This window comes from Myodes glareolus, chromosome 4 (genome assembly GCF_982192425.1).
Source record: "Myodes glareolus chromosome 4, mMyoGla1.1, whole genome shotgun sequence".
NCBI lineage: Eukaryota > Metazoa > Chordata > Mammalia > Rodentia > Cricetidae > Myodes > Myodes glareolus.
Genome location: NC_142029.1, coordinates 80,690,592 through 80,834,770, shown reverse-complemented (window position 1 = coordinate 80,834,770; position 144,179 = coordinate 80,690,592). Strand labels below are relative to the sequence as shown.

The 144,179-nt window shown below is 41.6% G+C and overlaps 1 protein-coding gene and 1 long non-coding RNA gene across 2 annotated transcripts; both read right to left on the bottom strand.

Moving 5' to 3' along the window:
* Positions 1-35,288: 35,288 nt before the first annotated feature.
* On the bottom strand, positions 35,289-118,635 carry Arhgap20 (Rho GTPase activating protein 20). The gene is made up of 15 exons (XM_087905658.1): positions 118,420-118,635; positions 101,090-101,172; positions 67,973-68,137; positions 65,752-65,901; positions 63,975-64,016; positions 63,005-63,089; positions 60,555-60,632; positions 57,793-57,859; positions 54,951-55,139; positions 50,900-51,078; positions 49,731-49,892; positions 45,800-45,909; positions 43,391-43,580; positions 42,223-42,337; positions 35,289-41,050 (listed from the first exon to the last, which is right to left on the bottom strand). The coding sequence occupies exons 1-15, from the start codon at positions 118,522-118,524 to the stop codon at positions 39,183-39,185; spliced, it is 3,588 nt and encodes a 1,195-aa protein (XP_087761784.1). The 5' UTR covers positions 118,525-118,635; the 3' UTR covers positions 35,289-39,182.
* A 17,378-nt stretch (positions 118,636-136,013) lies between these two features.
* Positions 136,014-143,091, bottom strand: LOC146894489 (uncharacterized). Its single transcript, XR_015001509.2, has 2 exons — positions 142,895-143,091; positions 136,014-136,270 (listed from the first exon to the last, which is right to left on the bottom strand). It is a non-coding gene; the product is annotated as an uncharacterized LOC146894489 (long non-coding RNA).
* Between the last annotated feature and the right edge of the window lie 1,088 nt (positions 143,092-144,179).

Here is a 144,179-nt window from a genome sequence, read left to right as displayed (position 1 = left end):
GGGGGAGAAAGGTCAGGGACTCTGCTCAGAAGATGGAAGGGAGTGTCACCCCATTTAAAAACCCTTCACCAGCATATTTGATATGAGGGCTTTCATGTCCTTGTCCTTTCAAATTCAGAATCCTACTTCCAGATTGCCTTGGAAAAGCAAGGGAGAATATGTGAGCTACCCTGCCCTTCTAACCTTCCGTCACTTGCCTAAGACACTGTCCACAGAAAATTCTCTCTATTAAGGGTAACCCCATCTTGACTGCAAATGGGAGAAAATGAAGCATTAAAGCACGAACTCCTCGTGTGGCATGTGAGCCTATTGCTGTCTGGGAGGGAATCCAGGGAGACCATAGTTTGGGGTTCAAGCTCACTTTGTCCTCGGACATGCTCGGCAGGTCAAAGCAGCTTTTTCAAATGCCACATTTTGATTTAACCCCTTCAAAAAGGAGTTACCTTCTACTGAAGAGGTTCACGTAATTGGAAACAGGCATTCTGGCAAAGACAGATGGAGAAATTCTTGGTGCAATGCCAGCCTAAAAGCCAATCTATCAAGCACAGTGGGACCCACAGAGGCTGGCTCATTAGAGCCTGTGGATTTACACAGGAATCGAATCATGGTGGACAATTGGGTAGTTTCTTGAGCATTGTGCAACTATGAATACAATTTTAAATGTAAAAAAAAATAAAGGAAAAGAGGAAATTGCTTCTCCTGGATCCATAGTTGCCATTTTTCTCCAATGAGGAATGCAGGTCAGGCATGCCAACACCACCCAACAGCTTAGTGTCGAGTATCCTCAGCTCTAGAGGTGATACAAGCTCTATGATAGTACATGGTGCAGAGGACACAGGCGGCATCATTGCCATTTGTTAACCTCTTTCTTAGCTTCTGGAAGCCTGTTCCTTATAGAGCTATCACACTCTTTCAAATGCGCATATTATGTTTAAGCCAGTTTCTGGTATTTCATGTTGAGGATAGCTTTGGGAGACGTCTTGGTGATGACTTACTATGCTTAGTCATGAGATCAGAGTGACCAGCTAATCAAAAGAGAGGGAGAGCCACAAGATGAGGCATTCAAAGTCTCTGGGTCATTTTGTTCAGTAGCCTTTGTGATCTTTGGCTAGTTGTATGCTTCTGGTGGGCCTCTGGGCATAATTTGAAGGAGGACGGGATTCACTTGATGCTCTGCTTGACTGTGCCTCTTAGAGCTCCTAAATTTTCCCTCGGAGCTCCAGCTGGGTTTTTCCTGGGTCCCTGTCTCAGCTCTTTGACTAATGAGCAAAAAGTAGCAAGTATAAAAACATGGATTGTGAGGTCACTGGTACAGGCTTGTAATTCTGGCTATGTGGGGTGCTGCAGGGAGGATGATGGCAAGTTCTAGGCCTATGAGCAAGTTCAAGGCTAGCCTGGGCATGCTAGTGAGACCTCATTTCAAAATACAGTTTTAAAAAAGGAGTTGAGAAGATTAGAAAAGACACATATTTTGTATTTTCTCTCATACGTGAAATCTAGATTTAAGTATTTGTGATAAATACCTTTATATATATATACCCAGGACTATGGTAGAAAGTGGACTATGGGCAGATGAGGGAGAACAAGAAAGGGTGATGGGAGGGAAAATGAAGGACAAATATAACATATTGTCTCATATGTAGACTACGGATTTAAACATGTACCATATGACCAACAAATACCACTGTTGGGGAAATATCCAGAGGAAAGAAAATCAGCATGATATGTCAAAGAGGCATGTGAACGCCCATATTTATATATAGAATCAACCTAGTTATTCATAGGTACATGAATGGAGAAAATGTGGTATATATACATATATAACAAAACACTCTCCAGCCATGAAAAAGAATGGCATCTTGTCACATGAAGCAATGTGGGTGAATATGAAAGTCTTTCTGTTAGGTAAAGTGTCAGACTAAAAGGGCAAATATGACATGTTCTCAGTTGTGTGTGGAAGCTAAATAAGTTGGTCTTACAGAGTGGAATAGTGTTCACTAGAGGTTAGGGGGCAGGGGAACAGAGAGAGGATTGTTAATGGGTTCAGGGGTTCAGTAGGATGGGATGAATAGCTTTAATGTTCTACTGTACAATAGGATATCCATATCATATTTCCATAGGACTATCAAAGAGTCCTAGATGCTCTCAAAGAAATACAAGTGTTTGAAGTGATTAATCTGTCACTGCCCTGAGCTTATATACTGCATATATGTATCAAAATATTACACTGTACTCCCCCGAAATATGCATTACTATTTTTATGTCTGTTAGAAGTAGAAAGATGTTTACTAGATTGAGTCATGAAAAGTAGAGAGGGCTGCAGCTCTCTCCCTAACTCTCTTGGTTCAGCTCCTTTGGTTATAGCAGTCAGTGGTCTAGGGTAGAGGGGTCTATGTAGTCACCTTTTTCCTCTGAGAACCTGAGCCTGTTGGAAACTGAGGCTGGGCTATTTTCCTTTTTCAGAGTCCCGGGCACCTGAACCTATGATAGTGATTTACCAAATCGAACAGGACACCACTACCGTATAGTGTAGAGCAATGAATGAACTCTTAACACTTGGACCAGGTGCCTGGGCTATAATGATCCTTCTTAAAAATCCAGGCCCTGGAAAAACAGGAATGAAATACAGTCAAGGAGCAGAGACAGCAAAATTCAGGACATGATGAACCAAGAGAAAGGAAATAAATGTATATGGATGTGTTTGTACACATACATATATAAACATACACATATATGCACATGTATCTATGAAGACCTACTTATATGACTGGCATTACTCCTATAATTTTACGTATATTCTTACCTCAATAATGTTCTCTGACAATCCTATGATGTGAACAGTATTATCAGTCCTGTTTTAGACATGAACTTAAGACGGAGGATTTAATTAACTTTCTCAAGGTCTGTGTCGAGATTTGAATGGAGGTCTTTCTGACTTCATAGTTTAAGTACTTGAGACCATTTGGGCCATCCAAGAGAGATTCCATTCTCTCAATAGGTTGGTGAACTGTAGGTTTTGCAGGACTAAGGCTTAGACTTCCCATGGTTTCCCAGCAGAAACTTGAACTGAAGTTCTCACAAAGCCTCATCCTTTCCATCTGGTGCAGAGATGGCTGACTGCCACCTGGTGCGGAGATAGCTGACCATGCTTCCTCAGGACAGGAAATGCACAGATAGAATGTTGCAATCCTGGCATATCTTTTAATCATTTTTAATAACACTGTCTATTTTTGTTCATTTGGCAGAAGAAATTGAACCTGAACCAGAAGAGTATAATTTTCAAGGAATCTCTTTAATTTGGGTCTTGTACAAAGAGCCATTCCAACTCACTAAAAGTATGGAAGGCATTTTGCATTTAAGGAAATAAGTTTTATGAGTCTGAGGATAATAATACAACCCAAAATGTATAGTTCTTAGGTCCCATTGGATGAAAGATGAAGTAGAACAACAAACTGGTTAGTTATGACTCATTAAAAGAAGACTGCATCAATAAATAAAAGATTTATTGCATTAATATATAATGAAGAAATAGACAGCTTCAGTCAGGATGCTTGGGGAAAAGACTGAACCATTTGATCCTGAATTTCTGTTCTTTTGTGACATTAATACCTATCATAAGTAAAGAGACACAGAAAATTATCTCAAAATCATCATCATCACCACCATCATCACCATCAGCATCATCACATCACCATCAGCATCATCATCACTGTCATCATCACCATCATCATCATGTGCAAGTGATCAAGGGTACCAAGCCAGCATGGGAGTGGTGCACATTTCTTTCTAATGTCAGAAGTTCCTTTTCAGTATGTCTGAGGAAGCTGTTTAGAGTTAGTTGGGAGTCTAGAAAAGATGATCACGTATTATATACATCCTGTAAATATGCATAATTATGATGTATGAATTAAAAATAAAAACAAAAACTCAAAAAGAAACAGCAATACCACATTATGATCCAAAATGTGCAAGCTGAATGTAATGACTAAGTTTGTTTCACTGAACATACGTCTGAGAGTTCATCTTAGAGGCATTATACGTGCATGGTAGGCGGTTGATTACAAATGAGCCCAAAGGGAACCATTAGGGAGGGCAGAGTTTCTTCGCAGAGAAGTGGTTCCAAAGTGTGAGTGAGATAGTTGGAATTATAGCAGGCTGTCAAAACATGAACTAGATGAAGAAAGGATCGCAATGAAAGTCTGAGACGGTCTACTTTTCTAGAATATGTTGATTTTTACAACCCATCTACTTAAGTCTTTAGCCACCAATAGTTACTTTAAAAATATTGACTTATTTATTTTTATTTTATGTGTGAGAGTTGTGCCTGCATGTCCATCTGTGCACCACATGTGTGCCTGCATGTCCATCTGTGCACCACATGTGTGCCTGCATGTCCATCTGTGCACCACATGTGTGCCTGCATGTCCATCTGTGCACCACATGTGTGCCTGCATGTCCATCTGTGCACCACATGTGTGCCTGCATGTGTATCTGTGCACCACATGTGTGCCTGCATGTACATCCGTGCACCACATGTGTGCCTGGCGCCGCAAAGGCCAGAAAGGGTCCACGATCCTCTAGAACTGGAATTACAGATGGTTGTGAATGTCCACATGGGTACTGGGAACCCACCTGAAGTCCTCTATAAGAGCAGCAACTGCTTTTAACCAGAGACATCTCTTTAGCCCTGATTGCTACTTTAATCCACACACAACAAATATTTTCTCCTTGCAGCAAACTTCAATATGGAACTTCTCGTTTGCTTTGCTTTCGCTTGGAACCAGTTGTGCCCTGGGTTTTCCTGGGTCGAGTTAAGACAGCATAATCAAGGAGGGAGCAGAAGCAGGAGCTATAGTGAGAATGGATTGCAGTAGATAGAGTCTCTGTGAGTACACTGGGTGCACCTTGAAGGATGTCTACAAACTCCCACATAGGCAAGTTCTGCTCACAGTATGGGTACCGTTTCTAGTTATCGCTAGGATAGTGAAATCCCCATGGAGGAGTTTTTCCTCAGCTGTAGTCAGCAAAGAACACAAAGTACTTAAAAGCACATCAAATATCAGAGCAGGAAAAGATCTTGTCGTTGAGTCTTCTTATTTAAAGACTGGGAAGGTAAAGGTTTACTGAAGACTGATTGGCTCACAGTGCGTGGTTGGAAGTGAACACAACTTGCCCGACTTTCACTGTGACCCAAGCCATCTTCCGAAGCTTATATCAGCTTTCTCTTTAGCTTCGTCTGTCTTCAGTGTGCACTTTATATCTTTTGTCATGGTTTCAGTACTATGTGAGGTTAGCATGATTTTCTAAAAGGCCTGAATTTTTCTTTTTAATTTTTAAATTAACAGTACGTCATTCTCTCATACAATACATTCCAACAAGTTATAAACCACACCTTTCTCTTCTTTTCTCTGCCATACATTATGGGTAGTGTTCTCATGGAAGTGTTTCTTTTTTTATTTATTATAATCCTAGCTCAAATTACCACTGAAAAAGGAAAAAGCTTTTACAGCCATAGTCTTTCCAGGAACTGGTTCCTGGGCTAGAAGTATGACTCAGTGGTAAGAGCACTTGCTTCACAAGCATGGTGACCAGAGTTTGACTCCTCAGTATCCATGTAAAAACCCAGGTGTGGTCATACACACTCCTATAAACCCAGGACTGTTGGGGGTGGAGGCTGGAGGATCTCAGGGGCTTTCTAACTGCCAGCCTAACTCTAGTTCGAGAGAGATTCTGTCTTAGGGAATAAGGAGGAGATAGAACAGAACATCTAATGTCCTTTGACCTACACATATGTTTATGATATATGTACCATGTACACATTTGTACATGTGCACACATAATACACATAATAACATAATACACCACACTCACCCACACAAAGTGCTCTCTCTCTCTCTCTCTCTCTCTCTCTCTCTCTCTGTCTCTCTCACACACACACACACACACACACACACACACACATACACACACACACCTTGTTCATATTCCACATTCAATTAGTGACTTCTCTAACAGTGACACTCTGGCGGTTGGTCCCTCAGCTAGAGAGCACCCCATGGTTCTGTTCCCAATCATAAATTAAGAGACTCAGAAACCATGAATGAGTGGCTATGAGCCCTTGAATAAAAATCTTGGTAGAGGAATAGCTATTATTATTATTTCCATCATGTGAAAACTAAAGGGTAAACAGAGAGATTATGCTTCAAGATGGAGGTGAGCCATGGCAAGATCAGAACACTGGATGAAAGTTAACAATAGACAAGCGCCATGTTACCCACCGTGGGCTGATTGCCTCCCTACTGGAGTTGATTGATATAACCAGCTGAATATAGTACCCCTCCTCTGTGTGCTTACATCTGACAGTGGGGACACAGCTGTCATAGGGACTGGGTGGTGGGTGTGCTCATTTCTTTTTGTCAATACAAATCTAGATGTGTTGGGGAAGAGGGATTCTTCACTGAGAAGATGGCCTTAAGATGGCCTGTAGGCAAGTCTGTGGGATATTATTTTAATTAATGATTGGTGCGGGAGGACGCAGCCCATTGTGGATGGTGCACCCCTTGGCAGACGATCCTGGATGATATAAGAAGGTGAACTCAGCAAGCGACGAGAAGAAAGCCAGCAGATAGTATTCCTTTGTAGTCTCGACTTCGGCTTCTGCCCCAGCTTCCCTCAGTGGTGGTCTGTACCCTGACAGTTGTAAGCCGAACTAAAAACCCTTTCCCTCCCAAGATGCCCTTGGTCATGGTGTTTATCACAACCCTAGAGACCCTAACTAAGATAGTAGGTTTCTAGAAGTCTCTTGTCACAGGTTAAGACTAGTCAATATTAAGCACATTACTCTATCTTGGAAGAAGTTCCAGAAGATTGGAAGCACACTACCATCTGTGTGTGAGCCCTGCCTGCCTTTTCACCCGCACCACTTCCTAAGCTCTTGTGCCTGGACCACTTCCTGAGCTCTTGACCCCACATATTGCTGTCAAACCTTTCCTAAATATATGGCTGAGTAGAATAGATGTCCTCAGGGGCTTCCTTGACGAGGGAGGAAGGACTCCGTCTTCTGCTGCCAGGTTCAGCTGCTCTCGTCTCAGAACTGTTTCATTTTTTCTTCTTGGCTATTGTCAGTTTTCTTCCCATTTTAACCTATTCTTTTATTCCCAACCATATAGCCATATAGCTGTCTGTCTGTCTGTCTATCTATCTATCTATCTATCTATCTATCTATCTATCTATCTATCTATCTGTCTATCATCTATCTATTTATCTGCCTAGGAAATGCAGGGAACATGATGTTGTTGAGGGGTAGTCTTCTTTGGTGAACCAATGATAACAGAGATAGGTTGGAGACTATTCTTATTCTTAAGAGCTGCTTTAAGGACACTTTGTCCTGAGGACTTCATATTAATATAACCCTAATTATCTCTGAAATTTTTTTTGTAGAGATCTAGACTCCAACTATTACACTTACTTGTATCTCTTCAGTCTCCTCGGTTCTTCTAAGATTAGTATGGGCAAGGTCATGGCTAGTTGTCTTGGAATGTCTCACGTTCTAGATGCTTCTGATTGCCTCCTCATTCTTAGATCATGGAGATATCTTCAAGTGGGGTAAGGATATAGGCGAGATATAGCCTGCTGCCTGCAAGGGAGAAGACTCACAATGTCGGCTATCCCTCTGCGGATGACATTAAGCTTGATTTTCCTGTTCTTGTTCATGTGGAGGAAGTGTCTGATGAAAGAGAATTGGAGAGAAAGCTCCAGGTGTTAGTGTCATGAATGGCATAAGGTGGCAAAAGACCTGAATTCCCGCTGAAACACAGCTGTCTCTCTCAATAACAGAAGTCTCACATTTCCTCTGCAGTCTCTTGCCTGCTAAGGGCATGAAGAGACACAGTTTCTGGGCCTAGCGGCCTAGTGTTCACATCCAGTGAAATTAGGGCAAAGTTCCTTCAGGCTTGATGTCGTTTCTCTTAAGACCGTGTTCAGCAGTAAGTGCCCGAAATGCTTAGGAAATTGTTGTGAGGAGCAGCTAAAGGCAGAATAGCGAACCACTGACATAGTTTTCTTCTTTGCTGTGGCCACTGGATGATTTAATATTTAATATGATTGTGGTCAAACCAAGTCTGAATGGAACAAGCCTGTAGCGGTTCTGGCGCCCCACCAAGTGGCCAGGAGCCCAAAGTGATATAAGGGTGGATTACTCATGAGCCTGGAGAGTAACCTTTCAGGCTGGATGGACTCAAACACCACCGAGCATTTCCTAGCAATGATCCGTAATGTCTTTTGGGAAGCCTGCTTGAATCACTCTATTAGGTCATGTTTTCTAAGGGACCTCAGTGCAGAATACTGCCAATGACTCTGGCAAAGCCCCGTTCATCTAATAAGTCATCTTCCACTCTCTCAACAACTCCGTGTAGTGCTCTAGCCGGAATGGCTTCCCCCTTGAAGATGAGGAACTGGAGGCTTGCTGAAGTGAAGCAGCGTGAACAAAGTCACAAAATCAACGAGTGCGGTCACACACCCTGGACCTTGAGTTTCTACTTAGGCGACTTTGGGAGTGGAGTAGAGGCCGACAGGTGGTTAATGGGTTGGACAAGCTTGTGTCAGCTTGTGTTTTTGTGTTGGACTCCAGCATCCCTTGACTGACCAGAGAGAGACTGTGTGGGCAAAGCGAGGCAGAAAGCATCAGCTAAACCTGTCGAAGTATTTCCCACAAAGCCAAGAGAGTCCATCCTGCTTGTCCCCATTGTGTGGAGGTTAAGACTACAGGCTTAGAAGTCAACTCAGGCTTGATCCTTGCCTCTGTCTTTCACTGATGTGTGACTTGGGGTAGGTGGTTTATGCTTGGCGTGGTCTTCATCTGTAAAATATGTCTAATAGTAAGACCTACCTCTAGGTGTTTGGGATGAGTATTGAGTTATTAAATGCAAATTATTTAAGTCAATAGGAAGCCCTCTACATGATTTACTTTGTCATGTACTAATATACTTAGTAAATGCCCAAATAACCTGCGTGAGGTATTGAGATATTTTGTGAACAGACATAGCTGTTTGTGGATGATGCCATTAGGACTTCATATGCTTTATGACAGCATCTGCAAAAGCTAGTGAAACCCCCTGATGGAGAAGCTCATGGCTTTCTTATGTGATGCCCTCTATGACACAGTACCCACTCATGTCCTCAACAGTGCCCTGAGATAAAGAGAGAGCAAAAACAGGAAAGAAACATGTGTCTTGCTCTTAGGATATGGGTAGCAGGTGGGAGAGGAGTGTGAAAATCTATTCATAAAAGACAAAAAACAGTTGCAGAAATGCCAGTGAAGTAGATAGCAGAGAGAATGGTTAGAGGGGAAGCCCAACAATGAAGAGCATCAGAGTATGGCCCGACAGAGAAGGCGAACCAACTTCTCTGCAGTTCATGGTGGATATCAAGCCGTTCTCCCTTCTCCTTGCTGACCATGTATGGAAACTGACTCCTCCAGGGATATTAGAGTCAGGCTCTATGCGTGTCAGCACAACCATGTTCATCTATTTGTCTGTAATTCTGTCTATTGGCTTACTCAGTTACCCCCTGGTTATACACTTATCAGTTCCCATATCTGTAAGCCTACCCATCCATCTATCCCTCCACATGTTCACCATGCATCTGGCCTCTGTGTGCCCACTTGTCTGTCTTCTCATGAGTCTGTTTCCTACCATTCTGCAAAAGATTGTCAGTGGGTTGCAGAAAACACACACCATAAACAGACTGTTTATACGTGCATGAGGATACATAGAAGGGGTGGGAAAGTGAGGAACTGGGAATGGCAAGAAGGAAACAAACCCACCCTGTATTGGAAGTCCATAAGCTGGTGTTGACACAGTTGTTCCACACATTGGGTTCTTTGTGTTCTTCCTACAGTTATCCTTACTTCAGTAGAGACAAGCTGCCATTTGCTCAGAGGAATAAAAGCTTCCATCCTCAGTCCCTTAAAGGCCTTTACGTCATGAGACTTCCCTGAGCTTAGTAGAGAGGCAGCAGTAGGTTACTTCATACAATGGATTTACATCAGACGGAATTAAATTTGAATCTTGTATCTTTTGCTCAGCAACTGTTTAACCTTGGACAAATCACATAATCTGGTGTTCATGTCCCTCATCTGTAAAGAAATGGGACAAGCAAAATAATTTACCTCAAAGGGCTCCCAGGAGGATCAACTGAAATTACACCCCTAGAAATTTTCAATGTGAGTCACATAATTCTGCTCCACTAAATGGCAGTACTTGTTACTATAGTGAGACAAGATCTCACTAGGTATCCCAAGTTGGCTTGGAACTTTTCATGTACGTAGCCCAGGCTGGTCTTGAACTCTTGGTCCTCCTGCCTTAGTCTCCTGAATGTTGGGACTATAGGCATGCTTGCTCCAGAACATCCAAATCTTGCTTGTTATTGATCTTAGGGAGATTTTTTTAAAGAAGGAATCTGTTGAATGTAGTTGATGATATACATTTGTCTAACTTTCATGTGAAGGAGACACACGAAGACTCCAGACCAAAGCAACAATGACGAGAACAGTGATTGCTCCTCCATGACGAGGAAGAACCCTCTTTCTCGGATCCCCAGGTCCAGTCACTGAAGAGGCCTTGGCCAGCAGCTCTGCCCTGTGACCTCAGCTGGAAAGCTAAGGCTGAGAAAGCCACCGAGCCTCACCTATCTTCTTAGCGGTTAATCATGCACACTGAAGGATGATGAATTGCATAGGAAAAAGAGTATGCATCCCTCGCCTTGGCGGAAGTCCCACAAGCCCCTTATAAAGGTCAGTCTTTCACTTTTAACCTTGTATTTGGCTTGTACCTGATTTGCACCCACAAAATCTGTGTGTCCCAAACACAGGTAGGACCATCTTTCCTTGAAGATCAAGGGTTGTAAGGCTGGGGACAAACAGAATTATGTGACTTATTGATGAATGGAGCTCTTGGCTTGGTTGTGAGTACACATATTTGTGTGCGGGTGAGAGAAGAGGATGAGAATTGAACCTTTCTCTTTTGTTTTTACATTTCTGAATCACAGCAATGGCCTCTGGAATCCCCTGGCAGCTGGCGGGCTTTGATTCAGCAAGCAATGAATTATATCCTCCAGTCGCGAGTAGAGTTACAAATATCTTCAAGATGTTCAGTGCTCTAAGAAAGGGCAGCCAATTCGTGCTGGCTCTGAGGGATGCCTCCTGTCTGCACAAGAATGCTGCACCTCTCCCTCCATAAGGGAGGGAGGAGTGGGGAGAATAAGAGAGTGGGGAACAGGCATGCTCCACAAGAGAAGAGCATGATTTAGGGACACAACGAACCAAGGCCAAGTGTGGGGTAGATATGGAGAAGGCCCAGGGAGGAAGCATGGGCCTGGGCCAAGCTTTTCAGGTGAAATCCTCTTGAATTAGGTTTGAGGAGTGGCTGTTTGATTCAGAGCACTAGGTGGACCTGCTGTTGCTTGGTGAAGGCTGGCTCATCTCGGATGCAAATATTTATCTTGTATCCCAAGCCTCGGAAGAGGCAGCCAAGAAGTTGTAGTCACTAGGACAAGGAAAAAGAACATATGCAGGGGCAATTAATTAATTCACAAGGATTTATTGAGGCATTTAAACATACGATGCTCTTGAACGACAGTTTCAGGATCTGTCATGTGAGGTTTTATCGTTGAGAAGAACGTTGACCTGGGCTTCACCACACACAGCCTTTCACCACCTAGTTCTGAAGCTCTTGCTTTGGTGGGGCTGCACAGGGCTGCTCTTCACATTAACCTGGGATCAACCGAGGGCAGAGATTGGTTTGTGTCCATCATAAGGGCACCTGTCGCTCAGCACTTTTCCTGGCTTCTTAACTAGGATCATGGAATACTTATTGGCCGGGTGTGGAAGGGGTCAAGATGAAGCAGAGATGAAACAAAGCGGTAATCCCTTGGCAGCGGTCTTTGACTTATTGTGTTCTAATGGCTCTGCTCACTCCCTGGGATTGTCTTGGCTTCTCACCCAAGTTTGAATCTTAGACTCTTAGTAAGCCCTTGAAAAAGTAGCTCTCAGCTCTTGCATTATTTACTTATTTTTTAATTAATTAATTAATTTATTTCCACCTCCTCTCCTCCTCCCATTTTCCTCCCACTCCTCCTCCTCCTCCTTCACCAGTCCTAAGCGCAGTCAGGGTTCCCTGCCCTGTGGGAAGTTCAAGGTCCTCCCCCCTCCATCCAGGTCTAGGAAAGTGAGCATCCGAACAGACTAGGCTCCCACAAAGCCAGCCCATGCAATAGAATTACTTATTTTTTATATGTTTATTTATGAGTGTACTAGAACCTGTGTGTGCGTGCGTGCGTGTGTGTGTGTGCGTGCATATGTGCCTGTGCCTGCGCCTGCCATGCCTATGTGTGGAGGTGAGCGGATAACTTGTGGGAATCAGTCTTTCCTTTTACGCCATGACTTAAGGCTTGAACTCAGGCTCAGCCTTGCCAGTAAGTGCTTTCACCTCCTGAGCCATCCTGTCAGCCCAGCTCTTGTGTTTTGAACTCTTAAGCTAGAGTTGGAATCCTTGTTAGAATCCTGGAAAACATTTGATTGGCGTTTATTTTTAAGATGTTCCTGTCTTCTTATTCCAGTTCCTCCAGTTGGGCACACAGTATAAAGGGTTAAAGCTCAATGTGCGGTTGGGAAGGCAGCCGAAGTGAGGAGGGTGCCAATGACTAGGCCATCTCTGCTTCAACATTCTCTTCTCTCTGAAGTAAGAAACCCACCTTTCCCTTATTAGCAAGACAACAGCAAAACTTGTTAGTTTATTAGTGTCAACAGGAGATCTTCCCTCTTAGGGAAGGGCATTTATGTATAGTTATACTAATTATTTTTGTACAGCCCAGTACTGAGAAGCCCTTCTCATATTATAGCAATATTCTTTTCCTTATAAAAAAATTAGGTTTTATTTTGAGACAGGTTTCATTCTGTAGCCCAGGCTGGCCTTGAATTTATGGTAATCCTTCTGCCTCAGACTCCTCTATGTTAGGATTATAGTCATAAGCCACCGTGCTTAGCATTCTTTCTCTTTGCATTTTAAAATTAATGTAATAATTGTAATATTAATGGGATGTAGCATTCAAAATAGTTTAACAACACACATACATCTAGTACATATGTATATATATATATATAAATTCATGTATGTATATACATACGCACACACATATATTCAGTGTATACACACATGCACATACAATTCATGCAGTATGGTGTGTAGGCAGAGTTTTTCTGTTCCAACTTCCTGCTCCCAAATAACAGGCAGCCTCTTCCCAATAATTAACTTGAAGACTTAATATAAATTATAAATGCTTGGCAAATAGTTCAGACTTATTACTAACTAGGTCTTACAACTTATCCGTTTCTATTAATCCATGGGTTGCCCCAAGGCTTGTGACTTTTACCTCCATTCCACTTTGTGTGTTTGACTCATTATGCATTGGCTGGCAATCCTTGACTCTGCCCTTTCTCCTCCCATCATTCTTAGTTTGGTTCTCCAAACTTTATCCTGTTCGGCTATTGGCTGATCAGTTTCTTTATTAAACCAACCACAGCAACACATCCTTACAATGTACAAAAGGATTACTCCACAGCAATGGTGGTTCTTGATTTTAAACCTAGGCTTCACACACATGCTGAGCAAGCCCTCTATCACTGAGTTCCAGTCCCAGTTCCACTCTATTTCCTGATACGATGTCTAGAGGCTGGCTTTCAAAGTGTTTTCATATTTGGTGATCAATATAAGTATTTTTCATCATTTGAAATGATCAAAGTTCAGTTTTAGATAAATGCAATAGAAAATTCAAACAGGAGCAGGGAGATGACTCGGTGAGGAAATGACAGCTGTGCACAGGGAAGACCTGAGTTCAGGTCCCCAGCACCCACATAAAAACCAGTAACAACTTCTAGCTATAATGCTTGCACAGGAGAGAGGTAGAAATTCCCTGGCACACATGTGCCTGCCAGCCTGGCCAGTAGAGGAACTCCAGGTTCGGTGAGTGACCCTGTCTCAAAATATAAGTCTCAATAGAAGCTGACTTCCACACAGGCCCACCCACAAGCATATAGGTACTCATCTGCATACATAACACACACACACACACACACACACACACACACACACACACACAGAGAGAGAGAGAGAGAGAGAGAGAGAGAGAGAGAGAGAGAGAGAGAGAGAGAACTAACATGGCAAGAGCATGACATGACCTCTCTATAGTAGAGGTCCAGAGCAGGTGGCTCAATGGTCTTCAGAAACAAACACCCAGACTAGGCCTGTCTTTTTGCTCTATTATTGTTGGTACATTTTCTTATTCAAGGTTAGCTCATGGCCAAATGCGATCCACATTATAAACAAGAAGGACAAAAGAAACCATTCAAGATGCTTTCCTAGGAGCTCCACCCAATGACTTCTGTGACCTTGTCCACATGTATGTTTAAGAATGACTGGGGAATATTAGCCTTAACTGGGGCATGTTGTTACCCTGACTATCCTTGGATTCAATTAGTGCTGAAAAAAAGGAAAACATGGATTAGAGAGGTAAATATCAAGTTTCTGCCTTAGTTTCTGCTATATAAGCTGACTTTAAAACCCAGTCTCCATGTAAGACAGATCTCTACTGTAGCTCCTAGCCCCTCTGGTCTTCCTGGGCTGTTTTGGACTTCTTGGTGCCTGGAAGGTAGATGAGTGATCCTTTTTAACTCAGGGGACTCTGCAAGGTGTGATTTCACTCTGGAATTAGGATGGAGAACATCTGGACCTGGTGATACCTGTCCTAAACATGGTCAACAACTTCTTCTTCTTCTTCTTCTTCTTCTTCTTCTTCTTCTTCTTCTTCTTCTTCTTCTTCTTCTTCTTCTTCTTCTTCTTCCTCTTCTTCCTCTTCTTCCTCTTCCTCTTCTTCCTCCTTCTTTTAATAAAAATAACAAGGTAGGTACTGAGAGCTTTGGCCAGTACCGCTCAGACAGCTTTGGACCTAATGGGAACAGTGCTTCTCCAGCCCTGGCCATGTCTTTGTTGCAGTAGACGCTCACCCTTTGCCAAACCTGTCTGTTAGCTAACTTCCCCCTGTCGCTGCTACCTGGTCCTCTAGGTGCTTGCTGTGGCCATTCTGCCTCTGCAGTCTCCTGAGAACTCTGAGCAGAGGTTTCTAACACAGTCACTTTTCTGCTTCAGTCAGTAAGTTTCTGTTGCTTGCAACCACAGGTCTTGGCTGGTTAAAGCAAAATTCTCTGTATCAAAAACAGACATGATACTTGTGCCTCATGCTTCTGTTCTGGCCGTCCCAGCCCAGCCTTACCTCATTCCACCTGGCTTCTTTCTACCAAAGCCATTCTAAATTTAGCTTATGTGTGTTGAAAATGATTTTTATTTTTAGCCCTTAATGTATCTCTAGTACATTTAATTTTGGGGGGGAGGTACATTTCTGTTGAGGTTATTTTAATCTGGACATCTTACTTTTACAGAACTTGCTCTTTTCTAAGTCTTAATTCAAGCGACTGAAGAACAGGAGGCAAAATTCAAAGCAACATTTTAATTATGAACTATTTCAAAGGTATAGAGAAGTACGGGAGAATGAATGCCACATCATACTCACATGTCACCATCCAGAGTTCATTGTTGCTGCTTCTGACATTGAGAACGAGGTTGCAGGTGACACCGCCGCTTCGAAGGATAGGGCCTATGTTTAGGGTCACTGACGTGGGTCAAATCCAGTCTCTGGGCTGTGTGCTACCACAGGTATGTGTGTAAGCTGCCTATCGGCTTTGTCATCTGTTTAACGGGAATGATAATCTCACCTGTTTTATAGATTTTCTATGTGTGGACTGAATTATGTTAGAAAAACACGTTCCGCATGCTACAAAAAAACAAAAACAAAAACCTGTCTAGTGCCTATGAGCAATCAGCTCCTGTCTTTTTTCCCCGAGCTCAGAAAGCAGAAATGGACAAGGGGAGGAACGGTGCTGGGCTGGAGAGCAAGAGGAAGCCAAGCCAGAGTTCTGTTCCCCAGCGCACCAAGCATTATGGGAAAGAGTTGTCCTGTGACTGAAAAAGTACACACCAACCACGGCGGGGAGTACAGCAGCTGACCGCATTCATGGGAAAATAAGCCAGTGCAGCAGGTGTCCCGACTCAGTGGTAGGAGCTGGGAATCGCTGCAGCTAGAGACCAAAAGGAAACAAACCCCTGCTCGTAGCCAGGCCTGCTTTGCCCACCCACCCCTCTCTAGGGCTGCTCGGCTCCTGGTCTGCCTTTCCCTGATGTCTCTTAGCCCTCCTCAGTTTGCTCAGGTTCTGAATGGTGCTCACTTCGTTTGGAACAATCTTTATCCACCCATCACGTGGTTTCAGAAGAAATGCTATGGCTTAAACGACGGCGCCTCCTCCCAAACACAGGTGCTAAAATTTAATGGTAAAACTGGAACTTTTAACAGCTGACGCCCTTCCAAGATGATTAGGTGGCTTATGAAAGGGCCAGAGGGTTTGCTGGCTTTCTCTCAACTTTGTGCCCTGTGCTGGTCCCCTGATGCCAGTGTCCCACCTGAACTTCCCAGATTCGGCAACTGTAAGTTACCATAGAGTCTTAAATACTCAGTTGTCACAGCAGACACGAGGCACACAAATTGTGGCGACCTTATCAGCTGCTGTCAGTTCACAGACACACAGCCTGTGATGGCGTGGGTGCAGGCTCTCAGAGGTCATGCTTTGCTTCGGGGAAGAACAGAGGCTGGTCCACGCACTCATCACCCTTTGCCCTGAACTCGGTGCTCATTCTGGCCTTTCCTGGTTCTCATCCCTCCCTATTCCAGCAGCTTCATTTGATGTTTCTTATAGAATTCAAAATTTTCTCCTTCCTCTGCTCAAAAACACTTAGCAGCTCCCTTCAGTCCTTGGATACAAACCTTTTAAGATTGGGGCTGCAATCTTGCCCTAGTCCAGTTTTCTAGTCTTTCTAATCTACTTTCTCTTCTGCCCAGCCCCTTTCAGCTGATTCCAGCTTTGCTGCACTCAACCCCAGAGCCATTGTTTGCCATCTTTTTTACCCCTTTCAACATGCTACCCTCTCCATTCTCCTAAGTCCCACGTGTCCAATTTCCCCCATTCCTTAGTGGTGAACCTCAAATGCCATTTACTTTCTAGAACCTTCCTGGATCTACATTCCTTTCTCCCCAAGCTGGACATGACCAATTAATTTAAGAAATGACTGAGCTTGGTAGGCACAAGGGGCTAACACTCGGTCCCTCTGCTCTGTCAGCACCTGTCTAGTCAGGAAGGCAAGACATAAACCAGACACCCTGACCATGGGGCAAGTGAGACACCAGCTATGAGAACGCTGCTGCAGGAGGCTCTCGAGAAGCCCCGGAATCTCTGGACCCTAGCTTGTTTCTGCCTAGCCATGCTCTGCACAGCGGGCACTGTTGTCACTGATGAATGTGGCTGTGCTCTCCTGCTCAAGCCCTTCCAGAGCCTGTGGCTAAATTCAAGCAGCATCCGCGCTGTCCAGATTCCCAGAGCCCTTTGCAATTATCCCCTGCCTACCTTTCTGATCCCCCCCCCACTTTTATTATCTCTTCCTCCTACTTTGCCTCACTACACTGACCTTTCCACTCCTCAACGAGGTCAGACATCTCCCTTCTTAAGCCTGCAAACCCACTTCCTCCTTTATGCCGAATGTCCTTTCTTGCCATCTAGGTTAGAGTTTAGATAACACCTGCTTGGAGGAATGCTTGCTTGGCTCACTAGCATAATCCACTCCCTGGATCGTTCTCTTAAATCTTGTCCTTTTGTGTTTTCCTAGAGGGCTATGTGGATCATCTATCTTTCCCTAATGGGAGCCTCCTGGGGCAGGGGCCTGGCTTTGTGGTTCACAGTTGCAGCCCCAGTGCAGCTGCAGCGGGCTGCAGGGAGGTGCTTGAGGAATGTTTGTTTATGATTGAATGAATTGATGGCATGGGGGAGCAGAGGATCCCAAATGCAGGAACGTGCATATTGAGCAAAGCGAGTGGGGGCTGGCCAACCTGTCAGTTACAGTTCCAAGCTGTGACAAAACTCACTTTATTGCTTCACTGACTGTTCCAAGTTTCCGAGGGCAGGCACCCTGTCTGTTTGGTCACCGCTGTGTTTATAATGCTTCAGTCAGTCGTGGGTTGTCAATAGCCATCTAGAGAGTGAATGTGAGGTCTAAGGGAGAGGAGCTGGACACAGACTGCAAAGGTACTGTGTGGCTCTTTGTGCAATCTTGAGTGTAGAGCATCTGAATTTGTCTTTCTGTCTTGTGAAAAGTGGGGAGTCAACAGAGGCTTTTCTTGGTGTGTGTTTACTTTATAAACTTATATGTATCTATTTTAGGTGTTAATTTTTATCTTGAAATACAGATTTTCTGGGAAGGAATTGCAAAGAAAGGTACAGTGACTTCCCCCAAGCCCTTTGCCCAGACTCTTCTAATGCTAGTATTTTAGATTTACAATGTTGAACACAAGATACTTATATCACCACAATCCATAGAACATATCAGATTTCACCAATGTACACGTGCCAATCTCTGTGTACATGCTGTGCAGGATAGGATGCAGCCCTATCACAAACAGATGATATATGGGTCATCAGTATCTCAAGATTTCCTCATTCTCACCAGGAGATGAAATGATAAAATTCCCAGAATATAAACTGTATTCAGATTTTGAGCAGAGGGCTCAGGACACACCTTAGGAACATCAATGCTTAGATCACTAAGATCTTGAATCCAGTGAAAGAAAGCTATTTTACTGGCAAATCGATGATTGTTGGGCTGTCTGAAGCATGGCGCATGGTAAGGAAGGTCAGGTAATAGAAGGAAAACAGTAGTATAAGCAACCAGTAGAGTATATGCTTTTAAACTGTCTGCCAACAAAGATTAAGCACGTGGGTTAGGTGGTACATGGCTGCCCAAGACTCAAAAGCCTCCACTGGTCAATTTTAGCTGTCAGTTTGATTGGATTAAGAACCACCAGTGGCATTTGTGTGGCACATCTGGGGTTGTATCTGTGAGGGTGTTTCCAGAGAGGATTGACTGGGTGGGTGGGTGGGAGAGGGGGACTTCTGGATGAGGTGGCACGCCATTGCACAGTCTGGGTTCCAGAGTTAACTGAAGATGGAAAAAGAATACAGTCCACCGAATGCTGACATTCCCCCTTCTCTGCCTTTTGGTTCACTGATACACAAGCCCCAGTCAGTTCCTGTTGGCATATCTTCTCTCCCATGGTGGGCTGCACCTTCAAATTCTGAGTCAAAATTAACCCCACCTTTCTTATGTTGCTTCTTGTAAGGTAATTGTTACAAAGAAGTAATTAACATAGTCACATGGCTCCATACATGGAAACTGCATGACTTGGGATGAGAGCAAAAGTCTGTGAACAGAACGGAAGCTACTGAATGACCAGAACAAGGTAGAGAGCAGAGGGTCTTGCCTGACCGATGGAGCAAGGTCCCAGAGGGCAAAGTGTAGGTGGAAGGTCAACTGGTTTGGGTCAGGATGCAGAGAGATGGTGGTGGTTGCTAGGTACGGAACTGGGTACTGAGGACAGTTTTCCAGGAGGTAGGAGATCATTGCTGTTGAAAGAAAAGGTTTGCTGGGTTTCAAAGATGACTAAAGAATTCAGAGTAGCTGTCTTTGTCTGCAGTACCTGTACCCATCTGACATACATATTCTCTGTGCTTTTTGTAAGTAATTTTAAAAATTAGAATGTATTGATTGTATATAATAGGTGTGGCTGGAAGCTCTGTTTTGATTAGTCTTTTCTAAAGTCTAAAGCCAACCTCTGTGTGTGGTCCTGCCAATTCTAAATTTGGAAGCCAATTTGTCATCAGTGCTGAATTCTACACTAAAAGTGTAGAATTCCTTGTCTAGCATGATGGTGGCTTAAGCAGCTAAACCACCCACCCCTTGGAGACAGATGCCTTTTGGTGGGTGACTGGCAAGTACTTCTGGCATACCCTTGTGTGTTTTCATAGATAAAAATAATACATAAGGGTTCACCACATTCTTCATAGCTTTTACTCCTTATGTCAGGTACTATTTACAGAGTTCATTCATTAGCTTAGATCTCAAGTTTCAATTAGAGGGGAAAATATCCTCCACTGAATAAGGTTATGACTTTCAATGAACTCAGCAGGGTCTATCTAAAAATTTATCGAGATTTAATTCACATATAGTAGAATACAGAGATCTTAAAGGTTAAGTTGGAAGACTTTGTTTTGCTTTGTTATGAAGGATCTTGAAGGATGCCACAAATCCAGATCCTCTTGCCCCAGGTACAGTAGGAAGCTGGCTAAGTTAGAAGCATTTTGAGACTTGAAAACACATATGTAACTACTTCCCAAGTAATTACATGGGAACATGTCCATCACCCTAGAAGTCTCTTTGTACCTTTGATATACATTAGTATTTTCTGCCCTTGAGCTTCACATACATGAAATCATGGAATATGATGGCTTGAATGAGAATGACCCCTATAGGATCATATATTTGAATGTTTGGTCCTCAGTTACTGGAACTGTTTGGGGAAAATTAGGAGGTATGTCCTTGTTGAAGGAAGTGTGTCACTGGGGGTAGGCTTTGAGGTTTCAAAAGCCCATGCCAGACTGGCTGCTTGTTCTCCCCTGCTCCTTTCTTCCCTCCTACCTTCTGTTCCCTCCCTTTCCTTCCCACCTTCCCTTACTCTTGGCCTAAGGTATCAGATATAAGCTCCAGCTACTGTTTCAGCACCATGCCTAACTGCCACAAACATGGGCTAGATAACCCTCTGAAACTTTAAGCAAATCCCCCATTAGATGCTTTCTTCTATAAGCTGCCTTGGCTATGGCATTTGATCACACAGTAGAACAGTAACTAAGACAGTACTAAGGACTGGGGTATTGTCATGACAGGCCTGATCATGCTACTTGGTGGTAGAATGTAGACTGTAGGATTAGGATTCCTAATCCTAATTTGGATTAGGAAAGTAGTTAAGTGTCGTAAGGGGGCTTGATGGGCCTTCCTAGTAGGAGCATAGAAGGCAGTAGTGCTGAGAGCAATGTGGAAGTCAGGCCAAGAGGGAAACAATAGGCCAAGAGGGGAACAATAGGTCAGGAGGGGAACAATAGGTCAAGAGGGGAACAATAGGTCAAGAGGGGAACAATAGGTCAAGAGGGGAACAATAGGCCAAGAGGGGAACAATAGGCCAAGAGGGAAACAATAGGCCAGGAGGGGAACAAGAGGTCAAGAGGGGAACAATAGGTCAAGAGGGGAATAGTACTAATATTAATGACTTGGCTGCAGACTGTTCATGTGATGTTTTGACAAAGAATGTGACTGTGCTTTGTCTTTTTCCTTAGAAATTTGCTGAGGCTAACTTGAAGAGTTATGAGCTAAAACCATTGGCAGGGGCAATTTTAAGACAGCCTGTTATTGACTATGCCATGTGTTAGTAGTGAGTACTCTTTTGCATGTCTACAACCAAAGGGAGCAAGCTGGGCAAAGAGAAATACAAAAAGTACAGTTTGAGGAGAAAAGGAGCATCGGGAATTATGATGCTGGAGTCAAGTCTTGTGTTCAAGGAGATGAAAAGTTTAAAGAAACATATGATAGTATATGGGAAAAAAGGGAGGGGAAATCTCAGTGCAAGACCACACTGGGCCAATCCTACAACCTGTTAATGAGAAAGGTCTGAGGGATTTCATAGTCCTAAACAAAAACGGAAAGCTTGTGCAATGTAATTCAAGGAGGAGACCAGTTTCCTGCCCAGCAAGCAGAAGAATTTGGCACGTGGTTCTGGATTGAATGTCAAGGACACAGGAAAGGGGTTATAGAATCGTCCTCTGTGGTGAAGAAAAGCTGCTGAGACCAGGCTTGTGGCAGGGGAATCCCTGTATGGAGACCCAGAGAGGCTATTTCATGAAGCTGTGAAGTAAAAGCTGGATTGTGATGCTGAAGATGCAAGAATCATGGGACATCTGCCAAGGAGAGCTGCTAACAGGGAGTGGAATCAGTCCAGGAAAGAAGTGGAAGGAGCTGGAGATCTGAAGAGTGCCTTGACTTCAGGCAGGGAGACAGTTGGAGTTTCCCTGTTAGGTTTCAGTCTTGCTTTGGCCTGATGTTTCCTCACTATGCTCCATCTTCTTCCTTTTGGAATGATAATTTATATATTCCGTGCTACTGTTTGTTGTATGTGATCTGCTTTTTTTTGATTTTGATTTAAGAGAGGGTTAAAGTTAAGAGACTGCCTTGAGTCTCAGAAGAGGCTTTGGACTTAAAAACAAACAGCACCTAGACTACGAGACTGGGGACCTTTAGAATGGGATGGAATGCGTTTTCCATTATAATATGGATGCTCACCTTCCTGGACCCGGAGGGAGGGGGGAGGAACTTGGATTCCCCACAGGACAGGAAACCCTGACTGCTCTTGGGAATGGTGAGGGAGGAGGAGAGGGAGTGGGGGGAGCGGGAGGGTATTGGGAGGAGGGGAGGAAGTGGAAAGAGTGTTTTCGGATACTTGAATAAACAAAAAAAAATATTTAGAGCACTAGAAAAAAAAATAATATGGCTACAGGTCTACGTGGACCAAGAAGCAGAATGTAGTGATTTGAATGAGAATGTCCCTTAGAAGCTCCTTATGTTTTGAGTTCTTGGTCCCCAGTTAGAGGAACTGTTTGGAAGGATTGAGGTGTGGCCTTGTTGGAGGAGGTGTGTCACTGGGGGTGGGGCTTGAGAATTAATGAGAATCCATGCCAGGACAAGTAGTAGTTTCAGTCTCTGTCTCTGTCTCTGTCTCTCTGTCTCTGTCTCTGTCTCTCTCTCTCTCTGTCTGTCTGTCTGTCTGTCTGTCTCTCCCTCTCTCCATCTCTCTATAACTTGCTGCATCTTGGGGCTCAGATATGAGGTATCATCAGCTGCTGCTTCAGCACCATGCCTGTATACTTGATACCACACTCCCTACCATGATATTAATGGACCAGCTCTCTGAAACTGTAAGCAAGGCCCCAAAAGATGCCTTCTTCTATAAGTTGCCTTGGTGTTAGTATCAAATACTAGGTGTTAGGATTCAGGCATCTGTACTGGCCTGCCCTTGGGATTCTGAAGGCTATTTCCTCAGCTGTAGCCACTAAGAGCACCTCCTGCGTACTTTCACTACGTTCCCTTTTAAAAGGGCCCTGCCCACCTCCCCTCTCCCTCTCCCTCTCTCTCTCTCTCTTTCTTCCTTTCTCTTCTCTTCTACTGTTTCTGTCCCCGGAGGCCAGTTCCCCTTTCCCTCTTTTTACATTCCCCTTCCACATGAACTTTGTTACTTGGCGCCTTTCTCTCACGTGACACTTTTTTCTAAATTACAACCTTGGTTCCCTGATTGGGAAAGGTCCTCCTGGTGCTGCCTCCTGCCCGCAGGATCCCGGAGTCAGGTCCACATATGACAGCTTCTCTTCTCTGTATCGCTGGGTCCCTCCGTCCCAAACCAGCATGATTGGTGAGGTCCTCCCTTTTTCTACCTCCTCTGACTATTTCCTGAGTGAGGTATTTTGCCTTTTGAGCATGATTTTTTTTTCCTTTTGACTTCATTAAGTTCTGGTACCAGGCAGCCACAGTTCTCTTGGCCTCAGAGCCCTCAGCCCCCACCCTCTGCACGATGACTCACTTGGATTCTTAGGTCCTTTGCGCTCCCACTCCTTGAGTGACAACTCTCTGGGGCAGCTTGTGTTTTTCTTGTTCAATTCTCGCTTGATTAAAAAGTGTTTGGATCTCATTCTGCCTCACTTATGGGGAATAAGCGTACCACAAATCTGCTTCCCAGCATCCTATATCCTAAAACTTTATGGGACCTTTGCGACATTCCTCCAGGAATCCTGCCGGATGGAAGGAGGTGTCACCCTTTCACTCTTCCACTTCCCCGTCCCCCAGAAACCTCTCACACTAACTGTTGTGTGGTATGTTTGCTCAGTGGCAGAGCTCATTTTAGGCTGGGACCCTACCCACCTGCCCCACCCTCAACGGATCCACTCCTTTCCACTTGCAGCAAATCTGCTTTTTTTGCTCACCCGAGGCTTCACCGTCCGTTGGGTCTCCTCCGACCATTCCCCTGGATGTGAGGCTTCCTTTCTCAAGCACAGTCCTCTCCTTGCCTTCCGGCTTTTCTCGAAGTACTGTCACACCTGGTAACAGGTGACTGTGTCTCTCTCGGGCTCAGAGTCCCTTGGTCCCTGCTTTGTAAGTTTGAGGGAACATAAAGCAGCCGGTGCCATCTTGAGATTGACCTCTCTGAATTCCTGGGACGCTAAGAATTGCAGACCCTTGGGTCTTTCTTCTCTGCCGCACTCAAGGGAACTGTGTTATCATTTTCCCACCCACTGCCTAATCAGTCATTGCTGCAGGACTATCAGCTTTTGGCCATAGCGCTAGAGGCACAAGACTACCAAACACTCTGGGTGCTGAGAGCCTGCAGCACCCCAAAGAAGTTTGCCAGGTCCAAGCAGTGCCTGATGGTCCACAGAGCCTGGACAGTGAAGTCAAACTGCCAGCTACTCCAGGTCTTGAGAAGAACTCCAGCTTTCTCAGGTCCCCAAAGATGAATGACGCCCCCAGGTCAGCAGAAAGTAGTCTCGAGAACATGATATCCTCATCCACACCTCACCTGCTACCCCCTTCTAACTCCTCTCCTTTTTATAATAAATAAAAAGGGAGGAATGTCAGTATTCAGGCATCTGCACTGGCCCGCCATTGGGGTCCTGACAGGAAACAATCCTCAGCAACAGCCACTAAGAGCGCCTGCTGTGTACATTCACTATGTTCCCTTTTAAAAAGGGCCCTGCCCACTTTCCACCCTCTCTCTCTCTCTCTCTCTCTCTCTCTCTCTCTCTCTCTCTCTCTCTCTCTCTCTCTCCTCACCCCCTCCCTCTCACCCACATAAGCATGAGCAACCTACAAGAAACCCTCCCTGCAAATAACAGCTCTTCTTCCCCCAACAGCCATCATGTCAATAGCTCCCCCACTAGAGGGAGCACCCCATGGGTCTCCTCCCCTATCCACGCTGGAATGCTGACTGTCTTGATCATACGCAGGTCTTATGCAAGTAAGCACAGCTGCTGTGAGTTCATGAATTCAAAGGCCATATTGAGCCCAGGCAGTAGCATTTCTGAACTCTTCCCCAGTCTTTGGCTATTAAATTCTTTACCCACCTCCTCCAGAAGATGTTTCCTGAGCCTTGAGGGGGTTCACTTAGATGTCCCATCCAGGGCCGAGCACTCAATGCTTACTTATTCTTAGCAATTCATCCTGCTGTGAGTCTCTGCATTAATTGCTGTCCACTGCAAAAAGAAGCTTCTCTGACTAAGGCTGAGAGCAGCACTAAGGGGCCGAAGCAAATGTTGAGAAAGCAGGTTGACACCGTGCCAGCTTAGCAAAGCAGCAGGAGCAGGTCCCCCCCTCCTTCCCCCAGAGGCTATGATCTATGAGCCACGGACTTTGGACCAGGCTTAAAGTATCAGACATGGCTTGCTCCTGTGGAGTAGGAGGGCCTCAGATGCAGTCAGAAAGTGGTTGGTTACCCTGTCATGCCACTACGACTGCACCAGTAGGCATGTCGTGATGGGTACTGAGTATGGTAGCATGCAGGATTCACTGCTGAGTATGATCATTGATGGTTTGCTCCCCCCAGGAGCCTGCATAGCACCTGCTTTTTTAAGCTGGCCAGTGGGGACGGATGTCTTCAGCAATAGGGTCTCACCATTGAGTTATCGTGGGCGCACAACAGTGACGGCAATAGCCCGTGTCTGGGGAGTCTCTGGGGCCTCCTTGCCCAACAGCTGGTAGGTGATATCCCACATCTGGCACTGAGATTTTCATTTAATAATCCATGTCTTCTGGGAGAATCATTGTCTACCCATTTTTGCATTTTCTTCAAACTAATGATGTTGGGCATCTGTCAAGGGTTCCCTGGGCATTTGCTTATCCCTTTGGGAAATTATCTTTTCAGGTCTTTTGACAACATTATAAAGTCGATTGTGTTTATGATTTCTTTACTTTTAGATTTGTTAGATATAGTCTATGAAGATGTCCCACCCCAAAGTCTGGCAGTTTGTGGCAGATCTGTTCCTCAGCTTTTATTTCAACCGAGTATAGGTTATTATACAGTTCAGGCTGATCTCAAAATGACTAGGCAGGTCTTGAATCTCCTGTTGCAGCTTCCAGAGTGCTGGGATGACAGGATGTACCGCCATATTCTTCATCATCATACTGTTACCATTTGGCAAACAGACGTATTTAATTTCGATGATTGGCTGTTTTTCCTTGATGGATGGTCTAATTTTTACCTGAGAGGCTCTTTTCAGCCCTGGGACAGAGTAGAACAAGGAGCTCGAAAAGGACCAAAGATAATGGAATCCAATGGGATGGTGAGTTCACCTTTTAATAGTACAAGAGACCAGCAGCATGGCTGTGAGAAGGCACAGGCTTACTCAGTGCCCATAAAACCGCAGCAACCCATTTTCCTGCTCACACTTCCTTCTCCATTCTATGAAACTCTTCCTTAAAAGCACCCTTCCCCCTCATCCTTACACTCTGAAGGGTTGTGGAAAGGCAGGCAGGGAAGACTGCAAAACCCAAATCTGACTCTCGCTATTTATTTGCGTGTCTAGAAAAATATTTTTGAGGCATGTTAGTCCACGGAGCAGCCTGCCAGTCAGAGCTCTGTGTAGTGGGCTGGTCGCATGAAAGCTGGAAGTGGACAACCCATGAGGACTCAGAACAAGCTCCCAAGTATCTATCAAAGGCATCTAGTCTTTTCACCCCTCAACCGGCTACTTTAAATGTCCCCCCCATCTTTTCTTAAAAATAAATCGAGTATTTTTTTCAATGATTATTTTTTTTCTAATTTAACTTTTTATTGATTCCTGTGGTTTGCACATCATGCAGCTTGATCCCACATATCTCTCCATCCCTTCGCATCCCCACTCTGCCCTTGCAGCCCCCCCCAAGATAAAACAGAATAAAAACTAAAAGACAAAAAAGAAAAAAAAAGATCTCGTTGTGGAAGCTGCAGAGTGTCATAGTAAGTCACACAGTATACCCTTTAGCCCATACATCTTTGTAAGTATTCATTGCAAAGAGTCGTTGGTCTGGTTTAAGGCCTCTGGTTTCTGCTACATGACACTGGGCCCTCACTGGGACCCCTCTTGGATACCCTACTGTTGTCCTGTGTCATGGAGATCCTGCAACGTCAGGGAGTCACTGAGTTGGTCAACTTGCTAGTTTTCTATCACACTCAACATCAGGGTGAGCTCTCCAGCCCCTCCCGGCTTGCTTACCCTATGCAGCAAGCAGCAAGGGGCAGGCTGGTTCTGTTTTCATGCTTTCGGGGCTGGGTCAGCCACAGCTATACCACGAGAGCCAGCTCTGGTGTTGTACAAGTGAGGCACGTGTGTGCTGCAGCTGGTGAGGGGGCGGGGCCAGCTCTGTTCCTCTTATAAATTCTTTTTTTTTGTTTCAGGCAGGTCTCTGTGAGTTCAAGGCTAGCCTGGTCTACCAAGTGAGTTCCAGGACAGGCTCCAAAGCTACAGAGAAACCCTATCTCTTTTCTTTCTTTCTTTATATTTTATGTATGAATGCTCTACATGGATGCTGGCAGGCCAGAAGAGGGCATCAGATTCAATTATAGATGGTTGTGAACCATCATGCGGTTGCTGGGAATTAAACTCAGGACCTCTGGAAGAGCAGCCAGTGTTCTTAACCATTGAGCCATCTTTCCAGCCCATTTTTTAAAAATAATTTGTTTATCTTTATTTTATGTGCATTAGTGTTTGAGTGTTAGATCTTAGAGTAACAGACAATTGTGAGCTGCCATGGGCGTGCTGGGATTTGAACCTGGGTCTTCTAGTAGAACAGGCAGTGCTCTTCACCACAGAGTCATCATTCTAGCCCCCCTCTTGTAAATTCTTACCCCGTCATATTTTAAAACATTTACACCTGGAAAATTCTCACAGAACAAATAAAAAAGCTTACAAAACACTAGAAACATAGTTTTCCACAGACAGTCTCACTTCTATGACTGAAGTGATTTATTTTGTCAGCACGAAACACAGTCTAAAGGGCGTCAACACTGCCAATAACCTGTACAGTTCATAAGTGTTTTCTTTTTTTTTCTGAAAAATTTATGGAGGGGGGGGAACCTCTCTTCCTACCTTTGAGGAGTCCAAATAAGTTGTAGCCAGGAAAGTTCAGCTCTCTACAGAAACACCTTTGAGGACATAACCTAGAATGGCAGAAATCAGAAAGATTTTTTTTTCTCCCCTTACTTCATATTTTCCAACTTTCTTCTCAGTGATAACAAAGGAAGTAGAACAGTTTATGAAATAAATTGCAAATTTTTTGATGGGGATAATCCGTTTTCTATATTTGGTTTATTTGGAGGCCACGTATACCATACCACACCACACCACACCCCTGCTGAGCTGATGGCTCTGGATACATAAAAACCAGGAATATCAAGTCAGGACAGACTGGGACCAAGCAGATGGGTTCTCCAGTCTGTTTTCGCATGCATAGACAATGCCATTTCTTCTGGATCGGGAAGGAAGACCCCAAGGCTTCCTTCTAAAAGAGACTTCAAAAGTCTAAAAGCTAAGACAGTTTCAGTTTTCGTTTCTTCTGAGTTGATCTAGCCACTGGAAAAAAAATGCCAGTGCAAATATTCAAATCTGGGCCCTGTCTCACCTGGTTGGGCCTTCAGAGCCTGTGAAGCTGAGGGCCTGACCGCCTAGCCACCTGCTGGGGGGAGGAGCTAAAGGTGTGGGAGGGGCATGGGCAGCTTGAAGGTCTTTCTGAATGACAGCTCAGCAAACAATGGGCACTAAGGGAAAAGGTCCAGTCTTTAGGCTTCAAAGTTGGACTGGCTCAGTTTTCCCTGTACAGCTGCGGAGAAGGAAAGGTGGGAGGTGGACAAGAAAGACAGCAAAGATAAGAAGCCACGGACTGGTGTTACGTTACAAAGCTGCCGGGCAGATGTGGAGAAAGCTATCATTATGCAATATGCCCAATGTAGACAGATAGGCGGCCTGGGGCCTTCATCTTCGTTAATCTCAGACTCTGAGAGAAAGCCTTTGTTTTAGACTGACCAGTCCCTCGCAGGCTAAGACTCGGGGGAACGTCAGCGCCTCAGCTGTTCGCTCTGAAAGAGAAGGGGAGCGCGGGGGAACATGGGAAATGTCCCAGACTGCGCAACAGCGGTACACTTCCTATGCTCCTTTGCCCTCAGAATAAAGCACCTTACCCCCCAAGGGATGGGGGAAGGTGGCACTGCTCCACCCAGACTCATGGTACCTTAAACTACATGAAGAGTAAAAGCCCAATGCTCCAGTTTTGTTTACAAGTCACCAGGCCAATGGTTTAGACTGGTGCCTTATGACACCGGGAGCTCTTTGAATGCAGGCCAGCCACCTGTCCATCGCACGTAACCTGCACTTGAGACCATGGGAGGGAAGGCAAGCATTCCGCAGAGCTGATGAATCAGACATTGGCTGACTTGCTTAGGACTGAGCACTGCTTTTGTGTCTGTCCTTAAAAGGACCAAGGGTTTCTGTCTACGACCACAGCTCTGAGTCCATGGGGATGCCGGTGGATGCCTTCTAGGGGCCAGAGAAGTGCCAGGGTGCTGTGCTTATGTTTGCGAGGACTGGAAGCTAAAGCTGACGGGATCCGATTCTCAGTGTAGAAAGGATGTGGCATTTAAGAAAGGCCAAGGGAAGGCGGTCTCAGAGTCTCCACCTAGACACATCTCATCCATTGCTAGTCTCCAAGTGAGCGTTGGATGACCTGCTTTTTGAGTCAGCAAATGTGAGGATGAATGTGGACCGTGGAGAAACAGGAAACGCCCTGCAACTTCCTGCTTGAGGAACCACTGCCAGATGCGGCCTCTACAGGTCATTTGAGGCAGGCCAGTAGGTGTCTTAGGTCACTTCTGATGGCTGATTTTCAATGATTCTTTTAATCTTTTGACACAACCTGGAAGCAACAGAAGGAAAATTAGACCACAAAATACCTAAGCTGTCAGACTGATTCTTCATCGGCACACACGTCCACGGCTCTAAACTTCTGGGCAGTTTCCCCTTTCTTCACATTGCCAGGAATGTATTTGCACTAGATGCCCTCAGAGTCCCTGCTTGCCTCAGGGAGTTCCCCTGGACACCAGGCCCAGGATTTCCTCACCACGCCATGGCTCCTATCAGCTTCATCTTCCTTCTCCGCATCCCTTTTCCCTCCAGCACTTTTTACCATCCACTACATTAAATAATTCCTGTGCTCAGCTGCTCTCCTCCTGACATCCTCTGAGGCTCGCTCATTGTGTTACAGTAGCAGTGGGTGCTAGTTAAAAGAAAGATGCTTCCTTCTGGCCAAAAGGACGTGAGAATTAAAAATAACAAAACCAACCGCCCTTGACCTATGGAGCAGGGAGATAACTCAGTGTGGAAAGTGCTTGTCCCACAAGTGTGAGAACCTGCGTTCAGATCCCCAGCACCTGTGGGCAAGGCAGGTGTGGCTGTCACCTGTAATCCTAGGTAGATGATTGCCAATTTTGCTTTATCTCATTATTTCCAATTTTGTTTTTCTTCAATTAATGAACCCAGCTACCGTTTTGCCGATTTTTAAAATATTTTCCTTTGTTTAGTTAAATCAACAGCTGCTCTGATCTTGTTTTTCTTTGAGTTTTTCCTTTGAGATGAGAACGTTTATTGTTTTAAAATCTTCGTTAGATTTGAATTTTTTAATTTATGTATATGTACCTGTGTGAATGTATGTACAGATGTGCCTGGAGAAGCTGAAAGAGGACATAGAATCCTCTGGATTGGGAGCCACGGGGTGCTGGGAGCTGCACACTGCTCTCTGGTGTTTTAACTTTCATGTGGTGTGGAAGGTTCTTTTCTGGTGTGTCTAGCTGGTGCTCTAAATGCTTTGGAAGCCTAGATGGACATTTCCATAGATTGGGAAAATTTTCTGCTATGATTTGAGAAATGTTTGTTTATACAATATGCCCATGTATTAAACTGGATTGTTGTTTATTTTTTGAGTTCCTTATATATAAAGAATATTAACCCTCTTGCAGAAAACAAGCTGGCTAGGATCTTCTATTTTATGACTGGTGTCTTCACTCTGGTGATTTTTTTCTTTCACTGTTTAGAAGTTTTTGATTTGATTCAGTTCCAGTTATCAATTCTAATGATCTCCTGAGAAACTGAAGATCTGTCTAGGAAGTCATTACCTCAGCAAGGATGTTAGGGCATTTCTGCAGCATTTTCTTCTAGGTATTTCAAAGGTCTTGAGAGCTTTTGATTCATCCAGAGTTTATGTCTGCAGTCTCTGTCCTGTCCTTTGGGAGGATGAGGCTGTGAGCTTTTGCTGCTGTTACTTTGGATCTATATTGTAATCTGAAATCAGGTCTTTTAAAACCTCTAGGATTCATATCTCCTCAAGTACTTTGGATATTTAAAGTTTTCTGTTTCTATATAAATTTCATATACATACATGTATATATTATACATAAGATGAATTTAAAGGATTAATGTATGATAGAAAAGATGATATTTTTCTGAACCTGTCTAATTTTACTTAATGATTTGCTGTGGTACCCATCTTCCCACAAATGTCACAATTTCCTTCTTATTTAATGTTGAATATACTATGGTGTATATATATCACATTTCTCTCTCATTTATATGTTGATGTGTAACTAGGATGGTTTTATTTTTAGCTATTGTGGATATTTTATCATTAAACATGGATGTACAGGCATTTCTGTGGGAAAAACTGACCTTTTAGGTAAACACGCAGGAGTGGTGCCATTGGGTCATATTGTAGTTCTCATGTTAAGTTCTGATGGGAAATAGCGGAGATCTCACAATAGTCTTAATTGTATTTTTCTGATAGCTATGGATGTTGAACACTTTTGCAAATATTTATAGGGTATTTCTGTTTCTTCTTTTGAGAGCTGTCTATTCAGTTCTTTAGTCATTTATTGACTAAAAGATTTATGCTTAATTTTTGTAGTTCTTTTATATATGGTATCTATCAAGCCCTGGAGATACATCTGTCAAAGACGGCTTTCCATTCACTCACTCTTTTTTTTTTCTTTTCTGTGAAGCGGTTTTTTAATTTGATGCAATCTCCTTTGTCAGTCCTTGGGGCCAATTTCTGTGCTCAGAGTCATCTTCAAGGCGTCCATGCCTCGGCTGGTCTTAAACCGTCATCCCATGCTTGTCTCCAGCAGTTTCAGCACGGATGGCTTTGTAAAGGCCTTTATTTACATCGAATTGATTTTCAAGCTGCAGGATGAAAGAGAGGGATCTAATTTTAGTCTTTGCATGCTATCTAAGTCTCGCAGTGTTATTTGTTGAAGGTACTGTATTTTTAAACAATATGTTTTTGATAGCATAACAACCTAATTTTGCACAAAGCACTGAGTTTATTTTTTGGACCGGTGTTCTATTTTGTGCAGAAGGCCATGCTGTCTTTGTCACTGGAACCCTGCAGTATATTTCGAGATCAGCTCTTGTGGCACTTTCAGCATCATCTTGATGTTTATGGTGATTTTAACATTTGTGTCTTTGTGACTCCATTTGTGTTCTTTTGTGATTTTGTATCTTTTCACAGCAATAGAAAAACAGAACTAAGACAGTCTTTCACCTTGATGGTTGGTTTATCCCTAGGGTTTTAAGCTACTGTGGTTGGAACCGTTTCTAGCATTCTGTTCATTATTGATATACAGGAAAACTAAGGGTTCTGGAACAGTCTTTGGGTTATTTGACTTTTCTTTCCTTATTGGTATTTCCTTCATTTCTTTCTCATCTTAGTGCTGTAGCTAAGTATCTTAGCATTTTACGGAGTGGAGAGTGGGGACCCATCTCCAGATTTTAGAGGAAGTATTTTGTCCCTCCCCCATAACTATGTTGACTCTAGATTTCTAACATAATTTGTTATGTTATGTTCCTAGTTTTTTCAGACCTTTTTATCATGAAGGAATTTTGAACTTTTATTAAATATCTTTTTCTGACTCTGTTAACACAGAAATCAAGTAACTATAACTTAAGTCTTAAAATGTTATATTATGTTTGAGTATATTGGGTGAACTTTGTATCTAGGGAGTAAATGAACTTAGTTATGATTTGTATGATATTCTTAATGTGTTCTTAAATTTGACTACAAGTATTTTGTTGAAAAATTTTACATCTATATATGTTCATTAGGATTGGTCTGTGTTTTTCTTTTTGTCCATATCTAGTTTTGTTATCATGGGAATGCCGTTCTGCTAAATGAATTTGGCAACATTTCTCCTGCACAGTTTGCAGTTTGAGAAGGATGGGTTTTAGTTTTTCCTTAAGTTTAATAGAATTATAACAGCAATTTTCTTTAGTCTTGTTCCCCCCACCCAGGGAGATTACTGCCCCAATGTCATCATTTCACCCCCCACCCCCCCACGCTTTATTCAGTTTATAAACTCTGCTGAGAACATGTAATTCATGATTGTTGGAAGTTTGTAAATTAGTTAAATTCAACTGATATAGTGTAGCTTTGAAGTTTTTTTTCCGCTGAATTTTATGCTTGGAAGGCCTATTTAAAGAGGAGAGTAGGCTATTTAAATTACCCACTCTGACTGTAGTATGACCTATCTTACCTTTATGCCTTATGGTGTTGGTTCTGTGAAACAGGACGCTGCAACACTGAGTGCAGAGATTCAGTCTTCTGGATAAATTCTTATCCATAAGGAATGCTGATCTACTGAGTGGTTTCCATTTGAAGTCTACTTTACCAAATTTGAGAAGGGCTGCACAAGGTTAACTCTCACTTGCTTGGTCAGTTTTCATCTTTTGACTTTCACCTTTTGCCCCCCCCCCCAGGTAAAGTCCTTAAAACTTCAGAGGCAACACATCCTATCTATACCCTTTATGTGCTGAGTTGACACTACTTGCATTTAATGTCATTATGAGAGTCTGCTATTTCCTGTTTTTTAGGGGTATGAACTAGTTATTTGCTGGTCTACTCTGTTGGACTTGGTGTGTGACTTCCCAGCTCTCCTTTGCTCATCTCTTCCTTTCAGGAAATATTACTCTCTTCTCTGGTGCGCTGGTGGATGAAACCTTCTTGTAGCTAGTTCTCCTCTAAGTATTTTCTTCCTGGTAGCTTAGACTGAGATGCCTTACTTTGTACTTGTCTTGATATCTTGAGATGTTCTTATTTCTCTAGTAATTTTAGATGCCTTCTCTGGATGTACCAATGACTGGCATCATCCCATGTATTTCTTAATTTTATTATTGACAACAGCAGATATTATTCTTATGGTAAACACTAGTAAGAGTCTTCTCCTTATGGCATTAAACATTCTTTGATTGGCAGTTTTACCATGTTGACTATGGCTTACTGGGTAGTGGTTCTCTGGTTATGTCTACATGGTATTTAAAAAGACCTCTGACATTTGAATGTACATTTTCTCTCCAGGTTTGTGGAATTTCCTGCTATAATCTCTTTGAACAGATTATTTCACTCCATTCCAAGGCAGTCCTCCAATGAACACTTCTAATGTCCTTTTGTGGTCTTCCTAGGCATTGGTGTGAGTGTAATGGCTTCAAGCAAGTTCACTGTGCCTGTGGAGAATCTCAGTTCAGACTTCTTTGCCACAATTGTCTCCATCTCTGAAGCTCCTTTGGTTCTGGCTTTCTGCACACACTGCACTTACTCAGCTCTAGCTGCACCTCCACAGCCTAGGTAGTTCATTCCAGGTTGCACTTCTAACCTTGACTGTGTCTGGGAACAAGTGGAACACTCCCTTGGTAGCTACTGCTGACCCTGTCCTGTTGAAACCATTATTATTAATAAGACATTTTTTTTTGTGGAGAAAAACCCATTAAGGCTGATTTCTTTTTTGGTAAGTTTTTTTTGTAATAGGAAATCTTATTTTTAATCCCAACTTCTCTTCTACACTAGTATCATAGAGATGTTTTCTAATTGATCATCTTCCTTGAAGTCTTGCTCTTTGAGATCACTGTGATTCTGTTTCTTAACTCATTTGATACACCATCAAGGAAACGTCTTAGCATTCGTGTATTTTGATATCCTATGCTCACAGTTATTCCACTGTGGGGGAAACCTATAAAATATTTCCTTTACACGTGAAAACTCTAGGTAGCAATAATCTTGGTTCCTGGGTCTTGTGGAGAAGGAATAATTCTTCATAGTCATAGTACCCATTTGATTTTCTCTGAGTAACAGACTATCTCAGAAGGTTTTAGCCAATTTATTTAGTTCTTACACAAGACGCTGCAAAGATAATTTCTAAGTTTAAGTTAATGTCATCTAAAACACAGGTGAGAACAAGTAGTACTGAAACCTTAATGTCCACAAACCTGCATCTTATATTGCTATGTGAGGTAAAAAAATCTAAACACTATTTTTACTTTGACAAATGAAACTACTGAGAGACACGTCTAGGTCATCTAAAAATGTCTATGTGCCCTGATGTTGTCCAATAGGCACACAGAGAATATTCTAATCCAAGAGTAGCAACAGTTTGTGTGTGTAGATGAGATTTCGAAACCAAAGCTTGCAAATCGAACCTCAGACTAGAGCCTTCTGCCAGTTCTGCCATAACCATTCACATTGTACAAAGACAGTTTTCAAGGGGTTTTAATGGAGTGAAAAATGAAAAAGGAATTAGCGCTCCATGAAGGCAGCTCAGAGCTGGCGGTACAGACCTTGGGAGAGTCCTTCCTTTCACAGGAAGCTTTGCTTATGAGAAGACCTCATAACCAAAATGAAAGAAACTGAAGCGAATGCTTTACCCAAATTTATTATTCACAGTATAAAAAATTACTGGAGGATTTTTTTTTTTTAAAAAAACAAACCAGAAAGAGCTTTGTTGGGCTGACAAATTAGAACCTTCTGATTCAGTGTTACGACATGCAAAGTAGACTATAAAGAAAATATTTAACTAATATTCAATTGAGTCCTCATTAAAAGTATGTTTCTATTTTTCTCTAAAATTTAGATAGAATTTAGTGTGTGTGTGTGCACATTGTAGAAATACGATCAATACCATTTGTGAAAGTGTTTTTGTCATTCCTACCTAGCAAATCTGTTTTTCTAGCTGCTGAATTTCTTGAAAACAGTAGTTGAACCTATACAGAGACCACGTGATAAAGCTCAAGTCAGAGACCTAGCAGTCATGAGAAAGGTCACACTTCATAAAGAACCTCCAAAGCACAGATGTCCTGGTGTGTGTAGAAAGTCAACCGGGCCTCTCACCAGAATGGCCTAAAAAAATGAAAGAAAATCTCATACACACAATCAAATTGAGCTGATATTTCTTTTGGCATATGGACAAACTAGTCCACATTGCTCCAGAAATACAATGAAAAGACACGATTTCTGACAAAATGGGGGACTGTTATGTATAAAGCATAACTTATTTGGTAAACAAGATTTAAAAATATAAAAAGGAAAAACAATTTCACTCTTTTGTTCCCCTAGAAAAACTATGAGTAAAAACTTAAGGCCACAACTCATTGTGTATGAAATGTTCAACTCAAAAGGCGCTCAGGCTTGCCGAGCAAAGAACTCTCCACAGTCAGTGTTTCTCTGTGGGACTGTTAACTGCAGGATGACATTTTATTTAACAGACAGCATGGACTTGTTCATGCCCATTATCAGTGCCTTGAAAACCAAACAATTTAAAAGTTAGCAGCAGTTTCTGCAAGGTACAAAAATACACATTTTGTTACATAACACAGTAATAAAATTTGTCGAGATATATTATACAAACTCATAGCATTTGAGATAAAGAATCAGTCTAATATATTATAGATTGATGGAGTCTAATAAAATGACATGTCTGTGTTCAAATCATATAATACTTTACAGCAATATTAACAGACTATTCACATTGAGTATCGCGGGAGCATATAAGGAAACAGCGTCGGAATGGTTGATGGAGAACCTTACCAACTATTTTCTTCTATGCTTCAAACTGGGTGGACAATTTTCTACTGGCCATTTTAAAAGGACAAGAAAAGCCAGAACTCTTCAGTTTGTTCAGGATGCATTTCTTCCAGAGAGACATTCTAAGTCATAAGATCTTCATTCACATCTTGCAGTTCTGACAGTAGTATGCCCTAAAGGGAAGGGTCGTCCTGCTAACTTTATATATCAATTACCACAAAAGATACATATGGATACTTAGGAGTCTTTGTATGGAAGTGGTTGGTTATAAGGTGGGATCTAGTTCACAGCTGATTGAGATTGCCAGTGTCATACAGAAGCTCTTTGGACACAGAGTTCTAAAAGTTAATTATGATTAGGACAAACAGGGCCATGCCCCTGAGAGGTAGGTGGCACTTCATAGTTAATACTTAGCTTCTTATCCTACAACCCACAATGCAATGTTTGGGAGAAAGGAACAAGATCTGCCACGAGTTTCCTGGTGGCTGGCAGGGAAAATAATTTGGAATAAACTAGCTTTTGAGTGAAAAGTCCTTTTTCTACAGTGGATTCATGAGATCACGTAGACTTCAGGCAATTTCTAATAGGCGAGTATCTCAAATGAAGGAGGATACATATCTATTTTAGGCTGTATCCTCCATTTCATCCTGGCTGACAAGATCTTACTCCTAGGGAAGAAAACATCCTGGGTGTAGCCTTGAAGGTAAAGAGAGAGGAGAGATGTCCAAGATAAACTTCTGGGGTCTAAGGTTTTAATATTTGTAATCCACAAGCCATTTGGAAAAGACGGAGAACTTTGGCAAGAAAGGCAGAGTGAGCATCAGAGACAGCCCAACAGCATCTTTGCTGTGTGTTCTACTCAATAATAACCTTACATCCCGTCAATCTCTAACCGATAGCGACCTGTAGGATGAAAGGATAATTAATTGTTTGTTTGCTCCTCTTCGTTGACTCTGACAAGCAGTGCTGCAGAGGAACATCTCCACAGAGGTGCCATATTGATAGATAATACTTGTGGAACCAGGAAGGCAATGTCATTTCAGGAAACTGCCACTAATCAAAACGCAGGGTGATTGATAGGGAAAAGTTTCATGTGATAATCTGCCATTAAGTCTAAGTCAGCAGCCTTTCTGTGACATCTTAAGTATCAAAGGATCCAACTTTCTGACTAGATACATTTCTACACACATTTTCTGAATGACCGTCAGCATTAATAAGAAACCTTTCTTGATTACATAAGTGTTGCTACCAACGTGGTGTAAAAGATGGTATCTCTAGTTTCTTTGCAGCCTTGCCTCTGATATTAGTCAGCCAGGGAAAGTTAAAAAAAATCATTTCTCTAATTCTTATATGGCTATTTTTCTACATTACTAGAGCAAATGTTGTCAGCTGGCCCTTTCTACATAGGGATAAGATACATTTTTTTTTTTTAAAAATCACAGGTGGGAAGGACACCAAAGTGAGCAAACCTCCTTCTTTGTCTTTACATCGACATTTCCGAAAGATGTGAATAAATTCAACCCTAACAGAAAAATAAATAATTAACCAAGCCATCCAGTTAAAAGCTGTGCGGTCACGGCACCCATAGCTCTTCAACCACTGGCTTTCTCTACTCTGCCTTTATCAACGAGCTGATTCATAAAGTGACCCTGGTGAAGACACATGACTAGGAAAAGCCACGGACTTGGATTCAGGGACAGGTTTTACATGATTTCCTTAGTGAATGTACATGCTTTCCCAAATGGCTCAGGGGCCCCTTGTCTTGCCTACTTGTTCCATGGCATAAAGATGGCTTCTCTCTACTGTTCCTCTCTATATCACTGAGGCTTCATTTAAGGTGCTCTGGTCCTTCAGGACAGTTAGCTCGCAGACTGTCGAGACAAGGAGGCTTAAATGAAGGACACCTCTTCTATCCTCCTGTCAGGATCCTAACGTCTCAGAAAAGGACTAACTTATGCTTTAATAGGAAAGCCTTTCGGAACTTTAGATGATGACACTTTTAAACCAGGTTTTACCACATAATCTTAACAAAGAAACTGTCATATTAGCAATGATTGCCCTCATGCTACCTACCCCAGGTGTCTTAGAAAAGGGGGTCACACTAATTACTGTCCTTGTTTTCATGAGCCCGGTTCCTGTTCTTAAAGATATCGGATAATTTATTTTGATATAATATTCTTATTGCAGGTCACTGTCTTTGGTTAAATGTCTGTCCCCAGCATCACAGGCTGTTGTAGGTTCTGCATCTGGGCTGGCCACATCCTCCACAGTCCCCAGATTTGCTGAGGCTCCTTCCCAGAGGCTGTCAGAAGGGTGCTGCCCTACGCTCTCTTCTCCCTCCTGCAACTTCATACCAAGCTTGAGTCTGCCTTCCAGCAGGTGGACTGGAGAGCTGGAGTGTTGCTCGGAATCCTGGCAGGCGTAGGGACCGCACCCACGGGCTGTCTGTGCGACTCCAGGTCCCTCATCTGCCCTTAGGTGTATGTCATCCGGACTCTCTTGCATAGGATCTGCCTCTGGAGTACCAGGAGCATGTGGAGGGAACTCTAAAGGTTCTTTCAGGGAATAGATTTTCCTGTCTTCTGGTCTGGCTGCTCTTGTTTTCTTTTTGAGAGACCAGTTTTTCAAAGTGACCAAACCACTTCTCAGCCATGCGCTGGGGTGAATAGTCACAGAATGCATTTGTGACGGTTGCTCCACGGGACCCTTTCTTAAATAAGCTAGATGGCTGCTGGCCTGCCCCGTGGAGGGACCAGGTATTCCAGATACGAGGGCGGGACTGTCACAGTCAGTAGACAGCTCTTCTTCCTGTTTTCTCTGAGACTGAAAAGTGCAATCTATTGGAGAGGAAGTTTCGGTGGGAGTAAACACAGAGTGTTCAGAGATCTGAGAGAAAGCGCTGTCCTGGGAGCTTACTGAGGAGCCGGATGGGGATGAGCCTGGGGAAGATAAACTAGAATAGCTAGCCCTTGGGCAAAGGTTGAGTCTCGGGGGCAAGACCTTCTCAGTGCTTTGGTGAGTGCCACTGCTCTTGCCCACCTCAATCCCCATGACCAAGCTCTGGTTAATGAGCTTTTGCCCCTCGATTTGTAAAGACTTATGCCTTCGGAGATAATCCTCTTCTTCATGCAAGAGGCCCGTGTCCCAGCTGCTTTTATGTTGTTTCTTTGAGTAGATCCCCCTGAGATAGGACAGTTTGTAGTTCTGGTCATCTATGCTGGGTTCTGAACAGCGCCGATGTACCCGCGAGCTCTTCCTGGCATCTGCCATGTGTGGTGGGGAGAATCTGCATGTATCCACATCAAAGGGTTGCTGCCTGGACCGGTCCTGGGAGGATGTGTGACTGCAGGAGGCCACAGAAATGGCCACTGGCTTGGACTTAGTGAATGGTGTCACTTGATTTCCTTCATGGCCAGACAAGCTTTTCTTCTTAACGTGTTCATTAGAAGCATTTTTCTTGCTGATGTCAGTGCCCGTGACTGAACTCTGTCTAAAACACGCCTTACCCCCTTTCTTCAGGGGCTGGGTCTGCTTTAGGGAATCCTCATCCTTTCTAGAAAGCACAGCGTCGCAGCTGGACTTGCGTAGCTTTTTCTGGTAGAACTCTCGGAGATAAGAGAGCTTCGTGTCTAGAGAGTCGATACTGGGCTCTGAGCAGCGCCGGTGCCGCCGCAGGACTTTTGGGGTATCTGCAGCAGCTGCAGGCAGGCAGCTGGGTGTACCTGGGCCAGCTGGGGCCCTAGTGTGCTCCCCCAGTGAAACTTTCCTGTAGGGTACAAAAACATTCATGGGCTTGGACTCCAGCGGTTGTTTCATTTGAATGTGTTCATCTTTAGACTGATCTAAGTTAAAATCACTCAGGGTTAAAAGGCCTTCCACCTCCGGCTGTTCAAGGTCATAGTCACTGAGGGTTAAGACAGAGTCCATGCTTCTGCTACCCTGGCCAAGCTTTTTCACCAGGTCACTGCAGGGAGCATCAGCATCCTCATTGAGCTCATTTTCCAAGCTGTCATAAGAGGAGTCGTTCATTTGGAAACAAGACGTATCTGTGGGTAGAAATTAAACCATAGTTAGCATTCTTACAAATCCAGCCTGCGCTGCCATTAAACAAAACCATGCTGGATCTGTCTTATTTTCATGTGTAGAGTTCAAATTTCTACCTTCAAGAAGGAAAGAATCTTCTTAAAATGTAAAATTCTGTAGAGGGAGCCAGCGGCACATGAGGCGAAGGCACACGTGAGGTCAGAGGACAACTTGCTGGGGTTGGTTCTTTCATGTCACCATGATGGTGCCCAGTGATAGGGAATCAAACGCAGGCCGTCAGGCTTATGGGGGTGGTGGTGGGGTAAGCACCTTTATGCACTAAGCCATCTTAACTGCTTAAATCTTTCCATTATCCCAAATGTTAGTGCTGAAGACAAAAATCTTTCAGGGGTGTGGATGCTAGCATCATCTCAGTTTCTAATAAAGTGACTTCTTCTTAAGGGAAAAATTTCTCAAAGCAACAGTTATGTCATAAAATGAAGAAATAATAAGTAAATGAGCTAGGGTCAGGCTGACCTGGGTTTTGAGTAGGAGTCTGTATTCTGACAGGGTGGCGTTGCATACAACTACATAAAATACATGCCAATCTCTGTGAAAGTTTTCATAAAAATCTCTCACGTTAGCCATTGCCTTGTGTGACTCAGCATTGTTAAAGGTTAAATACTGTTTATATTTCATAGATGAAATACTGATGTTTGATGGCACAGAACTATAGACAGGAGGACGCATGGTAGCAACTGGTGGCAAGGAACTTATATCATGGAGGTTTTATGTCTATAAATTCAGACCCTCTCCCCACCCTCAACCTCAAAGATGCTAGATGTTTCAAACTGGCTCACAGCCCTCTAGAATTCTGAGGTCGTAGAGACCACTAGGAATGGTGGTGGGGGTAAGAAGCACCCTAAACCAGGACTTCCCCTGTTTTTCTGGACCTTTGATTCTAGTTTCAACAGCAGAAGTTCTAACATAGAGTAGCGTTCTTCTGTTTATTTAAAATAAGGATTCAAACCTCCAGCGTACAACTTATAGACCGAGGCCTCAACCCCATCACACTGACCTATCAGCAGGCCTTCTGAGGAAGGAATGCAAGCCCTGGGCCCTACTGCCCTAGGTCAGAGGCGCTCAGACAACCAGTCGCCACGTCTTCACAGACAAAAGGTGTTCTCCACAGTACCTGAGGTGTGTTCTCTGCTGTCGCTTCTCTCAGGGAGATCCCCCAAGAGAGAAATGATTTCTTCTCCAAATATCCTACAGCAATTTTCAATCAGAAATTGTATAAGAAGTGAAACCTGTGCCCAATGAAAAGAATTCAAGCATTATTATTCATATAGTTCCCCTGTCACATTTCATATACACAACCTAATCTTAGCCACAAAATGCAAAAGAGTACAGGGAAGTATTCAAAACGGTATAAAAGCTCCACTGCCACCTGACAGTGCTTTAGAGAGTAGTTTGGGCACAGAACCGAATCTGAGTCAGCAGACTACAATCATCTATGATTTTGGCGCAGTCTTAACATTTTATATCCCTAATTGCATCTTTTAAATTAAGGCCATTTCATGCATTCTCACTCCATGGGGTGTCTGGGAGAAACATACTTTGTTATTAAGATTTATCAACTATCAGTAATAAAGACACACAAGTATTTCTTGTGTAAGGGCAAGTTGCTGTAATTTGGGAAGAGGGCTCCTCTGTACAGAAGGAAGAAAGGGACAGGCAGACAGCAAGCAAAATGGGGCTACTTCTGACTAGTCTCAGCATGGCTCCCTATTATCCTTCTTAAGTGGAGGTGCCTACGGGGAGAGGGGCATTTACAGGGGCTGTGCTGCCACTAAGAAGGACAGGAGCTGACCTAGAGATTCTTTGCCTCAGCAGCTGAGACATGCTATGACTGCAAGGAACTGGTACCCCAAGCCCCTGACCAACAGCCAGGCCCTAGACGGGTGGGATCTCAGTCCCTACTGCATCATTACAGAAGAAACCACAGTAAGGAACTTCTCTCAGGATTGTGTAGCTGGCAAACGTTGGCACTGAGGACTGAACTCTGGCTTGTCTGAACTCAAAGGCCCTGGTTTGTAAAGGAGTGCTTCCTCACCACGTGTGGTTTGAGTCTGTCCCACTCTTCAGCCTCCTTGAAAGGAAAAGTGAAGTAACAATTGATGTTTTTTTAAAATTTTTATATGTTTCACCTTGCCATAGTCTACCAGATAGACAGGTCAATAAACCCACACAAAGAGTCTACTTTAGCTCTTTAAGAAACTGTGTTTCTGCATTTTGTGAATTTCAACTGTTTCAGAATGAGGGACTGAGGACTCAGGACATAAAATGAAAAATGTCATTACCTTTTTTGTAAATTCATTTTCTAGTTCTGGGCTGGAGGAAGTAGGAGGCCAAAGAATGCTTGGAGCGATACACACTGCTAAGTTAAATGCAGTCATCTGATTAGATAAGGAATGTTGTTCAATGTTGTGTAATACCCCAAACAGATACCTTAGGAAAACAACATTGGCTCTGGGAAGCTGATCTAATAGCCTAAAGACAGAAAAATGCAGGACGTTTTATTAAGAAACGTGTAAAGACAGGCACCCCTCTCTTCACCTGCATGGGGGACCATACAGATCACACAGGCACATCGAGAGCACAGTGCAGACACACAAGCGTTTCAGGTGACGGGGGCGGGGCAGTGTGTGAAGCAAGGGCTACTCAGCAGAAGGCACGCACTGGCAACTGTTTTTCAGATCTTGTCTTTATAATTCAATGAAAATGTAGACTATGTTGCCTGTTGTAACTCCAAGAAAAGTAGTACAATGTGTTTTAACTCAGGCAACTCCTGCAACATTTTGTAATATTCCCAAGCAAACCCACAAAAGACATCTTGATAAGATTAAAATACTCATTGACTTCCAAGCAGGAAGGCAAGAGAATCCAAGTCTTAGCCATGAAGACTTTGAGGCTTGTTCTGGGAGTCATGCTCTCCCACCCAGATTCCAAAGGCAGCTGTGCCCCAAACCTATCGTTCTCAGGTGAGTCAAGCTCGGAAGGGTTATGTTTCCCACTGTTCTTATTTTATGTAAGCTATAAAAAGTAGTTTTAAATGATTACTCAACAAAACTTATTTTATAACCATCCATAGCAGGTGCACACACACACACACACACACACACACACACACACACACACATTCTCTTTGTTTCTCTCTCTCTCTCTCTCTCTCTCTCTCTCTCTCTCTCTGTCTCTCTGTATGTTACTTTTTTTTTTTAAAAGAACCCTACAACTTGAGGAAATAAGGTACTTTGGCACCTGTTATCCAAATAGCAGAGGTCTTTCCTCAGTATAATGGGAGTACTCAGCAGGAAATAAAGCATCTAGCACACGCGTTCTGTAAGGCACTAAGCATACTGACTGTGGACACGCGATAGCAGTGCACCCAGTGTTTGGCCTATGGAACTAAATTCTGACAGAAGGACAGCTGACTGATCGGCATCCTTGGCCCAGAAGAGAAGCCAATTTTGCAGCAATGTGTAAATTCACCTCAGTACTTCTGACTCAGAGACCAAAAGCTGGGTGTTCTGTAATGCATGGTGAGGGATCGTATGGAGCATTGTGCTGGTACTGTCAAAAATTAACTTCAACAAAAGCTTTTGCTTATCTCATTTTCCTAAGTGTCATACTTTCTCATTAGATCTAAACAAGTGATATTTGGGGTCCAAGCTTTGCATGAACTAGAATTTGCATTTTTCGAATGTACACGTCTTTCCTACCTATTTACTCTCTTACAATGCAGGAAATAGTCAGGAACATGCATGTGGTGTTGAATCCTACAAGGAATCTCAGTGGATGGCCTTAGATATTGCAGGTTTTTTGGTTTTGTTTGAGTCTCTCTCATACTGCAGCCAAGGATGACATGAAACTTGGTAGTAACGTTCCTGCTGCAGTGTCCTAAGTGCTGGATTACAGGTACGAGCCACCACACTTGTATCAGACATGACACTCTTTATTATGAGTCTGAGACTCTGCAGATCCCTCTCCTAAGACACCTCTCACAGAGTTAACTCCCTTCCTGTGGCGCTCCAGCACACTCCCCAAATACTGTGCAGCAATGGCTACACTGTTACAAACATCCACTATCTATTCTACCAGACTCTGGCTTCCTGGAGAAGGGCAGAGATCACGTTCTCTGCAGGACTCCAGTCACCATATGAATACATGAAGACTCATCGAGTGAGGGAGATACTTCCCCCACATGAAGAACCAGCATCCAATGGACTAATGAATTTCAGCTCCTATCAAATTCAGATAACTAGAGGTTTATGATAAATTATTTCATATTAATAAGATTATTGAGAAAAGGCTTAGGGTGTGGTTTAGTGGTAAAGTGCTTGCCTGGCCCCAGGTTCAATTCCCAGCACCAAGAAAAAGGATAAAGAAATCAAAACCAACTTAGGGACTATTGAAATGACTCAGGTAGTCAAGGCTCTTGCTGGCAAGGCTGATGACTTGAGTTTGATCCCTAGGACATCACATATGATAGAAGGAGAGAACTTACTTCTGCAGTTTACACACACGCATGCACACTCGTGCGCACACACACATCCTGTAATTTTTAAAATCGGAGAGAAAGCAGTGACAGCAGAAGCAGCAAATATATCTGTAATCTTATACCCCATGTATCTGATAACTGCTATTATTTTAATAGAAAAGCTTACAAGATTTAAGGACTTTAAAGTATTTTTCATACTCAAGATCATTACCTTTGAATTATATTAATTTTTTCTTCATCATTTCCTTGATCCATTACACAGACCCAGCGATCATACAGATCTGATGAAAAAATACTTTCCGGAATATTTCTCAGAAAATCCTAAGTGGGGGAAAAATAAAAACAAGCATTCAAATCATTCTCATGCAAAATACATGTTGGAAAAAGAACCCTGTCGACCCTTCACTGAGCTGTTTGGATGGAAGCATGTGAACTGACATTTTTCTGGGGACAGATCGGAGCAATCAATTCTGGACTACCACTGAAAAAATAGAAGGCACTACTCAGCGGAAGCCTGTAGGCATTTTAGTAAACTAAGGTGATGGGATATAGCAATACAGCACCTCAAATCTTACCCCCTTCTTTAAAATAGCAAGTTCAAGGAAATGTACCAAGTTATCTGTGAGGCTTATAATTTGGCGTTCATCCCATGCTTTATATGTACTTATTCCCAACTGCTGTATACTGCGTGACATATTTGAAATATAAAATTGAATCAAAGCAAGTGGTTATACCTTAGGGCATTATATTCTAGTGTTGGTGCATAATGTCAACAAGGTACTTGGCTTACTTTTGTTATACCCCATAGAAAGGCACTTAGGTGTTTGAAGGGAAGAAAGCATCCAATAGCTGGGTTCCAGGAACTAAGGTCAGCATTGTGTGCCTCATGTACAGTAAATGAACATATTCACATTCCATTATCTTTTCTGTTAAGACCGCTGGTGGAGATGGGTATAGAAGAAACAGACTATGGCATGAACAGGATATGATCAGAGGTATTTGATATGGGGGGTTGTCTTTATTTACAAAAAGCTAAAAATCAAGCTGAATTGGTCCTTGTAGAGGGCACTGGCAATGGTCCTGGGTCACCTGCCTCTGTCTTTGGAATGACACTAACAAGGCTAAGCTTGTGGTTTGAGAAGTAAATATCGGGCAGGGAGAACTCAGTTTAGTGACACGGCTGGTTGTCTTCACAGGTACCTGATGTAGGAAGTCCTGTATATGTGTTGCTTTCATTGGTTAATGAATAAAGAAACTGCCTTGGCCTGTTGATAGGGCAGAGTAGAACTAGATAGGGGGGAAACTATGCAGAATGCTGGGAGAAAGAAGGCGGAGTAAGGAGATTCCATGTAGTCACTGCCGAGAACAGACGCCAGAACCTTGCCGGTAAGCCACAGCCACGTGGTGATACACAGATTAATAGAAATGGGTTAAATTAAGATGTAAGAGTGAGCTAGAATTATGCACAAGCTAATAGGCCAAGTAGTGTTGTAATTAACACAGTTTCTCTGTGGCTATTTTGGAGCTGAGCAGTTGGGAACAAACAAGCGGCCTCCTACAACAGGTACCTGTTTATACCAGAGACAGGTGGAAGTCTGAATGAGAGATTTTAAAGATATAACCACTGTCTCTGCAGCTTTTAATAGTCAACATACAGCTCGATGCTTCTGTATCATGGAATCTGTGATAATGTGGTAAGATGAATTAGCTAATTATTGGGACTCACTCACTGCTTATAGGTTCCACTGGGGCAGGAAAAGACCCTTACTCACTTTGCATATATGACAATGTATGTGTAAGTCAGCACAGCAAAGGCCATTACTGAAAGATTGTAATGTGTCATATTAATAGGGGGCAAGGGAAGCCAGTCAACTCTAACCGTATGTCAAGATAATTTTGCAAACTTTGTAGTTGTGCTGACTACCTCACTTCTGTTTTTCTTTTTTTTCATTTTTGGGGGTTAATGAAGATTGGCTGTTTCTGCTTTTCTTTATTTGTATAAATGCACCCAGACTGTGACTCAAACACACCCTCACAAAAGCTGCCTCTAGTTTTCAGAATTCCAGATCAATTGCAGCTGCGGCACCGCAGAGTTAGAAGGGGTAAAATCTGCTATTTCAAAAATAGGTTAGCGATTAGAATTCTCTTTTTTTAAATCTCACTAAAAAAGACACTTAGGATCCATCTTAAAGAAAAACATCATTAAGTCTTAAACGCATACTTGAAAGATAACTTGCAATGTGGCAGAGCACTCTCCGCAGCTGGAACAACACACTATAAAATGCAAACATGACAGCTGAGGAGGATGGAGAGCTGACTCTGAATTACAATGATGGACTTGCAGTGTTCAATGAAATTCCTTCCTTCCAAACCAGAGCCTAAGCCAACAGGACTTTCTGGTTCCCGTGGGGGATGAATCTGTGGACTTCTGAGCTTCCCTTGAGGGAAGAAGGGCCAGAGTCACACCATCCTGGGCAAATTTTGTTCAATCACAGTCTGAAGAGCTAAACATATTTAAGTAAAACCAGGTTAAGTAAAGACTTAAATGACTTCAGACTGTTTTATTTTTTAAAGCTATATACAGAAAACAGAAAACAAAGGTTCGAGCTTTATCTTCTTCCCCACAACCAGTTGAAATAGATGGGAATAAAAAACACAATTACACAGTGACAAGACTTCAGTTATATGGAAGCCATTTAACCAGAGTCTTCAATCATTTGCTTGCTTTTGCACAGAAGATCTTCCTACAAGCTGAAGCACACCTGAGGTAAGGCCATGCTTCTTTGGAACAGTCTCAGTTCAGCAGAGAGTCTTAGCAAGTGTGGTGCTGTGGAGTAGACAGCAAGGGAATTTTCTTCTATGACACAGGCTGAGCCTGCCTAAGCTAAGGAGAGAGAACCCACTTCTGGAAGAAGGAAGAATTTCTGCTATGTGTTTGTCTTTGACATACCTCTCTGGTTAAGGCTCAAGCATATCAAGTATCTGTATTATCCTAGGATTGACAAGTAATAAGAACTGCACAGATCAGACAGTCCCAATTCACTCTCCAAAATGGCGTTTGTTTCTACCAAAGTCCACAGCAGAACTTAGACCCAGACATTAAGAAATAACACGGGGCCAGGCAGTGGTAGAGTACGCCTTTAATCCCAGCACTTGGGAGGCAGAGGCAGATGGAGCTCAGTGAGTTCAAGGTCAGCCTGGTCTACAAAGCAAGTTCCAGGATAGCCGGGACTGTTATACAGAGCAACCCTGTCTAGAAAAACAGCAACAACTTAAAAAAGCAAACAACAACAACAACAAAAAACAAAACCACAACAAAAAATCCAACATGGGTCTCACAAGCCACGGTGCTGACTCTCTCAGCAGCTGGCCACTCAGCTGGGGCAGGGCAAAACAAGCCCTGTCCACCATATTTTCCTAAGCTTCAGGACCTCAGATGACACTGGAGCCTTCTCTACTCTTGGCTCAGTGCATCTAGACCCTCTGGGAAATGGAAGTCTGAGGTAGGCCTGCAGACATTGTTGCTGTGGCCAAAGTTCTGCTCATGGCTCAGTTTTTGTTTCTTTTCCAAATCGATAGGACATTTCTAAGACCACGAGTAAGAGACTATGCCAACTTTCTAACTGGTGAAGGGCAAAAGGCCCAACCATCCCTGCCTTCCTCTTAGAATGTGTGAGGAGTTACAGGAATAGACGGGAGCTTTAGGTGGCATCAGCATCTTGTTTTAGTTTAAGGCCAATGTCTCTTTATTATGGCAAACTAATAAAACTCTTCAAATATTTAATACAAGTTCAGGTTTTTGAAAACTTTGTCTTCATTAGGAAGGCAGAGAGTGAGGGACTCAGAGAAGCAGGATGTTTGTTGTGCTAAATGTCCTCTGTGTGTTCCAAGTATGCCACACAGTTTAACTGCAGTTTGCTTTTGTGCCTGGGGTGATAATGAGCTATCGTGAGAGAAAAACAGCCTATCTGAGATGTCACATTAGTGGTGGAGCCTGCAAAGTCCAATGTCGGCTTTGTGAAAATTTTTAACACTTTCTGACTCTAAATCTATCATGGCTCTCGGCAAACAGAAACGATGTTACTGTGGAATGAACTCTGCATCTGGGGCTGAGTTTGGGGTACACAATGGGTACTCCTTACCTTCAGCACAGACGCTATCACGAAGATTGACTCACAGTCAAGGTGGACTTCTAGTCCAGAATTCAGTTTCTCTTTCAGCTCTCTGCAGGATTTCATATTGGCCGACTGCCTGAAGATGCCTTTGGTGAGAGGGCCTTTTTGGTTAAGAAAGAAAAGCATATCCTAGGAGGAAGCAAAGGACATAATCCAAGATGATACTTTACACACACCAGCACAGGAGCAGGTACTGGCCTTCTGTGGCTGTCAGAAGGCCAGGGCATGTCAGCACTGCAGGACTGGAGCTGGAAGGATGGTCAGAACGATTCAAATGATGTTTTTAGAACACAGAGTGTTATAACCAGAGGCCAGGGACATAGCACCTGGCTCAAGAAGATGTGAGTTCATGAGACTTAAGGTATAACCTGGCAACTATAGTTAATAAGAATATAGTCTGAAAAGTTTCAGAGAATAGATTTTAAGTGTTCTCCAATTTTGTTTTCTATCTGTATGTCTTCTGCATCCAGTATAGAAGACAATGGTGTGTGGAGACAAACAGCCCATGAGATCAGGAAGCAAGCTATGCCCCTGGTTTCCTGGGCCAGGGTCTGAGCTTTACTTTTGAGTTTACAGAGTCAAACATCTGTTATAGTGCCTGGCATTTATGGATGAACAACAAAGCAGGAGATTCAGAGTGTACCGGAGTAGACTGCTTGGGGGAGAACGGACACTGAACAGATCTTGTTAGTAGTGACTATTTCTCTATCGCTTGGGGAGAATTCAAACTCAGCAGCTGTTTTCCACCACATCCCAGAGAATATACCATGCCAATACCAGAGAATATATCTTGATGCTTAAACATATGAGTTAGAAACCTTAAAAAGCAACAGGGATGCTTTCTGACCAACAGAGCTGGAGAATGGATCTGTGGGTTTTCTGACAACATACTAATTTATCTGAGTGGGCTTCTGTTGTTCTTTTAAAACAAGTGGACTGGATTGTTTCCTTACTACATCTCCCTCAACAGTCTTCCACGATGAAATCTGACTTGTATATTCTGAAGTAAGGGTAGAGATTTTTAGTTAAAGCTGGGGGTGCTTATGATCTTTCCATGTTGGGGACAGACTTACCTGCAGCACTTCGCCTTCACTAACATCCTTTCCCCCTAGTTTACAGACCCAAATGACACTTACCAAGATAGGTTTGGGTAGATTGTCATTCTCACAAATATCTGGTAAAGAAACTCCAAAGAGCTGTCCTGGCATAGGGGATGTTGGTGACATGGGCAGGTTGTCCAGGTGAGTGCTGGAACCCCGCCAAAAAGCCCAGTTGATGATAGAGCGCCTTCTTTTAAAAGTCTTCTGGCCGGAGTCTAAGAGGTGAGATCAGGAGGGGAGCTTGTGATTCATTCGGTCTTATTTCTGCAGCTTGTTTTGTACTTTATTCCTTACACTATCTCAGACAAGTGCTTATGGAGGCCGTGCTAGCTGTGAAAGTCCATTATAAATATTTGGCAAATTAAGGAAGCAGTGGCTTCTTCTATCCATTTATGGGGCGGATCACTGGCCTGCTGACCTGAGTCTTGATGCTAAAATTTAAAATATAGAGAAGTTATGTTTCTTAGGCTAGAGATGTCGTAGAGTAACTGCCATGCACAAGGCCCCGAGTTCCACCTCTAGCATTGTACAACAACAACTAGAACAACACTTCTCTCTCAGTGAACTATACAACCTAAATCAGAAAGTACTTTATATCAACCCATATATCTATATATTTTAAAGATGAGACAGGCATGTAGAAAAGCAGAAGAGTGAATTAGGTTACAATTAAAAAGTGAGAGAGAGGAGAGAATGACAAGATAGAGGAGAAATGAGGGAGAAGAGGAGGAGTCATTTTTGTGTTTCTAGAAACAGAGCGCTTTGTGATTGGATGTCTCATTCAACTGATAATAAAGACGGGAAGCTAACGTCTTACATTTGTTCCCCTTCTCGGTAACTGCAAAATTTCCCATGCAGCTTTTCCAATACACAATTTCAAAAAGTGTGTTTAAGGCAGCGTGGATGCAGACTAGTGGGACCCAACAGGCCCTAGGGTGGTGGGGTGGAAACATCTGGCGAGAGACCTGTTCGGATTGGCTGGGAGACCTAGGGATTTAAGACAGAGGCAGCCATAGCCAGTGACAGGTAAAGAGAAAAGCAGAGTAGGAACCCCAAATACTCACAAGTAAAATCTGCTCACATCTCGGGATAATACCTAAAACAAGCATTCGTGATGCAGATTCAAAAGGCTTGCAGTGAAAGTCACAGAACTCAGATCTGAAGAGCCTTTACATCCCTCGCTGCCTGACTCCAAGAGGGCACCAGGAACTGGTCACTAGACTCTGGCTCAGAGCGATTTGATCCAGAAGTGATGTTCTGCTGCCAACACTGGCTAATGACAGAAGATGGATAATCCAAGTAGGGCATGGTCTGCAGTACCAAAAGCTAATTTCAAAGAACCTTTTGTATCATCTTACTATAAAGTAACTCAGCATTTTCTTTCTTCAGAATAATCTGCTTAAACCAACTATGACACAAATTGTGGGCTGATAAACAAACGAGCAACGTTTTACTAAACAGCATTCTGACTGTGGACATCACCCACACTTATCTTCCTTATGTTCCTGCAGTAGGAAAGGAGCTGCCAAGTAGGAAAGCAATGGGGTGTGAAGTGCTCTTGACAATGGAGTCAGGAGCCTACTTCAAACTGCTGATTCACACAAGTCATTTAGAGTTTCCTATTTCCTTAACTTTAAATAGAAAAAGATGTTATCTGTCAAAGACCTATTGAGAGGAATAGTAGGCTAATTTTGAAAAAGATTGCCCAAGGCATGATTGTGGGTCTCTGTTAAAGCTACCCTGATGCCAGGCTGGCTCCTCCTACAGAGAACATCTCTTGGTACCCATTTTCCATGGGTTTAACAGCTGTCAGGAGTACACAGACATAAAAGAATATCATTCCTTTGCTCAGTTACAGTGCTCTCTTCCTGCTTTGATCTTTCTAACTTCCATTCCAAACAAAAACTGATCAGCAAAACAGAAAAGGGAACCAATTCTTTCCTAAATCCAGGAAGGGATTTGCCTCCCAACCTATGCAAATGTCCATAGAGGTACCCTGAGCATAGGTGATGCAAGTATGGTCTTCCAAAAAAACAAAAGAATGCAGGCCAGTGGGCAGAGTAGATGAAAACCTTAGGAATTACTCTAAGGAAGAAAAACACTGGAAAACCATGAGTTTAAAGGCATCTGCATATTCTCTTTCACTTGGTTAAGCTCTTATGCCAGTTTTAAATTCAGCTATAAGAGAGTCATTCCTACGCCCATGCGGCCAGCAAGTATTTACTGAGGACTAAGATGCTCCAGGGGCTGGGATGGAGACCAGTATCTGGCCTTCTTGTTTTAGTGGGTGAATCAATATCTCTAAAGCAGCCTCTAAGAATGACCCAAAGATGTGTCCATACAGCTTTAGGACACTGGACTTAGTTTACCGCTGCAGGAGAGAAAATGATGAGCGATTAGAACTTAAGCATTTAACATGGCTGGTGTTGGTGAGGTTGGGAAACCCCTGCTGTCTGATCTGCCAGGTCATCAGCAGACAATGGCGAGGCTGACTTGTGTGTGGAGATGTGCATACAACAGGTGACTCAGATGGCCCAGCCCATATGGGGGCCTGTCTGAGGTTGGTTATTAGGGATTCCAAGCTGCCCTTCTGCTGTACGATTTCTTTAGAGTGCTCAGTGGTCATCTAGAGATGCGACTGCACTAGGTATGTGGAAAGGTGGGAAGCATAAAGGAGCTTAGGTCTTCCTCAAGACAGATTGTGATAAGCATGGAGTTCGGTCATGTATGGATGCAGAAGCCTGCACACATAAGTGGGTATATGGTAAAAGTGGTAGACTCATAGGTGAGGGGAAGGAGTTGGCTCAGTAGGCAAGCAGCAGGAGGAATATGGGCTTTGAGATAGGAAAGACAGAATGAGCAAACCCTGTTGCAACAACAGAACAGTTACACACTTTTTAGCCCAATAAAACAGAACTTGGGTTCAAACTGAGTCTGTACCTGATGACTGCAATTATTTTAAAAACTTATAGGTATTTTAGTATGAGAAAAATTAGAGAATGTAAACGTATTAGAGAAGGTCTCAACTGCAAAGAAGACCGTCGCAATGCATATTAACACTTAAAGCATGGAGAACCTTTATAAGGAGAGCTGATTTGTTACTTCCCTCTAAGTTTGGCTAACTGAACACACATTTTCTCCTTAAAGTAGGGTCATTCAGCTGTGAGGTCAGAAATGGAGAGAAGTGAAAAGGCGCATTCCCCCAGGGCTGCAGTAACTGGAACACAGATGAAGAGCTTCATCTGGCACTCAGCTGATGCCAATATTCTGTCATGAGGAGGGAGGGTGGCCTCTGATCTCTCGAGGTCCGTGCCTTCTCTTTAAATCTCTTACTCCTCGAGTTTGTTCGTTTGCAGAAGGCAATGTCACTATTCACTGGGCCAGCTGACAAAGGCAGACACAGAAGTACACTATCAATTTCCTATCACCCTTATACTTTTGGGTTTCAATTTTCTTTTGTTTCTCTATACAGTCTTGCTTCAGAATGAGAGCATTAGTGCAAGCCTGGGTCAGGGCAAACTATAATGCCTTTCTGTTGAACATCACAGTTACCATAATACAGCCTTTATTATGGGGTAGCAACGAGACAGCTATGTTCACAGGGAATTCAAGTTAGATTAGCAGACTAAGGGGGAGACCTCGGGAGAAATCATATTAGTCTTCACATAGTTATCGGGCTCAAGATCCTAGCCAGGGCATCACACTCCTCTGACACCCATCACGGACAGGCTCCCTTTTATAATGTGATCATTTAGGGGGAACACAGAGGAGTGTATTACAGTACAAAGAAGGCATTGACGCACCTGCAGCATCGCCTAGGCCTTTGACTGCAATGGGCATAAGGTTAAAGGGGAAAGGCTGGCAAGCGAAGAGGGGACAGATGATTTCCCCTTGTTTCTGAGTGTGAGCCAGCAGAGCCTATTGCTGAGTTATAGACTCCGCTTCCAAGATCCTGTCTTTTCTTTTGAAAACCCGCACTTGTAAGTTCATCCGGGTAAAGTTGGGTCTTTGCCTTTGTACTAAGTCTGTGTTCAGGAATGCAAGCTTTTGCTGAAAGAGGGTTCTATGATGGAGGGGAGCGACTCACCGCTCAGTTGCTGGGCTGTTGCCAGGCGGCTGGGTTTCAAGATGAACTGGCACTGCATCTCCCGCGGCAGCTGTTCCATGAGGAAAGGCTCCTGGAGCTGGGACGGGGTGGCCGAGTCTTTGGATCCCTGTGTCAGAAGGGCAGTGTCTCGGAGATGGCTCATTTTAATTCCATAAGGGTACTCATGTCCTACAAAGAGGGAGACCAAATGCAGACTTCAGGCCGACTGAGTACCACCAGCAAGTGCTGCAAACTGGAGTGGACGGTCATTTACACCTGGGACATCCGGAATAAAGAGTCCTTTTGTTCAATGAAAGATCCATGCGCCTGCTCTACAACAGGGGCCTCTGCATATTGCAGGTGGCTCTGCCGAATCAGAGTGGCTGTCTCACAGCAGATGAATGGTGTGAGGAGGAAAAAAAATCTTCAAAGAATCCTTAGAAGGACTGCAGACATCAGTTTATGAATTGCATAGTTGACCTTCTCTAGGTTTGCATCTAAGATTATTTAAGAGTTTCTTATTTTCTCCCTTGACACCAAAGGATCTGTAAATCTTTAGTGATCTGTATTCTAAGTTCATGGTGGACAATATTTGTCTTGGCTGTCATACAAGCATGGTATAGATAAAACAAGGAAACACTAGTTGGTAACATTACACTTGAAAATAGTGACAAAGACGCCTGTCTGGTAAGGTTCACTACAACCCAGCAATGTAACTGTGAGTTGCCGCCCCTTCATTGTTTGTGTTCCTGAACACAAAAACAAAGGTATGGTGGCTCATGCCTGAAATTCAACACTTGGGAAGCCAAGACAGGAGAATCACTGCATTTGAGGCCAGCCTGGGTGCTAGAGTGAGTGAAAGACAGGACCTGGGCTACCAAGGCCGTGTCTCAAAACAAAACAACAGGATCACCACCACCGACTCCCCCAAATCTCCCAAAGATCCAAAGACTCATCTGATCATTATCTAGTACATCTGTGTGGGAGCATTTTTTCTTCCCTCCCTCCTTCCCCCCTCTGTCCCTCCGTTTGTCCCTCCCTCCCTTCCCCCCTCTCTCTTTCTTTTTTGGTTTTTCAAGACAGCGTTTCTCTGTAGCTATAGAGCCTGTCCTGGAACTTGCTCTGTAGACCAGGCTGGCCTCGATCTCACAGAGATCCATCTGCCTCTGCCTCCTGAGTGCTGGGATTAAAGGCGTGCACCATCACTGCCTGGTAGAGGCCGTTTTCTGATTTTGTTAGTTACATGATTAGTTATTTCCAGTCCTGAGACTAGTGTCTCTGAATTGTTTCTCTTTGAGGTTAATGTTCATAGGCAACAGTCAAAAGAACTGTAGTAGATTCAGAATACAGACACAAAATAATGAACTTACAAACTAGGGAAAACTAAACCTTGCACATCAGACCATGACCCGAGTTTTGTTGGTTAGACTCTCATTTGTTGGCTAAAATCCTTTGATCCTGCCATGATACAGATGCTTTTAGCAAAGATAGTTCATTGTCACCTATAATCACTGAATGGAACTCAGCAAGCCCTTCCTGGGCACTTGACACGGGTATACAAGGCAAGTATGATGTTGACATTTATACATTACAGCGACCTCCAGAGACTAAGGCAAGACGGCCCCTATAACAGCAGAACCAGTCTACAGAAGGGATCACCAACTAATGCACATGGCTTTATAAATGATATCTGCAAAAGTCTGCAATGACATCGTGTAGAGTTGTAGCACTCAGTGAAGTTCCAAGTGGCTCTATGCCTAAAATACCACCCACTTAGTTCTAACTTAATAAAATTATTTTAAATATTTATTTTGTTTTTAAAATAACATTTTATTGTTGCTTATTCATTCTTGCATGTATGACAGCATTTAAAAGCAAACCTGTGTGAGGGAATCAGTTTTGCCCTCAGCATGCACGGTGGCTTCCTATTACCTGCATGTCAGAGTACACAAACATTCCATAGAAAAGTTTGGTGTTAATTACTCAATCACGTGAAGTGCTCAACCATTCAGGAGTGACCTTGCTGACAAAGGACTGCACAAAATGATGTGCACAGCACACATTGCACAGGATCCCACAGGCAGAGCGTGTTTTATTGTTATAGAACTAGAAATGGTTATCAGACCTTATTTTAATCGTGCTATTTGTTAGACTGAAATTACTAACCAATAAATATTTTCAAATAAATAGCTGAAATAAGGTAAGTTATAATCTACTTATTAGCGATTCCTCAGAACAGTGGGGTTTTGAATTTCAGGCTAGCCTGGACTACATAGTGAGGCATTGATTCATCTCATAGGCAAAAAAAGAATCCTAAAAACAAATGGAAATTTGGCTAAAGAGCTAGTAAAGGGGATTACTAATTAGTTGGTTAACTAGCCCATGAAGACTTTAGGAGTTAAAATGGGTTAGTGTCACTTTCTTGGTGGTGCTAAGGGAATTCTGGGACAGAGAAAATGTTACACGCTTGGGGGTGGGTGACAATGCCCCACTATACCACACACAGACTCTGTATAGAGGCAATTTTGTCATCAGAGCAGGGGTAGGAACCACAACAGGCAACCCCAAGCCTCTGAAAAACAAATCATCAAGAGGAATTCCAGTGGACACTGCTCTCTCACGGGGAAGAAACCCCCAATAAAAGGCTTGGCAATGGCAAGATCTACTCATAAAGTGAAAAAGCCAAGAGGAAAATATATGTTTCCCAACTCCAGACATTAGCAGCCCGAGAGAAAAGATCCCATTGTCCAGCTCATAGTAAACACTTGATAGAGTAACATTTAGGCTTAAGGTTATAGAGCAAAGGAACCACGCTACCGCCTTAGACTGTGACGGCACTCACCGATAAGTGGGTATGGAGCTGCTTCTTTTCCTGAATTCACCCACAGCTGGTAATCTCTCTCGGAGCCCTTGAGATCAAGAAACATCAAAACAAATCTTACATTAGGTACTTGAATGGAGGAAAGTTTGGGTATTTTATGTTATTGAGATTCATGGGGTACATATGATTTGGGGGATAGTAGTGCTTATTCCTACAGTCAAATCCTAGTCTATTCAAGAACAGGATCCATCACTAGTGGTCCTCCCGTGCCCACAACGCCTGTGTTGACCTAGGATCCCACAAATTGCAATGGAATTAGACCCTTCCTATCAATGGTCCACAGAGGTAATGCACGTCCTGGTTTGACAAGGCTGACTCTGACTTCTGAGATTCTCAGACAGTCTCAGAGAAGAGTATCCAATGTGTCCCTGCAAGACAACCTTCTTACCCAGAAAACCATAAACAGGGCTGTCTGTGAGACTTAAGTCAGGTCACAGAGGCCAGTGTTTAACCCAGTGGCTTCTGAGCAGGAGAATAGCCAAGAGGCTTTCTGGAGGTGAATAGCTAGTTGCATTGACTTCAGTTTGAACAACTCCATCCAGTCCTGGGGACAGAAAGGATAAGAATTCTCTCTAGAGAACAGGTACAGTCAGGGAAAACAGTAAAATCATTCACTAGTGATTTATAATCCAACAATACTATAAATCCCTCTTGAAAGAAAGGATACTAACTATGTGGGCTTTGTTGAATCCTTCAGGAGGAACAAGGCAAAATTCTCATGTGCAATCAGAATAGAGATACCCAAGTCTGTTGGAAGAATTTCATTGCAACTTTATTAACTTGCAACTTTAACTTGTAACTAAGTGAAGGCCCTGAACATAGGGTTCTTAGGGTCCTGGCTATTGTATATACCATACATTGCTCCTGGCCACAAATACATGCACACACAGAAGAGGACCAATCTAAAAAAAAACAACAACAACAAATTTATAGCAATGTCAGAAACATTGCATGTTATCTCTTAGAATGGGTATAATAAAATAATCTCAGTTCCTAATTACATTTTTTTTGGCATGAGCAGATCAGACTTTAAAGGAGAAAACTGAGAAAATGCACCATCAAGTAGTTAATCTTTCTTCTTAACTTAAAACTGTGCACTCTCTTCCAATGTATGCTTGTGTAGGTTAGAAATCAATGTGGAAGTACTAACTTTACTCAGTGCATAAAAATTTAATTATATTTTAACTATATTACTAAATTTTACTGATCATATTTTTTAATCCCAAATTTTGGTTGCCTTGAATCATTATATGATGTGAGATTCCCCTCTGTATGCTATGAATATGTTTTATCACCATTGGTTATTAAAAAAATCTGCTTTGGCCTATGGCAGGGCAGACTATAGCCAAGCAGGAAATTCAAGCAGAGATAAAGGGAGGAAGAAGGTGGAGTCAGGCAGATGCCATGTACCCACCAGAGAAGCAAGAGGTAATAAACCACGAGCCTCATGGTAAAATATAAAATAATAGAATTGGGTTAATTTAAGATGTAAGAGCTAGTTAGAAATATGCCTGAGCCATCAGCCAAACAGTGTTGCAATTAATATAGTGTCCGTGTGGTTATGCAGGTCTGGGTGCCTGGGAAATTAAAAAGCATTCTCCTTTTACAATTATGGGCTTAGTAGCACTGGGTAAGAGCAAATCTAAAACAAGCAGTAAGATGATGTTTTAAGTATAGCATGTCATAATAAAGTTTTAAAAACGTATTACATTTACTGTGTGTGCACACACATGTGCGAGGGCACTCACACTAGAGCAGTGTGCTAACACACGTGGAGGCCAGAGGCTAACTTCCAGGGGTGAATGCCCTCTTCCTCCCAAGTGGGTCCTGGGGATGGGACTCCGGTCGTCAGGCTCGGCAGCGAGCACCTTTGCAGCTCTTGATGGCTTATGTCGTAGTACGTTTAAAAATAAAGGCCCACAGTTAACAGAGGAGCTCTCCATGGGGCACTGGCAGGGGTGGGGGCAAAGGGAGGAGCTCTCCAGTTCTCCTCCCTGAACTCATTCTCCGTATTCTGACTGTTCCTACTAACAATGTTCACAACTCACTCCAAAAACTTAAAGGTTAGGTTCAAAGTGAGACAGACCAACATGGTCAGCTCAGTAATGCTCTTCAAATCTACGACAGAATTCAAAGCTGTGCTTTTATTTACTAATTCTTAAGAGGAACCAGCTGTCATCCTCAGGACTTGAAGCCAGTCAGCACAAAAACTATGACAGATCAAAACCTTGGGAACTGGTAATCCTCTGGGGATGGAGTCTTAGGATAAAAGCAGCATCACAAGATCAAGGAAGTGACGGACAGCCGAACAGTGGTAAGGGAGTAAAGGAAGTTACACCTTTCCTATGAACCTTTCACCAAACTTTTAGTGTATGTATGCAGGGCCTGTGATAAAAATGCATATGATCACTCTAAGATTCTAGTTTAACCACGATGGTCTTCAGGTCTCAGAGTGTAAGATAGAACAGTGCCCATACTCATCATAACAGACAAGCTGTCCTGCTTTTTACACTGGGGGGCAAAGGTAACTTTTATTGGTTGTATCATGAAAAAAGGGATCATACTTACATCTAATTTACTAAAAATTATTTTGAATATAAAATACCAAAGTTTAAAGGAGTATCTAGGTGCTGGATGCAAAGAAATCAAACGCTCTAGGCCAACCTGGGCTACACGGTAAGACTATGTTATATAAAGAAAAAAATCTGGCCCGAGTAACTTACATTTATCCCCAACATGTGCAGTGACATGGTGATAACTTCATTCGCTGTGTCAGAGTTCATGACTGTTATAGTTTTAAACTGTAGAGGAAACACAGACACAAAGGAAGAGTTTACAGCTGGCGAACAAATCACTGCCAGGCGGTTATCCAAAGGTGGACGCTGATCTCACGTGCGGACAGAGTGGGGCACAAACCTTCCTAAGAACAACTTCATTCTCTGGTATGTTATGGCCATGAATAACACACTCCTTTCTCTTAAAGGATGTGGCCCACAAAATAAAAGTGCTTCAGAAAGCTCCCGGAGAGAATGTGAACCCCACTCCCAGCCTTATACACACATATACATACACCAAGGATATTCCTTTGCTCTGGTGCCACAAGGGCATTTCTACAGCCCAGTGGGAGTAATGGCAGGGACAGAGCCTCCTCCTGCTGAGTGCTGTTTTCATTGTATGGGTTTCTTTTATTTTATGTTTGGTATGAAATCAGTTAAGGAGGGGCCAGGATGAGAACTGCTTACTAAAAGGATTTAAGGTGTGCGAGTAAGAGCTCCTGAGTGTTCGGCACTGTAGCTACTGGAGTCTGCAATGCTACAGTCCTCTGATGGCTGAACATAGACGAGCCCACAAAAAAGCCAAGGTGCTAGGAAACCCATTCTGCCAACTGGATAGGGCCGTATACTGTAGTTCTCCATTAACAGAAAGACATCTGAGATGAAGAAGAAAGAAACCAACTACAGCATCAACATCCAGAAAGTGCACTGGACTCCAAAAGGCTCACATACAATGCAAACTATTGAAAATTAGCTTGGCCACACGCTTAAGTACACATAAAAATTATCAGGAAAAGAGACTAGCAACTAGTGCTCTGGCCCTTGACACAGGGCTTACTCACACAGTGCAAATAAAACAACATAAAAGAGAAAAGGTGAGGCTCACTGATATTTATCACTTGTCTGTCTGCGACAGATTTTTCAGCTTTCAGTCAATTACCTGATAGAACAGACTATAATTCAGCCAGTTTTTTGAAAAGCATGTACACAGATTTCATGAGTTTCTTTTACTTCCAAAGATTATACCAAAAGGTCTCAGAGTCCAAAAGGGAGGACTGGGAAGACCCAATGGCTGGCATCTACCACAGTGGCAGAAAAGTGGCACAAGCCAAGCTTCAATCTAAAACGGCATTTAGAAAAGTCTCCGCTGCCCTCCCCAAGTTTCAGAATCCAACCATTCAATTTATGAAACTCTGCCATAAATTCTTTTACATAGCAAAGTGCTCATGTTCCTGTGTAGCTAGTGTCTAAGGCGATTGTTTTCACGTTGGGCACATATATACCCAGCACTGTAGTTACGGGAGTGCATCTCCCTGCAAGCCTTTCTGGGGGACAGAAAACACAGCATACAGTGACTCTTGCCTAGTGAAATATGAAACAGACAAAACTAAAAATGTGCTGAGTTTATCAGAATTCATCAACAAATTGCATACAACTTAAGGTTAAGAATAAAAACATTACTTCCACGAATGTATTCCTACTGGGGGTTCACTCTTGAAGCGTGAGTCCCCAACAGAGACTCTACACCCATGCAGGGAGAAACCTGAGAATGTCATTGTACCTTGACTTACCCATATTTTATTCAAAAATGAGTGGGACATCAGTTTTTTTAAACATGTTTTTCATACTTAAATGTGATAAATAATGTAACCAATCATATCAAAGCAAGCAGAAACACGTAAGAGATTTTGCTTGTTTTGTTTTCGATTTCTCTATTTTCCTGGAAGAGATCTGGGGTTTCTTAGTTCAAAGATTTGAGTATATCTTTTAAGCATTGAGAACTGGCCCTTAAGAGTTGGGCAGAATGTTTGTCTAACTTTCGTTTCTTTGACTAATAATGGTTTGGCTCTTATGTTACAATTTCAGCCAACAATGAATACACAACAGAGGATATTAACTTGATATTTATCATAAAAACATGGCGATCCCAAGGTAATGCCACCTCTATCTGATCCATTTTTTAATTTCATGGGTTTAATTCATAACAATTCAGAGAATGAGTTTTTAAAACCACCCAACTGAAGTGACAAATTGGAAGAACTACGTAATAACAAATGCCTCCTGTGGGGTCACTCCAAGCTCCAGCAGCTGCTCCTGAGAGGACTCACGCAAATACTCACGGAATGAGAAGAGATGTCTGACAAGCAATGTTCTAGCCAAGGGAGAATGTTAAATACTGCAGTTAACATGGATTTTCCTTTCTTAATTTTCTCTAGCATTTGCTTTTAATGCATATAAACACACACCTAGATGCACAAAAACCCTACCATGGTCCTTCCAAGTGCCTGCCTTCTGTAGCATACACAGTTTGTTGGCCCGCCTCCTCTTTTTTTCATCCACAATGTTTTCTACCTGATTCAGGGACCTGGAATTTAATTTTCTGGCTCAGAAACACTTACATAGGCACAGTTCCCAATGTCCTTGGCGAAGATTTTGAGAGGAATGCTCTTCGGATAGTCCTTCTCTTTTTCTAGAGTGATGTATCTAATGAAATGCAACAATCCAAAACACTGAGTCAGATGGGATTCACTATTGATTCATTAAAAAAAAATCAACCTATTTTGATAATATTGTCAATATATTTTTATGCTTTTTTTTTGGAGTGAGCAGAAGGACATATGAAAGACTCAGCACAATCAGATTATATGATAGGCTGAAAGAGAATTTTCACCCAGGTCAATAGGCATGGAACCCCAAACAATGGGACATCCATGACAAGGTGTTGGAGATATACCAGATAAAGGTACCTCTGAGTGATGGTTTGTCCTTCTAGTCTTCCTTCCTTCTCTGAGCAGGTCTGCACCTTGCTGGAGAGTTCCTGACTACACACTACTACTGTACAATGAATTCCCTTCTCATTTAGCTGCCTGGCATGGTGTAAATCTTGAGTATCCTATGGGGTAGAGTGAGGGGAGGGGAAAGGAAGAAGGGAAGAACTTTGCTTCTAACTGATAAACCCACATTGACCATTTTATTTGGTATAGTCAAAGATAGGGATAATAACCAATTTTTGAGATTCTTTAAATAATCTTGCAATTATGAGGACTTAAAATGCACTCTGAAGGAATGACTACCTCCAATTGGCAGCCTGGAGACTACACAGAGAGGACGTTAGCGATTCATTTCTTTCTAATGTGCTCTAACCTGTGACCCTTGTGTTCCCTTCCTAGAAAGAAGTCCTTGTAATGAGAGAATGCTATTTACAGTATGATCTAGCTGGTGCACAACCTGAACAACAGATTATTTTGCAGATAAATGTCAATTTCCATTAAAGAGAAGAAGGGGCATCATCAGGGTCCATCTCCGCAGCAACATGCTTGGTTTCACCACAGGTTATTAACATTAAAAGTATGTGTGCTGAAAAAATACCTCTGGAGGAGAGAGAGCCATTTGTCCTTTTGTTCTGGAGAGCTGCAATCAAAGAAAATGGGAGAGAAATAAACCACAGAAAATACCGATGCCAACATTTTAAAGCCTGACAATTCACGTAACTGCATCAACAGCCTGACGTCACGAAGCAGCTGAACATGTGTGCCGCCAGCTTCACATAATCACTGAGGTTCAGGTAACTGCATCAATAGCCCTACATCATGAACGTAACTGAACATGTATGCTGCCAGCTCCACATAACCACTGAGGTTCAGGTAACTGCATCAATAGCCCTATGTCATGGTCTCAGTTGTACATGCATGCTGTGAGCTTTGTGTAACCATTCAGGATAGGTGGTTTATTAAATCCACTTAGGTGGAGCCAAGGCAGATGTATTTTAATATGCCACTGCTCTTTCACCTATGGTATCAGGTTGGGGGCAGGGAGGCTTGTTTGTTGGAAAGAATATCTAAGTTGAAAATGAAATATTTGGTTTTAAAATTTTATGTAAGCTAGATGATCATGGGCAGCCGCTTACCCAGAGCCTCAGTTTTCATTCCTGTAAAACTGGGTTATTCTCTGCAAGTGTTTTTTTTTCAGCTTAAGTTGTCATTCATAAAAATATAAAGTATGCTTAATAATGAGATCAAAGCAAGATTCGGCAGATGGATGGAAGTGCCTTGGCCCAGAAACCAGTCTACTGTCAGAAAACATGTTTTTTTTTTATCTCATATGTACAAGGCAAAATGTAATTTAGTAGATTTTTTCAAAGGATACTTATTTTTAATTACTAAAACCTTTCGCTTAATACGAATGTATATACAATTATTATATTTATATTGCCAGTGCTGAATTTGATATTTAATTTTAAAAATTCAGCCAATTTATTCTTATATGAGTCTGTCAGTCACAAACTTTAAAAGTAATATTCTTGTTCCAGAAAAAATATTTAATACATATTTATAATTTGTTTTAACTTTATTGCTTAAGTATCTTCAGGGTTGGCAGTCAGATGGCATATTATGCACTCTTTTGTCATGGAACATAACATTTGCATAGTTGTGTATGCTTGTGTGAGTGTATGCCACATGCATGTGGGCGCCCACAGAGGCTAGACCAGGTTGTTGGATCCCCTGGATAGAGTGAGTCTTGGGAAACTAATTTACACTTTTTAATGTGGTAAATATGCTAATGGTTACCACATCTCTATAGGTAGCAAATCAGAGCTGAGCATACAAAAATACTTTGACACATTATCTGTGTAACAAAAGTTATTTATTTAAAAAGACGAGAGTAAGCAAATCATTCAAAACTACCCTTTATTCAAACTTAACTGTGCTAGTTTGTAAACAGTGCTTCAGTGAAGGTATTTTCAAACAAATTCCTAGACACTAACAATGGGAGGGTTCCTAGACAAACCCTGGACACTAACAATGCGAGGGTTCCTAGATGGATCACTGGATTCTATTCCCACAATCCCTTTTTCTTCCAATTTTTTTCACACAACAACAAAATAACCCCCCAGGTAACCCAAGGTGAACTACTCTTCTAGTCTCCAGCATTTATCACTGATTTTTACATATTTTAATAGATAGCCTTCAGATGGAAAGCCAGCCATCTGAGTACTTTTACTGGCAAAGGAAGAATTACTCAGTATACAATCAGAGCAGAGTACTTTCCTTAAAAATGAGGCATGGAATTGGTAAAACCATTTCTATTTGTCCTAGACAGTGTTCCAGTATCTGAGGGGAGCCCAAGGACAAGCTGCGGTTCTTACCTGAAAGTGGCCACAAAGTTCACCGTGGGCCAGCCCAGGACAAAGGACCTCAGAGCGTTCGTGTTGCCTTCTCCCACTTCGTCCACACAGCTTGCTGTCCACATGTCAGTCAACTTGATTTTATTTTTTATCTTAAAATTGTTGTTATATCTAGTGAGATAGAAACAAAAACGGATGCTCTTGTTCTTTTGTTTCTTGAGATTTAAAGGAGGGTCTGTATTTGTTAGGAGAGGGCAAAGAATGTCTTATTGTCCCTGTCTCCTGTCCTGGAACACCAGGTTATAACAAGGATGGTTATTTAGATCTTGGAAACACTGGACAAACTTAGTTCTCATGCCTGCATTAACGGCAGCAAATATCTAAAAAGTGACTATTTATGATAAGTATTACATTTGGATCAAAACCCGACTTAAGTTTATTTCTGTCATAAAAGTTAATTACCTGTAACTTGCTTACTTTCAAAATTATTTCAATGAATAGACATAAAAATATGACTTATAAAATGTTAAGCACTTCCAACTTAGACACTGAAAATGAGCCTGGGAACAGAAAAAAATTACCATATACTTTCAAATAGAATGGTTGTTAAGACTGTGGCTTTAGAAGTACAGATTACCTTAAATTTTACTTCTTGTTTCCCCCCCAATAATTTTCTAGTATATTCTTGCAAACACTAAAAAATTTATAACCAAAAAAGAACCTAAATTAGCAAAGAAACTAAAACCCAACAACAAAAACAAAACAGAGTAGAGCTAACTCAATTAGCATTAAACTCTGGGGACCTAGAATGTAAGCTACCTTAAGAAGACTGTGCTTGCTTTTTGGCAATTCCTTCCTAGTCTTCCTTGGACCCTTTATACTAAAATACAATATATTTTGACATAATTGACTCATGATGGGTCTGAGGCTTAAGTAGTTAGAAGGCGTTGAGAACTATGAGGAGAAGGCCCAGGGAAATGGATTTCCTGCCATTCAGACTATCTGAGAAATCAACGCTGAAATGAAATCAAAGACACAGCACATGGACAGCCACCCCCAGTTCCTCTACCACAGAGAATTAAAAGCTCAGTGAGAGTAAGGTTTTTGAAGGAGTGATGTGCAAAGGGGACTAAGCTTCTTTGTTTCTATTCTTGCCTTTACCCCAAACCATTGTTTATAATGAGTAAATATTTAAAAACATGAATCATATTATGGCATTCCCCAGTTGAAACTGAAAATTCCAAACTCCCTATGATTCTAAACTTCTGAAGTGTCCCCTAGTAGTCTCTGCTTCTCGATGGAATCTCGTAAGGCCCCTTCCGTCTGTCCCCAGGTTGGTCTGTGTGGCCAACAGCACAGGTCGGGAACGACAGTGTCGTCACTTTTGAAAGTGTTCACGGAAGGAAGTTGGGTGCCATGTTATGAGGAACAGCCAGGGAAGAACTGATGCGCTAGCTTCCAGATGGATCCTCCAGTCAACCTCAGTGTCAGGAGGCTTGAGCCAGAGCCACCCACTTAAATAATCCTGAGTCCTGACTTGAACTCCATGAGACACTGGTAGTTTTAAACCGGTATGTTTCGGAGGAGTTTGTTATTTAGCTCACCCTCTCAAAGTCTTTAATGGCTAGTTGCTTTTTATCCTTTAATAATTCTTCGCCCTTTTCTTTTACTTCCTACTTCAGTATCTAAGTTTTGTTCCTAGTATTGTCACGATCTACAGCTCTTCATCCACACAAGGAGACAAGCTGTTCCATCACTTACCATAGAATGTCGGCTTTGGAGGTACAGTGGCTAGTCCCACCATATTCTTCACTGCCTCTACTATGTTCACTCGAGTTAGGGCACAAACAGGACCTAAACTAACACTTAATAAACAACTTAAACAATACAAGCACCTCATTAAAGATACTAGCTAGAGGGGCTGGAGAACTGTCTCAGTGGTGAGGAGCACTGGCTGTTCTTCCAGAAGTCCCAGCTTCAACTCTCAGCACCCACATGTTCGCTCACAACTGTCTGTAACTCCAGTTCCAGGGGGATCTGATGCCCTCTTCTGACTTTCATGGGCACTGCACGCATGTGGCAAAACACCCATGTACAAACATGAACACAGTTTTTAAAAAAGATATTAGGCATTTAATACATGCCAGACATTCTTACAGTAAGCACCGAGTGGAGAATGTGGTCTTCGTCAGAGGAAATTAAACTTTCTAACGATTACTCATAGTATATACAAGTTACTTACTTGATTTTGGCTGCAATAAACAGGTCATTGAACAGGAAAAGATGCCGCTCCTGCCTCTGCAGGCCTCTTTGAAGTTCCACTGGCCCATCAATCAGCAGAGTCCTACTGGAGCACATGAACGATGACAGAAACGCACACGTGTCGATGCTAGCAGAAGGACTCTCTCTGAAACAGACCACGTGCAACCAATCAGTAAGTCAGATGCTCAACCACAAGACAAAGGTTTCTGTAGTCATGACTGACAGTTGCTTATGAAACATGGAACCCATTAAAGCAATGGCTTCGTGTCTTCACTGGTCTCACTGCTGCTTCTGTACACAGCAGTTTCTTACTGCTTCATTATGAAAATATCTTAAGATTGAAATACCTTTATAATAAGTAGATATACAATCCAACCTATACATTAGCATTAACATTTGCCACAGCGGCTCATCAAATCCTAGTCCAACTTCTTACTGTGGGGGCATTTATTAATTTCCTTCTTGGCATTTCAGCATTAGCCACTTTGGAGCATGTGTATCATTAACTAAAGCCCAATATTTACTTAGAATTTGTCTCAATTGAAACTTAAGATTTATGCAAGAAGAAAATACATGAGACCAAATCTTCAGTGCATATACACCAAGTTTTGGCAAATGCATTCACTTGTGAAATCTGAACTAAACCAAGACACAGAAAACCATCAACCCAGCAGGTAACCTTCTCTTGTCAGTATGTAGTTGCTATATGCTGGTCCTTGGGTGGTCTTATTCTTCACTGCGGGTTGAGACTAATGCCAAGGCTAACTTTTTTACACAATAATGTAAAAATTATCACACATAAGTCATTATTAGCCTGCCTGCTTTGCACACCCAGTATCTGCTGGCCACTAGAGTCTTTGGTTATGAGAGCCCAGGTTGAGACAGTGCTCTCTACCTCTGCCATGTTCCCAGCAACACCAAGCACCTGCAGCCTCCAGACACTTCTGTCCCCACCCTTTTCCCTAGGAGATCCCTCACCCTCTCCTGGATGGCAGCTCCTTCATGCCGTGAAGACTTCTTCACAACCCTCATACTGCAAAATCAACCACAGATAATGCATAAACAGATAGGTGAGGCTGTGGTCTACTAATACTGTACACAAACAAAGCGCCCTGTCTGGGCTATAGTTTGCCTTAATCCCTGATTTAAACGGTTACTTCTAAAGCTAAGACTTTAGGAACAACAGCCACTAACCTGAAACAACTCAGGAGCTATTATTATTTTCTCGAGGTTAGCCTAGGTCAAGGGTTAATGTAGGTGACTTTTAAAATGGTTTATCTTTTAAAACTAAGGATTTCCACACTGAATAAAATCTTTTAACTCACAGTTAATATACATTCAAATATGATTTGGTGTTTCTGTTGGGAAGAACCCACAAAAAACATCTTTTCTGTGTGACTTTAGCAACTTGCAAGTTGACAGTCTGTAATTTTAAAGATTTCAGTGTGACATGAAAGGCTTCAAGACCTTAGCAAGCAGAGCCGTGAGTTAACAAAATATATGTTGTAGTGCATCTGAAAAAAAACCAACCAAAATCACTCAGCATTCAAATAATTAGAAACAACCTTCATCTAAAAGGACAAACACATAACTTTTGTGTCTTTAAAAAAATACAATTTTAGTGGTTTTTTTTTTACCGAAAGTATATTTATTATTAAACAGTTATAAAGTATTTATTTTTATTCTGAGTGCAAAAGAGACATGATTATTTTAGTTTCTTGTAGTATAGAAATGGGAAGGGGTAAGATCAACACCTAGAAATGGGAACAGTAAGATCATAGCCTTCTATTTAATTCTCAATATAGCCTGAATAGGATCTACCAGTTATAATTAACATATCTCTAAACTGATCAAAGTTACGTACTGCAAATGGTCTAAAAATTAACCTGCTGAGACCTGTGCACTAACACATAGCACACCATTGAAAAGCATTTATGAAGCTGTTTCTGGGTGGCAAAGAGATTTTTAAGACCTAATTGTTGCCAAAACCATGTAACTCCCCTTAAACCTGGCCGGCAAAGAGATTTTTAAGACCTAATTGTTGCCAAAACCATGTAACTCCCCTTAAACCTGGCCATAGTAACATTTCCTAATATTTGCTATTATGCTACAAAAACCTTGACTTTTAGATAAAGTTTTAGAGAGATAGTTGCTTCAGATAAATCACATCACAAAGGGGTGGCTGGGGAGATGGCTTAGGAAACAAAGGGCTTGGGGTCTAAGTGTAAGCTCCTGAGTTTGAATCTCTGGAACCGCACTAAGTCTGGGTGTGGTAGAACACACCTGCGATATCAGTGCTCCCACAGAGAGATGGGGGAAGACACAGGAGACTCCCAAATGTTGGCTGGTCCATTAGCCTCCTGTATGCACTGCAGAGGCAAGCAGCAAAGACCCTGGCTCAGGGAAGAAGGGGCTGACATCTGGTTTGTCCTCTGACCTCCACACAGTGCTGTCTCGTCTGTCCACTGCCCACCCACACCCCCAACACAAAGTGCCACAAAACAGAGAAAACTGCAGAACACTTCTGGGAAATACATGTGTTCATAAGTGATAATCAATATACTACATAGGACCCATACAGCCTCAAGTCCTGGCACACTAGGACAAAATCACTTTTCAGTAGCTATTGAATACAATCTGCTTCCTCAGACAACTGCCCTACTTCACAGCCCATTCCAAATGTCATGACTACCATGAAAACTTTTTCTTAAATCAGTCTTTGCTTGTCAGATCTTGGCTTAGATTCAGTTCTCTATGTCTTCAATAGTCTCACTCAGCATGTATTGTGAAGACCGTGTAATACATGTAAAAGTGTTCAAGTTTGCTTTTTTGGGTACCTGTATGTTTAGTCATGGAAGACAGATACTGTCCCTGATATCAGGAAGTCAGTAATCCCACAGAGGAATCAACAAGTAAACAACGAGAAGCCAGAGCTGTGAAAGATACAAAGGGTACCCAGGCCCGGCAAACCTATGACCTTTATCTGAGACTGGATGGGTTGGGAAAGTTTCTTGAAGGACCCAGTCTTAAGGCACGGATGGGCAGACAGATCACTAAACACTGAGGGGTACTCCAAGAAAAGGAAGTGTGTCAATCAAGACCATGTGTTATATATCAGGGAAGTTCAGGAGGGATTCAATTACAAGACCAGGAAAGGACATTTTCCCATTTTATAAGAATCTTATTTAGACTTTACCCCAAACACCGCAGGTTTTTAGGCTGTGTTTGTAATATAGGGAAAAAGCAGAGGAGGGAGACTCAGGGAGAGGGAAACCGTTAGGCAGCTGTCACAGTAAGTGCAGGTAAGAAATGTTGCAATTCAACAATGAGGGGAAAAAAAGATGAAAAAACACATTTACAATTATTAAAAATATAGACTACTTAAACTGTAATTAGCTACAGAGATAAAATGAAAATAAAATGGACGAGAATGTAAGCCTTATTGTCCAGTCCTTATTCATCTCTTCGTTCTTCTATGCCTTCTGGACAGTGAACTGTTCTTGTGCATGCTAGGCAAACACTCTGCCACTGAACCACAGCCCCTGCCATCTGTTTACTCTGATTTTGAGGCAGTGTCTCAGCAAATTCCTCACAATGGCCTTGAACTTGCTGTGACTCACAATCATTTCGTTTGGACCACAGAGAGGTATCAAAAACAGTAAATCGTGCACACACAGTTTGCACTTCCTTCTCTACTGCCTATGCAGTTCACTGCGGCCCTATGCAATATACAATACTTCTGGGCCTCCCAAAATACTTAAATCGGTGATTTTCCCTTAAGTATTGCTGTATTTAAATGCTTGCCTAATTTTGAGTTCTGTTAAAATTATAGCAAAATGCAAATAAAAATTTTCATATCAATTTGTGTATATGTGTGCTTATGCAAGCTGTGTAGAGCATGTGTGTGGGAGCTAGACGTCCCCGGGAGATGTCCAGTTGGGGTTTTTGTTGTTTTGAGGCAGGGTCTCTCTCTGGAACCTGGGCTCAGCATACCTGGGAATCCACCTATCATCAGTCTGTGTGCAGCAAGTTCTAGGAACCCTACACCCATATCTCCACAGTGCTGGGGTTAGAAACATGCAGCATCATGCCTGGCCAAAACACTGGTGCTGAGGGTCACACTCAGGTCCTCATCCCTGTGTGGCAAGCATTTTACTGATTGAGCTCTTTCTGCAGCCTTTGCACTTTAATAATTTTAAGATGTAAGATTCATTAGTATTTACAACAAGCACAATGTGCAAATGTTATCACTACCTAGTTCTTAAACATTTATATCAGCCCTATAGGAAGCCTGTAGGTCTTAGCCTCGACTCATCAGCCCTGCTCCTCCATGCATCTGCCTTACTTGCATATATCACACCATACTCTATGTTCTCTTTTCTGTCTCTCCTCTTTAGGCCAGCATAAGAGTTTCAAGGTTCATCCTGTAGCTTGTCAAGTGTTTATTACTACATGTTACTATGTATGAACATACTATTAAAATCATTTGCCGAGGAACACTTTAGTGGTTTGAACATTCTGGCTAGTATGACTGATGGTGTCATGAAACTGTCCATTTTCTATGTTGAGTGTACTGATGCATATACAATGCTTCTAGTCAGAAGTACCGAATCATATGGCAACTCTACCGAATATTTAACCTACTGAAGAGCCACCAGACTTCCTCACAGCAGTGGTCCCACTTTACACCACACCAGTGATGGATGAGCGCCCTTCTTCAGCTCTCTCTTAATGTTTTAGGGGCATGCTAAGAATACATTATATAGACCAGGGCCTCATAACCGCTTCTGCAGTTTGTAATAGACCCTTAACTGGACTACAGTTCTTGCTGACTCCTTTATTCACTCTGCATTTAATTTCTATCAGACTGTACACCTTCTAAATGCATAGTGCACATGGGTTTAGGATGTAAACTGTCTACTAATTGGCTCAACCTAGTCATAATATGCCAGAATACAACTCTCTATATCGTCTTCCAGGGCATCCCTGCTGAGCCATTCAGAGTAAATTAGGCTAGATATAATTTAAAACAAAAGAACATAGCCATTGAAATGAGGCTACAAAATCACTAGTGATAGCCATCTATATCATTCAGGATTAAAACCTGTTTATGGGATATTTGTGACCATATTGAACATTTCAGCAATAAAACAAAATCTGAAAATATAGCCTAAAGCAATTACATCTTGCTAATGGGTAAACAAGCAGGTGTATCTCAATACTCATCATTGTAATAAAAGTCACACACAAATTACTAAAAAATTCCATGAAGTGGTAGTGTGCAGTGGGCTGAATATATCTCCAAATTAACTAGACAACATAATGAACAGGGCATGAATTTGGCCATCGATTATTAGAAAAAAGCCCAGTGATAATGTTAATATTCACAATCAAAATGAATTCAGTCAGGAAAAGGACATGGAAGGACAGATGAACAATGGATAAGCAGAATGAGCAGAGCCTTTAAGAGCAAGAAACATATGAAGGAATACTTTAATCAGCAAAAATACTGATTAGAGTCAGGTAGTATCTATGATATATCACAATCAGCAGTATATCATATACTAAGTACAGTAATATGATATGAATATTCAAAAATGAAGGCGCACAGATATGTAAAACAGAATGGTAAGAAGGAAGAAGAAAATGAAGGAAAATAGACACCAATAAACAGTCACACTAATAAGAGTTAGACCCCCCACACAGAAAGAGTATTTCCAAAGAATAAAGCACATAACTTCTTTACAGCTTTGACACAGAAGTGATTCAACAACAATGACCAGGAAGTTGCCAGGTTCAAGGCACTGGCATGACATTAGTGAGAAAGAAGCTTTTGTGATCGTTGCCTTTAAAGACTTAATAAACCATTAATTACACACAATGACACAGCTGCTTAACAGAAAGAAATATGATTTACAGAACTTCAAATGAGATGGTAACTTGCAAGAACAGTTCTATTGCAACAAGAAAGGGTGATGAGAAGCAAGTCAGTCTCAATGGAGGACTGGATAAAAATGCCAAACAGATACTTGTCCCTTTAATGCAGCCTGTTGACTTAAAAATACTATCTATCTCCATTATGAACTAAGTAAGATTAATTTGGATAATCTTGAGTCAGGAATGCAAACATTTAAATGACTTAAGCAATTTATGTCTACACTGATTGCACTATGATGGAACTACATGTTAGAACGCTTGCCGATTAAACAATGAGACAGGTCACCAACACAGGGACTCAATTCTCTAATGTTTGAGTGGATTGGTTCAGATAACGGTTATGTAACGGCATGTAGGAAGGAACAAGTAAACATGCTTCATTCCAAGTCATTCTTCTGTAACTTATGGATTTACCAAAGTTAAAAACACCACCTGAATTTCTTTCATTTTTCTTTTGAGGTAGGTTTGCTATGTTATATTGTCCAGGCTGAGTTTGAACTCGGGCTCAACTGATCATCTTGCCTCAGCTTACAAAGCTGTGAGAATTATAAGCATGTGCCTTTGTGTCCAGATAACAATTTCTTTTTGCCTATTTATTTGTTTATTTATTTTGGTTTTTCGAGACAAAGTTTCTCTGTTCTCTGTAGCTTTGGAACCTTTCCTGGAACTCGCTCTGTAGCCTAGGCTGGCTTTGACCTCACAGATACCTGCCTATCTCTGCCCCCAGAGAGCTGGGATTAAAGGTGTATGGCACCACAAATGATAAAGTCTTTAAGGTAGTACACTACTGGCAGTGCCTTAAGCTATCTATGATCTCCAGCTCATTTATGGCAAATGTCAATATTTAGTTAACATGTAAATGAGTTGATTCAATTAGAGTGGGCCCAGAGAGTGGAAGAATGAGGTTGGCAGGAAGCTTCGACTACTCTTCTGCCCAAGTCTCCTACAGCACTTTTCAGAATAAGCAGTGTCTTAGGGTTTCTCTTGCAGCATCAAAGACAAGTTGAAATCCCTTACAGCTGATCTTATGGAGGCATTTTCTCAACTGAGGTCCCCTTTTTTCACATAACTCTAGTGTATGTGTCAAGGTGGCATATTAAGACTAGCAAGCATGGGGAGGACATAACAAACTGTTGTCTTCATAGTTTTGCTTTGTAGATTTAGTTTCCTGACCCCAAATTTTGAAATCAGAAATTCTAGGAACAAACAGTGTCTGAGTGTAAACTATACACCATCTTGAGTAGTGTGTTAAAAATGGGCTCTGCCCCACTCATCTTATCTGGTCTGTGAATTATGCTTTCCTCTTGTGTATCCACACTATGTATCGTTAATCACTTTGCCTTCATTTTCAGGCTGATGTCACAATATTGCAGTGCAGTGTTCAAGCTCCTTTGTGTAACAGACTGATGCTATATCACAAGGCCTGTATCATTCACTGTACTACACAGATACAGTATCACTTCGCAATGTCATAAGATGTCTAAAGGCAGCAAAGAAGATATTTTGAAAGCCTGCATTCACATAGTTTTTCTTATAATGTAGCATTGTAATTATTATTTTATTAGCTGTTGTTAACATATTGTTTTACCTAATTATGAATTAAACTTCATCATAAATGTATCTGTTTGGTGTATTATATTGCAGCAGCATGTAAAAAGGAGAGCTTGCAAAGACAGTAAGAAATTGTTCTGTTCTGGAGATATAGTTCGAGCTTGGGAATATTGTTGCAGCTCAGTGGAGGTAGAGTTAAGGAATCTGGATTTTGACATGTTAAGTTAGTTATCAGAACGGTCTTTAAAAGCTATAAAATATCCATATAGGACTGAGGAGAGATGGAGAGAAGGTTCAAGTATTGAGTTTTGGGGCTCAAATCAAGTCAAGCAAAGAAGGAAGGAGACAGGAGTGTCTACTGTTCATGATAACTTAGCTATCCAAGCACTATGGTAGTCTTCAAGTGACCTTGAAAGGAATAATTCTGGTGGGCTTATATGAACCAATTACTTTAATTTGTAGTATTAAATTTTCATTCTTGATAAGTTTACAAGGTCACTGTTTATAGTTTTTGGAAAAATATTGAAAAGTTATCAAATAAAATTAGAAACATACAACAGAAGTTTCTAAATCTAGGGGGTATCCTGATAAAATGTTTTTGCTATCATTTAATACAATTATTTACTACATTTATACCCATGCAACTCCAGCACCCTATATTGAAAATATAGTATACAGCCACAGTGACAAGGTCAGCATGGCACTGGCACAAAGGCAGCCCAGTGGAACAAAATCTAAAGACATGATAACACATCTTGGTGTCTTAAATGACCCCTTTACCTCCCATAACCTAACCTATTTCATTACATCGTTACTATTTCACTTCACTGTCACCAACACGGTAAATAAAACAATAGTATCCTAAAATGGCCAGGCAAATGGTGGCTATCATCAATTTGTATTGAAAGTATAGGGTAAAAGGGGCAGCCAAAGAAACCCACTCTGGCTCTGAACCCAGGGTCAGGGAAAGAAACACACAGGATCTGAAACCAGAGCCAACTCTGCCTCTGATCAACAGAAATAAAACAAACCAATTCCTAGGCAGGAAACCAATCAATCCCTGAGCACCCTGACTGTGAATCCAGAGAAGTTAAAGAAACACAGCCTGGATGTAAGACCTGAGCCAGGGAAAGAACCACTGTATCCCTGAACCCAAAGCAAAGAAAACGTCCTGACTCTGAAACTAGTGTCAAAGAAATATTTGTCCCTAGAATCAGTCAGTTAAAGAAATACGCCCTGGCCCTGGAATTATAGCCAAAAAGTTAAAAAGGACCAGTGAAAGAAACACAGTTTGGCCCTTAAATCAGCCATCTCTGCCCCGACCAACTAACTAATCTCTGAGCAGGGAAAACTAACCAATTCCTGAGCAGAAAAACTTCTCCCTGGGGAAAACGCTGCCCTGAAGAAGCCCTATATAAGTCTCTCTGTCTGTTCAGTTGCTGGCTATCCTTCACCACCCTGAAAGAGACAGTTACTCTCCCGGACTCCTTCTTTCTCAAAAGAGTCTTGGGTGAAGATCTTCATTCACCAGTGCAGAATAAAACCTGGCTGGGATATCCTTTGGGGAACTGAGCTGAAAAACCTTGCTGGGACGCTGCTTTTGAGGGCTGAGCAAGGCTGAGCAGAAGAAAGTATCAACTTTTTGCTAGAACAGAGGAGATTGCTACATTTCTGCAGGGGCTTCACCTTCAGCAGTGTTAGCAGAAATAACATCTTGGGCCAAAGAAGTGAGTAATTCTGCTAGGACATCCCCTTTAGGGGACAGAGCAGACCTCAGCTGTAGTGGCTTTCCAGAAGGGTGGTATTGCTATATCCTACAAGAAGACCATTCTCCTGCTCATCCCACCTCCAGGTAGCCTGGCTTCCCGACAAGTCAGGACACCTCTCCCTCCAGGGCTGAGCTGTCCTATTGTGGCTCTACCCATCCAGAACTGTTCTATTGCAACTCTAAGTATAGCCTGGCTTCCTGATAAGTCAGGATATCTTTGCAGCTCAAGAGCTGTAACACCCACACTCGCTTACAGAAAGTCCTGTAATTGGATATAAAAACAATAATATAACAGTAAAACATATAATCCACATGTTAAGGAGGTGAAGAGTCAGAAAGTCATTCTGGACAACTATGTGGGAAGAGAAAGGATGAACAGAGGAAAGCACAAGGCCACACGCTTCACAGAGGAATCAGCAATGATTTCAAAACTTAAATAATGATTTGTTTCTTATTTTCAATTATGACTGTGTGTGTGTGTGTGTGTGTGTGTGTATGTGTGTGTGTGTATGGGTGACAGTGACCTAGGAAGGGGGGCATCAGATGGATCCCTTTGAGCTGCAGTTACAGAATGTTGTGAGCTACCTAATATGGGTGCTGGAGACCAGACCCAGGTCCTCTGAGCAGCCAGAAGCACTCCTAACCACTCAGCCATTTCTCCAGCCTCCAGATTTTACACTTCTTGAGAAGGATGTTTGGCAATCAGTCAATGAGGAATCATCATATTAAAATCATTGTTCTCAAAATGATCTTCCTCATGCTTAAATTATCAAAAGTTTAATCACAGTGACCACAAAATATTAAGTAATAGGTGATTTAGTTTCTACTTTAAACAACTTTTAAAAAATGTTAGTAATAAGAAAATAGTAGAATTCTATAATAATTGCGGATGCATATTAAAGTGTGAAAAGCTGGGTTAAAAGCCTGTGAATAGCACAGGTTAAAAGCTAGACAAAATAACAATTGAGAGTTCAACTGGTGATTTTTCAAAGTTTTTCATTACAAAGATGACAGCATTACCTTACCAAAGCAGAAAAGCACACATTGCACCTGTGTTGGCAGAACCGAGCAAACACACTTGTGGGCTTTATTTATTTCCAGGCTCTGAAACTGTTAATACAATGCTATCAGATGCTTTCTCTGACCGAAAAGCTCACAGTGCTAAAGCAGTGCCCCTCCACACACAGAAAGGAGGATGGATATTAAAACACAGTACCACATAGAAAGGAAAACGTGGTCTTTGACTTAGGCATACTTTGTTTAATTAATGAGTTCCAGCTGCATCCATTTCCTGTTATTGTCAAGTGTTGTGGGAACTCCTTCAGCCAATAGTCTTTAAGATACCATTCCGATTTGGGTGTGGTCTCATGTACTAGAAGTGCAGATGAAAAGCGTGTATGGCCCCTTTTCTGCTGGATGCGGTTCCAGTTCCCAGCTCACACACAGAGGACTGTGGATCGCTACCCTCACTGTGAGTTTATCTCCCAATAAATAAACCTTTGTTATAATCCATTCTGGGCTATTGTGGAGCACTTTGGTACTGCTACAGCAATGACTTCACATTTCTTTACAGCTGAATAAAATTCCACTGTGCATGTGTAGCACATTTTCCTAATCCAAGTCTCCACTGAATGGACGTCTCGCATGGTTCCATTTTGAGCTATTCCCAAAAGTATAGCAACAAACATGATGTACAAGTATCACTTTAGTAGGACTGTGAGGATATATGCAAGATTGGTAGAGATGGATTATATGGTGTGGTGGTTTGAATGAGAATCTCCCCATACACTCATGCTTGAATATGTTTTCAGAAGACTCTTACCAGCCATCCCCCTCCCAGTTCCCACATCCTCCCTCTCTTTCCCTCCTTCAATCTTTCTCTGCCTCATGGTTGTGTCTTAAAATATGAGCTCTCAGCTATGGTTCCAGCACTGTGCCTGCTTGCTACCATGCTCCCTACAGTGATGGCCATGGACTCTAACCCTCTAAAATGCTAAGCACCAAATAAACTCCTTTTTCAGTAAGTTGCCTTGGTCATGGTGCCATAGCACAACAACAGAAAACTAACTCAGATTACATGGTTGTTATATGTTTAGGGTCTTTTGTTTTGTTTTGTTTTTCAGAAGCTCCATACTTATTTTACATAGTGGCTGAGTCAGTTCAAATTCCTAACAGTAGTGAATCAGGTGTTCACTGTGAAGTCTGGACTGGGTAGGATTGAGAGAACTATATATGTGCAGTATAATTGGTTTAGTTATTTTTTGGATTGGAATATTAATGTATTCTACATGAAGCCACTGGGTATTTTTTGGTTTTTGTTTTGTTTTTGTCTATATGCACAATATTCCTAGAAATATCAGATCATAGGTAACACACACAGTAAATGTAAGCTAAATAAATTACAATGATGAGTGTTTATGTGTATATAGTTGGTGTGGGAGAATTATCTGTATTCTGTCAATCATGTATTTTAATAAAACGCTGATTGGCCAGGCAGGAAGTATAGGCGGGAAAACCAGACAGGAAGTAGAGGTGGAGCAAAGAGAATGGGAGTATTCTGGGAAGCAGGAAGCTCCCTCTGCCATTCCTGCCCAGATCACTGAAGAGGCAACATGTGAGCTGTCACACTGAGAAAGGTACTGAGCCATGTGACCAACATAGATAATGATAATGGGTTAAGATAAGTCATAAGAACTAATAAGTAGCCTGACCTAATGGACCAATCAGCTTTATAACTTATAGAGATCTCTGTGCGATTGATTCTCTGGGAGTTGCCGGCTGTGGGGTACTGGGTGGGACAAAAACCCCAACAAGTTGGCCCCTCGTGTTACATATAGTCTCATAAAACTCCTCTCTCTGTCTCTGTCTGTCTGTCTGTCTCTCTCTCTCTTTCTGTGTGTGTGTGTGTGTGTGTGTGTGTGTGTGTGTGTGTGTGTGTGTGTGAGAGAGAGATCCTTGTCTCCTTGAGAGCAGGCAGATATCGTCAAGGATCGTGGCTACAGAAAATGCAAGTCTGAGAATGGGTGAGAGTGCTTATCTTTGACATCTGTTCTGTCTGGTGTCTTTGACATCTGTTCTGTCTGGTGTCTTGTATCAGTAGAGTTCTTTGGGACTGGCAACCATATGGCTTATAAAAGAGATTTTCCCCAGTTTTTCTAACTTATTCACTCTCAGATTGATCTGTTTTAACTTCTCCTATCAGATAACACTGATGCGGGAGAATTGTCTGTATTCTGTCAATCATATTTTAATAAAATGCTGATTGGCCAGGCAGGCAGTATAGGCGGGAAAACCAAACAGGAAGTAGAGGTGATGCAATGAGAACAGGAGAATTCTGGGAAGCAAGGAGGTTCCTCTGCCATTCCTGTCCAGATCACCGAAGAAGCAACATGTAAGCTGTCTCACTGAGAAAGGTACTGAGCCCGTGTGGCTAACATAGATCAGAATAATGGGTTAAGATAAGTCATAAGAACTAATAAGTAGCCTGACCTAATGGACCAATCAGTTTTATAACTTATAGAAATCTCTGTGTGATTGATTTTCTTTGGGCTTGCCAGCTGTGGGATACCGGGCGGGAACAGAAACCCCAACAAGCCGGCCCTCGTGTTACATATGGCACCCACGTGGATAACTGAATCCACAGAAAGCTTGGGAAAGAATAGAGTAAAGCATGTTTTCTTGGTAGCAGCAATTTCTCGGGTCTGCTCTGCTCGCTAGAGGCAAGCAAGCGCTCTCATCTAAGAGAGGCTTCCTGACTCAGCTTTAGCTGCAAAACCTTGCAGCTCTTTTAAGAGGTCCTGCCATGAAACACTTAAACAGTGTTGATGAAAAGCTGAATGCATGCTTTTCGGGTTTTCAGTCATATCAGGAAAAAAGCTCTGCTGTTTTAAAATGCCGGCTTTCTGGGCTGTCCTGCCAGGGCAAACTCTGACTCTTTTAGGCAGGCAGTCTGACTGAGTGTGGTCTGTGAGCAGAATGCTGCAGCTTGCTTGCTAGCAAGGACCGGACCTTGAAACGCCATAGAGTTGTGGCAGTGAACACAGCTCTGGCTGGTATCTCAGCCATGAGACTGGAAAGCTAAGGAATGGGCTGGATCTAGCTGTCAAAGCCACGGCTTTAGTCCTCTCCTTAAAGACTCATGTGGTCAGAAAAAGAGAGATATACAGTAAAGAGAGATTCAAAGATGAAGAAAACCTCTAAATGGTTTACAGTGTGTTAAAAATATATGCAGGCTAAAAGGTTAAAGTCATTAAAAATAAAAAAGAAAGAAAGGGAGATATAGGGTGTGGGGGTACATACCTTTAATCCCAATGCCTGGGAGGCAGAGACAGATCTCTGTGAGTTCAAGGTGTGGTAGCATACACCTTTAATCCCAGCACTGGGGAGGCAGAGACAGGAGGATCTCTGTGAGTTCAAGGACAGCCTGGTCTACAGAGTTATTCCAGGACAAAGATATACAGAGGACCAGTCTCAAAAAGTAAAAGTAAAAATAAAAGAAATAGAGGTTAAAATAAAGATGGAAAATAAACAGAGAATCTTGATACTGTATGCTATTATGCTCTCTTTGAATTGTTTGAATGCTGAGGAAGGAGCAACAGCTGCTAAAGGACTGTTGTTTTTAAATACTGCTGAACTAACCCAAGATAGGTATTTTGAAAATACCTTGGCTTCAAAACTGAAGTCAAAAGGCTTGTTACTTTGGAGAAGAGATTTTGCTTTTGTTTCCACAGAAAATGAGAGGTTGTGGATTCATTCTGAGTTAAGAAAAATCCAGTATGATCAAGGAAGGCCACCTGAGAAATCTCTGACAGGAACAGATGGCCCAGATGTCTGAGTTCTTCATCCAGAACAGGTTCAAGACTTCTGCCTGAGATGATCAAGACTCACAGGATACTCCAGTCAGGACTTGATGATAATTCTAAATTTTCTTTAGGTCCCCATAAGATTATCAGCGCCCCCAACCAGCAGGAAGTAGCCTGAAATACTATGCCCACATTCCCAACAAATGGACTATGGGTATTTTCCTTTGTTTTTTTTTTTTTTTTTAAAAAGAGGGAAATGATGCGGGAGAATTGTCTGTATTCTGTCAATCATATTTTAATAAAACGCTGATTGGCCAGGCAGGCAGTATAGGCGGGAAAACCAAACAGGAAGTAGAGGTGATGCAATGAGAACAGGAGAATTCTGGGAAGCAAGGAGGTTCCTCTGCCATTCCTGCTCAGATCACCGAAGAAGCAACATGTAAGCTGTCTCACTGAGAAAGGTACTGAGCCCGTGTGGCTAACATAGATCAGAATAATGGGTTAAGATAAGTCATAAGAACTAATAAGTAGCCTGACCTAAATGACCAATCAGTTTTATAACTTATAGAGATCTCTGTGTGATTGATTTTCTTTGGGCTTGCCAGCTGTGGGGTACTGGGCGGGAACAGAAACCCCAACAAGCCGGCCCTCGTGTTACATAACACTTTCTAATATCTCAGTCTACTTTTACTATTTGTTATTCATGCTTCCCTGACTGAAATTTAAAATCCATGAAAGCAGAAATCTTACACTTATATACCCAAATACCTGGAAAAGTGCCTGATACATAATTGTCACTAAAATCTGTGTTAAATAAATGAACAACTGCTAGGTATTGTTTTAGAGGATGAATGAGTCAAATAAAAATGTACTTCTAGGACTTATAGTATATGAAGGCACCAAATACAATATAGATTGCATGAGCCTAGTCCAAAAATCTGAAATCCAAAATACACTTGTATTTAAAATTCTGTTGTATCAAAATTACTCTTGCATTTTTGAGTGCCAAAAATGGGAAATTTCACACCTGACCCCTTAGGACAGACAGCAGCAGAGATCAGGAACACTAAAGCCATTATCCAATTGTCTTCAGGCTGATATATACAAGGTATGCATGACACATGACATATAAATAAATGTTATGTTTAGAGTTGTGATCCATCCTCAAACATCTGATTATTTCAAAGTTTCAAATCCACAATTTTTGAAATCCGAAAAACCTAAAGTAGTTTTGTTCTCAAGAATTTCAGGTAAAGCCTATTCAGTTGCATTAGGAAAAAGAAATTTGAGGACAATACACACAGAAAGGTTCCTTATGTTCCTATTTTTTCAAAGGCTTTAGTATGCCAGTATCTCTATCTCATTTCCTGGTCTAGGTTTAGCCATTCCTAGGGAAGTCTTCATCTACACAATGATGTAGGACAGTGGCTGTCAAATTTCTCTCTGCATCAGAACCACAGAGGGAGCTTGTTAAAACACTAAGTATTTACTGTTCTGGACAGTTTTGATTTAGTATGGGGCAGTGCCCTACCATGGTGCTGGGTTGCCAGGTGATGTTGATGATGCTTCCAATGTGAAGACGTCTCTCTGAATGTTCACTACTCCATATGGTTGCTCACAGAGTAGAGTACTTCCCAGTTACTGAGAGGTCAGAAAAGAGCAAACTATCCTGACTTACAGACAAACCATAGGAACAGATGTGAACAGGCACATCAACTCAAGGGTTAAAAGGAAGGATGAAGTGCTCTTTGGCCACTTTTCAGAGTGCTTGGGTCTCCAGGCTTGATCTGAGGATGGGTGGAAAATGCCAGCAGGTCAGCCTTTTCTTCATGACATTTTCATTAGATCTCAGTGTGTGTGTGGGTGCTTAGCAAGCCCACCGGCAGTAGCCTTTCACAAGCTCTACACAAAGATGGGGCTGTTATTTCCAGGAGCATAATCTTTCAGGAAAAATATCCTGACCTCTCCCCAGTTCTTGGAATTGTAAGAGTTTATCCACATTTTCAATGACATAGATAATGAAACAGAAACTATTGCTATATACCCTATGAATGCCTGTGGTTGATCACACTGATCTCTTTGCCATCTACTCTTTCATGTCTATATGATGTGGGATGCCTCTCTGTATGCTGTGAATATGTTTTATTACCATTGGTTAATAAAGAAGCCAATTTGGCCAATAATAAGGCAGAATAGAGCCAGGCATGAAATTCAAGCAAAGATAAAGGGAAAAAGTGGAGTCAACCAGCTGCCAGAGAAGCAAGGTGTGTGGTAACAAGCCATGAGCCACATGATAAAATATAAACTAATACAAATAGGTTGATTTAAGTTTTAAGAGCTAGTTAATAAAGAGCCTGAGCTAATATGTCAAAGAGTGTGTAATTAATATTAAACTTCAGAGTGTTTATTTTAAGGGGCTGTTGGACCAGGTGGTCTATCATGAGATAAATAAGCAGTCAGACTCTCACCCTCAAATTCCCCCTTCATAAAATGAAAGGGCAGTGAAGAGATCTTAAATAAATACCTTAGAAAATCTTCCCAGTTACAAAAGATGAAAATCATACCTTTGTTTTCCTGGACTCATCTCTGTATTTTCAAGAAGCCCCTTTGAGCAATGGGCAGAATGTCTGAAGTTCTTTTTCTTATGACCACAACTGTCTTAGGGTTACTATTGCTGTGATGAAAAACAATGACCAAAAGCAAGCTGGGGAGGAAAAGGTTATTTGGCTTATACTTCTACATCATAGTTCATCACCGAAGGAAGTCAGGGCAGGCACTCAAACAGGGCAGGAACATAGAGGCAGGAGCTGATGCAGAGGCCATAGAGGGGTACTGCTTACTGGCTTGCTCAGCCTGCTTTCTTATAGAACCCAGGAGCACCAGCCCAGAGGTGAAACTGCCCACAGTGGGCTGGACCCTCCCACACCAATTACTAAGAAAATGCCCTACAGGCGTGCCTACAGTCTGATCTTATGGAGGCATTTTTCTCAATTGAGGCTCCTTCCTCTCAGATGACTCTAGCTTGTGTCAAGTTGACATAAAACTAGCCAGCACAACAAGTCAATAGTATGAGATTTGAGTCAGAATTTAAATCCTGGCTCTAGCATTTACTAACTTGCGCACTTTACTCTTTAAATTGAGTATAATGCTTTCTTTTCTACAGATTAGTATAATTAATGAGTATTTATTGTCTACTGAGGTTAAAACAAAGAGATATACTTACAGAACTTGGCACATACAATGACATAACTAAGTTACTGACATTGAAAAATCATGTGAAATTTTAAAATTTCTTTTGCCATATTAACATGAACACAGTACATGTTGTAATATCAACTTGGAAACTGAGAATTACAAAGGAGGAAAAAAAACACCTTAATAAAGAATATGAGGTCCCCTTGGCCAGGTGAGACAGCCTGAAATTAATGTGAGCCCTGAAGTGATACAACGTAAAATTATACTGTATCATCCATAGAACAGTTTTTATACTGGAGATTCTCTACTCCAGACTTTTGATGTGCAGTTCAGAAGTGTGCATAGTTTCAACACAGATATGCTAGGGCACACTGTGATGACTCACACAGACATAGCAGGGCATTCCACTACAAAGTCACCCCATCCTCTCACTGTTTGCTGGACCTTAAGAAACAGAGTTAACTTTCATCTTATTTTCCTGTCTTCATCTATTTATCTTTTAATAAAAAACAGATAATTCCTAAGTCCAAAAAGAATTAGTCCATTTCAGTGACCAGGTGCACAAACATAACCCTAAACTCATTTTTATATAATAAATGAAAAACATGTGTTTGTCTAAGACATAAGGGGGAAACACTGGGACAAAATCAGCAGTACAAGAATCCATACTCAGAATTTAACTAAAAAATGCCCTTTAGAGACAGTGAATGGAGTTTGCAAATTAGGGAATTTTGACTTCTTAAAGTCATTATGATATGCAAATGTTAGCTGAAGACAGAGTACAGTTTAAGAAAATTTCAGTAATTCTCATAATTAATGCATATAAAATATACCTTATTAATGTGTATAAAATATACATTATAATATATCATATACATAATTAATTCAGCATTAATTTTTATAAATGTGACTACCTATTTTAATATTACATGGATAAGAGTATTATGAGGCAAAACATGGCTATGTAACTGATAACGTAGATGAAATAGAAAAAATTCCCTAACTATATAACACACTATAGTTTACTGAAAATGAAATGGTCCAGATATTCTTGATACAGAAACTTAATGTAATCACAGACTTCCATAACACACATATATACAAACCAGACTTCTAGGCCCACAACAGCTTCAAAGGTCTATTCTATCAAACATTTAAGAAAGATACTACCTTCTTTCTACATAAATGCTCCCATAAAATTGAAAAGAATATTTCCCAAGTTATTCACAAATCTATCATTAGTTTTATATTAAAGACAAAGACAGTACCAGCAAAGAAAACAACAGATCAGTATCTTTTAGAAATACAGACCTAAAACACGAAAAGTACTCATCAGATTGAATTCAACAGTAAGTCATGTAAATGGTATTATATCATAATATAGCAAGGTTTGGTTCATGTAGGGCTGCTTTCACATGAAACCAATATAATCTATGAGGTAATAAAAGGAGATTATAAGACTTTTCAGATGGTGAAGCTTACAATGCATCTGACAGAGCTGGACATTCATCACAAGCATTCTAGGAATGGCAGGGATGCCTTCTGTCTCCTCTCACTTCCAGGAGGAAAGGAAGATGTCTACTAACACCACTGGAGAATGCACTGTGGATTCTGACTAGAGACAGAAGACATTCAGAACAGAGGGAACCATCATGGGTTCTGTTCATGGGTGGCACAGTTGGTCTATGCAGAGTTCCATGGAAGTCACAGAAAACTAACTCAAGCTAATAAATGAATTTAGAAATACCTTAGAATAAGAGCAATATGAAAAGTCAAGTATATTTCTGTATATAGACAATAAACATTCAAAAATGAAGTAAAAACCTATTATCTCAGCAACAATCCTACCAAAACTGACAAGCAGATTAACACATTTACATGGATGAGCATAGGTTCTAAAATAATCAACAAGAAATAGGAAAAAAAAGTAAAACACAACAGTGAAGTTGAGGGACTTGTAACCGACTCTTGCAATATTCAAGGCTCTCAGTGCTGGGATAGGTGTGATATCAGCAGGAGTAGTACGGAGGACAGGAGTTATGCCCTAGATAAAGTAAAATGACTGTGTGACCAAGGAGGAAAGGAAACTGAACAGGGAAAAGGAACTTTCTTAAAAAGAGTGGTGAAAGTCACTGGATAACCAACCATATGCAATAAACTAAAATATGACCTTCATTTCATATAATATATAAAATGATCCAAAGTGGATCATAGTCATAAACATAAATGTAAATAATGCACAAGAAATGCAAAAAGAAATGACAGAACATAGCACAAAGGTGTAAAAGAAAGAAGCAGTAAGCAGGACTTCATTAAAATTTAAAAATCTGGCTCTTTGAAGTACGTTGTTATGAAGGAAAAAATAATCAGCTCTATATTTGGATAAAAAATTCAGAAAACATATGCCAAGCAAAAGACTGGTATATAGAAAACTGCATGGAGATTATGGGAATAGTTTATCAGAACTGTATAACTGTTCACATTCCAATGAGGTCTTAAGATGTAGCTGCATGAGTGGGGAACTTAATCTATGGTATTTCAGTTGATTATATTGTCGGTGGTGGCCATTACACTGGATAGTATTTGGAACATATAAATAACACTTAAAACACAAAAATAATCCAAACAATTCAACAAAAATCAAAATCAAGGTATGTAACCTAGCATTCTGCCAAATTCGATAAGGATATTAAGCTGATGAGAAGATGCTCAATACTATGAATAACCAGAGAAATAAAAATCTATAAGAGATAAAATAACATAACACACAAGAATGCTCATATTAAAAAGCTTGACCATATCTAGTGTTGCCAGTGCTGACAAATACAGGTACATACGTGACTACTGGGACAAATCAAATCAAAAAAGTCATGTTTTCATTTCTGAGTGTGTGTGTATGTGTGTGTGACACACACATATACCCAAAGGAATATGTTCATGCCATGGGAAGAAAGTGGAGGTCAGAGAACAACTTTCTGGAGTTAGTTCTTTCCTTCTACCACGTGGATTTCAGAGATCAAACCCAGATTGTTAGATTTGGTCGCAAGTATCTTTACCGCCCATGCCATTTTGCAGGCCCAATCACAACCACTTTGGAAAATAATTTGACAGTTTCTTAATGCATACACCTAACTTACAATACAGATATTAAACTTATTGATACTTCCTTAAAAATAAAAACAAAATGGAAATATTGGTACATGAATGTACAAAGCAATTTTAACTGGTACATGCTAGAAATACCTCTATTGTCTATCAGCAAATTAAAAGGCATAAGCAATGGTGAACTCAGACTCCAATATTACTCAGCAGTAATACAGTATTGTTTTTAATTATAAACTGTTTGGCCTATTATTAAGTAGCTCTTACAACATAAATTAACCCATAATTCCTGTTTATGTTTAGCCATGTGGCTTGGTACCTTTTCTCAGTGAGGCATTCTCATCTTGTTTCCTATTTGTCTAAACTGACTGGTGAGTACATTTCTGCCTTTCTTCTTCCTAGAATGCTCTTAGTCTGATTGCCCAACCTATACTTTCTGCCTGGCTACTGGCCAATCAGTATTTTATTAAACTAATAGGAGTGACAAATCTTTACAGTGTACAAAAGCATTATCCCACGGCAGTTTCCCCTTTTTTCTTTTTAAAAACAAGTATTTTATTAAAGTCTCAAAACCAGAAATGAAATTCCGTGACATTACACCAATCACTGACTGCCTAAGTGTTGGTGGGGGAGTCATGAGAGGACGAGTACATGTCAACCTTTGGAGTACAAAGGTACATGTCCAACCTTTGGAGGTCATGTAATTAATTGTTCATTATCTGACTGTGGTGTTGGCTTTATGTTTGTATAGCAAATTAAAATTCATCACATTGCAGGCTGTGCATGCTTCATTATATAAGTTACTTAAATCTTAAAAAAAAAACCAATGAAGCCCAACGAACACAACAAAGAAGAGCAACAAAGCTAAAACCTTGTTCTTAGAAAATAAAAATAAAACAATGCCTTTAGCTTAATAAACACCACAAGAGATTATCAATATTAGGAATGAAAAGGGTATAACTGCTGTTATTGCACACTTTAAAAACATCAAGGTGAAAATGCTCAACATCCTTAGCCATCAGAGAAATGCAAATCAAAATAACTCTGAGATTCCATCTTACACCCATAAGAATGACCAAGATCAAAAACATTGATGACAGCTTATGCTGGAGAGGATATAGGGTAAAGGCAACACTCCTGCATTGCTGGTGGAAGTGCAAACTTGTATAGCCACTTTGGAAATAAGTATGGAAATTTGTCAGAAAATTAGGAAACAACCTATCTCAAGATAAAGAAATACTACTTTTGGGTATTTCTCAATCATACCACAATGACATGTGTTCAACTATGTTCAGAGCAGCATTATTTGTCATAGCCAGAACCTGAAACCAACCTAAATGCCCTCCGACCAAAAACAAAACAAAACAAAACAAAACAAAAACCAGATGAAAAAGATGTGGTACATTTACAAACTGGAGTACTACACAGCAGAAGAAAATTATGTCATCTTGAAATTTGCAGGCAAATGGATGGATCTAGAAAACATCATATTGAGTGAGGTAACCAAGACCCAGAAATACAAATACAATATGTACTCACTCATAAGTGGCTTTTAGACATAAAGCATAGAAAAATGAGCCTACAATTCACAATCCCAGAGAACCTAGACAACAAAGAGACATACATGGATCTAATCTACATTGGAAGTAGAAAAAGACAAGATCTTCTGAGTAAATTGGGAATGTGGGGATCATGGGAGAGGGCAGAAGGGGAGGAGGGGAAGGGAATGGTGAAAAATATATAGCGCAATAAAACCAGTAAAAATCAAGGCATATTTTGATTCAAAAATAAAATATTATGATTAAATTGGTGACAAGGGTGAAATGGACATATCCCTTGAAAGGCACTAATTACCAAAACCAACTCAGAAAAAGCAATGAATGCTTAAATAACTCTGCATATTAGCTATTAAATAAATTAACATTATAATTCATGATGTTTTCAGACAAGAAAATACAACCCTTACATAACATCACTGATAAATCCTACTGGACATTTTCCGACAAAACAGTAGTGTTTCCCTTCATTCTCAGTTAGAAAGGGGAGGTGGCTTCTTTCCTTGGGGTCTCCCCACAGGGCTGATACTGTGTGACTTTCCTCAGATACCCCCAAATCAAATCAGGGAAGAGTCTGAGAGCAATCAAGATTGGAGGTCAGTCTTCATAACCTCATTTTAGTGGTAACACCACTTTCTGCTAAAAACCTACTGGTTACACAGTGCAATTCTGATGCAGTGACGGAATCAGATGAGCCTGTGACCAAGAGGCAGAAGTCACTGGGTAGGGGCACTATAGAAGCTGGCCGACAAAAACAGACCAGAGACCCCACAGAAACAAATGTTCAGCTTTTTCCTTGAGAGAGAGTACTACTTATTTCTCACTAGTGCAACACACACTCAGATTTTAAGAGGTGCCCAAATGTATTAAAGGAAATAGGTTAAGTAAAAACAATTTTATACATGTGGATGAAACATTTTTAAACGTTATTTAAAAGTTAAGTTAAAAAAAGCTTTATATATAAATGGGAGAGATGCAAGAACCACACATACCATTTCTATTCTGTATGTTACTGAGTTACTGGAGAGAGGGGGTATACACACGTATATGCACACGCCCACGTGTCTGTATGTGGAGGTCAGAGGTTAGGGTTAGCTATCTTCCTCAGTTGTTCTTCACCTACCTTTTTTATGAGACAACATCTCTCATTGAGCCCAGGGCTCACCAACTCAGCTACACTAGCTGGCCAGCAAGCGCCAGGGGTCCCTTTGTCTTCGCCTTCCTAGAGCTGGGATTACAAGTGTGTAGTGCTGAACATGGCTTGCAAAGTTGGCCCTTTACCAACTGAGCTACCTCCCCAGCCAATCATTTGGACTTTTAAAACTTTAAGGAGGTAAGATCACCTCTATGTGACTGTTACCACAGCACTGCAGGGAGTAGGGGAGTAGGGCAGAGACCGGTAGATCACTGGGTCTTGTTGGCTATCAGCCTAGTTCCAGTTCCAGTGAGAGACCCTGCCTGTCTCAAGGGAATAAGACCGAGAGCAATAGAGTTGGATACTCTTGTGTCCTCTTCTGATCTCCACTTTCATGTACAGGTGTGTGCACCCATATACATGTGCATACATTACACACAGGGGAGAGAGAGAGAGAGAGAGAGAGAGGGAGAGAGAGAGAGAGAGAGGAAGAAGAAGAAGAGGAGGAGGAGGAGGAGGAGGAGGAGGAGAGAGGAGGAAAGAGAGAGAGAGGAGAAAAGAGAGAGAAGAGGAGAGAGAAAAGAGAGAGGGGAGAGAGGGAAAGAGGGAGGAGAGAGAGGGAGGGAGGAGAGAGAGGGAGAGGAAGAGGGAGAGAGAAAGAGTTTCTTTGAAACAGAGTCTCACTTTACTGTTCTGGAGCACACTATGCAGACCAAGCTGGCGTCACCTCACAGGGATGCTCCTGCCTTTGCTCCTGAGTGCTGAAATCAAAGGTGTGCATCACGACATTTGGCAACACAGAGAAATTTTAAAATCAAAAGTTGTAGAATTGGAGACTGGTTAGAAAGAACATGAAAGACTCAGTCAACTAACTTCCTCTAACCTTTAGTCCTTTTATATAATTGATGATAAGGAGAAGCCCCATAGACATAGAAAGAACAGGTAGTTCTACCAAGGTTAAGTTGGGCAGGGCATTAGAATCTATTAGCTGTGTTTTCTTATAGTAGGAATGATGAACAGAACCAATGGCATCGGCCCCTTACAGTGGACCAACCCAAGACTTTCTCAAAAGCCCTGATGAAAGGACAAAGGGAATGCTAGTTCTGTGTGCCCTTGCCCAGGAGCAGACTTGGCAAGGGCTGGTCTGGAGGTGGGGCCAAGGCCTTGAAGGAGTTAAGATCTCAAGTCCCAGGAACCCCTGCTTTCTGCCCTGAAGGGCTATAGCTATCAGGCAACTGTGTCTGAGGTATCCTGTGTTCTCTTTGCCAACATTGTTTGATTTAGCTTTCTGCTGACCTTGGCCCGCTTTCCCCTTAGAAATAGTATCTAAGATGCTGTACTTCCTAATAAACTTGCATGGCATAAGCTGGTGTTTATGGAAGATCTCCTGGTCCCAGCTCTCTGACCTCTTTATTTCTCATCCCTGGTCCTCTCCCTTGACATATTCCTGTTTGGGACCCTTATTCATGTGGGTTCAGGTCATGGACATAAATAGGCAAGCACTGAATAAACATATTTAATTACTCAAGAATTGCCATTCCTATCAGGGTTTTTTCCCAGTACTGACCATTCTACACTTTCTCAGGCAGTCATGGGTTCTTACTCAGCTAGACAAGAAAGGAGTTATGTATTGAATTCAACTAATGCTTATGCACTGAACACACAGATTTTGAAGAGTATGAAATATGGTCCCATAACTCAGTCAAATTGGACAGACAAGCTCTATAGCTATATCAGCTACTAAGACATGTGGCTGGGGACTAAAGGGGTTTATATATGTCAATAAGTGTATTTAACAAAAGCTTATGTTGCAACTATAATATGTACAATGTACTATATTAGCTATGTTAATAGGTTTTACAGATAAAGAAAGTAAAGCTCAAAGAGGAGGAAGACCTTGCCAAAGAGTCAGAGCTCAAGCCCATGAAAATAGTCAAGATTTCACTTATTTTAAATCTGTAATGTAAAGCCTCTCAATCACGGCAACTACTTTCTTTCTTTCCTTTATTTCTTGGCTTCCTTTTGTTTTGTTCATAGTTCTAAAGAAAAATCAATCATACACTGCCAAAAGTATTCCAGAGAACTCTAGCTCTCAGCTTTACAAGGTGGAGAAGTATGCAGTCCAGTACAGCAATGACACCCTAGCACAGCCTGCTGTCCTTGTGGGCAGAGACAAAAACTATAACTCAACATCCACTAGGTAGGCTGTGCTCTGCTGGTGCCAAAAGGAAAGCTAAAACCGAGTCATAACTGAAATGAGCAAATTAAGTCAAGCTGGAATGAAGAAAGCATGTGCATCTGCCATTCTTCGAGAACAAAAATAAACCAGTTCCACCCTGTCAAAGCCCACTAGAACATGAAGGGCTTATCAAACAAAACCTTCGAAGAATTCCCCAGATTATTCCACAAGAAATAGCACACTGCGCCAGGAACAGATACATCTGATCATTTCTGAGGAATAGAAAGTGTTAAGCTGGGAGACTCATTCCAACAGCAAGACTGAATAAAGAGGAAGTGAGTTCACAGCTCTCCATTTTCCGGCCGTGAATGCAATCTGACCAGCCAGTTTCTTTTAAAATACCTATCTCTGCCTTAACCTATATTATTTCTTTCCATCTGCTGGTGTGGGAAATTCTTCTGTAAATGTGTTGCTTTTATTGGCTAATGAAATAAAGAAACTGCTTCAGCCTGTGATAGGGCAGAGTAGAGCTAGGCAGGAAAACTAAACTAAATGCTGGGAGAAGAAGGTGGAGTCAGTGGGAAGCCGTGTAGCTGCCAGAGGAGACAGATGCTGGAACTTTGTCTGGTAAGCCACAGCCTCATAGTAATACACAGATTAATAGAAATGGGTTAATTAGGATATAAGAGCTAGGTAGCAATTTGCTTAAGCTACTGGGCAAGCAGTGATTTAATTAGTATAGTTTCTGAATGATTACTTCTGGTATGGGTGGCTGGGAATGAATGGTCTCTGTCTACAATCTGCCATGTTTGAGTTTGGCTTTTTGTTTCCATAAGCTGCTGCTTCTTCTCCTCCTCTCTCTCCTTCTCCATCTCTACCTCCTCCTCCTCTTCTCTACCTCCGCCTCCTCCTCCTCTTCTCCACCTGTGCCTCCTCCTCGTCTTCTCCTTCTCCACTTCTGTCTCCCCCCCTTCCTCTTCCTCTTCTTTCCTTCACTTTCCTGGCTATACACCATTTCTGATAGGCTGTGCTATTGTTTTCATTTGCTTTCAGAAGTTTTAAAATGTCTTTCTAGATTTCTCAATGCCTCATTCTTTTTTCAAAAGTATACTCTTCAGACTCCAAAGATTTGTATAATTTTTGTGACTTTTGCTTACTGCATATTTGTAGTTTTACTCTATGATGGTCTTAAGATACAAGGAATTATTTTAACATTTTTGTATTTGCTAAAGATTGCTTTTGTGGTTTTTAATGTAACTATTTTAGAGAAGGTTCCATGGGCCACTGACAAGAATGTGTATCCCCTAATTGTTAAGGGAATATTCTCTAGACATGTGTGCAATCAAGTCCATCTATGGTATGTTAGTTCTGGAGTGCCTGTGCTCAGTTTTAATTTGGAAGACTGATGTAAAGATGAGCGTTGGGTACTGGAGTTCTCACTGTTACCATACTGGGACCTATCTGACCTCTCATGCCTTTCAGTATTCCTTTTATAAAATTGGGTATGCTGACACATGATCTAAAAATTGCTAAAAGTTGCTTATATGTGCTCTTGGTGAATTGTTTCCTTTTATTAAATAAAATGCAGTGGCCTTTCACTACGTGATTCACGATGGTGTGGAGCCTACTTCACCCAAAATGACAGTTGCCACACCAGCTTGTTAATGGCTACAATGCACTTGGTAGACTGCCTACCATCCTTGGACCCCCAGTTTTTCAATGACTTTATCAGTGAGGTGTCTTTTATTGGAGACAAGAGACAGTTGGATCTTGTTTTTATAATTTAATCTGTGTTTGTCTTTTAACTGATGAGTGATGGCTATTTGTGCTCAAGGTGATTATTGAGCGGGCCCTGCTATTTCCTACAGTCTCTTGTTTGATGTTCTGGTTGGATTGGCAGTAGCTCTCGTCTTCCTGAACTGTTAGAACCAAGAGCTTTCTGTCTCACTGTGTTAAACAGGATGACTCCTTACTTTGTTATCTCTTTCACGAAATTATGTTTTCCTATGCTCTTGTGACTTCTTCTGTGTGTAGTATTGCTTTAAGTAGATTTTGCAGTATTGGTTTGGCTGTGATGAAGCGCCTTAACTTGTATTTACCTCCTGTTACATTCCCATTTCTTCTCAGTTTTAAGTAGTGACCTTGTTGGATATAGAGATTTTAGTTGGCAGTCACTTACATTCAGGGCTAGAAATAATGCTTTCCTGATGAATGAGAACTTTAAGGAGAGATGTCTGCTATCTGTCATTTCTGCCTCTGTATGTGACTTGGTATTTTTCCTTTACAGATTTTATTGTTGTTTCTTGCTTGTTTTTTTTTTTGAGATTTTGATCATGATATATGGTAGAGAAATTCTCCTCTTCTTGTGCCTAATGCGGGTCCAAAATGCCTCTTGTATTTGGATATCTACTTTTTTCATTGTAGGTTTGGGAAATTTCCTGCTAAATTTCATGGAATAAACTAATTGATGTCTCTAGATGTTATCTCAATTTTTTTCTTCTCAGAAGTTATTAGGTTTGTTCTCTTGAATCTGTTCCAAAGTTACTGGAAGCCTGCTCATGTTTGTTAGGTTTTGTCTTCACATACCTTAGAGTGGATTGTTGTCTTGACCTCATCCTCCACCGCCCTGAAATCTGTTTTTCTTCTTCTTTTTTAAACAATTTCTTCACTGATTCTTTGGGAATTTCACATCATGTACTCCAATTCTGCTCACCTCCCAGTCCCCTTAATCCTCCCCTCACAGTGCAGAACATCCCAAAAGAAAATTTTAAAAAATTAAACCAAAATAAAAAAAAACAAGCAAGCAAGTAAACAAACAAACAAAAACAAGAACAAAACAACACCCTCTTTGATTGTCCTTTCCTGGCTCTTGAACACCTCTTCATGTCCTGGTGGCACTGACAGTGGCTATGTCACATAGTGTATACCTTTTTGTCCAATCAGCTTTACTAACAGATGTTCATTGCAATGAGTCATTGGTCTGTTTCAAAGCCTCTGGTTTTTGGTATATCCTCATCACTGAATCCTAACCGAAACTCCTCTGGGATATCCCACAACTTTCCCAAGTCATGGAGATCCTATGTGTATCATTCCACAGGACCAGTCTCTTCATGAGCTCCAGCAGGTCCTATATGGGTTAGAATTTAGTGTGGGCCAACCCAAGTTTGGTAGCTGAGCTGGTCAGTTCAGGCCACTGGATTCACCTGCTTCAGGTGAGGGGGCAGAACCAGCTCCTCTACACCCATGCCATCAGGGTCACTTCTCCCTTGCCTGTGATGCGGGATAGAGACATCTCTCCATAGTGCAGGGGCTACTCTCTTGCTGCAGTGTCCAGCCAGAGGCAAAGCTAGCTTTCCCAGGGCCAGCAAAGTTTGGGGCAGCATGGCCCTCTGATTTCATCATGCTTAGTTCCTATGCCCACTGAGATGACATAGGCCACAGATATCAACAAAGACGCCAGCTACAGCTCGACCATGGACTCTCATGGACACGGCCCTCAGCAGGAGTTCAGCTTTGATAACAGATCAGGATGGCTTTGGTGGCAACATGGTTCCTGGATACTAACAAAGACCACAAGTTGTGGCCCCAACCCTGGGCTTCCCTGTGATCTTTGGTTGCAACATGGGCTTTGGGCTTCAACACAGACCCCCAGCCATGTAGAACCACAGATACAGACAGGGTTCTTGGCAGCAGCCTGTCTGGATGCCCCAGGTGGCAGTACAGGCCATTGAGCTCAGCAAGGGCCCAGCAGCAGTGTGGCCCTTAGACACCAACATGGCACCAGGCCTCGGGTGTCCACACGGCCTTCGATGGGAACAGGAACATCATCATAGCCCCTCGCTGCGGCAGGGCCATGTTTCTTGCTTTCTGCATGATGCTTCCCCGTATTTTTTTTTTTAATCTGATGATTCTTTCATTTCCAGAACTTGTTTACACAGGTTCTTTTCTGAGTCTGAATTTTCGTCCATGTCTTTGAATCTCTCCTCTCAGAGCGGCCCACCCTCAGTGATAACTTCTTTTCTAGGTCCTGATTTGATTTCATGTATCTACCCGGGTCCTTTCTACATCATCCATCCTTCTTAAGAGCAGGACTCCAAGCTCCTCCTGAGACTTCTGTTATCTAATTGGCTTCAGGTTTTGGCGTTTAGAGGTCGTGAGCTTGTGGAGCTGCCATCGTAGATTACCGTCTTGCTTGTGTTTTGTGTGTCTGTTGGGAGGATGTGTCCTGAGATTTCTTATCCTTCTCCATTTGTTTGGTTTATCCTGGGTCCTCCTGGTGAGCTGTCTTCACTTGGAGTTGTCACTGCTTTTTAGGAAGAAGACCTTGGCAATGACAAAGGATCTGACAGCACTGACCGTGTTAACGTGCAGTAGGAGACACATGCACTTCTCTTGTGTCTCCAACGAGGTTCAGAGACAGTGACAGCGGGATACTGGTACTGATTAGGGGAAAATGCAATTTATAGTATTTATTTTAGAGCTAGGACTATTAACAGTGAACTGGTAAAGTGAATTGGCAATGAGAAAAATAGGGAGAAGTGAGAATGAGATGGGAAGTATATAATATAGGTATAATGTATAATGTATCACAAAATACATAAGGAAATATTTTAGAGTAAGTATGGAGAAAGGACAATCATAAGCACTTTCTGGTGAATACAAGTTTAAAACATAACAGAACAATTAAAATAAGAAAGTAAGAACAATTAAATGATAAAAGTAAGCAATTAAACCAAATAGAAGGCACTGTGACTGCAGTTGGAAAGAGTAGGTTTCTGTCTACCCTTGACTCATCTTTCCTATCAGAATCCACTGGTTGGAGGAGGGAAGAGAGCCTTAGTAATTCAGACACATTGTGTCGATTTGTCCTTCCTGATGAGAAGGGCTTCTGTGGCCAAGTCTGCTTCTGCCAGAATCCCCTGTGGAGTTCCCTCATTGCTCCTGAGGCTTTGGGGATTGCTCTTTCCATGCACAGAGCTTCCTCCGAGGCTCTGAGAGGGTGGAGAGGCCCGTCTGACTGTGCTTACTTTTGTCAAGCCTGTCAGCTGCATCGTGGTTCACAGCGCTCTCCAGTGATCCTAGACCAGCAGTCAGGGAGGTGCACTTCCCTCTCTGGTGAGGATCTTCTTCCTGGGAGTCAGGCTCCTAGGCCACATTCTGGTTGTGTTTCCACTGCCCTCTCTTTCTGCAGGCTGTATTTGATACCTGGTAGCATTTTCACCTCTCTTGCCTCTGGCGCTGTCTGCCTGTGATAGTGCTTCCTTGGTAGCTACAGCTGACTCTAGCTAAGCTAAGTAGTGTGGTGCAGCTAGGCACTGGAGCTGGCCTCCTGCTTGTGAAGAAAAGTCCAATTGGACTTTATCTGTTTTTTTAAACAAACAATTAGCAACAACACTGTAATTTATTTTCCTCTGCACTGATGTGACTTCTGATCTGCCATTTACCTGTTTATTTCTATTTGTGGTTTTTAATCTACTAAACTGGATGCCCCTTTATTATATGAATCATCTGTTTTATATAAACACACACATCTATTTTAATTTCTTTTATAATATAAAATGACATGTAAATGTAATTGTAAAATATTAATCAGAACCTTGATCAAAATAAAAAGGAAGACCAGAGTGCAATTAATAAATCATGCACTTCGGGATGGACACGTTGAAGCATGACTATACTAAAGCACACCTAGGGTTCAAATGTTTACATCTACTTACAATGTATGTACTTACATTTAAGCAACCCTCTAATGAAACGAATACCCCCAAATGTGGTACCACCAAGTGATTTTTTAAAAAATGGTTCAAAAGAGTACAAAGTGTAATTATCTCCTGCTGTACAGCACAGCCGCATTTCTGGAAAAGGTAGTATCAGTTAAAGTGAATAAAATACTGTGCTTCTATATAAAACATTCAGGTCTTAGGTAGGAACAACACATGCAATTTCTCTCCCCATAAATACGCGGTATGTGGGCCATTCACGGGGACATGAGCACCAGACTCCACTTTGCTGGATGCCTCCTGTCTTTCACCCTCTGTGCTTGCTGCCCTTGCATTTTTTCAGAAAAGCCAACCTCCACACAATTCCAAAGTGCCCCCTAGAGGTTAGTACCATCAGGGAGCTGATTATGTTTGTAAGTTTCAGTACAATGTTACATATGTAATGTTACATAAATGCCTATCTGGGTTTGAACACAGTGTCTATCTACTGACACTGAACTCAAGGCCTCTTGTAGCTGAGATTGCGACCACACTTCGAACCTACAAGCGTCCAGTAATAGATTTCATTTAAAGCCCTGTGAAAGGTTATCCTCGTATGCAGAGAACTAGAGAGAGCTATACTGAGAATTGCATTCCTCTCTGTTTCCACTTCCCCTAAAAGACCTGCTCCTGTGTTTCCTAGGTACCAGGACCAAACTGTGAAGATGAGGCCATTTCCTTTTATCCACACTAACACAGAAGCACATTAAAGCAAATATTTAAAGTCACAAGTCACACTGAAGTATTCTACTGCATTGTTATTTTGAAGAGCATCTTCCTAATTAAATTGTGGTTAGGTGCCTATTGAATAAAGTAGTCTATCTGTCTTTACTAACCCAGTGACTTCAGCGCATTTCTGGCACAAGTCAAAAAGGACTTAGTTTGAGAATTGAGAAAAAAAGTGACCTAAGTATTTTGAATATTTCATTAGATAGGATTGGAAATTTATCTTTTTCACAAAAACCTGTTATGACCATATAGATGCTTTGTTAAGTTAGCACACCACTTGTGAAAGCAGCATGGTTACAGTTAGACCCTCACTTTAAATACAGGCCACAAAGATTCTCTTTACATGGATCTATGGTTTACCAGGAAATCATCATAGTTGTATTTCAAAGAAAAAATGTCTGTGAGTTAAAATGCCATTTTAAAAAATGAATAAATTAGGGACCCAAGAAGATGGATCACTGGATAAAATGATTCCCAGGCAAGCACGAGGACCTGAATTCAGATCCGCAGCACTCACATAAGCTGGTGGCAGTGGCAGCCTGCATGTAATGCCGGTGATGGGCGGCAGAGACAGGACAACTGTGAGGCAGGGCACAGTGGCTCAGAGACTCTGCCACAGTAAACAGAGTGACGGAGGGATATCCAGTGTAAACCTCTAGCCTCCACGCTCACGTACACAAATTACCTATACCCACATGTGGGCCACCCACACACACACATGCACACACTTACACACACACACACACACACACACACACACACACACCAAAAAAAAAACCCACCAAAACCTAAAACCTCAAATTAGTGATTAAATAGCAATTAAATTTGTACACATTATAAAAGACTTTCTTAAAATCCTCCTGGAAAAGTAATTAGATTTAATAAGTAAAACGGCCATTTTTAATATTTAGCTTAGTTTTCCATTTTAAATTTTACTAATTTACAGTACTGTCTATAAGAACCTCTTAAAAAATAACCTTAATATGGTTTATTTAGTCATAAATGTAACTGGTAAAAATCACCTCATTCATGGATAGGTTCTACCTTGTGATAGACAGTAAGCAAATTTGAGGATACAATGTAAACATTCTGTTGTCAATACTGGGATTTCTAATCTTTCCAAATAGACTCTGACCCTCCATACTCGTGAGCTGTGTGGTGTGAAAGTCACTCTGTTCGGTTTCCAAGCAACTAGGTAGACACTTTACTTCTAAAACTACCTATATCTTATTAAGTAACTTCACAGGTCATAGTTTATCATCAAGCAGAAAATGTGGGCGCTGATAAACAACCCTCAGACCTACAGAAAGATGACCTGACAACCTCATCAGTGACGCAAAGCCCCCAGCACGGTGGAGCTGTACATGTGAAGCCTTGTACTCACCTTGTACTCGGCCGCTTCTGCAAGGCCTTGTCCAGGATAAGGGACGGGGCACTCCTCCTCCTTTCCGCTAGTGTTTTCATTTTCTGTTGAGAAAAAAATATAAAGACCAGATGGCTTGTGAAGGAAGTAAATGTTGGCTTTCAATCTGATTTAGCAAGCTTTGTCTTGACTATCAAAGAGTCTACAACCTCCATTAAGGATCTAAAGTTGCCACATCTAAAATAGGACCACAAGTATCAACATAAGGTACAGGCAGTTTTTATTGTCAGGGAATAAGGAAAAATAACATTACAGCCTTTTGTATACATGCTAAATGCTAGGGCAGTGGTTCTGAACCTTCTTAATGCTGCGACCCTTTAACATAGTTCCCCACATTGTGCTGACCCCCAACCATAAAATTATTTTTGTTGCTACTTCATGACTGTAATTTTTGCTATTGTTATGAATTGTTATGTAAATATCTGATATGCAGGATATCTGATATTTGACCTCTGGGAAAGGGCCATTTGACCCTCAAAGGGACACGACCCACAGGTTGGCAACAACTACGCTAAATAGACATGGACCATTTTATTCATATTCCAAGCTAACTTTGGGGGATATAATTTTGACACAATTTTGTGGTGATGATGTGTTCTCAACCAAGCGTCAGTGGAAGAAAAGATTTTGAGAGGTCAAATAAAGGGGAGGAGAATCAGTTAAAGCCAAAATCATAGTGACTAGGACCTTTTTTAAAAGCAGGATTTATTGATTTTTATGTGTATGAGTATTTGCTGGCATGTACCTATGCAGACCATACACATGTAGTGGCCACGGAGGCCAGAGGAGGGCATCAGATTCCTTGGACTGGTTACAAGTGGTTTTGAGTCCCGGTTCTCTGCAAGAGCAGCCAGTGCCTTTAACCATCAAGCCATCTCTCCAGTCTAGCAATCAGACTCTTAAACTGACATGCAATCAACTCTTGATATTATTTTACATTTAAATCTTTACACAAACGGGTATTCATTCTTCTAAGTGAGCTCGTTCTCTTTAATTTTTTAAGAAAAAAATCTTTCATTTAGAAAATTTACAAGTAGTAAGTTACTTGATACTTCAAGTTCTCTATTTTTACTAACCAAAATTTGTGGTGAAGGAGGATATATTCAGTATGGGATATCCAGGTAATTATTCTCTAACTGAAGGCTATGAGTGTTAACAGACATGGATACAGCCGGAGCCTGCTTCTAGAGACTGAGATTAACACGAGTCACAACAGCCATGATGAAACTTCAAACCGTACCGCAAAAGCCATTCTTCCTGCCAAAGCCTCTCCCCAACCTGGCCAGAGGTCTCACCTCTGCCTGAGACCATAGAACAGCCATGTTTGGAAACTGGACACAGCTCTAGTAAGAACCATACAAAGCTAAGTAGGTGGTCAGGGTCAGCATCTCATTATGTCTCGCAAAAGCATCAACCACTTCTTAGGTGGTAAATAAAACGTAAGATACTAACATGGGGGCAGAAGATTCATCATCTAGTTGGATAAAAAACTTATTTAGTATGACTTTTACTCCAAAACTTCATGATGTTCCTAGGAAATCTCTCAAATTATTGCTGCTGCTGGCACTCTGGCCTCATTACTGGGGTGCACATCACCGTTGTCTCCTATCTGCATCTATACCCTCAAATTCCCCACACAGATCTGACACTGCCGCTGAAGCTCTTACATAAGATGATAAGGACCAGGAAGCAAATGGATTAAGAAACAGAGAATACCAGACTCCTAGATCAAGTATTGTCAACTATGAATCAGTTACAGGCTCCAAGGTACACAGAGAAGGAAATTCGGAATGATGTGTACTTGGTTCCTCCCTTACAGAAGAATCTATAGACTCTCAAGCAATCTACCCTTTCCAGCCATAGTGATTTCAACAACTTAGTTCCCTCAGCAATATAGCTCAGGAAATATGTTATTCCTGAGGCTGTCTTCCTATGTGACCAGACTCAATACTGAAAAACTGGGTTCATTTTACTAATGAAGGTGTAGGTTAATATTATTCATCAAAGATGTTTTCGATTTTTTTTTTTGACTCCACTCTGGCTTTGTCTTGATCCTTCTTCCCCATCTTGATACCCATGATTAATTTCTGTTATTGTGATATTTGAAATGTGAACAATCCTACTGGCCCCCTGGAGTCCCCCACTACCTGTTTGACCTTGACGGCCTACTGACCTTCTCTGTGGGGTCACCCTGAGGCCTGCTGCTGCTGTGACTTCTTACTGGTGTCCTCTAACATCACCGTCAGCAGACAAAAGTCCTAGAGTAGTTCTTAATTCATACATGACTTCTAATTCTGAACTCTGCATTTGGGTTGATCAAGAAATTTGGAAAGAATTCAGAGAAGAGCCATAAAATGAATTAAAATGTAAAGAAAGGAGCTTACCACAAAAAAACATAACAAGGAGATTGTTCATTCAGAGATGGTTTCCATGTTAGTGTAGCGCTGTTACACATAGGAATGGCATCCTTGTGAAAGACAAGATAGCGGGAAACGGGAGAGAGCAGTGGAACGAGATTCAGGGGGACCCTTGGCTTATGGGTATTAAAATTACAAAAGCTGTGAACTCATTTTTTCACAGAATTACAAAGATTCTGAAATGGGTTCCTTAAGAATCTAATGATTAAAAAAACTATCTGATTTAAGGACATTTTTTCTGAGAGAGTTGTAAAATATGCAAATAAGTAATTTAAAAATGGCTACAAATGTTCCTTTGTAAAGGTATCTTTAGATACAGTTTTTTTTTCCCATGAAAACAACATGAAAGAATGCCTGTATACGCAGTGATTAGATGGTGTTCTAGGTAACACCAACTTTTAGATACATGAAGGATCAAACACTGACTGAACTCACCTCATCCAGCTTGAGTCAGACTGAAGGAGATGAAATCAGATTACACACACATATTACTACTGATAAAGGTCTCAGACTTTACTCCTGATGGAGTCAATCCAAGACAATTCCAATCCCTTCTATGGGTTTCTATTGTCTAGGAAACAAGAACGTTTGAACTGCAGTTTTCTAGGGCATTAGATATTTCTATTTCTGATATTCTCCATGGATTTGCAAAAAAAAAAATGAAAAAAGAAAAAAAGAAGAAAAAAGACAGAAATGAAATGAAAGAAAGAAAAAGCAATACATGAACTGTTCAGGATTCACAAGATTTCATTTGTCCAGAAGTAATAAAAGTCTCAGGAACAGCTGATATAACAGAAAATACAATGAATTAGGTGTTATTTCATTCAAAACCCATAGTTCTCCCTTTCTTGTATATGAAAACCAAAGGCCTCTGGGGTCTCTGATATTACAAAATCACTGCTCTTTTCTTAGGTAACAAGGACTCGGATTTTCTATTTGTTTATAACATCACAAAAGTCAACATATTAGAAGATGAGACTTGATTCCTTTATAAATATAAAAAGTCATGCGAGCTTGTCAGGTCAGGCCATATCAGATCCACAAAATGTACAGCTGTTCCAGGGTCAATCATGACTTGGTTTTATGAGAAACCAACAGTGAACTGCAAGCACTGTATATTTTGTTGGCTTACACATTACTATTCCACTTATCACTATTTTCGATTTTTTTCTGAAGTGTTTTAGTTTTAGAGTGAGGTGATATCATAGTAGTAGATGCAATTTGGGAAGGAAATATTTTTGAAAAGTAATCTTTTATCTTAAAAAATAAAATGTTCAAAGAGAAAAATGCATAAACCATACATTAAATTAAAAGGCAACCGTATATATCTTTTGAAAATTGTGCTTCATATTTTACCATCTATCTAGCGTGAATAAGCTCCAAAATTAACAAGAATTTTATGTGTGCTAAAAATCAAACAAACATGAACTAGCATCTGTCTCCACTGTCCCCAAACAGGATGCGATCTTACAACAGTGTAAAGGAAAACAGTGAGCACGTTTTAACCTGGGCCGCGTTGCGAGCAGCCACTTATTTGATAAGCCTCGCACGGGCATTAGAGAGAAATACAATCTTTGATTTTTATGCTGTCTCCTCTGAGGCTATATTTAGTTTGGCAGGTCAAAAAAACTATTCTGCCCAAGAGCAAACGGACAGAGGTCACAACGGCAGATGGGAATGAGAAGCATGTAATTCATGTTTTGGTTTGTCTTTCAAAAATAACTCAAAGTTTCAGTGATTGTTGCCAACTAATCTGCAAGACGTTTCCACCCTAAGTCAGTTCAATCAGCTGAATTCATCATACTTTCAACTTTTAAGTGTGTTCCCACCTCACTTAATGTGCTATTCAAAAGTTATACAATTTCTGTTGTTGTTCAACATGATCTCTCTGCCGCTTTCTAGACAACAGGGACTACCTTCCCTTCCAAACTTGCCCTCTTTTTTCAGCAATTATCTCTTGAAACTTGACTTTACATTCCCAAAGATCAGTGTAACGTGTGGCATAGACTATGAAATCAATAATTAGGGGAGGGGAGTGATTTGAATTTTAAAGTCCAGGCATTCACCACATCAACACCACCATCCCCAAACATGTAGACAAGAAAACAAGCACCCAGGAATCGTGAGCACACCTATAATCCTTTCACTTGAGAGGTTACAGTAGGAAGATGGCTGTGAGTTAGAGGCTAGCCAAGGCTACACTGTGAGGTCCCATCGAAATAAGGAAAGAAAAAGGAAGGGGTGGAGGGGAGAAAAGATCTTCAATAGAGTCTCTGATACGAGGGCCTCTGCAAAGGAACTGGAGAGTGAGGAGCATTGCTGTCCACTGGAAGCTATCCTTTAAGCACCACATTACCACCACGTTGTGCTACTTAGTCAACAATCTGAGGATTTAGCAAAGCCTCATTACCAATCAACAGACTGTACCAGGATAACTGGATAACTTCATGTGAAGGAAGGAAGTTAGGGTTGGATCTCATACCACATACAGCAATTAACTCAAACGTGATGAAAGATGTGTGTTACTATAAAAATCCTACAAAATACAAGCTACTTTGGTTACTTTTATGAGGCAATCAATTGGTCCTTCATGTAACACCACAAGCCCAAGCAACGAAAGAACAAAACCAGCAAATTGGGCACCGTTAATACTGAATACTTGCACAGAATGGAGATCATTTGTAAATTATACTTATGTTAAGTGACTTGTATTTAGAATCTATAAATAGCTATATATAAATATATTACAACTCAGAAATAGAGGCAAATTACACAAGTAGAAATCAGGTGAAAGACATGATGTCTACAAAGACATATGAACACACATGAAAAATTGTTCAACATTATTAGACACCAGGGAAATAAAAGTCACAATGAGCTACCAATTTTATCCACACTAGGATGGTAACAATAAGAAAGTTTTCTCTTTACAGAGACACAGGACTCTTTACCCACCGCTGTGTCATTCCAACTTGGGGAAGCTACTCTTGAAAATAGGTAAAAGTCCTACAAACAGTAGCCTTTGCCTGCAATTCATGCCAAGGTTCTGCCCCCAAGAGAAACAAAAATGTGTGTCCACACAAAGGCTTGCACACCAATGTGCATAGCAGCATTACAGAAACAACTCTATGTCTACCGAGCTTATGAATAAATAAGCACAACATCACAGGTTTACACATGGAGTATCACTTGGAAGTACTGACAGGTGCTATGACATGACATGCCCGAACCTTGAAAACATTATGCTAATTTAGGTAAAACAGTCACAAAAGGCCATATATTATGGACTCTATTTATAGAAGCTGTTCAGGACAAGAGACTCTGCAGAAACAGAACGTACATCAGTGTTTGTCCTGAGCTGGGGAAGACGAGGCAGTGGGAGATAACAGAGCTGTACTGATCCTTTATGAGTGAATCAAAGCTTCCTAAGACCAATGCAAAATTAAAGAACCAATCTAGAAACCAGCGACTTGTACACTGAAGCTGGTGAACTGTGTAGAAAATCTAACTAGCTGTCTACTAAACCATTAGGCTCTGTCCCAGCAAACCGACTGATGACTGGAAGCTAGAATATTTCTACCACCACCACCTGCAGTATCCTCCATCGAAAGGGAAAACTGACTGCTCTTTGTGTGGAATGGCTCGGCAGCTCTCCCCTGAACTCCAGAACTGGCCTGCCCACTTGTTAGCGTTTGCTGCCATCCACCCCTTAGGTGTTCTAGTGGCAAGTCATCAAACGCTTTTGGGTTGGAGAGTGGTTACCATTACTTGCACGTGAGCCTCTCGGGTGGTTAACATGGGCGGACACATGCAGGAAAGTAAACTTACAAACAGGCAGCTTAAGGAAAGAGCTGTCGTTTTCAGCAACTCAAAAGCATTTTTTGGTCCAGAAAATTTTCTTCATATTTTATTGCTTAAAAAGATATTCGGTAAAGGAAAGAGCAAAATACACTTCCCTCTATGGTACAGCCTTTCTCAACCTGTGGGTGACTACCCTTTTGGCAGACTTCTGTCTCCAAAAATATTTGCATTATGGTTCATAACAATACCAAAATTACAGTTATGAGGTAACAACAAAAATAATTTTATGGTTGAGGGAACATCACAACATAAGGAACTGTATTAAAGGGTCAAAGCATTAGAAAGGTTGAGAACCACTATTGTTCTAGTATTTTCTAGTGAAGAATACTGGGTCATTAAAAGTGTTTGTCTCTTTAAAAATATTAAATTTTAATATTAAAATTATTATCACAATTGCTGCAATTTCCCTCTCTATAACTCTTCCACTCTCCCAACCACTATTCCTTCCAACTTTCATGTGCTCTAAAGAAACAAAACAAAACAGAAAACTAATCCACTGAGTCCACATAGTCCAGCACGTGGGTGACTGCAGGCCATCTGCTGGAGCATGGGCAGTAACTCAAGGGCTGTTTCCTGAAGTAAACTGACCCAGCTTCTCCGAGCAGCCTCCAACTGCCAATAGCTCCTCAGCAAGGAGTGGGACTACGGACCCCACCCCTGCTTACATTTTGTCTGGCAGTCACTGCTGCTGAGTTCATGTGGATACCAGCCTTGTCGTGTCCAGAAAACACTGTTCTAACGCAATCATCCACCACCTCTGGCCCCTCCAATCTTTCTTCTCCCTCTTCCAAGATGACCCTCAAGGCTTGGGGGGAAGAGGTATTAGACAGATGTGCCATTCTGGGCTGGACATGCCACAGTCTTTCTTTCTCTGAATGTTGGCCATCTGGAGGTCTCTGGACTAACTGTCGTTACTGCACAAGGAAGGTTCTCTGACGAGGGCTGAGACATGCACTAATTTCTGGGTATAAAGAAGACAGCTGGGTACTATGTCCATTTAGAAGAATAAGAGTAGTAGAGGTTTTTTTATTTTTATTTATTTATTTTTAGTAGTAGAGTTTTTACTACGGATTATGACTTACCCACTTACAGATTCTTGGGACAATTAAAGGAAGCAGACATGAGTTTCACTTTGTGGCCTTACATTCAATCAGAAAATGATTAGCTACTCCCATAACATTTATGCCCCAATTTCACTAGTAGGCACGTGTTGTTGGGCCAGTCATCATTGTAGCTCACAAGGCTCACAGCTGGGTACAACTGTCAATTACCTTTCTCCTCTGGTAATGCACATAACGTCTGCCAGCCGAGTGAAAGCTAGCCAGTAGGGATGAAACTTCCAGGTTGGTAGCAGCTTTACTCCTCCATGTTCTCTGACTCAAGTATGTAGTGTCTTTGGCAATAGGATCTCACCACCAAGTTCTGGAGGGCAACCAAAAGCCATGACCATGTCATGTTGCTGTTGTTTTTGAGGGGTGGGCAATGTGTCTATAGAACCTTACCAAACAACAGCTCATAAAAGGGAAACCACATATCAGGCATTGGGCTTTTTATCTGCCAGTCTATACTCTTGGAAGAGGCATTATTGTCCCTTCCCCATTATAGGATAACTCCATCTAAACTCTTGGAAGCTATGTTTATGTTTCTATTGAAAGAAGCTTCAATAGAAGCTTTTCCACAGGGATTTTTTCCCGAGGTCTTTAGAAAGAATCCCTTTGGAAAAGCTACAGATAGGTTCCTGTTAGAGGTTTGTATTAGAATTTTAATTTCTTGTCAACCAAGTGCAATGGCAGTGTCTTATTCACCTCCACATGTGAATCCAGACCTGGCCATTCTTAGCTTTTCCAGTGAGTAAACAGAAATAAACATTATCAAAAGTAAGGAATCAGATGAAGAATTTAAGTCAGAGGTGGACTGCAATTTTTCATGATTTCTTAAGAGATAAAAATTCAAGCATTTCAATCAAACTTCACAGAAATGGTGCTAACATTACCTTTGAGCATTTAAAGTAAACAAGAATAACACTGAAATGAGAGATTTGAGGGAATATTTTAAAGTACAGATTTTCACAGCTAGAAAAACACTGGATCAAATTTACAAACTAGCTTACTCAAATTTGACTCGTAATCCTTTTGTGGATGGTTTGTGTATTCTCTCTCGCTCCCTGCATGCCTGCCGTATTTATTTGTGGAGACGTACTAAAGCCACTGCACAATTATAGTGGGAAAACACTGGCTCTGCAGTGGAAAAAGAACTTTTTATAACCTTGCACCTTGCTTCTGGATCCTACTATCATAACAAGCTTTTGACCATGGTGGCAAGCTGATGGTCCCAGCTATTGTCAGTTCAGCTTGCGCTAAATATAATATTCTATCTGCTCACAAACCGCCCCATCCAGAACCAGTCTCAACACTTAGCCCAAATAAACATCACAGTAAAGACTACTGTGAACAGATTAACATTCCAACTGACATTAGGATAGAAACAATTTTACTTTTGGCTCTTTGTTCTTTCCACAAGACAATCATTACTTTCAAGTACAAAAACAAACACAAGAATCTATACACTACAAAAGAGTAAGTACTAGGCTAGCAGACATCCCAGCCTTAAATCTGAGCCCAAAATTCTTGACATAATTTTTCAAATTCTAAAATTGACCCAATATCTGCACCCCTATCTCTCTCTCCCTCTGTGTTATATTCCTGAATTGGAAGGGACTGTGATCCTGGGGCACGGACTTCCAGGAGTGTTTATAGCAAGCCCGATCATCACGATGCCCCTTACACATTCCTTGTTCTCGACCTCCATCCCTATCCATAATCAATTCTGCCCTGTCATCACTACCAGCGTTTGAACTGGATGACTGTTGTCTCTGTCAAAGCCACTGGGTACAACCCTTGGCCACACTTCCCTTCCAGCAGCACTTGTGTACACAGGTCAACCACCAGTGCTCTTTGCCTTACAGAGCAGGGTTCTGCTGCGGATTTTCACATCATGGTCACCACAAGATAGTTATCTATACAGCCATGACACCAGCAGTCTGACCATCTCAATACCCACCTGTCTGCAATGATTGGAGAGCCCTGCCTTACAGTACTGCCTTCATTTTCCGCATGCAGTGACAAAAGATATCAGGATCAAACCCAAAAGATACAATGATCAAAAAATAAAAAAACATCCGGAGTGCACTAGTGAGAAGAGAAACAGATCAGAGTCTGTGCAGATTTCTCTATGGTACCATCTGGGAGTGGTTACTATTCAAGGTCAGATGTAAAATGGTGACTGGGGAGGCAGAAGAGAGACTCTCGGGCGGTCCGTGCTGCAAACGAAGTCCCAGGTAAAGCGGGCAAACGCAGGCTGTGGAGAAGTTGAGTTTTCTAGACCTTGATACGTGAGCTTCTGGGGCGACACATACCTTCCATTCTCAGAGTCCTCTTGAGTGACCAGATGTCTAAAAACAGCTTCTACATCCAGTTATGCTGTGTGACAGGTGTCTGTCAAAATTAGGTCAGGGCTGCTCAGCGCACTACGGACACGCAGTGCTGATGGGGTTGCTTCTGCTGTCGGCTGGATGTTTCTAATCTAAACTTGTCCTGAAGAAAACACAGCCGAGACGAAACTTAAAATAAACCGGGCTGTGCTGCCTACAAGCACCATCAGGGGTGAATGGCAGAAGTTAGTGACCTCTTCTGCTGCTCCTGTCTCCCAAATGGTGCCAGAGTCTCCCATACAAGGGCGAAGACTAAATATTACCCTGTCCTAGTTTCAGACAACCATTAGAGTTGTGACTACCAAGGACAGTCTGCTCTCTGTGTCTTAAACATAATGGGACTCATAGAATTCTATAATCTTGAATATGAGAAAACCAACAGAAACAGCAGGGAAGTCAACTTCTCCTTCAGCACAAGTTTATTTTAGATGTATTTTATCAAATCTCTGGAGACATGAGGGGTGTATTTCAAGACACTTCAACTGAGTTACAAATTTATATATAATGTGTGTATGTATATATATGTGTGTGTTTGTGTGTGTGTGTATATATACATATATATATATACACGTGTGTCTTCAAAAATTAGATATATGACATAATTATATGTTCATATATATGTCGATACACTGCCTTTATACATCTATTTTTGGTAGTACTGTTAGTGACCACAATGGTTGAAAAAAATATAAGCTGTATAATTACATGTCCCCAGGAAATTGTGTGTGGTGCAGACTTATAATGCATTTCCAATCAAAAAAAAATCCAACATATCCTGACAAGGTCACAAGCCATGAAAGAATCGAGACATCTGTCTTTAACAGGAAACAATTCATTTTCAGCTTTCTTGCTCCTCTTCGGTCACGAAAGGTGTTGCTGTTTGTCTTGCAGACCCTGCTAATCCATAACCCGAGAGAATGCTGAAGTCCCTGGAAGCAAGCATTGCCTCACTGCAATCAGCAGTTCAAAATTAGTAACAGCAATTGCACCCACTCTTTAGGTAGCTATGGTTTGTGAATTTTTGGTCTCTGAGTTATAACTGCCCTTTTTAATCTATGAGACTCAATCTTCAAATTGAACTAACTGGAGCTGGGCAGATTACTCAGTAGTAGTGTTTGTGCTGCGAGAATGAGGACCTGCCTGTGTTTGAATCCCCAACAGCCACCTATAAAGATGTGTGTATAGCTCTAGGCACTGGGACAGGCAGATAGTGGAAGCTTCCTTGTCTGGCCAGTCTGTTTACCCAGTAGGAAGACAAGCTCTGGAGTCAGTGAGACTGGTTCAAGGTAACAAGGCATTATTAAGTCATAAAGGAAGACCCTTAATACCTTGTTCTAGCCTCTGCAAGTGAACACACACACACACACACACACACACACACACACACACACACCCCACATGTATATACATATACACGTATATAATTTAACTCAGACTCAAGACTTCTAAGTTTACTGATGTAACTTTCAGTGACATTTCTCACACATCCTCTTCCATAGCAGAGTTATCAGAGACACAGGAGGCAGGGCATCCCACAGATCTTTGAAACATAGTCTTGAGTCTATGTTCAGAATGTGCCAGGCTTTCCAACAGTAGGCAAGGCTGAGCTATCAGCGTGGACATCGGGCCTGGCTGAAGAGCTCCTGAAATACGCCTGCCTTCCTTCTATGAAGCATTAGAAAGTGGCAGACATCAAGGCACAAAACCCAGTGAGGTGCACAAATACTAAGGCTTGTGAATGTGGCAGCCGTGGTCACTACTAGTCAATGTTTACCTAACATTACCCAGAGGCTTCAGTGGCTGGAACAAAAGGATCCTTCTTCCTTGGCTTCAGGCAATTCACTTTGTGAGTAGCACCAGGGAAGGGCTCAGTAGGACACAGCTTTAAACAGGGGCTTGTCTTACTCAGTACTGGAGTAAGATTGAAGCTTACTATTAAGGCATTTCATTCAAGGCTTTTCATTCAGTACCATACACACACTTGGCTAAAGTAGTCAGCTCTTGGTGGGGGTGGGGGTTGGGGAGTGGGGGGTGTTCTCCCACCAAATGATATAAACAGATTTGGACCCAGGAAACGCACAGAGAGGGAGCAATAGAGTGTGACAACAGTGGCTACTTTTGGAGATGCTAGAACTATTTTTCCAGCTATTTTCCTTTGACTGGTTTTCTGTGCCTACAAATCTCCTCCCTACTCCAGTACCCCTTGACCCATTAAACAGGTTTTAATTATTAAGCGAAGCCAAAGGGTCAGTGCGCTTGAGTACGGCACAAATCATTCCTAACACCAAAGTGATTCTAATATGGGCTTCCAGGGCTCCAGGAAGTCCAGGACAAATATGGACAAGCCCCAAGAACATACTATTCCAGAAGAATTTAAATTGTCCTGTGTATACTCTACCTACATTTGTGAGCCCCAGTCTAGGAACTGCTACATACATTTATTGTAGGTTCTTCTGAAGAGCCCCCCAACAACAGAAATTGCCTTCTGACATAGATGGGATTTTCTCTAAAAACCAGCAAATCTTGTGAGTAGCAAATAAAGGCAAGTTATCCAGCTAGGTAATTCTTGTGGTTAAAATAATAAATGAGGTCATAAAACAAAAAGTCTGACTTCTTATAAAACACCTACAGGCTAGTTGCTCAAACAGACACACCTTAAGACCTCTGGACTTGATGCTGCCCCCACGTTGTGAAACCCGTTTTATGTAAGTCTTTTCCTTTTACCGACTTGAAGGGCACTTTAAACAGGCCTTCCTTCCCTTCAACAGTCCAGTGCAGAGAGTTCATCTGAATACCTACATCTGTTCAAATCAGGATCGTGGTTGGTTTGGTTGTTTTCTATTTGTTTGTTTGCTTGTTTCTTATTATTATTTGAGACACGGTTTATCCGTGTAGCTCTGGCTATCCCGGAACTCACTCTGTTGACCAGGCTGGCCTCAAACTCACAGAGATCCATCCACCTGCCTCTGTCTCCTGAGTGGCTGGGACTAAAGCTGTGGCCCCCTACTAGGATGGTGTTTTAATAAGCCATTTAATAATTGCTTTGTTACAGTTTTAAGTTCTCCCTCTAAACCTGCTGCCCAATATTGTAACCACTGAATATATACCATTATATAAATTTAAATTAAATTCACATTAATTGCAATGAAGGCAAATTAAACGGGGAAAAAGGAGAGCAAGTCAGATTTCACCAAATGAAAAACTTTTGTTCTTGAAGAAACAAGGCTACAGAAATAAAAAATATAGGTCACAGAGAGAAAATATTTTGAAAAGCACATGCCCAATAAAGGATTTGAATTCAGAATGTATAAAGTACTATCAAACCTCAGTAATAAAAAAAGCTAGCAACCCAACAAAAGCTGGCAAGATAAAGAGCAACTTCTCCAAAGGGAACGTGTGGATGACAAGCATTTGAGAAGATACTCAAAATCATTGAGGAAGTACAGATCTAGATCACAAGGCACTACTTCACACCCCTTCCCCCCGCCCCCCAGGATGACGATAAACCAAAGAGAGGTGATAAGTGTTGGTGAGTGGAAACTGGATTACCATACACTGCTACTGGAAATATAAAATCACTTCACAACAAAGCAACCAGTTTTTTGAAGAGTCAAGTATATGACTAAATATGATCCAGTCATCCCTTGCCTACGTATTTACCCAAAGAAAGCATGGGTCCATGCAGAGCTGGGTGTGGAGGCTCTCAGCAGCTTCATTTCTAACAGCCAAGAAATGGAAGCAATCCAAATAACAGATGAATGGGTAAATGCACTACAGGTCAAACATCCATAGTTCCCAACCTGGCATCCAAAACTGCTTCCAACCCTGAAACTTTCTGATTATTGATAAAAGATACGAGAAGAACATTCTACTCCTGAGTAAACTGGGAGTGTGGGGATCATGGGAGAGGGTAGAAGGGGAGGGGAGAGGAAAGGAGAGCAGTGGAGAAAAAAAAATAAATAGCTCAATAAAAATACCCCCCCCCCCCAAAAAAAGAGAGAGAAGAACATTCTATGCCACATCTCCTGTGATGGGTGAAGATCAAAATACACTAAAAACAACGAACAAAATTACTTTTAGATATGCATGTAAAGTGCTTATGAGACAAGAATGAATTTTATATTGAGACCTGAATACTTACTGGATAAGTAAATAATTCAAAATCTAAAACATATAAAATATGAAAACCCCAAGTTAAGATATTGTATCTTTATCACTCTGAAATGAAAGGCATTTACACATACAAATAAAAAAAAGATGGAGATAAAAATTATAGTGAAAGAAAGGCAAAAACAAACAAAATCATATTTCACTTACATAAGTTGAAAATGCACATTTAAACTACAGTGACATAAAGCAGTTGGATGATTTCTCAGGGATATGTAAGTTTTCTAAGTGAGTATGTGTATCATATCCTAGACTGATAAATTCTTAAGATTTTAGGTTATTGTTTGTCAGATAAACTCCAGGGAGCTGTTAAACTCTGCAGCCATACCATCCACACTTCAAGAGTTGGACAGACACATGTGGCTACTGAACTAGACACTGCAGATAAAAGTTCATCACCTGACCAGGTCCCACCCAAAAGCACTGCTCCCAACCAGGGCCTGAGAAACTACAGAGTATGTATGTATGTATGTATGTATGTTTGTTTGTTTGTATGTATGTATGTATGTATGTATGTATGTATTATTATTATTATTATTGTGTGTGAATGATGTATGTGGTGTGTGGAGGTCAGAGGACAATTTTGTAGAATCAGTTCTTTCCTCCCACCTTATTGTGGGCTCTGGGGTACCAAACTCGGGTTTTCAGGCTTGCTCAGCAAGTGCTGGTGAGCCATCTCACTGACCTCTGCTACATGTTTTTATAAATAAAGTTTTACTGGAACACAATCAAGTCCACTCATTTATATACTGTCCATGCCGCTCTGGAGCTGTAATGGAAGAATTAAGCAGGGGACCATGAGACCTGCAAACCCAAAGTATTTACTATCTGTTTCTTTAAGGCTTGGTGCCACCATTCATTCATTTAATTTTCTCAACAGTCTCGGGCAGGTACAGATTGATGTGGCATTGTACTAGCCCTTTCTGTTTTTTAGTGAAGGGCACCATAGTGTGTGCTATGGTAGTGGCTGTGCTAAGAGAAAAGAACATAGGAAAAAGGGCACATTTCTCTAAATGACAGATTCTAAGGACAAGGGCCACATTGCTCCTGTTCTTGGCTTTACAGAACCCAAGAAATGCTTAGGAAACACCTTCTGTGAAGCAGGCCCTAGCTTTGAGGACACAGTTGGGAGGGATGCCGCTAAGAGGAAAGAAGAAAATAGATAAGAAAATGCCGGGTACAGTGCTAAGACAACCAAAAAAGCAGAAGGCACAGGGCATGTCTAGAGATGGCTTCCATGTAATCAGGAAGGAGACAGACAGACCTCTAGGAAGCCAACTCTCGGGGCAGACGTAAAGGGAATATAACACCAACAACCTCAAAATAGCCATGAATTTGACTTGGTGTATGAAAATGAAGGCCCACGTGGCTGGAGAACATACCCAAGGGGACCGTGTGAAGTAGTCAGGACCCAGGGAAAGGACCTGCATTTTACTACTCATACAAAATGAATCTCTTTCAGAACTGTAAGCAAATGAACACCGCAATCAATTCAAATAAAACACATCCTGGCGCTGCTAAATGCAGATGGATCACAGAAAGACAAGGAAGCTGTCAGGGGGCAGTTTCTGCAAAGGCACAGGTTAGAGGTGGTTACGGGGTAGCCTGGACTGCGGTGGCAGCAGTGGGGATGGAGGGCAGGCATTCTAGACACATTGAGAGGACAGTAGCTGCTCTGATGGATTGGCTGTTGCAAAGCAAGCAAAGGGGTTGAAAACCCATTCTAGATTACAGGCTTGAGTAACCCAGGACACAAATGTGAACTGTAAGCATGGGGAAATGTCCACTAACTGCTAACATCATCGTGCCTATGTGCCACCATTCATTCATTTAATGTTCTCAACAGTCTCGGGCAGATACAGATTGACGTGGCAATGTACTAGCCCTTTCTGGTTTTTAGTGAAGGACGCCATAGTGTGTGCTATGGTAGTGGCTGTGCTAAGAGAAAAGAACATAGGAAAAAGGGCACAGTCACCCTTCAGTTATGGGACAATTGAGGCTTGAAAATGATAAAGCTACTCTTTGAGACTCCTCCCCACCACACTCCTATGCTAGCATGCTTAATCAGCCTCGGGGGAGGGGCCGCACTTCAGGAAAACAAATGCTTGATTCTTCCTAATTCCTTAGGTTTACAAAAACAGAAAATGCTTTAAATCTATGCCAACTGCTTCATGTTCATTTGCCATTCTAAATTAGGACATCCTGGCATTTTCACGTTTTATTTGGAAAAACCGAATTACACACACACACACACACACACACACACACACACACACACTCCATCTCTGAAGGGAGGGTGATAAAACGACAAGGACAAACATCAGTCTCCAGACATCAAAGACTGAGCCTCCACTCCAGCCCATACATCAAGTTCACAGACACCCATAGAGGGCTCTGCGACAGGGCCAAGGTCCTTGGGAGCTCACATACATTTCTATACAGATGTCACCTCTCTGCATTGACCTCCAGCCAACCCACCATCCTAGTGGGAAGATTAATGAAAGGCCGTAAAATCCCTACATGCAGGGAGCCGATGTATCTCCTTGAGTCTCTAATTATTGTAATGCAACGTCTTCACATTATTTGTTGGAGAAGATCTAGAATGATCTCTCATCCCAACTTGTTTCCAGAGAAGCTGGGAAAGGCAGCACCACCGTAAGGAACAAATATGGCCAAATATCGGAAGGTTTTGTGCTGGAGGAAGGGGGGGGGGGGCAGACATGGCTACAGTAATACCCAAATCAATTCCCAGGAGCCCAGAAGCTCGAGTGCACTTGCTCGGGAACCTACTGCAGACACCTGACCTCCATCGAAATCCTCCCTCTGCACCCTGGACCAGTCAATCACAAGCAAATGCTACAAGTAGTTGCCCGCACCGGTCCACGGAGTGACAGGGAACAAGGGCGCCGCCCCCAAAGGCTCATGCAGGGTCCCCTCGCAGGAGGTGGCTCCGGGCCAAGTCCCCCACGCCCCGCTGAGACCTCCGGAAGCTGCCCACCCGCCACTATCCAGCCTAGGTTTAGGCCAGCCGAACGAATCTCCGGGTCCCACAGTGTGGCCCACGACACCCATCTCTGACACCCCTGGAGGCCTGGGCTGGGCGCATACCCTGCCGGGTCCCCTATCTTCCCCAGGCTGCCCGGTTAAGGCCACCTCGGGGGTCAGAGGTGGAGAGGGACCTGTGGGAGGCAAGGGGCTTTCCGAGACCGGTTTCCACCAGAGGGAGCAGGGGATTCCGGGAGGTGACACCCGCTCCCCCCCCCCCCCCCCCGCCTCGCCTCGCAGGGACCGTTAACCCCTCTCAGCGCCAGGCACGCGTGGAAGGCGCGCGCCCGTGCCCCCCCTCCCCGGCTCACCTTCTTGGTGCCGGGGCCTCCTGCGATGCGAGACATCCCTGTCAGCGAGGAGGAGCGCCCCGGCTGCCCCCCTAGACCATCCTGCTGTGGAGACATCGCTTCCATGAAGAAGATCTGCAAGCCAATCCCAAGCCCAGGACAGGGTGGGTGCGCCGCGCGGTTCGCTCAGGCAGGACGCCGGGGTGCGGGTGCGGGTGCGGGTGCGGGTGCGGGCGGCGCGCCTCCCGTCGGGGCCATGGACCGCGGCCCGAGCCGCGCTCGCCGCGCTCGCCGCACTCAGCTCGGGCTGCAGGCGCTCCCCGCGGCCGCCCGCCCGTCCGTCAGCGCCAGCCCCGCCCGCCCCTCCGCGCCCGCCCCGCCCCCGCCGCCCTCCCAGAGCCGCCCGTGCGCGCCGCCGCGAGTTCTCGGCATTTGGCGCTCGCCGCAGGAGCCACCAACCTCGCAGGGCGCCTCGGGTCCAGCCTGGTCCGAAGCCCTCGCTGCCGGGCGCCACGCACCGCGGCCTCTGGTCGCAGCCCGGCGCGCCCGTCCGCTCGCTCGCTACCGCCCGGGTCCTTTCCCGCGCAGCTGCAGCGCGGGAGCTGCAGCGACCGTGGCTCGCTCGGAGGAGTTGCAGGGATCCCCTGCCTAGCCTCGCTTTCTCGGGGTACTGCGGAAGGGACCCCCGCCCCGCCTCCCCGCCCGAGGCCTGGTGGCAGAGTCGGAAAAAATCTGGAAGCCCCCGTGGCATCGCCCGACCTCGGGTGCAATCTCAAAAGCTTGCTAGATAAGCCTGTCTGGGTTAACCCTCGACCGTGGCTTTTGCAGTCACAGGGCAGCAAGCAGTCAAGTCCCCTTCCCTTGTTTGTACCACAGGCTTCTGCAGGCTGCAGGCTGCAGGGAGCCGGCATTCTGTAGGAGAGAGCCCAATTAAAAGGAAAATGCAGGCAGAGAGGAGGTTGAAATTTGGTATAGCTATTGAGAAGGCGACAATATGTGGAAGCGTTTATCAGATAACCGCGCTCAGAGCCCAGCTTCCTGATAGCCCAAATAGTGGCTTTTTTTGGTTTTTGACTAAATAATAATCAGTAGGCATTTGGAACACAACAGGGTTAAGTAGTGCTTGCACTTTGCAGGACTGGCTGCTGGTGGGAATGATTCGGTAGGTGGCATTCTTTCCTTGGAATCAGAACTAGTGAAAAAAATCACCAAGAACACAGCTAGGATGCTAGGTTGTTAAGGGTTTGGCCTGCTTTTGTGACAAGGAAAAAAAAGAGGTTCCCATCAGTTTGGGCTGTTATTAGGGCAGATTGTAAGAAATCGAACTCTGGCAGGCAGTGTTTGAAACTAGAGGATGCTGTCAAACCGCCCCCCTCCCACACTCCCCAACACACACCACCATCACCAAACCCCAAAATCGTTGCGGAAATACAGGCTAATTTTAGGCACTGTCCATACTGCATTGTTAAAAGGCAGCTTAATAAATCTCATAAATGTTATACATTCACACATCTGTGAATAAGGGCTAGTACAGCTGTGGCCCTTGTGCAGAGAAAGGACTCCTCCCCCCACTAGCTTGTGTCACATTTAAAGAGGGCTTTGTGGTTCTGTTCATTGACTTGAAATCATCCTCAGGGCTCCTTAATCTCTTAATTCTTTGGTGAATAGACACTCCCAGCTTCTCTTAATCTGCCTTATTTTTTGTTTCAATTATTTTATCTCCAAACAGTTCACTTAGCTGAGAGAATTGCAAGCATGTAGGCTGTTTTGTTCTTTGTTGATTCCCAATACTTCAGTGTCTAACACAATAAATGTTTGTTAGATAAATGAACTAAGAAAACACACAAATGGTATGAGAAAGATCCAGAAGGGCCACCCGAGTGTGGGCTGTCACTCAGAACGTATCTCTGTGGTAAAAGACCCAGTGCCCCAAATCAAGGTGCTCGTTTCTACTGCGGACGTGAAAAATTTTCACTCCTCCATTTGTGTTTTTGTTCCCGAGATTAAATAGTACGAGTTGGCACAGAAAATTACGCCCCCACCCACAACCTAAGTTTTGAGGCAAGGCTACTCAAGAAATTTGGGTTGGAACGGGTGACAGCAGATCCCATCTCTGATCCCATCACTCCCCTGCTGAAGCATTATTTGATGCCGACTACAAATCTAAAATGCCATAGTACAGTATGAAACACTGACACCCCACCCTCACTTCAATTTCTTGCTGTCTCTTGTGTCTTTTTAACCCTCACCCTATTCTCTGCTGCCTTGAATTCTTCATATTTTCAGAAGCCCACCCTGACTTGTCATGCCGCTGTGACATTGAACCTGTTCTTACAGCCAGGGAAATCTTCAACCTACATGTCTCCCCTGTGACCTGACACTGAAATATCTAGTATCCAGGGCATAGGCATCACCTGTGGAATATTTATTCTGTAAATCCTCAGGATTTCTATCAGGATCTACCTGAGAAAAGTCTCCCCAACTTCTTATCTATATCCAGATGGCTTTCCGTCCCACACTCAGACTGAGAGTAACTTCTGCGTCTGCAACAGGAAACCTTTATTGAGTGTTTACTTTATGCTAGACTATAAGCATTTTACAGATATAATTAACCTCCATCCATACTAATCTGATGGATTGGTTCCGTTTATTCCTCCATTTCACATGTGCAACAACAGCAGGCCATAGGGACATTAGACAGTGTTCCTAAAATTAGACTTGGAAACTGACGATTCAGCTTCAGAACCCGTGTTCTCCTTAACCACTTGCCCCACGTCCTGTCCTACAGAAAGGTTATCTTCTCTGTCTGAACAACTCACGCCGCACTATACTATGTCATATTCTTGCTTGCTTTCAGAAAAAAGGTTATATTTTGTCTTCTCCATCCTAGGCACCCAAGTATGCTGTCAGCAGTTTTCAAAAGCTTCTCTATATGAGTGAATAAATGCAATATTATACTGACCATCTTCAACGCCATCACTGTTCTGTCTAGTGTGGAAGAGATGTTACAATGAGGAAGAGACAACCCTGAACTAGTACTCCTATGGTGTAGATGGTCAAACCACTTTTCTATGCTCCAGAAACACAATGCTGTAGAAAATAGTGACACCAGAACATAACCCTGATGATCAAACCATTGAACAGTGTGATGAACAGTGCCCGACAGAAGCAGGATGCACCTAGAATATTGTAAAACAAGCTTTAAGGCAAAATATTCAGAATAGTCAATGCCTAGCAACAGGGAAACACCAGGAGCAGACCTACAATAGATGCTAAGAAGGAAATCAAAGTGTTTTGCCAATCATCAGAATGAATAGTATTGAAGAAACTTAACTATCAAAGACACTTCATGCAATGCTTCTTCACATGCGGGACAATTGCATCAGGCACTTGATGAGCTGAGAGTTGTAGTTCTTATAAATACCAAGATGCACACAGCAGTCACTTCCGCTGCTCTCCAAATACCCTAGACACACGGTGCAAACGGATGGCCTGCAGAGTGAGTCCAGATACACCTACTCAAAAAATCGTGCCGCCAAGTAGAGAAATCAGAATATTTTAGTAGATATATGACTTTGTCTAATATAACAACCTATAGTCGCCACTGAGAATAACTGGTAAATTAATGGAGGTGAAAAACTAGGAAGGGGAGGAAGATAATGAGTTCAGAGAAAAATTAACAGCACCAAGTGGGTTCATTTTTAAAGTCAATGTAACAGGTTTTGGAGAAGAGAAATAGTGGGTGGGGTCTTAGACTGCAAGAAGCCTAGCTGCCAGAGACTAAGTGGAAAGAGGAAAGGAGTGGATTGAAGACTTCTCTTTATAGATTAGCAGAGGATAGAAAGGAAAGCAAGACAGCCCCTGTCAGAGGGAGATGGCGTCTCTTACCAAAGCAGGAGGCGAGATCTGCTAAGGGTGAGAAATAAGAGAGATGCTAATATTCAGTTAACGAACAAGGTCAGAGGAAAATGTTTCTAAACAAGTGACCCAGAAGGATGAGACTGGAAAATTTGTATTGTATTTACCAGCAGGAGCTGTGCATTTGTGTGCGTTGTGTGCGCATGTGTGCGTGTACAGGTGACCCTCTACAGATCCGCTGGAGGGACATGGATGGACTAGACGTTTACAAATGAGAAGGAAGATACACAGTGAATGTGCATTGCTCTAGAGGTATGGCTGAATTGAAAGAGAAGGCAGAAACTAGAGAAGAAATCTAGGTGGGCCAAGTAAGTTCATATAAATACCAAAGGGAAGGCATTGGAGGGGGGGGGTGATACAGAAGCTGAAGACACTGGGGCCAATAATATAGAACAATAATACTGATTTCTATTATAAAAGGGGAGCAGGAAAGAATTGTGGATAAGGCAGAAAGCTTGCCTGACATATTGTAAAAAGAGCACTAAATACGGATTGAGGTTAGGGACTCAGGAAACATCTCTCTGGTTAGTTTGGGGATCAGTAAATTCTGCAGAGAATTGAAGGAAGCATCTGAGTATTGGAGGATGGATGGTAAGTAAAATGCCTTAAATAGGTTTTAAAGAATAATCAAAGCCAAGACTGTGTTGAAGTCATGCTCAGGGTACACAGTCATGGATTTATCATTACCTTCCCAAGGTAGGGTTTCTCTTTGGGGATTCTGGAAAGTGGGCTGAATTCATTCAGAGAAAGGGTGTGTCAAACGAGTGTGAACAACAATAGAGCAAAAGAATTGAGAATACTAGTAAGAGTCAGTGTGGCAGACCCAGGCCAGGGCTTTCTCCTTGAAAGTCACTGGCTCATCTTCTTCCTGATGTCCACATCAAAGATCTTTCTAGATTTATTTCCTTTTCCCCCCATACCCTAGAAAGACTCAAGGGTTTACCCTGTCATCCAAGTATTCTTGGAACTTTGTGTGGTCATAGTCATATCATATTCTTGCATATAGTACTAGTTGGGCAAGTGTTAATGAGTTCCTTATCTCTGCCCCAGCTCATTGTTGAGTACCTAATAGACTCTCCCATTTGTGAACACCTGTATCTCATTGGGTCTAGAGCTGAATTCATTAACTTCTCAGCTGCTCCGCCCCTCACCAATTCTTGGTCCTTCCTGCAATCATGTGGCTCTCTAGTCCCAGCTCACTATCCTATTTCTGCTCTCTTCAAATCCAGTCAATGGCCTGCAACTTTATTCCAAACCAGTCACTTACAGACAGTGCCACACAGCTGACCACCAAGTCCTCTGTTACATTGCACATTTGAGAACCTGAGACATTTCCTTTGTCTTTTCTCTTGGCCATACATACAGAAAACTTCTGAACTACCTTGTAAAACTTTTCCGTCCTCATTCATGAATGGTGGGGTTGGAAAACAGTATTTTTGGTGTTTTCTCAAAAACATAAACCCAAATTACGTTTGACTCAGCAATTCTATTCTGAAGTATATACTTCCAACAAGCTGAAAACAATGATTCTAACAGGTGCCCCTATGCCAGTATTCTTAGCTGCATTTTTCACAAATAAATGTAGTTTACATACACAATGGAGTATTACTTGGTCACCCCCAAGGAATGGAATTTTGATGTCTGCTATACAACATGCATCATATTAGGTACCAAACCCAACCTACAAAGCTTCTCCTGGACCTTCCTGCCTGCATCTCAGGTATGTATTCTTGTTTTTTTCTGAGCTACACTCAAGCTTTTCCCATGCTCTCAGTTCTGTAGAGCAAGGGAATAATTGTGGGGCACAGAGGCCGCTCTCAGCTGTCTAAGTGACAGCAGAGTGTCTTGGGATTGAGACGTTTATAAGCTTTGATATAAGACAGATCAAGACAAGACATGGGACTTTATTCCTATTCTTTTGGCTGTAATCTCACAAGAGGATATTTGCACAATGAACATAATCCCAGTATAAGAGATTTTAGGGTGCAGAGGAAGAAAGAGCTAGAGACAGGAGAAAGGAAGAAGGAGTCCAAGAGGAGAGATGCTAGTAACTCAAGCTAGAGAAATAATTCAGGACAATATTGTGGACTCTAGAGTAAAAATGTAGACATTGACTTTCTAGGAAATGTGAACAGGGGACTGAAATCTGCTGGATGCCTACCATATGCCAGGTAAGCTTTATATACATCTCACTCAATCTCCTGTGACGCAATAGGCATTACTGTGATTCTTCACAAAAACTTAACTATGTATCTGTGTGTGTGTGTCTGTGGTTATGTGCACACGAATGCCAGTGTTCACAGAAGCCAGGAGCATTGGATTCCCCTGGAGCTGGAGTTACCAATGGTTGTGAGTTGCCCAATGTGAGTGCTGGGAACTGAGTTTGAATCTTCTGCAAGAACAGCAAGTGTTCCTTACAGTCTTCATTATGCTCATTTTAGATGCAAAGGCAAGCTCAAAAATAATTATGTGGGTTGATGAGCGTTAGATTTCAAACTTGGGCCAAAGACTGAGTTATCTATTTACCACATTAAAGTGGACCTGGCCACCAGGTTCTCCCAGAATCCCTCAGTCCCTACCTTTTACAGGGTTCCTCCTGGCTGGCATATACTTGCCCTTCCCCCAAATTCTCCAGTTCAGGAACTGGGCTGCCTTTCCCTATATAACCCAGCCATTTTGGTTATCTGGTCATTTTCATCTACTCTCTTTTGGGCCTCCTGGCTGATACACCTCATCCTCCTCTCTCCTCTCTCCCTTCCTGTTCTCTTCTCCTCACATGACTTAAGATCGTGTCTACTCTGGACTCCCCCAGATATCTATGTCTCTTGCTCTGTATGCTCTCCCACATGTCTATAATAAACCGTCTCCTCCACCACACCTAGGAGCAGTCATGTCCTCTCCTTATCTTTCCTTGTTTTGTTTTTTTTTAAATTCACTGAGATAGGAGAATTAGAATTTGAACCAAATATGGATTGTTTCCCAAGCCAAATCAGATTATATTTGTCATGGATACCATGGTAATACTCATATCTAATCTCTTAGTAGGAGATAACTTTGCAGGATGGAGCTAAAGATTTGGGCATTAAAGACTATAGTAGACATTTGTCATAATATCAGAAACTTCAAGAAACCACCATCCCCCCCAGTGACTTGCATTTTTATGCTTGCTACATAAATGAACAACTTGGTACTCAGGGATATTAAAGTGCTTATTAGAATATATATAGCTTGGAAATGCAAGAGCCAGCATCAAGTTGAGGAGCCGAAGCCCATATTTCTAGTCACTGAATCTGATGGCACTTTTTTATTTTCGTGACCATAAACAGTGTTGCATCCATTTTCATGGGACATATGACGTATCCTGCTTAGCTTTCATGTTGGTCAAAGGCTTAATCCTACAAAAACAACTTGATTGCTCAACAAGGAACAGAAAAAAGCAGAAGAAATGTGTTTTCCATCACAATTTAGATTGCTTTATGAGCCAGAAAGAAAATTAATTAACTAATCATTCATTCTCCGCTGCATGAGTCATTTTCTTGCCCATTCTTCAGGGGTAATCCCAATCTGTGACACTTCTCTTTCCCACAAACCACTTGGGGTTCCTGCCCCTTTTCCTAGGTGTTTCGACTGGCTGTAGATTTGTTCAGGCTACATGTTTGTGTTACAGTTCTCCACAAAGGTGCGTGGGAATGCGTCCTTCCAACATGATTCCTCTATTTCAGGGCTGTGCGAACCCTTCTTTTCTTTGAATTACAAATGAAGGGATAAGGGGATGATCGCAGGGTGAAAGCACTTTCTTGGCAAGCATGAAGACCTGATTCTGAACTCCCAGAACTCACTTGAAAAGCCACGCTTGGCTGGCCCTGACAGTTACCACAGCATAGGGGACACAGAAAGAAGAGCTCACTGGCCACAAAGTCTTGCCAAAATTTTAAGTTTCTTGTTCAATGAGAGATGCTGTCTCAAAGCAATAAGGCAGGGAAAAGTGTAGGCAGAGGCTGCTCATTCATTTCCCAGACACCCAGACCCAAAATGATCACTTACAAACTCTATTAATTGAAACACTAGTTGGCCTATTAGCTCAGGATTCTTATTAACTAACTCTTCTATCTTAAACTAATCCATTTCTATTATTTTGTATTTTAACACAAGACTCATGGTTTACCAGTCCGGGGCATCTGTCTCTTTTGGCAGCTACACGGTGTCTCTCTGGCTCTGCCTTCTTTTCTTCTCTATCTCTGCTTTAAATTCCCACCTTGCACTATTCTGTGCTGCTATAGGCCCAAAGCAGCTTCTTTATTTACCAATGGTAATAAAACATATTCATAGCATGCAGAGGGAATCCCATATTAGAGAAATAAATCATTGATGCCTTGCTGGGGTGTTTGCATATACCTTACATGCACATACTATATAGGCAAAAAACAACTAAAAATCAACCTTTTGCATATTTGCTATAGAAAAGGAAGAGAAAATGATACTGGTAATTTGCAAAAGTGCCTATTATTTTAAAAAACAGTGCACAAAATAAAAGGAAGTTGAGAAGTTAGATGAAGACATTCCAAAAGCAATGTTTCACTTTACAGCATATTTTAGAAAGCATGTCATATGCAATACCAGTCCCTTAAGATCCTCTAGGAGAATATAGAGTTTCATAGTCAAGCGTGTTTTGGAAAGTCTGCTCAAGTGACACTGTACATTATTAAGCATGTATATGAGAAGCTTTGATAAATTCTGCGGCTTAAAGAAAACCTACTTAATCTCTACTTAATCTTTTTATGTCTCACCACGATTAATGTGGTAAGTCCACCCTATCAGGAACACTGTTGGTTGGTTACACACTCAATTTTAGTGGGATGGGGATGGGGTGATGGGGATTATTCTCCCTTAATTGCTTCCTTCCCATCATTTTCTCTATCTTGGTTCAGAATATATTAAATATTTTACAGTTTTCTGATTTAAAGCTTTTTCAAAGTATATATTTATATATATTGAAGAGCAACTTTGGTTCACAGTAAAAAAAAGGCAAGAACATAGAAATGTTCCTACTCCCACATTGACAGCATCCCCCCATTACCAGCATTCTTCACCAAGGGTGCATTGGCTGTTATTGAGGAGCAAGAGCACAGTCTGTAGTTTATATTAGGGTTCGCTCTTGATGCTGATTATTGATTTTTTCTCTACTGATTTTCTGTTTTCAATTTCATTGATTTTTTTATAAATTCTTATTTCTTGTCTTCTGATTGATTTGTTTGACCTATAGTTTCATTAGGTAAAAATATATTACTGACTTTAGATCCTTCCTCTTTTAAATGTCTGTATGGCATGCAATGAGTTCAGTTAACTTCCTGAGCTTTGTTTTTATTGCATTTCAAAAACTTTCATATTGTTTTCCATTTTTAATTAATTAAAGATAACTTGGAATTTCTATTGAGACTTATTCCTTGACTCATGCACATTTCTTTTGTTGTTTTAAAATAAATTTATTTATTTATCCATCTATTTATTTATTTATTTATTTATTTATAGTTTCCCTTCCTTCCTCTCCTCCCAGTCCCCCCACTTCCACCCCTCCATTCCCACCCCTCAATCCACTCCTCCATTTCTGTTCAGGAAAGGGCAGGTCATCCATGTATATCAAGTATGTATGTCAAGTTGCTGTAAGACCAAACACCTCCCCATGTGTTAAGGCTGGACAAGGCAACCCAGTAACAGGAGTAGGGTCCCAAAAGTCAGTAAAAGAGTTGCAGTCCACTCCTGTTCCCACTGTTAGGAGTCTCACAAGAGGACCAAGCAACACAACTGTTACATATAAGCAGAGTGCCTAGGTCAGTCCCATCCAGGCCCCCTGGCTCTTGGTTAATTCTCTGTGAGCCCCAGTGAGCCCAGGTTGGTTGATTCTGTGAGTTTTCTTGTGCTTGTGGTGTCCTTGACCTTTCTGTCTCTTACAATCCATCCTCCCTTTCTTCTGCAGGATTCCCAGACTTCTGCCTAATGTTTGGCTGTTAGTCTCTGCATCTGTTTCTATCAGTTTCTGGATCAGACCTCTCTGATGACAATTGGGCTAGTCCTCAGTCTTGTCTTAGGAGACAATCAGTTCAGACTACAAATCTACTATTTCTAGGAGTCTTAGCTGGGGTCATCCCTGTAGATTCCTGGGAAATTCTCTTGTACTAGGCTTTATTTGATCCCCAAAAGCACCCTATTTCTAGTACTATTTCCCCACAACCCCAAACCTGATTGTTCATGTTCCCATCCTAACCTGCCCTCAGTCCACTCACAAATCCTCTCTATTCATCCTTCCCAGGGAGATGCAGGCATCCATCTATGACCCCTCTTTGTTACCTAGTCTCTCCGGGTCTGTGGACGGTAGTACAGTTGTTATTTATTTTACAGTTAATGCCCACTTATAAGTGAGTACATGCCATGTTTGTCTTTCTTGGTCTGGGCTACTTCACTCAGGATGACTTTTTTTTCTAGTTCTGTCCATTTGTCTTCCAATTTCCTGGTGTCCTTGTTTTTTAACAGCTGTTCTTGTTTTTAAACAGTAATAACCTACTGTTTAAATGTACTACATTTTCTTTATCCATTCTTTGGTTGAGGGACATTTAGATTGCTTCCAGGTTCTGGCTATAACAAATAAAGCTGCTATGAACACAGTTGAGCAAGTCCAAATACATAAAGAACTCAAGAAGCTAGATATCAAGAAACTAAATAATCCAACTAAAAATTTGATACAGATCTAAATAGAGAATTCTCAACAGAAGACTCTCAAATGGCCAAGAAAGACTTAAGAAGATGTTTAACATCCTTAGCCTTCAGGGAAATGCAAATAAAAATAACTCTGAGATTCCATCTTACACCTGTCAAGATGGCTAAGATAAAAAACACAAGGAAGAGCTCATGCTGGAGAAGATGTGGAACAAGGGGAAATTCTTCCTTTTCTGGAGGGAGTGTAAGCTTGTGCCGTCACTTTGGAAATCAATTTTCACAGTGGAAATCTCAGAAAACTGGGAATTAACCTACTACAAGAAAGAACCAACTATACTGCTCTTGGGCATAAACCCAAAGGATGCTCAACGACACTGCAAGGACACTTGGTCATACACATTGCTAAATGTGTTATTCAACCAGACTTTGATATTTTTCTATCTTTGTTAGTTTAATTCCATTGCAGGTCTGAGGATGCTTGGACTTCTAAACCTAGATATTTGTTAAGGTGTGTTTTATGGCTCCAAATGTGACCTTTCTTGGTTAATGTTCAATATGAGGAGGAGAAGCCTGTGCTTTCTGTTGCTGGGTGGTACAGTCTATGGATGCTCATTATTTCCTGTGGACTGAGGGTGCTGGTGGATGCAACCAGGCACTTACTGATTTTCTGGTTGTGACCACTTCAGATAGGGAAGTGTTGAAGTCTTAAGCTATAATATATTGGTTTGATTTTTTTTCTAGCAGCTGTACGTACCTCTACAGTCATTACTACTACCGCTACTATATCGTCGCACATAGTTTGGTGTCCTGCTTTGATGCACATACCTATTAAATATTGTTTCATCTTCTGGAAAAATGGCCCTTTTACTGTAACATGAGATCCTCTGATAACCTTTTAATATCCCTGACAACTTTCTCTGCTTTGAAAGTTTCTTTATCTAAAATCAGTTCAGTCACTGCTGCTTTCGTTGATTGGTGTTATCTTGATCTATTCTTCATCTATTAATTTTTAATCTGTCTTAGTTTTTTGCTACACAACCTAAGCTGACCCATAACTCTCAGTCCTCCTGCCTCAGTCTTCTACAGGTCCGTGTCTTACTTACAGATTTTTAAATATTTTAAGTGCTTTTTACATTTACAACTAACCCAAATCGACTTACAAATAACACCATATTTATTGCTAACCCAAATTAACTTACAAATAACACCGTATTTATTGCTTTATGGTAGCAAAAGTACCATGGACAAAATAACCCTAAGGCCTCCTTCTGTCTCTGTTGTTATTGCTATCACATTTATTTTACATACACATGTATGTATATATATAATCTGATAAGAGCATAAGTGTAGAAAGTCATTATTTTGAATAAACTTGTTTTTCATAAATAATATAAAATATGTTTGTATTTACTTGTTCTTTGGTGATTGAATAGAAAATAGTAATTTTTAGAGAATGGATTAAATTTTTTTTCAGCTGTCTGAATTGATTTATCTTACAATATTAGCAAATATGATCAGTTTTGCAAAATTTTTTTCTTTGAAATGAAGAAAAAATAGAACTTAGCTTGTTAAATCTTCATAGTAACTAATTCTATAAATAAAAATCTTATTTCTGAGGTACACTGGAAAATTGCTGGTAAGACACAGCCACATGGTGATACACAGATTAATAGAAATGGCTTAATTTAAGATATAAGAGTTAGTGAGCCAGAGACCTGGGCTGGAGCAGGCCTTGGACGGTGAACTCCACAGGAGAGGGAGTGGATCCAGACCAGGGATATTTGCGGAGGCAGGAGTGAGCCAGCAACCTAAGCCAGAGCAGACCCGAGGCAGCAAACTCCACAGCAGCAGGTACAGGGGAGCAACTGCTGAGCCAGTAGCCAGAGTCAAAGATCATTGCGGGTCCACCCATGAATCTAGGACCTTCGAGGGAGTAGACCAAAGCCAGGACCCTGGTGGGTCTGGACATGAGTCTGGGACCTTTGAGGGAGCAGGCCTGACCAGATCCTCTGCAGGTCCAGGTGCACCTGAGTCTGGGACCTCTGAGGGAGAAGATCAGAGCCAGAGATCTTTGCAGGACCAACCCCAAACCAGGAACCTCCACAGGAGCAGATCCAGATCAGGAACATTTACAGAAACAGGTCTGAGCCAGCAACCTAGACCAGAGCAGACCTGAGACAGCAAACTCCACAGGAGCAGAGCAAACCCTGGGGAATACTGAGCGAACTCCAGGAACACAGAGTGACCAATGAGGTAACTAGAACCATGGCACTGACTGTACCACGAGGAACAGTCCTCTGAGCCTTGGACCCACTGGCACCTATAAAATTAATCACCAGAATCACAGACAGCTCCAACCACACCAATTAGAGGAAAAGATGAGTAGACACAGTAAGAACATATGCAACACCACAAAGAGCAACACGACACCAGTTTTAAAAAAAAAATCTAGAGATCCTACAACAGCAAGACTTGAACAACCAAATATAGATGAAGCAGAAGAAAATGACTTAAAAATAACTTCAGGAGAATGTTTGAGACTCTTCAAGAGGAAATGAAAATTCCCTCAAAGAAATGGAGGAAAAGACAAAGAAAAAATTGGAAGACATCAGCAAATACCTTAAAGAAAAGTAAGAAAAAGCAATCAAACATATGAAAGAAACTATTCAAGACTTAAAAGCTGAAATAGAGACAACAAAGAAAATACAAGCTGAGGGAATTATAGAAACAGAATTCATGAGAAAATGATCAAGAACCACAAATGCAAACATAAACAGCAGAATACAAGAGATAGAAGAGAGAATCTCAAGTGCTGAAGATGCAATAGAGGAAATAGATTCACCAGTCAAAGAAAACATTAAATCTAATGAAAACTTAATCCCAAATATCCAGAAAATATGGGACACCATGAAAAGACCAAATCTAAGAATAATAGGTATAGAAAAAGGAGAAGTTCAACTCAAAAGCACAGAAAATATATTTAACAAAATCAAAGAAGAAAACTTTCCCAATCTAAAGAAAGATATGTCTATGAAGATACAAGACGCTTACAGAACACCAAATAGACTGGATCAAAAAAAAAGTCCCCTCACCACATAATAATCAAAACACTAAGCATACAGAATAAAGAAAGAATATTAAGAGCTACAAAGGAAAAAGACCAAGTAACATATAAAGGCACCTAACAGAATTACACCTGACTTCTCAGTGGAAACAATGCAAGCCAGAAGGTCATGATCAAGTGTTATGCAGATATTAAGAGACCACAGATGCCAGCCCAGACTACAATATCCAACAAAACTTTCAATTACCATGGAAGGAAAATACAAGATATTCCATGGCAAAATCAGATTTAATTAATTCCTAGTCACAAACCCAACCCTACACAAAGTACTAGCAGGAAAACTCCAACCCAAGGAAGTGGCTACATCAGCAAAAACACAGACAATTGATGATCTCACAGCAGCAAATCTGAAAGAAGAAAAAAAACACACAAATTAACATCACCAATAATGAAAACTAAATTAACAGATACAGCAATCACTGGTCATTAATATCCCTTAATATAAATGGACTCAACTCACCTATAAAAAGACACAGGCTAACGGATTGGGTACAAAAACAGAATCCATCCTTCTGCTGCATAAAAGAAACACAACTCAGCCTCAAAGACAGACATCGCCTCAGAGTAAAGGGCTGGGAAAAAAATTTTCCAATCAAATGGACCTAAGAAACAAGCTGGTATAGACTTCAAAGTCAAATCAATAAAAAGAGACAATGAAGGAAATTTCATATTAATCACCGTAAAAGTCTATCAAGAGGAAATCTCAATACTGAACATCTATGCCCCAAATACAAGGGCACCCTCATATGTAAAAGAAACACTTCTAAAGCTTAAATAATACACTAAACCCTACACACTAACAGTGGAAGACCTCAACACTTCACTCTCACTACTGGACAGGTCAGTCAGACAAAAAATTAACAGAGAAATAAGGGAACTAACATGTTATGGCCAAATGGACTTAATAGACATCTATAGAATATTCCATTCAAACATCAAAGACTATGCCTTCTTCTTAGCACCTCATGGAACCTTCTCAAAAACTGATCACATATTCAGTAACAAAACAAACATCAATAGATACAAAAATAATTGGAATAACCCCATGTATCTTATCAGATCACCATGGCTTAAAACTAGAATTCAACAGCAATACTAATTCCAGAAAGCCCACAAACACATGGAAATTAAACAATGAACACCTGAGTCATCAATGGGTCAAGGAAGAAATAAAGGGAGCAATTAAAGACTTTCTAAAATTCAATGAAAATAACCATACAACATACCCAAATTTATGGAACACAATGAAAGCAGTGTTAAGAGGAAAGTTCATAGCACTAAATGCCTACATAAAGAAGCTGGAAAAATCCCATGCTAGTGAATTAACAGAACATTTGAAAACTTTAGAACAAAAAGAAGCAAACTCACCTAAGAGAACTAGATGACAGGAAATAATGAAATTGAGAGCTGAAATCAACAAAATAGAAGCAAAGAAAACAATACAAAGAACCAATGAGACAAAGAGTTGGTTCTTCGAGAAAATCAACAAAATAGAGAAACCTTTATCCAAACTAACCTAAAGGCAGAGAGAGAATATCCAAATTAACAAAATCAGAAATGAAAAGGGGACATAATAACAGACATGGAGGAAATACAGAGAATCATTGGGCCATATTTTGAAAACCTGTACTCCACAAAATTGGAAAACTTAAGGAAATGAATAACTTTCTGGATAAATATCACCAAAATTAAGCAAGACCAGATAAGCAAATTAAACAGATCTACAACTGCTGAAGAAATAGAAGCAGTAATCAAAAGTCTCCCAACCACAAAAAGCCCTGGACAAAATGGTTTCAGCTCAGAATTCTACAAGATTTTCAAAGAAGAACTAATATCAATTCTCCTCAAATTATTCCACACAATAGAAACAGAAGGAACATTGCCAAACTCTTTTTATGAGGCTACAATTACCCTGGTACCCAAACCACAGAAAGACTTTACTAAGAAAGAGAATTACAGACTAATCTCACTCATAAACATTGATGTAAATATACTAAGTAAAATACTGGCATATTGAATCCAAGAACACATCAGAACCATCATCCACCATGAACAAGTTGGTTTCATCCCAGAGATGCAGGGATGACTCAACATATGAAAATCTGTCAATGTAATCCACAATATAAACAAACTGAAAAATAAAACCACATGATCATCTCATTAGATGCTGAAAAAGCTTTTGACAAAAATACAACATCCCTTCCTGATAAAGGTCTTGGAGAGAGGAGGGATACAAGGAACATATCCAAACATAATACAGGCAATATACAGCAAACCAACAGCCAACATCAAACTAAATGGAGAGAAACTCCCAACAATTCCACTGAAATCAGGAACAAGACAAGGTTGTCCACTCTCTCCATATCTATTCAATATAGTTCTTGAGGTCCTAGCTAGAGCAATAAGACACTAAAAGGAGATCAAGGGGATACAGATCGGAAAAGTAGAATTTAAACTCTCACTATTTGCTGGTGATATGATAGTTTACATTTGCAACCCCAAAAATTCTACCAAGGAACTTTTACAACTCATAAACACTTTCAGTAATGTAGCAAGACACAATATTAACTAAAAAAATCAGTAGTCCTCCTGTACACAGATAATAAATGGGCTGAGAAAGAAATCCGAAGAACATCAGTCTTCACAATAGCCACAAATAGCATAAAATGTCTCGGAGTAACTCTAACCAAACAAGTGGAAGACTTGTATGACAAGAACTTTAAATCTCTGAAGAATGAATTTGAAGAAGACACTAGAAAGTGGAAAGATCTTCTATGCTCTTGGGTAGGTTGAATTAACATAGTAAAAATGGCAGTCTTACCAAAAGCAATCTACAGATTCAATGCAATGCCCATCAAAATACTAGCAAAATTCTTCACAGACCTCGAGAGAATGGTACTCAACTTCATAAGGAAAAGCAAAAAATGAAGGATAGCCAAAACAATCCTGTACAATAAAGGAATTTCTGGAGGCATCACAATCCCTGACTTCAAACTCTACTACAGAGATACAGTACTGAAAACATCCTGGTATTGGCATAAGAACAGACAGGAGGACCAATGGAATCAAATCAAAGACCCGGATATTAATCCACACACTTTCAAACACCTGATTTTTGACAAAGAAGCAAAAAATATCAAATGGAAAAAAGAAAGCATATTCAACAAATGGTGTTGGCATAACTGAATATCAACATGTAGAAGAATGAAAATAGGTCCATATCTATCACCATGCACAAAACTCAAGGCCAAGTGAATCAAAGGCCTCAACATAAAATGAGCTACATTGAACCGTATAGAAGAGAAATTGGGAAGTACACTTGGGCGCATTGGCACAGGAGATACTTCCTAAATATAATCCCAGTAGCACAGACACCAAGAGAAACAATTAATAAATGGGACCTTCTGAAACTGAGAAGCTTCTGTGAAACAAAGGACACAGTCAACAAGACATCCTTGAGGACCTTGGAAGAGGGTTGAAGGGGAGGGGAGAGGCAGGGAGGGAAGGAGAGAAAAAATGTAGAGTTCAATAAAAATCAATTAAAAAAAAGAGATATAAGAGTTAGCCAGAAATACAATTAAGCTATTGGCCAAACAGTATTGCAATTTAAAAAACTTATTTCTTCTTACCCTTAATTTTCTATTTTTAAAAGCCATTAAAAGACTTTTTTAAAAGTCTCTAGAAACTTAACAAAATAACAATTCTGTGAATAGGCACATTACTTCTCTTCAGAATGAAATTTCAAACTTCAGATTGATTTTGCCGTAGATTGTAACTTGTTACAGTTGAACATTTGATGGGCATTAAACATGTACAGAATGTTCAGTGGCGGCTAAGAAAAGACACATCTGGGGCCCAGAAGGAAATCAAAACCTGTGTGTACTCAGAAATGCTTACCATGCACTAATGCGGGACCTAGCTTTTACCTGTCATTTCATGTAGTCTTCCAAAATATTTGTACAAGAGATGTAGTAGGGGCATTCCTGTTTTTAGAAGTTAGGATGCTAAGATTTTGTGGCATTAAGCCTCTGGCCAGGATTCTAACTTAGGCTGCATGACGTTGAAGCTCTTTGAATGTAGTCTCACAGTAGTTTTGTGGTGGAGTCCTCCTTTGGAGATCTGAAAACAGATGAAGTAAGAAAGACAAAATTATTTTTCCAAATCACAAGAGAGAAATGGATTCAGGCCTGGCTCATGCGACCCTACTGCCCAAGGGTTTTCAGCCTGCCTATCTCTGGTGTGCAAGTATACAATCACACACATCACCCCAGGGACAGCCTTCCATAGTGATTTAATAATTGAGTTGATTTTGGCCTATTGTTTTTATATAGTCACTTTTTTTTTCTTGGAAAACATGCTGTATGGGGCAGAGTGTGTGTGTGGGGGAACCACTGATTCCTGAGACTTTCAGGGCCCAATTTAATTTTATGATCCTAGTGAAACACACCTGGGGCAATTTTCAGCTCAGATCAGAATTTGAACTTTGTAGCTACAGAGTTTATGGCACTGCACGCTTTCCAGAAATAAAAGAAACTGGAGAAGCGCAGGGAGTGTGAGGTTCCCACAATACCACTGAACATTATTTTCTACAAAATTCTGCAGTAGAAGACAGGCTTTCCTGAGGAAAGCAAAACGAAGCGAATGTAATAAATTCTAGTTTGTGTACGTCTTCAACATCTTCTGCTTGCTTCTCTTTCTCCCTACATTGTCCCCCTCCCCCTAAACTTAATTTAAAGTCTACAGAGAAGCAGATCTGGAACTGTCTCACATTATAAGTCTCTGTCACAATAGTCAAGGGCTTATACTTCTTAACTAGAAAACAGAGAGCACAATGACAGCACCAGGTGACATGCCAATGTGGATGGGGGCAGGGGTCACAGAGCCCCAACCCTAGAAGAGGAGCTACAGGCAATTAATGGCTATAAGAGAAGGAGACTCTGGCTTCTCTATGGGCCAGTGCCTGGTAGTTTATCTAATCCAAGGGATTAACCCTAAACACATATTCATCTGAGTAACGCTAAATGGATTCATCAGACCATTTATACCCACATGTGTATATATAAATGTATAAGTATGTGACACTAATTATTAGAGAAGCCATGAATATGAGAGAGAGTGGGGGGCACAGAAAGTCGTAAATGAGAGAACGGAGAGGGTGGGATGGAGATGATATAAACACAGTACTCATGTATAAAATATTAAAAAAATGTTAGAAAAATAGAGAATAGCCTTGGAAAGGCGACAGATTGCTTTTGGATAGAGTTTGTGAAGCTGAAAGTTTTTTTCTGTGTTTACAAAATTATGTAAGACACAGTCAGGATGCTTCTGGGATGATCAAATCTGTGAATATAGATTTCATGTTTATGAAAGAGGCCAACATAGCACTTGGGAATTTACACTTTGGCTGGGTTCCTCTTGCGGTTAACTACTACCCTTTAGTAATGGCCCAGGAAAGAAAGCTCAGCTATCAATGAGATTCATTCTGGTGTTTTCTAGAGTAAGTGATACAATCTCTAAAACTCATACAACTTTAGCTAGCAAAAAACGGGGGTCTATTCAGAAATTTTAAAATCGCAAGTTTTTTTTTATTGTTTCAGAAAAAAATGGTGAAATTTGTATGATCCAGTGGTAAAGTTAGTCTAGTGTACAATTAGTACCAAAACGCTAATGATTCTAAAAGTAATTTATCATTTGATTTAGTGATTTGTCAGTTTTGTTTAACAATACCATTAGACTTTCTTTGCTAATTTATTACTTTGTTGTGAATATAAAAACTGATCCAATATCTTAGTGAACACTCATGACCGGCTCCAGGAGGGCACCTGCTCTGGGTTTATGACTTTGAAAACAGGCCCTTTCTTGGGCAGCAATTAACCTTGAATCCATCTACTTTGTTACTTACAAGTAGGCTGGGCTAACAAAAACATTTCAGGAAATAGCCTCTGAATGGAGACATTTAATAGTTGATTTAAAATATGAACCCCCAAACTGTTTCATTCAAACTGACCAAAGGCCTGCAAGACGGTTCAGTGGGCCAAAGATTTTGCTGCAAAGACTCATGGCCTGAGTTGTATTCCTGGGATCTAAAATGATTGAAAGAGAAGACCAAGTTCTAAAGGTTGTCCTCTCTTCAACATGTACATCATGGGAAACATGTTTTACACACACACACACACACACACACACACACACACACACACACAAAACCAAACAAGATGAAAAAAATCACAGTGTTTATATGAGAGAAAGAACACTTTTGTAGTCACTGTATATTCTGGTGTTTTATCTACTATAATTGGTATCTAATAGATTTGAATGCCTAGAACTTAAAATTAGTAACTTGCTAATCTTTGAGTATAAAAATATTTTTAAAAATGTCTTCAAAACATCTAGACTTATGACTATGTAAAGAAACAGTATTTCTAAGAGTCATTAGCATAAAGCAGGGGAATGTCATTTGGGGGTCAAAGAATGAACTTACCTGCTTCCTGGAGCCTCGTTTTATGTGTGTAAATACTGACAGATTGCTTAACTGCTATGAACTTGCATTCAAATATATCCAGTACTTAGCCTTAAGTGTTTATTGAGCTGCTATCTATGATATGAATGAAGGTAAAATAAATACTATATAATGAACAACATTTATACAAGTGACATTTACGATTATTATCTAAAGTTTAATATAGACAGGGTGTCCCTGCAACCTGAGACCTATGCTGGAGCCACAAGTTAATTCTGGAGTGTTAGCTTCTGTATGCCTTGTGTCAGGCCCGTCTCTGTTCCTGAAAGGAGAAGAGGAGGGGAAGAGAGAAAGAAAGGATACTTCTAGTCATTCCCAAGCCATGCAAAAATCCTTATGAGAACCAGAGACCATGAAAATAAGGGTGAAATGATGAGAATTCATTCCCCTGCAAATTAAACCTGAGAATACTTTGCTTTCTTATGTGAGCTGATCGTTAAAGCACTAGAAGCTGTCTCCAGTGACACACGTGATGATGTTAAATTACTGGCAGGTGTTATACCTCAGGAAAGGAGACCGATGAGAGAGAGAGAGAGAGAGAGAGAGAGAGAGAGAGAGAGAGAGAGAGAAAGAATGTCTGTGTTGATACACAGCAATGTTTGAGTAATCAGCAAGGAACAGAAAGAAATAAAATATACATGAATGTTTAAAGGGGTTTTTAGCATATTAAATTTCACAGAAATATGCTTAAGCATGTGGCATTGCTTAAGGGCTACGTTCACCAGGTCAGGCAGAGCTTTTTGTTTGCATACTGTGTGTGGCAAAGAAGGAGAGACATACACATTCATTTCTGGAGAAAGATATCAAAGCTCTACTAAAGCAGTAATACATATTCTTTGAAGTTTTGGGTGGAAAGAAATATTACGTACACTCTACATTGAATCCAAGGACAAGGTGAGAAAAGGTTTTGTAGAAAGGACATGTGAAGTGAAGATATATCCAATATATCACAGGCTATTGCTATAAGCACACTGTTGCACTGCAGGGGGACATTAAGAAGAGACAAGATAAAATTACAGCTGACATTGCATTTTTTATGTTATCTTGACAAGAGCATCAGCAGGACTTAGCTTAACCAAACACTGGCACTCTTCCCAAATGCTAATGAAATACAAGTAGAGAAACTGGAGAATTCTGGACTTAAGTATTTCACTGGCTGACGCTTCCCACATGTAGCTTGTTCTTTACTGGAGCACATACAGGCACAGAATTGTCCCCCTGTGCGATCACATTCCATGGACTGTCAGAGCTAACCTGTGGCTCTTTCAGCCTTTAGATGAGTGTTTAGGAATGGAGAGACGAGAGAGGGAAAGGGGAAAGGGATACAGAATGAAAGAAAAGAGAGGAGCAAAGAGAGAGAATAGAAGGAGGGAAAGAAAAGAGGAAAGGAAGACAACGGAATTATACAGTCAAGTCTGGTTTGATCAAATCAGCAAGTAGTACATGGTGAATGGATGTAAAAAGGCAAAACAGTAAAGACCGGCCCTTTAATCAAGTTTATTAATAAATAACATATAGTGGAAAATAAACATGCCAAAATGCATTAACTCTTCTGCAGTGCAGCGTGCAAACTGATTGTAATATTCTTTTATAACTATTAAAGATAAATAGCCTAATGACTATGGGACTAAGTAAGTGAAGGACTCAGCATAATTAAATTCCAAAACAGAATTTCAATTAAGTGCCCATGAATGAAGACAATACACACTTTGGTCACATGACACAGGGAGATCAAGCGGGAGATGATGTCTACTGACTAGCCTTCCCTGAAGGGCCAGAAGAAGTGCATTGAAGGGCTATGCAGCCTTCTTGAGAACAAGTAGCTCTATCTAGCTTTGAATCCTGCAAACTACAATAACGACCTGCCAGGCAAGATATGCCTTCTAGTGAAACAGTGGCCTGACTATTATGTAACAATAACAAGTCACTTTCCGATTGGATTTGAGGCCTGCTGGGCAGGAACGAGCTCATTCCTGGTTCTATAAACCTGGTCAAGAGCCTATGACCGTAAGTAGAAATCTACTTTCGCTTTACTGAATGATCATGTTGTCCAACTGCCTTCCAAATATTCTTGCTTATACCTTTAGATTAGTGCTGCCCAGCCTTTATCAGAGAAACTCCTTCCTTCAGCAGGCAGTGGTTAATGCAGAAACCCCTAACTGACGAAAGTGCTGAGAAGAAACGATCTTCGAGTGAAGGCCCAGAAGAAATGGAGGCAGAAAGAACGGAAGCTCTAAAATACAGGGATATGGGCATTAAAATGATGTCTTCTGCATGTAACATTGGCATCACACACACCAGCTCACTGTGGCTATGCTTATCTGCATACACCTCACACGAGACTGGACACATCAACATTTCATCATGTATGGGGGAGTGTCCGTGAAGAGCCACCCTTCCTGATGGACTACTATCGGTTAATTGTTGTTGGGGGAAGGGGTATCATTTCCAGCGGTGTAGCAACTGTTAAGCTGCTCTCATCCCTGGAAATGACCTCCTGCCCATGCACAGGCAAGAAATGTTAACTAAACTCAGTGAATCATGTAAGAGAAGACAGGAGAGTGGGGAAGGGAACTGTTGAGAAGGGCACCACAGGCAGAAAGAAGGAGATAGGGAGGGAACAGGGTATGTGTGAGAATGACTAAAATTCCTTATGTAAACATACAAATCTGTCAAACAGCAACAGAAGGTTCCCACGTGGCAGGTGGAATACACAACAGAAGAGGCCATCTTTGCCATATTGTAGTATTCTATATACATTATTTTCATATAGACTGGTGTAGTTTGAATGCCTCTAATAGTTGTCTTTCTATCAAAAGAATACAGATATTCTTTTCTGTAACATAAAGATACTCTGTCTTTAGTGAAATATCTTAGGTAGTATCTAATAAAATTGTGCTATGATTTGTAAAGCTTTTCCTATGTATATGTCTACCTGGCCTACCATACAGTCAGGTACTAGCTCATTTTACTTCTTGAAAAATGTTCTAAAGATAGATTATGTCTTGGAGTACTCCTGAGAAAGAACCTCAGGTTTGGAAGTATGGAAAATGAGAAGAAACCGGATGGTTATATTTACCTTTGTGCTGTGGTCCAGCTGAGGTCCTTAATGACCCTTTGTATATAGCACAAGGTCTCTTCGCAAGGAGGACCGAGGAGCTGATGCTGATCTTGCTTGCAACTTGGGCATCTTCCATGAGATATATTAAAGCATATAACGTAGTCTGATCATATTGACCCCTCCTTCATTTCTCTCTTTTTTTCCCCTTCCCCAGGCTTTTAGCTGCTCAGCTTGGAGTCCTAACGTTTGTAGTGGTTCTCACACTCCTTCTCATCGTGTTCTGAGAAGCTATTTGTAATGGCACCATCTCTCTGTAGATCTCTCTCTGTGTGGGGCTCATCAGCTCCCTCTTTATCTAAACACTGAAGCAGAATGGTATGCTGCTGCTTCTTTTGAAGTGGCTTTTCAAAATGCATTATCTCTTTCCATGTGCTCCACTCTTAAACCCCTCACCATCCTAGGTCAGTTTTTCTTATTATTTTAATGTTTTATTTATTCTCTGACAATTTCATAATCCTCATAATGTATTTTGAGCATATTTAGCCTTGCCCCCACTTCTTTCTCTTATCTCCCTCCCTAGGCTTTTAGCCTCTCTGGTATGGAGTCCTAAAGCTTCTGGCTGGTTCTCATACTCATTCTTTGCATGTTATAACTACCCAAGAAGCTACCTGAAATAGCCTTATATTCCCAGGAATAAATCAGGAAGTGCTATATTTGTGTGCAGCAGGTTAAGCAGAAAATGCTCCAAGGAGCAAATCAATGGAGTGAAGAAGTAAACAGAATTACAGACCTGTGATTCAGCAGCAACAGAAGCCTCCAGACTCAATCAGAAATTCTTCGGTTATGTCCACAGTTGAGACACTAGAACTGCACCCATGTAGTTATGCTCAGACTAAAACTATATGTGGACTTCCATGGGGCCCTTAGAAAGAGCTGTAGGATTTTGGCTAGCCTCATGCTTTCTTGGAAAACACAAGAGGAAGGCGTGAAGTATGCTGTGTAGTCTTTGCTCCTACCTCTTGTATGAAAGTCTTGTGTGACAAAAATTTTCTTGGGGAGATGCGGCACTACACACAACTGCTTACTCCAGATGAAGGAGCAAAGAATGGCTCCTACCAAAGTTCAACTTGGTGAACTAATGAGTTAGGTTGAGGTTACTTACCTGTGCAGAAATGACTCCAAGACAGCTATATCCAAAGCCTACCCCAACCAGGAACCGGGAGCACATTGCACAAAGTGTGGGCTTCTCAGCAGGTTGGAGAGTACCCTTTCCAGGTGACTCAGCTGGTCTAAACCTCTTCCAGGCAGCTCAGCTGGTTTCTGCTTCTTCCCGGCAGCTGGCAACTGGCTTGGTCTCCATCTTCTCTGGAGCTGGGCTTGTCTGAAAGTGACAAGCTGCTTAGCTTGTTTACTCTTGAGAGGAAGGGGCCTAGAGAATCTAGTCAGTTTTAGGGACTTCCTGAAGCTATTTTGAGTTGTTTACCTGCCTACTTCAGGAGTTTCCCGGCAGGGTGGAATGTTTTAATCTTGGGGAAAACTACTGCACACTAGAAGGTCATTGAGTATTCTAGAACACCTTCAACCTCTCTCTTGTGTCCTTCTTTAGGTCTCAGTGGTTTAACTGGTACAATAAATAAATCATTTCCTCATTCCTGAGGGATTTCTATCTTGGTCATCACATCTTTGTGGGGTTGTGGCTGATGATCCTGTCTATTTAATAGTATAATTTGGCAGAGGAGTACGAAAAAAAAATCCACGGAAGGTTTTATTCAGGACTGTTAACAGAATTTATACACTCTGGGGAACACTTTATCCTTGAAGGTGTCATCTTTGTAAATCCCCAGAGGGTGATCCTGTCTGAGACTTGGAGGCACAAAGGTAACCCTTATCTCTTACATGAGTCAATTCCGGTCAAAATGAATTGCTGTCATATCCAGTTTCAAGAGAATACACTGCAATATGCTTGCTAAGTAGCTGGCCGATCTCTGTAAGAGGAGGTGATACATCAGCATTAGCGTCATTATTGGCGGGTAGGATATTTGGCTGCAAACAATACTTATCAGCTGGTGGGCCCATAACTTCTCATCATTATAAAGCAACTGTGCTGGTGCTTGTTTGTCAAAGATAGGGGTTCCTGACAAAAAATAACTGGGCAATTCTGCCTATTTACTTGTTAAATGCTTCTCCTGTGAAAGAATGTTCCCTGGTGGATATTAACTGTGATAAAAGGTCTTCAAACTCTCTCATATAACTCCTGTCTTGGTTAGGGTTCCTATGGCTGTGAAGAGATACCATGACCACGGCAGCTCTTATAAAGAAAACATTTCATTGGGGCTGCTTACGCTTTTAGAGGTTTCGTACATTACTGTCATGGTGGACATGGCAGCATGCAGGCAGACATGGTGCTGGAGAAGGAGCTGAGAGTTCTAAATCCTGATTCACAGGCA

What these genes read in the sequence shown, in the direction of transcription:
- Arhgap20 (XM_087905658.1), bottom strand. Translation starts at nt 118,524, where the DNA reads ATGGAAGCGATGTCTCCACAGCAGGATGGTCTAGGGGGGCAGCCGGGG. An exon ending in AGCTCCATACCCACTTATCG is followed by an intron (nt 55,140 to 57,792) that starts GTGAGTGCCGTC and finishes CCCTCTTTGTAG; the next exon opens with GACATGAGTACCCTTATGGA. An exon ending in AAAATTAATATAATTCAAAG is followed by an intron (nt 43,581 to 45,799) that starts GTAATGATCTTG and finishes TTCTGTCTTTAG; the next exon opens with GCTATTAGATCAGCTTCCCA.